The 121,896-nt window shown below is 42.6% G+C and overlaps 2 protein-coding genes across 6 annotated transcripts; both read right to left on the bottom strand.

Annotated features, from left to right (window-relative positions):
• Positions 1-933: 933 nt before the first annotated feature.
• pawr (PRKC, apoptosis, WT1, regulator) lies at positions 934-52,178 on the bottom strand. Its single transcript, XM_079334998.1, has 7 exons — positions 52,025-52,178; positions 51,096-51,780; positions 18,067-18,189; positions 10,710-10,744; positions 7,406-7,517; positions 5,852-5,956; positions 934-2,325 (listed from the first exon to the last, which is right to left on the bottom strand). The coding sequence occupies exons 2-7, from the start codon at positions 51,657-51,659 to the stop codon at positions 2,239-2,241; spliced, it is 1,026 nt and encodes a 341-aa protein (XP_079191124.1). The 5' UTR covers positions 51,660-51,780; positions 52,025-52,178; the 3' UTR covers positions 934-2,238.
• Positions 52,179-56,628: 4,450 nt separating this feature from the next.
• ppp1r12a (protein phosphatase 1, regulatory subunit 12A) lies at positions 56,629-108,388 on the bottom strand. Of its 5 annotated transcripts, none has more exons than XM_079334677.1 (26): positions 107,973-108,386; positions 87,631-87,761; positions 83,981-84,099; positions 79,838-79,997; positions 79,129-79,273; positions 78,969-79,043; positions 78,773-78,864; positions 78,048-78,205; positions 77,837-77,958; positions 75,367-75,591; positions 74,917-75,008; positions 74,524-74,637; positions 73,580-73,732; positions 70,581-70,742; positions 70,008-70,151; positions 68,869-68,959; positions 68,361-68,543; positions 68,097-68,271; positions 67,503-67,624; positions 66,534-66,599; positions 64,534-64,550; positions 64,313-64,421; positions 63,470-63,574; positions 63,317-63,364; positions 61,879-61,929; positions 56,629-58,497 (listed from the first exon to the last, which is right to left on the bottom strand). In XM_079334677.1, exons 1-26 carry the CDS (start codon positions 108,207-108,209, stop codon positions 58,411-58,413), a joined length of 3,183 nt encoding a protein of 1,060 aa, XP_079190803.1. In that variant the 5' UTR covers positions 108,210-108,386; the 3' UTR covers positions 56,629-58,410. The 5 variants fall into 5 exon arrangements, with proteins under 5 accessions (XP_079190803.1, XP_079190804.1, XP_079190806.1 ...); XM_079334678.1 differs by having other exon boundaries at positions 77,867-77,958; XM_079334681.1 differs by lacking the exon at positions 56,629-58,497 and adding an exon at positions 60,397-60,549 and having other exon boundaries at positions 107,973-108,388.
• Between the last annotated feature and the right edge of the window lie 13,508 nt (positions 108,389-121,896).

Raw genomic sequence — 121,896 nt, 5'->3', positions numbered from 1 at the left:
GGAGCAGAAGAAATTGGCAGAGGAAATTGCACAAATATGTCCGGTCTCGTTCCATCCAATCGTTCTGGCTCTCTCTGGCATCCTGACCCCTGCCATCCTTGACACGGGTGAGTGCTTCCCTGCACCAGAGACCCTCAAGATTGAAGAGATTGGCTGCAGAACCGAGAGCATGAAACCAACCGATAATGAAATATGGCTGGGTTTCTACAAGGACAAGATAAGGCCTGCCTCTCATCTCAGGCCGCACTATCAGCCTTTCATGATCTAATAGGACTTTTGTAGAGGCAAACAAGCAAACCAGATTAGACAAAAGATTTTCATTACAAGCTATATTAAGCATTTTGTTGGTACATAAACACCACACGCTGTGCATTGAATGGATTTTGAAAGAACAGGAGTATGTTTGCTCTGTCAAAGATAAAGAAAATAAAATAATTTGCTACAATTTTGGCAACGCAGTCTTGGGAATAAATCTGGATAATATATTGCCGTTTTATATCTGGTATGTCGTATTTGGCAGCAAACTCTTTACTTATTATATCGTGATTGTCTTGGACCTTCGTTGTCAGGAAGAATGACAACTTTTCATAAAAATGCAAATGGGATTCTGGAGCGAGCCTCAAGCACTACAGATCAGCTGAAAGAGGTCATTACCTGAAAATGTAGGTGACATTGCTCCTGATAGGTTTCCTATTTACGAGGATTAATGTATTTCTACGGTGCAATAGAAGATCTGTGAGGTGGAGGCAGGTTTTTTTTGTGGCTGTATACAGTAAGGTGTTGATTGACATGTTGAATCATCATGATTGTGTTTGTGTTTGGAGCACTCGGCAGAGGATCTGAACCCCGCCACAGTCACATTGCATTACTGCCGCAGTGGCACAGCATCATCACTGCAAATTAGTCTTAATGAACACGAGCGAGTCGACTGAGGAGAGAGATAATCAAACTTTTATTAAATGTCTTAATCTTCTGTACATGCATAATGGAATGGAAAGCGAGATGGGTTTGTGGTGTCTTGCCAACGAGTGGATGATCTTTACCCCAAAATGCAAGCATGAATATGGAAGCTGAATTATCTATTGTATGTCTAAAACCTATCGATTAATCACCACAGAGGAGGAGCTTAATGGAAAAGCTCCTAAGTGAGTTTTAGTATGGAACCAGCTGAGCCTGTTCCCTTAAGTAAACAAAAAGAGATACGTTCCAAAAACTATGCTCCTTCAGTTCATTGTGGTTGTCATACAAAAAAATGCACTGTAGCTCACTCCACACATCTTAGATGCTATAAACAGAGCAGCTAAAACATCTATCAAATATCACCAAGCGATAACTTGTAAACAAATTACAGGAAGAGAAATGCTTTAAAAAAAAGGATCCATATGTATATTCTAGTTAATAGGTTTGACCCTGAAATATTTCATTGGAATACATAAAGCATGTACTTGGTAGAAAGTTTAGCTTGCGTTAAATCAAATATTTTTATTTTTATTTTATTTTTTTTCATCCAGGTTTGTAGATGCCCTTTTTGGGCTTTAAAGGTACCGAGAAAAGATGAGAGGAAAGAAATCTGGCACTACTGTTAATTATTAAAGCACCAGGCTTTAAGTTGTTGTTGTGTTTGGACAAATAAAATTGCACGTCATGCACACTTTGGCCGATGGTAATGAAGAAGTAACCAGGTCGAATTTTGGTCCAAGGGTTCCTCGACAGAAGCTCCATCGCTGAATAAACTTCACTCCGACAAACGACTGATATTGCAACAATGCAATTCTGTTATTTCAATTGACCTGGAAGAGTTCCATCTGAACAGGAAAAATATTGATTTTTTTCAACCTCTAACCCTGTTTTAAAAAGGCTTTGTGTGCTCGTTTGTGCTGCACATACATTCGTTTAACTTTTGCTTTTAAAAGACCTTATCAAAACAATTCTAAAAATTAACAATCTTAATGGCCTATGTACAATACATTTACATTAAATATGGATATGATGACAGATAGCCTCCATGAGAGTGCCATGAAAAGGAAAACAAAAGCCCCTAGTTTGCTCTGCACGCACAACTAATGGAATAAATCCTCCTCGAGGGTGTTTTTAAGGCCGAGAGGCCGAGGAAGACGTCTTAGACAGAATACAACAGGGAAAAGGTCGAGACCCAGGGCAGGAGGTCGGGAGAAAGGACAGGTAAGAGTTCGCTCCATTCATCTGTGATGTGTGTGTCAGGTCCAAGGGGGTGCAGTTCTACCTCGTCAGCTGACCCACCACTTTCAGCAGAGTCTTGTTCTCCTGTTTGAGCTGCTCGTTCTCGTCTTCAATGTCATCCAGGTCCTGTAGAGGGTAAACACAGACAGTCCTGAGGTTATACTCTCTGGACACATTCAGACATAAATATGTACAATCCTGCTTCTATGCACTTTGAGGGCCCAGTCAGGTTGCATTAAGTCTGAGAGTTAAAGCAGCATTGCTTCCTGCAGAGTTCCCCCCTGCAGCCAGGCTGCCTCGACAGCAACAAATTAGACCTAAACAGCTTCAATTAGCTGGAAATGAGAGAGACTCTCAGTTGCCACAGCACCGCCTCTTCAAAAGGACGACCTCCCATTCTCGGTTTCCCTTCAGCAGCGGTCATGATGGCATGGCTCCTGAGACTGAGCCAAACTACTTTTAAAGGTGAACGTGGAAATCAGTCGACAAGAGTTTCCTAACAGAAGTTTGTTTCTTCTGCACAGGAAGACTTAACTCTGAGGTTGGTTAAAAAAAAAAGAAGCTATAATCAATAATGTCTCAATGAGGAATGAAAATACGAGCCTTTACCTGAATCAGCATCTCCCATTAGCTTAATGGAGCATAATGCTTTGTTTAGCAGTGTTACTGCAAACTGTGTTGGTTGTCTAAACTGGTCTGGAAGCTTAATGTTTGCCTTTAGCAGGATGATGCTCAAAGCAAAACCGTAGACTGTTGTTAGTAATGCACGCAGCCTGACTGATGTTAGCCACCTGTTCCAGTAGGGGGCGCATTAACAAAGGTCACCATGTTGGAAATGCTGTCTCGATCTAACTTTCAGTCAATCTAACGACCGGCTGAGAGTTGGAGCTGAGGCGGCTTTTAAGCCTCTTGACGAACAGTTGCAGGTCAGCGACAGGCCGTGAATAAGGCTTTTTTTTCATGAGTGTGTATGTGACTTCCTGTACTTCTGCAGCCAGCCTCAAGGGTACACTTGAGGGAATGAAGGACTTTGAAGGATCTTCATAAAAAGCACTGACATGAGAACATGTTGAAGACCAAGAAGAGAGGCTTTTAAGAAGTGAAATGTCTTCAATGCATCAAGCCACACAAATACGACTACACCTGAATACTGCTGTAGCTTTGTGTCTGCAGAAAGTCTCAACCAATCCATTGGTTCGAGACCATTTGTTAATTGGTCGAGCAATTCCATAGATCCTGCATGCGAGTCCTTTGAAGCGGTTAATCTTCGACTATCTCTGTCATTAGATCAAAGACCTCCTCACTCTGAAAAGCATGAATGCATGTGTTATAAGCACTCCACAGAACTATATTATCAAGAATAAAATAAATGTCAGACAGTACGCAGGACGCTTTATCTTTTCTCTCTCTCTGTTTAATACACTTCTACACTGACTGAAGGTTCAGTCTGCGGAGACAGCACACTGGATCAGTCTTATCTCCTTTTGTTCCCATCAGGCATTGCAGAAGCTGTTCTGGGACATTTCTGATGGATATCACTGTCAAAAGTCCTTACATAAAGGCCGTCTCTTATGACTAGCTTCCTGTTTGTGCGATGCTATCGCTGAGATGTCGCCTGCAATATTGCACTCTCAGTATTTGCAGATATGTTGTGTCTCACAATGACTGAGGTGGCAAGATAATAACCACGCAACATTTACTAGACTCGTTGCTTAAAATGTAGACACCTCTAACTGCTGCGTTTGTCAGCTGAGCTCGATTTCTAGTTTAGATTTGATTGGCTTCACAGAGGGCGATCGACGATGTCTTTCCTCAGACTATTTGACACATGAAAATCTTTCTGATGTTTCCCTTCCTGTTGCGTTTCCCTTATGAGATAAAAAATAAAAAACAGATTTGTATTTCACCACCATCCTCTGTGAGCCCAAACGTAAGGGCTGCAAGTTGTGGAGGGACTGTTGACAGTGTGGGGGGTAAAAAGACGATGGACGCTCAGAGGGTTCAGGGAGGTTACACACAGAATAAAGCACACTCAGCTTACGGGAGAAGCCTCTGAACTGTGACTTTAACCACACTGAGAGGAGGAAGCAGGACTTTGAACCTCTACCCAGGAGGGGCAAACCAAGCTCAAAGAGGCTGGGTGCATGTTGGTGTGAGACATTCCACATTGAGGTCGCTGTGACGTCAATGAACAACTTATATTAACCAAGGCAGCTCATCACCAAACAACTGAGGTCAAAGGGGAATCACAACAGGTAGTCCACGTGTAGATTAGTGTCACGGGTTCAGTGAGCTGGACTGACCAGGAGCGCACACATTTTTAAAGTTGTTTTAAATATCCCAATAAAAGAATATGCAGTCTGTGAAACAGTGGTGATTGTGTGTAGCGTTGAGGAGGCTGATAAGAGAGAGACAGAGACTGAGCAGCCAGCCTGCCAGTGCACAATGTCAAATTAAGTGGCTCCGCCCCCTTTCTACCTGAAGGCCACCCAAGTGGTGAGAGATGCAAGGCAACAGGAGGAGCAGTGACACGGTCACAGGCGTTACAACTAGGAAGTTGTTTACTTCATTGAGTGTTGATTGAAAAACACTGCCTTCACATGTGCAGGACAAAAATCAGCAAACAGATAACAGACACACTGCTCCGTGTGAAAGCCTCTGTGCAGGCTCAGGGTCGCCTGACCATCAGGTGAAATATCCCTGCTGTCATCTTCCTGTATTCACTCTGCATCACGATGGTTATGGATGCTTTTGTCTTGTTGTAATCAGCCGCGCAAAGTCAACATGGAACGCTCCTTCATTTGTTTCAGGCTCATCTGGGGCTTATTGTGGTCCTTTTCATATACCAGAGGGGGACTGATTGGATGACGATGAGGAGGTCATCGTTTGGTGATCACTGACTCTGGCTCGTGGTTAATCTGCTGAATGAGTAATGCTTTATGAATGATTAAACAGGAGTTTGAAATCCACTTTGAAGTTTGATGTGGAGGGTTTTCTGAATACTGAAAAGCTTCTGTCGACTTCATGTCCAGTCGAGCGTTGAAAGAAACCCTGAAAAGTAAAGAGTTAGAAACGAGGATGAAAAGTGGACGATTGTTGTGTTCACAAGTTGTCTCAGAACACTTTCTTAGTTATTGATCGTTTTCTTTTCTGCTTTTTCCAAAATCGCTCCCAGACGAGGAAGAGACGAGGAACCCCTCAGAGTTGAACTGACAGACCCTCATATTTGAGCCGACAATCTCAAAAAAGTTTTCTCTTTCACAATTTGTTTCAGACACAAAAATCATACGAGGATGTTTGTGGAAAAAAAGTAATATCTATATAATGTAATATCTACTATCTTCAATAAACTGTGTGAAGTTTGTTGAGTGTTTAAAATGCAAATATTATTCATGTCTCTGCATCAAAATATGTTTCTTATCTTGTAAGAAGGGTGTAAAAACAGGTTTGCTGGGTTCTACATCCTAATGGACTACAACAGAAAAACATTGTTGAAAAACACAGACATTTTTTAAAACAACTCCAAGCAAATGCCAGATGATGACTTGCAACCCCCTCATGCCTCCCACACATGAAAACACACAGGAACGATTTCCAAAAAAAAAAACAAAAAAAAACCATCAGAGCAGAAAATCCCACTGGCTGGACTCACTGTGTTCAGCAAGTCAATTTCCTCCTTCAACTTCCCGATGAGGTCGTCTTTGTCCTGGTGGGCTTTCAGCAACCGGGCGTTCTCCTGACGCTCTCGAGCCAGCTCCTGAAAACAATCACACACACACACACACACACAAGCATGAAGAACAACAAGACTGAGTTCATCATGAATCATTTACACGATGAAGACGTTGAAGTTGCCAAACATTAGCATAACAGATGCTGTTGCTGAGGTGATATTTGAAACATTTCAGAGAAGGAGAAGCAGAAAATCCTCTTTGTTTCTTTGCCTGGGTGTTGAAATATTCTCTCTGAGTTATTAAAACTGGTTTGAACCAAAGTGAAAAGGAATTCAAGTCAATAAGAAGAATTGAATTTCTGTGATGACAGTTGGACATTATTTGTATTTTTCTTAACTCGCCACTCGAACTGTCAATGCGTTCAAAGCGTCCTCTTCAAAGGAGTCTTTGTGTTGCTTTCACAGTGAACGTGCTTTAAAGACAGCCTGCTACTGCTCCTTTCTGATTTCACAGAAGTTGTTACTCCCTCACTTCATCACAGTCATTCAGCATGCCTGCATGTTGAACCTGCTGTTTGGCTCTTCGATGAAAAAAAAGATGATACAACCAGGATTTCTACTTTCTCTTTTCTCTGCAGGAAAGCAGTCAAGTGTTTCCATGGAAACCGAACAGCAAGGTAGTCATTCTGGATTTCGGAATATTACAGCCAGGCTTTGAACCAAAAGTTTTTTTCAGTGACAGACATATATTTAAAGCAAACAAAGCGAGAACATCTCTGTAATTGGGATGTTTTTCAGTAATATCTAACGTTGAGAAAGAAATCTCAAATAAACAGAACTCTTCAGGGAATGTGTGTTCAAAAATAAAGTGCTTGAAATGTGATTTAAGTGTCTCAAGCTGTTTGACTCAGAGAAACACCTCGCACAGAAAGTCACTGAGGTCACAGAAGTACTTACTTTAAAAACTTTTTTTTTTTTTTTTGAAAAGCAACCCAAGTGACATTTGTTCCGACCTGAATTTTTCACTTTGGGGGCTTGAGTGTTTGATGGGAGGTAAAAGATATATCTGCAGTGTAAAAGGTCATCTCTTCAACAAAGAGGGGAATTTCGGCCATCGCAGGGAAACACAAAAATCAGAAAAATCAAAACTGGGATGGAGCCACTGAAAGTGCTCAAAGTGGAAATTCATCTAAACAGAAGTGCAGCTAAAAGAGGCTTTAAGAAAAAAAAAACAGTTCAGGATGGACTCGTACAAACTGCAGGAGCATTATAATTTGCTGGGTTTGTTAGCGAATGAAGATGTCATTCTGGTTACTTGAAGAATTATAGCGGAAGGAAAACCAACTGCAGCATTCATTATTGGATTAGCAGCAAAGAGGAGAAAAAGCAAAAAAAAAGTAATATAGTCCAAATTACATCTGTCATATGTCAGCGTCCATTACTTTAATATTTTGGCTTCACTAACATAAAAAAGCAAGTAGATAGAGACACACTGTCCTTATTAATAAATCGGTTAATGGTCAGAGGACACACCTTCTCCAGGTCCTCCATCCTTTTCTCCAAACTCCACGTAGCAGCAGCTCCATCATCTCTGGCGTGACGGTGGTGTCGTTGTCTCCTGTTCCCGCCCACTTCTTCCTCAGAGCTGAAACAAACGCAAGAAAAGAACACAGAACTTAGTCTCCAATAAAACTGAGAAACACACTTTTTACTTCAAATAGTCGTGATGAAAGGGAAAGCAGTAACAGCTATATTATTGTGCAGGTTTCCACGGTGCAAAGTGTCCAGTAACAGTGAGGCTGTTTGAAGGTATGACTCATAGGCACTTTATTAAACTTCAATGGGCTGACACATCCATCGTCAAGAGAGCAGGTGGGAATATCTTCTGCGTTTTTGCCCTTTATATTAAGCATGCATTATTAACAGGCCTTAATGGAGGAAAAAAGCTCTGCCAAGGGTTTGCAACTTAGTGCAAAAAGGATTCTGATTTAGAAACAATTTACATATTACAACTTCAAATAGGCTCGAGAATGGCAGAAGCTGTTCTTATATTGGGGGGGGGGCAGGCCGGGGGCGGTTGTCAAGGTTTTTGTTCGCAGCTCGTGGAAAACATTATCTCTTCTTTATTTCTTTGCTGCTTGGTGACGGATTCTGGGGCAGCTGAGGAAGAATATTCAGGTGGAGATTATTTCCTTTCTGACCTCGTTTCAATAAATATTGATTCAGAAACTCAGAATGAGTTCTGTAACTGCCCCACAAAAACTGGGCAGATTGTCGTTTATAGAATCTAACTGGCAATAAAAAAATGACAGCCGAGCCTTGAGACTGTGCTGAGAGTTCTGTGGGAGGCGGTCTGCAGATTTCTACAGCTGAAACAAACGGAAAAGCTGCTGGCAACACAAAGGACAAACATTACTCCTTTGTGCCATCTGCACTCTTTTTTTAGGATCTGCCAAATGTGATGGTGCGAAGATTAGACAAGTTGACAAAGCAGTTTCTACTCTAAGAATGAAGACAGCAAAGTGTGCTGAAAAACTTCTTCCCTCGGGATCAATAAAGTATCTATCTATCTATCTATCTATCTATCTATCTATCTATCTATCTATCTATCTATCTATCTATCTATCTATCTATCCATCCATCTCAACTTCTTTAGCAGTTATAGATTTTACTGAATAGAAAACCATGTAGCCAAACGAAAACAGATTTTTTTGTAGATTTGGTCAGTGATCGAGGTGATTTGACTATTTCTAACACTTTGAGTAAGTTGGAATTCAATTTATGAACTCACAAATGGTCTTATCAGTCAATGGTCGGTCAGTCTTACTAAAAGCTATTACAGTTATTACCTGAACACTTAAAATATTAAATCCAGGGCAGACATCCACTCGTGCTCTTTATCACATGTAGAAAATATATTTGTACTGGCGAGTCGTTGTGCATCGTATAAGTGAATACGACTGAATAAGTGATGTGATGATGCGTTTGCTGACTTTTTCCCGCTGCAGGACTTTTGGAAATGCTGCAGAAACACGTGAAGAGGAAAAGGCAGTAAAGATGTCTCATTCTCGATATAACTCCAGTAAAACTCTACTGAAACATGTTTATTTAGCTGATTGATTTGTGTTCAATAAAACGCACATTGTGATACATAAAGTGAGTCCTTTCACATCACAGGGTGAGGGCTTATAGGAGACATGAGTTATTATGTACACCAGCTCAGACTCCTTTCCCCTGTTGAGGCTCCAGTTCTCAAAGACAAGCAGAGGCTTATTTTGTATGATGACATTTACAGGGCCAACAGTTTATTTCACTGACTTATACAAAGAGCCAAACATTAGAGCGACCATCACTTTTGATGAAGAGGGAGTCCTTGAAACGCTCTCCTTGGCGATCGCCCACGCCAAGGATAAAGTGCATTTCATTTGTCTCTCTCATTGTGGCTCTAAAGGCCACTTGTCCTTTATCGGAACAAGCACACACACACGCACACACAAACAGAATGCCAACACACATTTATACACAGGTATACATAACAAAGCAGGCCCACAAATACACCCCCCGACCATGATGCCCAGAAAAGCAGAACACAGAAATGGCGTGTTTTGAGTCAAAGCTTGTCATCTTTTTTTTCCCCAATAGATATCTCAATGTTGGCCCACACAAACGGTGCACACACACAAGTACTCAGCAGGTGTTGAAGCTAAGCCTAAACAACCATTGCCTTCATACTAAATATCACACTGCAGCCCATTAGCAGCCTGCAGCGGGAGGTCTGGAGGAGAGAGGAGCCGAGCCAATAAAACCCTCTTGGGAGCCTCAGCAGGTGGGAAGGAGAAAGCGCAGACAGGTATAACAACGTCTCTTACAAACACAAGTGTCAGCGTGCAAAGAGTCAAAAAAGACAAGAGGACAACCCGAGCAACACGCTGTACTCAAACATGTCATAATGTTCGACCTGTCCACACAGAATGCTGTTTCTCTAACAACCAAGAATTCAATAAAGACATAACATTTCACAGCACATTTGATCGAAAGCGACCAATCAGAGTGGAGCAGCCCAATGCCAGTAATCTCGTGTTCGATCTTCATGACAGCTGAATTTCCAGGCTTTGTAAATGGCCATGCTTTGGTTTTGAATTCTCCCATCTCTGAGGTACTCTGAACTATCCAAGATGACCTCCATTCATTTATTTATTCATTCAATGGAAAAGGTAAAAGGAGCTTTAGGCAACATTTCAGATGTTAATGTTGTGTTGGGACAGCAGAGGGGTTGTTTAAAGCCTTGTGGACAGGAAGTGTTTAGTAAATAGCAGGCCAGTGCAGGGCTCCACTTCACGTTTCAATATTAATGATAAACACTGAGTAATTATTGGTTCATGAAGTAATGAGTGGAAGTAAATGTTATAAGTTCTGAGATCACAAGAAAAAAAAGCTAACTTAACTGCCGCCATAAATGAAAACAGTTTAGAGGCCCCTTGAGAGACAGAGCTGCATATCTCAACTCCAAACATTTGAAAGCTAACCTTTAACTCTCCACGCTCGCAGCCTGCAACAACAGTAAATTGTCTCAGGTCGAGATGAGGTCTTTGTCAGCTACTGTTCAAAATACCGTTCATTCTTTGGCTAGAAAGTAAGAGACAGAGCAATCGAGAAGGGGGAAACAGACTGTGATGCTCAAAGTGCTCCTCGGTACATTTCCTTGTGTTTTTGCTCTTGTAATTAATGACATGAACTGCTGTTTCTGCTCCAGGCCTCCGTTACTTCTCTAGACGAATCACTAGCGATGTGAAAGCAGATAAAACTCTCAGTGTGAGGATAACAAAATGAGTCTCACCTCTTTTGGCGGCCGCTTCCAGATCTGGGGGTATCCTGAAATGACAAAAAGGACAGGAATACATTCAGTCCCTCAAAAAGATAGACATCAGAGCCAGATGTGGGAGAATCATCTGTTGGGTTCATGTGCCTTTGGGTTGTTTTGGTTCCAGAAAAAGAAAAAAAAAGAAATCACAGAATCTCATCGACTGGATAAGACAAATTTATCACGAGCAGCATTTGTAGAAAGCCTCCAGGTGGTGTGCAAACATTTGTGAATCCCACAAGCTGGGCTGATATATAGATGAGCTCTGTCGCATTTAATAGTTCAGAAGGAGCCTTATAGCCCCAAGTTGTATAAGGCAATCTTGTTTTGCGACGTGGAGGTGAATGTTTATCTTCTTTTTCCATTATGGAATGATCTAAAGGTTGCTTAGATCTATACAGCGGTGATGCTCCAATAAAGCCGCCCGGTCAGTAAAATAGCTGCCCTGGAAATATGAGGTTTTTTTGGGTTTTTTTCACAAACGGTGTGAGATGAATACGTATCTTCTCTCTCCTAAGGTCTCGTGCCTGTGCAGTGAAGGGTTCCGAGGATGATGGAGAAACCTCGACTCTGCTCCCATCTATCAGTCAGAAGCTCGTCTTGGAAGGTGAAGAAGGGAAACGCTTTGTCTGAATGTGCGCGTGCACTAGCCTCTCCGTCTCAGTGACATATCTGTCACGGCTGGATGTAACCCCGGCCTTCATCTCTTCCCCCGGCTCGAGCCTGGATACGTTTACTAAGACGGAGGACAGTCAGAGTGCAGTCGCCGCTGGCTTTGGGCATGTTGTGGTTAACCGGAGAAAAAAGGAGAATTAGATAAAGGGGAGCAGAAGAAGACGAGGGAGGAACAAGTCAACACAAACTAGATTAGAGGAGGAAGAAGAAGAAGAGAAGAAAATGAAAAGGTGATGCTTTAAACCATTTTTAGTTCAGATGTGATTCTTATAGTTTTACGGCAGCTGAAGACCTGGATTCACTCTGACACGGCCTCCAGCTGAAGAATCAAAAACGCTGTCCAAATGTAAATGTGTGTTTGCTTTGAGTTTAACTTAAATAAAACAGCAGGATCTGTTGAATGAACAATTGACCAGGAAATGCAGACGGCCATCCTCCAACAGGAACAACACAAAGAGAGAAAATAGAGTTTGCTTTTAAGGTTTCCCCGGATCATTTGAATACATCCATTTGATAAAAAAACAAAGATTTTTAAAAAAATCCAACAGCAGCGAGTCTCATATTCAAAGTGTGTTGGCTTACTGTCAGGGGTCAGCGGGCTGCAGTGATTGTTTTCTGAGGTATGAAGGATTGAAATGTGAGTCAAAGCGGCGGTATGATGTGAGGTCAGAGCGGTCAGCAGAGCCTGTGACGATCTATATTTGCATAATGTGATGTGTGCAGTCAAAACAAAGGAGCAGAAAAGGACTTATGTGAGCGTGTAAAGTATAGACTTCAGCTACAGCAACACGGTTATAATCATATACATCCACAGCCGAGCACGAGTCATTTCTTTTACAGCTTAATGTAACAGCTCGAGTAAAATCCTGGTGTCCAGAATTTCTTTACTCAAACTGTACAAGCAACATATTTTCCTCTTATGTTTACGGTGTGATTTCAACCCAAGCGGGTAGCGTTAGGACTCATGGTTATGGTAACTTCATGGATTCTTCTTCTCGCTGATAAATCAATAATAAAAACACGTCTGAGATAACGATTCTTCAGTTAGACCTGAAAATGTCCCAACAGAACAGCTTCCAGATGAAACTTTGCTGCTGCTGGACTGACAGAAGAGCACTCGGAGGGTCCTTCGTGTCAACACTGACAGCACTTTGACATTGTGAGAAATAATTGAGCTCTTAATGACAGACGACTCCAAGCACTACATCTGGTCTTTGTCTCTTTAAAGAAGTCAACAACAAAAGACAAAGATATTCTTTTTTCCAGTGATGAGTTATTTTTTTTAAGACTTTTTTTGGGGCACGCTGGAAATCTGGAACATCTCATTTTCCCGGCTGCTTGCCAGTCCATTAACGACTCTGCTGCATCTATTCTGTTAAAAGTGGCGTCATCATCGGTTAACCGGACTTGACTTTGGAGCCACGTTGTTCAGAGCGATCGCCGTGTCTCAGATGTGAGTGACAGCTGGCTGGAGTCCGTCATGAGCGGTAAGTGGCTCACTTTACTCTGATGAACGGATAGTAGCATTTACAAGTCTACACAACTCGTTCAGATGTATAAAGAGGGGGGGGGGGGGGGGTCTTACTCTGACTACTACTAACTGAAACGTGTGTTAAAAGTGATAAAATAGCTATATTAGAGTTTTCTTTTAACAAGCTGAAGTTGAAACAGTATCTGGGAGGCCGTCCCTCCATGTTTCACTCTGAAAATAAACTCCTCGTCTACGTCCCTCTGTGGCTGATAAGCAGCCAAAACTCTGAAAATGGAATCATATTGTACTTAGAGAAAACATCCCCGACTTTATTTGCCACATTAAACATTACAATTTCACCTTTTGGAATTCTTCCCCCCCCCCGTGCTTTTTCTATCAGGGATATGAATCTGTGAGACGAGGTCAGTGTAACTCATGTTCTTCACTGCACACAATTCACGCCTGTGCAACTTTATTTCTCACGCTCGAGCTGCGCTGACAGCTCCCATAAGCCCCGCTGCGGAGCTCAGAGAACACAGAGAGATGAATATCGACAGTAAAACGAGCACTTTATCGCTGAACGCGAGCAGATTACTACTTCTGTGTATACGAGAACTCGTATGGAACACCCCACGGCACTTTGAATGTTTGATTTGATTCATGATTTATGTCTCGACTGCCCGTTAAATGTTGAAATCTCTGGAAGAATGAAATATTTGTCCATGGAAAGAGGATGCATGCCGTCTATCTGACCACCACCACGTAGAGCTTGGAGCGCACGCAATCCCTGCAGGGGTTTATTCAATTAAAAAAGAAAGAGCGAAGTGTGATTTGCTTTTTGGCGAGTAGACTTCTGGAAGAAATCAAAACAAAAAGACATTTGGATTACTCTTCACATAGTCTTAATTATGACATAGATCCCTCCTCCTTCTTCAGCCACACTTTGTTCATTCCTCTGAACCTCCAGAGATCAGCTTGAACTCCTTTTCCAGCTTCTCTAATGCAAATCACACAACAGCATAACTTAGTGGAGGGGACGGAGAGGTGTAAGGGAACTAATGTCCTACTTCATGTTCATATGTGCAGTATGTCACTGTTTGTAACCTTTGTTTCAAAGGGTAAATGAAAAACGTCCCTGGACGTGACAGCTGCACATGTGCAGTTTTATCCTGGTGAAGATGAGTGGAAGAATCTGTGCGTGTTATTAAGGGAACATCTAAATTGTTTCTCTACATTTATTGTTTTGAAATGAAATGTTTTGCAAGTCTGTCATGCTTTTTTTTAATTAATTTTTTTTATTTAGTTGCTGGCCTCACCTGGCTGTCTCAGGCTTTGAAAGGATGGATGTCAAACATGAAACAGAAATTGTCGGCTGAGGATGAAAACAAGACTGTAAACAGCTTCAGAGAGTCATGTCAGACTCTCAGCCCTTTGTGCCTATTGCAGCTCCTGCATGCACGTCTGTGATTCAAATGTATTTAAAAGGATTCTGATTGGCTAATGATACATAGCAACGGTCTGCTATCCCTCATATACACTATTGTAAAGAAGAACAGATCGTTACTATGGAGACAGGTGGCTCTAACCACAGGCGACATATTGAACAGACCTGAAGATAAAGAAAAATAAACATTATGAAACGTGCCATAGGACATGGTATTGTTTTAAAGACTGGGGAATTGAAGAAGGAACGTCAGCAGACTCCAAAGGTGACAAAAAAGGGTGATGCTGTGCAGATTCACCTCGTCTGACTTCACCATCAGTGGAAATCCTCAGTTCAGTGTGATAGCCGCTTAGCTTCAGAGTTAAATGTCACCATGGAGCTGTAGCTGTAAATTCAAACCTTATTTGTCTTTAGTGGAAGACATAAATCATAGTTAAACTCAATTCATCATTTCCACATTTTAAAGTTCTTTTATTCCTCAATAAGAAGCCGTGTAATAAGTGGGGTAATGTTTAGTCAGTGGGTTTAGGATCCCCCTTAGGGTCCAGCTCACTCGGTCAGAGTTCTACAACAACCTACTCATTAAACATTAGCCCTTATATATTATTCTGTAAAAGTTCCGAAATAAATTTGCTTGCACTGATTCTACAAAAACCTTCTTCAGCTTCTCCTTTTATGTTGTGTTGATGTTTTGAAAGATCTCTGCATGACATTTTAACGGCTTTTATCCCAGCAGCTTCCGTTAAGAATATGTGCTGGTAGGAGTCCTGTCAGAGATAAATATTGGTGTGGTTTAGTTGGCTTATATAACGGCAGTCTGCACAATCTTAAACCAACAGAGGTGTGAATGTGAACAAATGTTGTTTCAGGCGACAGGATACATTCGAGTCTGCTGCTCCTGGATGGAAAAGCCATGTGACAGGTAGTGAACACGTCCCCGCTGCTCAGACAAGATGCTCTGCATCAGCACCACTTTTTGGACTGAAAGGTGATAATTAAAAATGCAAATGAGACGGGGGGAGGGGGCAGACTGTAAGGGTAATGTGTTTTCCGTGTTTGAGAGAGAGTGAGAGGAGTGAGAGAGCGAGAGAGAGAAGCAGATGGAGACCTGGACGGCTGTGTTTTGGACCTGGCGCCACATTAAATGCAGATGATCCCGAGGAATGCTACATATGGTTCTGGATCACAGAAACAGGTTTCCTTGTTGCACATGAATACCAGAGGGAGGTAAGACCAGGACCACATGCCTACAGAAGGCCTCTCTCTGAGCCTGCTCTGATCAGATACACGGGTCCTGTCAGACGGAGAACAGACACGCACTATAAGCGGGCCCACAGGTGGAAAACGGACAGAGTTTGAAACATCTGATAAAATATTTCAAATGCCAGACACTGAGTGGAGTTTCCATAATGTCTTCAGCAGTTAAGTCTTGTTCTGCTTGTGAAATGCTCTGAATTCTGAGGAGAAGCCCTGCAGCTCTGAACACAAGTTGACATGATCTACTTTTTTCAGAACTTCTCCTCCTGATATCTTGATTCCAGCTACAAGGCCAGACTGGACGCCGTATATCATAACCAGCTTTGACATGGCAATTGCTTGTCTCCCGTTGATAAATGGGGCCTGGGAGAAGAGGCACATTTTTTGGGACGCTCCGTCTAACTGACAGCTCTGTTGTAAATCCACTGACCACGCTGTCTGCTCTTTTATTTCTCCCAGCTGGCCTCCTTAAGAGCGAGCTGGCACAGGACCCCCAGCAGAATCTGAATGCCTCATATGTTTGATTTGAGTGACAGTGAGGCATTTAATAGTTACTCTCTGCGTAGCTACATCTGGTCTGGGTTAGCCTTCATGTATGAGGAGGGTAAAACATATTCAACAGGCATGAATGGACACTCTGTTTCACGTGATGGGCTGCGTGGAAGCAGCTGCAGCTGAACCTTTTGAGTTTTTTTCCCCCACCAGAACTCTGCAGGTGCTGTCACAATCTTCCTGTTTGTGTACATATTTCATACACAAGCCCGTGCTTCTTGTAAACAGCCTCAGACGGTTTCAGCTCAAAACAAAAAATAAGCCCGCCGATGCGAAAACAGCCGATCCGTGTGGAACAAAACTCTGAAGCTGCATCCACAGAGTTCGCTCAGCAGCACTGACTTTTGATCTGGATGTTTTATGTCTTTCAAATGGCAGTTTTCACATCGATCAGAGGATGTCTTACATGGGAAAACACAAAGCGGAGGATCCAGTCGATGTTGCACAGCTGGATGCTTTTCTTGTGCACGCACGTCCCTCTGTGTGCATTTCAGGTGAGGAAGGAAATGACTTTGGATGCACTGCTGAATTTCAACAACTGCTCTCAAGACACAGAAAAAGACTCAACTAGTGTGTGTGTGTGTGTGTGTGTGTGTGTGTGTGTGTGTGATTTGATTTGTACCCGCGTTTATGTTCTCTCTCATATTCTTCTATCTCACATTCAGTTTTACTTTCCTGGTTTATTTGGATGAACAGCAGCCCATCTCTTTGCTTCAATCAAAATAAAATACAAGATAGGTTTGACTGATCACTTTGATGACATCATCAGTCTTTGATTCATTAACACAGATAATCAGCAGACAGCTTATAGACAGTAGTTACTATAGATACGCAAACACTGAAGTCTATTCTGTCGAATGTGTTGTTTTCTTTGCAGAAAAAAGTGGAGCAGTGTGACGTCAATGGCACTGCTTTGTTCGCTGATACAACCAATCAGCTAAATAATTATCTTTAATGTTATTGATATTTCTCTGTACCAGTCTCCCCTTTATGGTTTGCACAACGGAAATAAAGGTTCGATATCTTAAGTCGACGTTTGTCCACTTAGTTATACAATTTATAAAAGGTAGAAACCCTCACATCTTTAATCGTTGAAAGATCCTTTTATGGAGGTTAATGTCTTCCATGATCACAATTCTTCCTTTCAGGTGATATTTTTTATTACAGCGCTGATCAGTTTGTTAATCATTCACCTGTTTTAGAACTTTTTAAAGAGTAAAAAATGTACACCTTTCCAAATTGTTTTAACATTTTTTAGACCAAAAATCAACCACTGATTTATAAAGAAGATACTCAATGTTAGCTGCAGCCCTTATCAATATATATTTCACTGCATTACTAGGACTGTTACAAGCAGAATCATCACATGAGCAGCTGCAGCAATGTGAATATCTTCAGTTCGTGACCTTTTAAGAATAATCACATCAGTCAGGTAACACCCTCACAGCCACAGACTCTCCAGGTAGCTTTAAAAGCATTTTAGCCTTTTTTCTTCCTTTCTCTCTTTTACTGATTTCACTGTGATGATGAAATGCAGTGACACCTTTGGGTTTTGCATCACTGGAGATTTTCACACAAACTCAGACCCTGAGCTCTCTGGGTGTCTGCTTGAGCAACAGTGCCTCTGTTTGGCAGCATCGATGAACCGGTCGGTGCACAATACTGCAGGAGGGGAGTGTGGAAAATAAAGGAGGGTTGTATGAATCCAGGGCAGACGAAACAGACCGCAGAGACATGACATCCCTTCTGAAAGGTTGGCAGCCTTTTCTGTGCAGTAAATAAACTCCCTATGACCTCGATATAAATATTAAACATTGAATTTAATTTACTTTTGCTTGAAGAGGCCTTCAAGCGTAAATACACCCACAACTATCCACATACAGCAAAATATGAGGAGCCTCTTAACTCCTCCCTCCTGTGATGTCACGTCTTACCATGTATCCAGTGGTGGGGTCAGCTGTCATGGCCTCGTTCTGGAAAGTGTTGGCCTGCACCAGCTCCTCCTCCTCTTTACGGTCCTTGCCCCCTGCGTCGTCATCGTCCAGCTCGTCCAGGCTCTGAAAGAACAAGAAAAAAGGGAGACGATGAGACAGAGCACACCCCCTGAAATATCTTCACGTCGACAAAGTCTACCGAAGTAAACGAATGACGAAAGCATGAGAAGGTCTTCGTTACTCCCATTCCTTCTTGAAATGTTACCCTGCCACGCTTTTCGTGAAAGAGTTTCTCTAAAACCATGATGTATCATGAATACATACTGTAGATTACATTAAAAGAAAGCTGTTTTATCCAGCTTTAAAGCATGCTGTGCAGACTAGTTTGTGTTCTTCTGACAGTAACTCTTTCACTTCAGTGCATGCTAACACGCTGACAGATGAGCGGTGACAGGCGATGTCGTTCCCACCATCACAGCGATGTTGACCTGCGGGCTGAACACGACCAGGGTCTCCTTTTAATCCTCTTAAGACATGATCACATTCTCTTGCAGGAATCCCGGAGGAGCTGTAAATCAAACACTAGCAAACACTTAAGGGACTCAGGCAACAGGAAGATGGTGTGTTCGAGGGCCTTTCACCTCGTGGGGGACAGTCTGGAGGGGATTTTGTCAGCTAAGGAATGTCCCTTGAACACACAATAAAAGACAAACATGCCGAGAGCTAACATCTTTGACAGCCTAGTGGGGAGTTACCGGTCATTATTTAGGCAGAGATTGGAAAACCTCCAGTTTCACTCCTTGCAATCTTTGCTTTATCATCAAAGATGTGTAAAATCACTGCTTCCTTTCTGCAGTACTTCACAGTGACGTGTGAAGAACGGTTACTGGGTTCATGTGTCAGGAGCTGTGAAGATGCATTACGTAAACAGAGCTCGACATTAGGATGGATGGATGGTTGGACGGTGATAAGAGACGCAGAGATGGCGGCCAAACTCCCACAGGAGCACAATGCAAACTGGTCTTTCCTGTTTCACACTGCAGGGCGAACAAAAGGTGCCCGCTGAAAAGGCTCTTTAGCGGTAAAAATAGCCTTACAAGGTTAACAAGGAATGCAGTCATTTGCAAGGCCTTTCCTGCCAAACGGTTTATCAGCTGTCCCGAGGGAAAACTACAGCCCCCCCCCCTTTTTTCACTCCTTCCCCTTCTGATGAATTCAACAACTTACCAGTTATCTCTCTCCGTTTTTATAACACAACCACAAAACAGCCCTTGTCATTTTGACTAACTTATTTTCATCCTTCCACTTTGCGTTGATGTTCACACCCACACAATCCTGCACATGAAATATCTTCGTGCAGCCACTTCTAAATGCCAACTCAGACGGGCTCAAGTTTCAAATCAAACAATACGTGGGATTAAAGTGGTGGTAGAGGTTTCAGAGTTTGGAGTGAGATGTTAAACAGAAGTTTGTCCACGTTAGCATACAGTGGATGATGCAGTGACTAATCACTCTGCTATGCACAAAGTTGCCTGAAATGTAGATTTGGGAATCTCAATGTTTACTTTGGAAAGCGTTGCAGCTGGTGTTTTTTTGCCATCCAATGTTTCAGATTGCTTTTCATTTCTTCTATTCCAAATAAAGGGGGGGGGGGATGGAAACTGCGTGCAGCCATATAAGGGATGTTTTTGTTCCTGACAAATTGATCTTGTGTATTTCTCGAGCCAATTGGACCATGGAAAAAAAGCGAAGTCGTGGAAGGAAGAATGAGAGATGCGTTGACTGAGGCTATGGATGTTTGGGAGCAGCGTGTTCACATTTAACTACAGAGCCAAAAAAGTTTTTTTTCCACTTCTCAGTTAGATGGAGGCAACAATTACAATATTGGTCTCAGAATACCATATCTGGAGTTGGTGTTTTTTTATATAAATAATTAGTTTAGTCATCTTTAAATGATCTTTTAATCATTCAAGGATTTAGACTCGTGCATTCATCCCAAAAAAGTGAAATCCCATATCAGGACTATCAGATTCTTTTGAAAAATATGAATTACTTCCAACATAATTAATGCTCTTACTTGTTAATTAAGGTAAATACCGGAAAACACTGTCAGAAATCAGTACTCAAAACTTCGCTGACGCTTTTCGACGATGCCAAATTAAGGAGATAAAAGTGTGAGCTGAAAAGAAGCAGCCAGATTCCAAGAATCTCTCTGCTTCCTGTTTAGATCATGAGCATGTGTGAGGGCTTCGCAAGACTGTTTACTTTAGGGGGAAGAAGTCCAGCACGTATCTCTGCTCCACTCAGTTATCATGGCCATCACTCTGCACATGAAGAATTAAAGAAGCTGAAGGTCTGTTTGTGGTTGGAAACTGGCTCTTTGGGGAGAAAAATGATCAGTCATTCTACTCTAAACCTCTGTGTGCCCCGGGGCTGCAAATATCTGAGTGGGCTTGACCCTTTTTTTTTTTCTGCACAAAAGCAAGCATGCTCTTGTTCCCTATTCTGGCATTTAAGTGACTGTCAAAGAGAGGCCGCTCATGGTTAATTTGAGTAAGTGGAGCACATTGTGTGGAAGCGGACCTGCAGCATTCCAGATTACATAAAAAAGGTTAAAAAAACGACGGGCTGCCAGAGGTTTATGTCACCATAATGTTCAGTAGCACGTACTTGTAGATATAGGAGGGGATTGAGCACATTTTGTTATGTAATGGAAACATTTAACAGAGACGTATGAAATAATAAAGACAGGAAGTGAGAGGTTATTTTTCTCTGTGAGCTCTGACAGAGTACACAGGCTGCACTGAGTATTTAAGAACAATAAAAAGGGTCATTCTGTATGAAAGATTTGAACCAGCAGGGATCAGTTTGACATAGCTTAGAGCAGGAGGCGACCACAACAGCTTTCCTGAGTGCTGCTCGTCCCTGCACATTTATTTTCAGTATCTGATTAAAGAATGTGGCAGATAAATAAACTTGCTTTGCATTCTCCCCTACACGCCTATCTATGCCTGCTTTACACTGACAGTCACTGGACTGAACTATTTCAAATGACACGTCCAGCAGCACCAACAATACATGCAGTCATAGCTACAGCGGGATCCATGGCAACCACTGGTGCAGCGATGCTAACATATAGAGTGAGACGACAATGAGGAGTCTACCCAGTAATGAAAAGATGCCTTCATACTGAAAACAAATCATTGCTATCCATTTGTAGTTCTATTTCTATCTATGGTTGGTAAGTTTCAGCAGGGTCAAAATTTCCTTTGATTATTGACGTTGAATTTAAAGATAGGACTCATTCCTCAGTTACCATTCTGTAGGTCATAGAGACAAGAGATTGTCTCTATTGAGGCACCGGTCTGCTCAGACACAAGTACAGACGTGAACAGTGCTGAGTTTAAGTATGACCCCGAATCAAAGGGAGGACTGTGACCACAGAGCTGGGACTGTTTGATGCCACACGTCAGACTGCCGAGGTCAGCGTAAGGTCCAGGAGAACTACGGCAACTCAGAGCAGGAGATGAGGCATCATTTGACAGGTGTGACTGCACCTTTACTGATCTGTGCCGAAAATATATTTAATCCTGGAGAAAAAACTTCCACTTTCTGTCCCTTCCCCCCACAAAGAAAAAGAAAAAAAGTGTGTCTGTATTGGAAATCTGATCAAGAGTTACTGGCAAGTCTGAGGAAAGGGTTTAGAAGTTTTAGTCAATAATCGCTTCACTTGTAGGTCTGCACATCAGCAAACTTCAGATTGTGTTTGTTATAGAATCTCTTGAGATCAGAATCTCAAACTGAGGCCAAAAGGGCAGCATAATCAGGTTAGTCGGACCAAAACAAACAAACATGAAAAGCTATCTCAGCAAGAAAAAAAAAAAAAGAAAATCCAGCTGTTTTATTTAGAAGATTAACCAGCGGTAAGTTTAACATGTATCCCAATTGTTGACCCCTGTCTGGTTTATTCACTCTTTACAAAAAAAAAAAATCAGATGCCTTTTCAGTTGATCAAAGTCCCAAAATTGCTCAACAGGGTTTTTCATGTGGGGAGGTTGTTTGGGGACACAGTGGAGTCAAGCAGCGTACAAGACATTCTCAGGAATGGAAGCTTGTATTGGCCACAAAGCCCCGGGGTTGCTTTCTTTATAACACTCTGTTTATCAAGTGAAAACCTTGCACTCTCTGGTTTTGAACTTGAAGTTTGCTTGAACCTTATTTTCACTCCAATAAAGATCATAATATTTCATCATCAACACCCGGCCAGGCCTCAAAAGGATTTCACGTTGCACGGTAAAGGCATACAAAGTCCACGAATGAGAAGAAGAACTTTTAGCAAACAAACAACAGGGGTCCGGCTGGGGTTGATGACACACAGATAACAGCATCAGCATTCTTCTGGATGCGTCAGATGGCACGGAGGCCAGAGGGCAGGCTGGTCAGACTCAGCAGGGCTGGGCAGAGACCTCTGTCTGAAAAAGCTTCAAGACATCTGTGGGAAACGGCTCATGGTGCCCTTTTAAGTTTGCCAAACTTGTTCTCTGCTCGATAACCTCCACTGCAGGTTGGGATGGTGGCAACACTTCTCGGCTTATAGACTCTGGCTGTTGCGTTTAAGGCGTGTGTGTGTGTGTGTGTGATTTTTGCAATCCAACACCACAGACCTCCACAGAAAAACCACAGGGCTCCTGCAGAGCTGTAAGGCCAGACGAGAAGTCTGACACTACAGGGGGGGGCGATACTTCATTGGGCAGATTTGAGGCCATCAAACACTCGTCTTGCGGCTGGTTATGCAAAACGAAGTTGCAAAGAATAAAACCAAATCATTAATTCTTTACTGGCAGGTACACTTGGCTTGTGCATTATCCAAGTGTAAGACAGAAAGAATTTCACACTGCATTGTTTGGCAAGCATTGATCGTTATTAGCCTATAAAATCAGTTCAGCTAGAAAAAACACCCAGGCTAATGGCACATTATATTTAACAAAGTGTTTTTTTCTACTGTGTGCAAACGTGGATCTGTATACTGTCATTTGTAAAGTTAATGTTATTGATTAGCTGCCTAAGGACTACAAAACAAAATTAACATTCTCACTTAATATTGCCTCCTATCAACAATAATAACCTTTGTGTTTATTTTTTATAGAGGCACTGCCTCCCCTCCACGATGAGGTGTCCATCTGCAGCAGTGACCATCAAAGTCTTACCATGTGCCCAAACTGACAGGATTTAGTGGAAACAGTAGTTACCCCAAGTTTTCACCAAAAACAAAGAGGCAGGTACCCGACTGAATCGTAATCTTGTATATGATCATCTCACTCAAAAAGACAGCAGCGTCGTGCTCGCCACCGTTCATTATTCAACGTTTGTTTGAAATTCCAAGCAGGATCAAGCTGTGAAAACCATCTTCAGTGTTAATTGATGGAAAATAAATTCAAGACGTGGGTGAAAATAAGTGTTGCAGAAAAGCACCACTCAATGAGTCGAACAGAAAAAAAAAAAAAAAAGGTTCGATGATATGACATTCAACAAATTGGTTTAATGCCGAGAAATTACTCAAGATCATGGAAAATTGTATAATTACAAGGTATTACCTTGGATCACTGACAAATATTTAGCTAGTGGTTGGATGTCTGCACAACAGAAATGCAGAACTGGTTTTCAAGTACGGCAGAGAAAATGTCAAATCTGTTGTGATTTTCAAATGACTTAAGAAGATGAAAACCATAACCTCAAATGGCTCTGCTTTTTATTCTGATTCCTCCAGGAATAAATGTTGTCATTCTGGGAAATAGAAAGCAGACTGAAGTCTCCAGTCCTTATTTGCTGGAGGTCAGTATTTTTTTGGTGCATTTGCTTTAGCCCCCTCCTCAACAACACTGCTGGATAGAGAAGGTTTGGCTGGCAGTCAAAGCCCCAACAGGGAAATCAGCCATTTCTTTTCTCCAGTGTTTGAATGGGGACCAAATTGCACTCAAACAGACATTGATAGGCCTGTTGCTGACGATCAATGAGGTGCAGGATCGGCCTTCAAAGACATCAACTGCACTTTAAAGAATTTAAACGCCCTTAATCTGCATTCAACTATGACAGCCTCAATGTTTGAACATTTCTTGACCTGAGCTATTTTTGGTTTTTGAATTCTTGCCACTTACAGTATATGAACATATAAGCATGGTGCAATAAACATCGACATCGTTTAAATGTGTGGACATAGAATTAAAATAGTTTGCCCCTAAACATTATTTGTAACATTTTCTGTGTTTTTTTTCCTGATACATTTCTTACTAGACATTATAAAGACATTAAAGGCTGCCTGGAATTTTAAAAATATAGAAATGTGTCTCTACAAAATGTTTAAACGTGGCCGAAGTTTCAAATGAATGTGATGTTAATGCCTACAAATTAAGGGGACATTTTGGTAAATACATGCAACGGTTGGTGATTAATAAAAGCCTTTTTATCACAAATATAAAGAATCTGTTTATCATCTGCAGATTAACACCAGCCACCCTGTCATGTCCATACTGACGTTCATCCCCAGAATACATGACAGTGAGCAATAACAGCTTTCTCCCTCAGTTAGGACATCAGCTTAAGGCCGTCTTTGGGGATGTAAGATAGTTTAAACATCTGCGTCCCAACCGCAGAGCAGGACGGCTGCAACTCCAGACAGCTAGAGAAGGAGGGGGCAGGCTGGTTGTGACTGCTGCTAGAGAGTTTATCCCCGCAGCCTCTCCAGAGTCATGTGTCGCAGCAATGAATCCAGTTCCTGTGCAAACCGTGCAGTAATGACGGGGTGCCTGCTGTGCGCCGTACAGAGGCCACAGGGGGAAGTGGTCCTGTGTTTTGTCTAAAGCCTAATCTTGTTTTCGCTCCAGAGCTGGCATCTGCACTTCTTCCTTCCTGCCCTGATGTTTTTGCACAACGCGGAGGTAAGCATAAACTCACCCTCCTCTCAAGCTGCTGCACAGACTCCCAGTATTTCCAAAGTATACTCTGAAAGCTATCTTACGAGGCCCATTGTAGGATTTTTGGGTAGGAATCTAAAAGAAAGACAACGCTGCATCTAACATCCTGCTGATTCACGTCAGACATCAACCTGTATCCTCTCTGTCCCTGCCTATCTTGAATAAAGATATGGTGACTTTGTAACTTGGGAAAGATTGACTGAATCCATCATGAACCAACCAGGAAAAAAAAAAAAAAAACCTTTTCAAAAAGTGTCCTGGACAAAACAATCACAAATGCAGCTCACCTGCTCATTTTACAGACAGCAGTGCAAATTCTTTACAAGCACCATCTGTGCAAGGAATCCTTTAAGTGTCATGTAGTGCACATGTGGATATGTGCATGTTTGCACTAACATGGATATGAAGGAGTTCTTTCCTCTCAGATTTAATAACTACTTATCTCAAGGGTATTTTATCAGCAGACTGCTGCATGACCGCTGACCCCGAGCTGTGGCCGGCAGCCTCCAATTCTGCAAAACCCTTCTCCCTGGAATGTCTGGTATCTCCTCACATGCTCAGGTGATCCTCACCCTGGTACACAGTGTGATGCCAAAGAAGTCGTTCATCAGACACTTCTTTTATTCCCCCCCCGACAATGCCCTTGAGTGCACTGGTCAACCCAGCAACCTGGCATGAGTTTAATTAGAGCATGAGGTGGAGGAGAAACAAACCCAGCTCTGGCACAGGGAGGGAGGTTTCGTATGAGCGTGAGGTATTTCTCTCAACAAGAAAAGTCTCGCGAGAGTTCTTCTGTATGAGGTGCACAAATCTGCCCCGTCTCCTCTCTCTCTCTGAAGATCGGGTTTATCTAATGAGAATGAGACAAGTCAGCGAGCCAGGCGGCGTTTCAGTGCTCTCTGGCGTTGTGTTTTTTGGCTGCTGACTCTGGATTTTCTTGGCCGAGGTCAAGCGCTCATTCAGGGCTCCAACAACTCAGGGACTATTCAGGTTTCATAGACCTATCAAAAGAACCACAGACATGCTGGCCAGGTCCACAGCATCCAGGAAGCTGCAAAAGTGGCAGCAGTTACCCACAGTGAAAATTGCTTTCACACATTGTCAAGAGCGTTTGATGATACTGAACGTCGTCCTAAACATAGAGAGTATCCCAGCTGATTCTTTTTCTACCCGAGGTGGTACGTTACAATGCAATCAATCATGTTTGGGGCTGAGCAGCATGTTTGAGGCACAGGCTTTTTGGCTTTAACCTTGGAATGATAATGGTCCTGTGTCATTTCGTTGCATAGTTTAGTACTTGAAACATTTATCAAGAGTGGCTTTGAAGCGGCCATTTTTCTGCAAGACGAAACTTTCTAAAGATTCTGGGATTTGGATTTTACACAGTGATGTTCATATGTAGGTTTTTTATTTCCCAAATGAATGAGTTTATTAGTTCTGATTGAAAAAGTTAATATGACAGCATTCACAGAGGGAAATAGGGTGTATATTGTTGCACAGGTTGAAGTTGTGTTGTTGATGCTAAGGCAACATTGTCTCTTCTTTTATACCAATAAACCAAACTGAATTAACTAATTGAATATTCTTCTTGCGGAGTAAGGAATATCGGCCTTTTTCCTACAGAGTAGGGCCAACATGGACAACCTAACAAAAGAAACACTTGACAGTGATCTAGATCTAACTGTCCAGGGAGATTAGCCCTTTTAAAAATTCAAGACATGTTGCATGTCTAGAATCGCTGGACGTTGTTTGAGAGTTCTCTGTCCGAGCCAGATCCCAATTACTAAGATTTGAATGGAGATTTCCCTTGATGGTATCTGACATGAAGGTTTGCTCAACTGCTTTTTCCCCCCCTACATTGCTCGTTATGGAGCCTTCATTCATATGCTTCTTTTCTACTTTTTAAACAATGATGTTTCTGATGATGTTCCCTCTGTACCAGAGTGAGCTCTTTCTTACATGTCAAACTAAAGGAAAAACATGCCTTGTGTTTTAAAGTTGTTTGCACATTTTTTCTAGTTTGCCAAAAAAAAAAAAAAAAAGGAAGAGATTTAAAGAAATAAAAGAATCAATACATTTCAATTTACAACTTACAGACATTTGTGGCAACACAAAATGATGTTTAGAAAAGTTTGAGCATCTTTAGTTTCAACTTCCATCAACTTCAAATATGAAAAATAATTGTAGTCAATGTTTTCAAAGAGGTCTGCGCTGAATTAAAGAGACTTTCTGCATGATACAAAAGACTGAGTCTGAGACTTGTACCTGCTGAGGGAAGAATTAAGACGCCTCAACGTGTGTGCGTGTGCATGTGTGTGCGGGATGATTGCTGGGCAGCTGGAGAGCAGTAGCAGCCTGAGGGCACCTGATGGCAGTGCTTAACCGTCCTGATCCCTGACCAGCACCTGAACACCACACCTGGCAGTAAAAAGGTCTGTGCTTCTGTCACATGTCCAGGCAAACACAGCAGCTGCCATCACTGAGCATCACAGGAGAAAGTTCAAAAACTTTCCCCGGTAAACGCCTGCGAGGCAGTATGGCCGGCGTGCAGCAGTATGGCCTCTTTTTGTTTGCAGTAAAATGATCAAACATAACGTTTCATTATATTTTCAGAATTAAGCTGACCTGATCTGTTCCCACTTTTGTTAAATAACTAAAAGTCCATTTTCATCTTTGGTGACACGAGCCAATCAGGATATGCCAATTTCTTGGATTTGTTTGTAGGTATAACGCAGTAACAGTGAATATAATTTGTTGTTTTATGTTCCTGATTTTCTGTTGAAGTGTTGAAGTGTTTGCACAACAAATCTAAAACTGCACAAGAAGAACCAAGAACAGAGATGTTTCAGCCATATTAAAACCAACTCCTTTAATGATACTGAGCTACAACAAATGTGACTGATGTATTTGTTTGTATGTAAATGTCATTTATGATGCCAGCTCGAGGTTTAGATAATTGACGTATAATGAAAGTCATTGTTAGAGTTCTGATGGAAAAGAACAAACAAGGCGAGGCGTTGGGCTGTGGTGCTTTTGGTTTTATGTTACTGATACAGGTGACAGGATTTAACAACCAAGCAGGTGTTCACATGAGCTCATCAGATGCCAACAACACTTAAACACTTTTATCTCTGTCTTAACAATAGCAAAAATTTGTTTGGCAGAAGCGTAGCAATGCAGAATGACGCGGCACTGACGCTCCAGTAGAAGGAAGTTTGAATGTTTTGTTGCTGAGAATCTTCTAATTTAGGAACCACACTTTACTTTTACATGGATAAAGATACAACATTAACTTGGCTGTATTTCTAATATTCATCTAAAATGGACTTGCTTTCTGCCTGCAGGTGTATTTCGATTTGTGCCACAGGAATAGTCTTAACCACTTGCTGTGAGTCTACATACAAATATTAAATCTGCAAAGTGCATCAAAAATATGCCAAACCGCAAAATTGCAGGATATTAAAGCACATGGAAACGTGGAAGGAAAAATGATGCCAGGCTTTAAGTGCCTCTTTAATCGAGGTGCTCAGCTCCTTTTTGAGCCTCATGTTGCATAAAAACCTGCGTGGCTGAACCCATATGTGGAATTCACAGTTGAGCCCGGTGAGCTCTTCCAAACAAACTGCAGACTGAGGACCGTCTACCTACAGCACAGCACAGCAGGGGGGGCCTCGGGGGACTACTGCAGGTATGACTGACACGGCTTTGAAGGAAAAACAATGAGTGGAAAACACAGGGAAGGATTCTATTTAAAGCCCATCTGACTGACCATTCTCCATGCAATACCATTCTACTATGTTTATGTCTATTCATGAAGACTTCTGTTAAGAGAGGGAGCAATCCAGATGAAAGGCAGGAAAGACGCATGACAGCTTCACCAGAAAAAAAAAAAAAAAAGATTTAGAATGAAAATAAAAGTAGGACGACAGACTCAGAATTCCTCATTCATGCAGGCTCGAGTGGGGGAGTATAATTTTATAGAGGGAAGCTTCTTTCAGTGTCTGTGTTTGATGGCTGCTTAATTGTTGCCAGCCCACAACACAGGCAATAACGTCACTTTGAACAACACATTCCCCAACCATTTGGTACCATTTAAGACCAAAAACATGCATTGGTAACAGTGGAGCAAGCACGCCTTTCCTCCAATAAACAAAGACGATTACAGAGCGCTCAAAAGGACTTCACTAATTCACATGGTGCAAAAGAAAAATGACAACACAAGCAAGAGGTAGGTGGAAAAAGTCAGCCTTGAAATGACACCAGAGCTCTACCAAGTAATACATGAGATGAGAATATTACATCTGTACAAAAGGACTTCAGGATATGAGAAAAACACAAGATTACATTGTTCATTTTTGCGACAATATGTTGTGCGATAATGTTTAAGAGTGTGTATATAACTCAGTTTTTATGTTAAACTGATTTTTTGACAAACTAAAAGTGAAAACTAAAAGCTTTCTATTTTCACCACTAACCTGGCACCAATCATTGCTGCTCCCACCAACAGCTCCCTTCAGATTCATGTGACTGCATCAAAATGGGGTCAAAGAATGACCTTTTCACCCTACGTCCTAACAGCTCAAATGTTGACACATTTCTTCTTATCGTTTGCCGCAGTATTTTACGACTGTGTTAGATGCTTTTATGGCGATCACTATTAAATTTCAGATTAACTGTGCTTTTCTAATTCACAGAACGTCTTAACAATAGCAGCACTGCTGGACCCTGCAGAACCCAGAGGTTCCCCTCCAGCAAACCATCAGTGCTGGGAGATAACTACGAGCACATTTTGCTTAAGATGCAACGTGATTCAAAGTTGAACTCTAGTAACTCTCTGCGGTTCTTGTTCTCAGCCTTTGTCCTTCTCACGGGCTTGTTACACACACAGTTATGGCGAATAAATGAGGCCTCTTCAACAACAATCTGGCTTAACCCATGTTAGTCCTTAATCCCTTTCCTGACTAAGGAAACTGGATTTCCTGTTAACATGAAAGAGAAAGCTAAGAATACTCAGGTAGCTTGAGTTCATTACTGAAGAGTAGAATGAGATTTAACAGTTTGATAACCTGCTCTGAGAGCGACACAAGTCTGGCAAGTATTTCTCGAGGGGGGAGTCAACTTTTTCATAAGAGAAGCTACAAACAGAAAGAGAAAAGCAGGAGTTCATTCTGTGAATTCACAACAATGTTACATGAATAAAAGTCGCATTAAGGACGGTTTTGTGTGTGTTTGTGCCGTGTAAGAAAAAGGTAACACGCCTGACAGAAGGCCCAGTGGTGAGCGCCGAACCAGCTTCCAATATCAGAGGAATTCGAACTAACTGCGAGTGGATCCCAGGAGCCACGGCAGCGGGACCCTCGTCAGGTTTCTGTGGGTTTGCTTTGGCAGGTAACACCACATTCTCTCCAGAGCCGGCCCTCCGAACCATTCGAGATGAGTAGCAGACACTTAGGAAAATAACCCCCCTGTCCCCATGTCCTGCTGCTGAACACGAAGATGACATCTGGTCGAGTGATTTACCCTGTGTGGCCACTGAAAACTAGACTCGCTGTGTCTATGTACAGTACAGGTTCCTGTATAGAGGGCTCAATGGAAACTCTGCTTCTATAGTGCGGGAGAGACTGTGCGTGCATGGTGTGAGATTACTTTAACATGACAGGCAACATGAGCAGAACGGCTGTCCAATAAATGAAAAGATAGTATCTAAGGACATACAGTAAACAGACGAAGACACCCGTCTCATTTCTCTCGTACTCTTATCTTCCTCCAACAGACACAAATCCAAACAGGAGACAAAGATGCAGCGAAAATGAAAGTGAGTGACTTCTCCGTGCACTGGAGCGCTGGCTCTACGCGAGGCTGACGATAAACTCAGATTGACTGTTCACCAAGTCAAGATAAAAAAACATTAAACAAACACGCTCGCTGCCTTCTCTTCTCTCGGAGTTTCCTCACTTTGCTCTGTTGCACAGTTTTAATACCTGGATACTTTTTTTAAAAACACATTGTCAAAATGACACAATATGTTATTTTTTCAAAATTGATCATATGGAAAAGAACCAAAGCTTTAAAACGACAGATCTTCATGCATCGTACATTGTATATCAAATGTTGAACACACAGTTTGGGGCTTTTGATCCAAATAATTTTTGTTCTGGATTTTATGAAATTTTTAAGGTGTCGCTTTTTTCTTTGTCTACGTGAAACCGTTGTTGTCAAGGGGGACAAACTGTTTGTTTGACCTCTACAAATTCTCATAGGGTTGCACTTTATGAAATGTCATTTTGTGTGTGTGCATGCATGACTGACTGATTGATTCGTATTTTACTGTTCTTCCATTCAAGTCCAAATGAATATTTTACCCTGATTCACTCAGATACTGGAAAACAATGGCAAGAAATTCATTCAATATGGACCATTCATTTTAAAGGTCATTGAAACCGTTGTTCTGCAACACGTCCCTGAAACTGTCAAACCATCGATGACCATACGTCTAACTTTCAGCAGTAGCTCCTATAAATACGAGTTGTGTCACAAATTCTGGTCGATTTATCTTTGTGGCTCTTCAAACCAGCGTACACTGTTTATGTCGTCTGTAAATGGGACGCCGGAAAAAGCTTCCTTCCTAGAATAAACATGTGGCTCAGCTTTACTGGAAGCTCTTCAGCAGTGAGTGGGGGGATTTGATAAAAAGGCAAAAGAAGCTGCTTTGGGGAAGCCTGCAGTTTATGTGTGAGTGGGGCTGCAGCCTGTGATTATGTTATGTAATCTCCACTGAAGGTAACAATGGATTGACTCTTACTGCTCCAAGCCTGCGGCCCCTTACTCTCTACACACACGATAACATCTTTCCTGGCATTAATGGGGTCAAAACTGCGGCCTTATCTTTTTGGGGCAGGGGTCTTTTCAATGGGGGGGGGGGGACGGCTTTCCACTTCGCCCTCTTCCCTCGTGGCTCAAGGGCCAGAACACAGCGAAAGAACTCCAGGCTCACATCTGCTCTCCTCGAAGCAATCGACGCTGCAATTCCCACCCTCACACAGTGGTTAAATTCATCTCCCTCTTCAGAAATAGAAATATTCCCCGACACATGCAACCAAGTCCCTGGATGTGGAGAAAATCATTTGCTCTGGCTGCACAGATTGCAGTAATTTGTACTTCTTTCTAATGAAAACTGGTTACACGAGTTCCAGATGAAGTGATGTGATAATGTGCTTTCACATGCAGCACGGCACGCAACTCTCCCACAATCATGCTGACGTGCGCTGCTGTGCTGTGAGGAGTTGAACACGTGCGGAAATTGGTAGCTTGTCCTTAAGTTGACGTGCTTAAAGCAGTAACAGATCACTTTGTGCGGGCTTCTTTGAGACATCACGTTTCTCCGTTTCTTACGTGTGTTCTTTGAGCCCTTGGCTGAAACGTCACAATCCTACTTCATGTTTGGAGTCTCGACTTTGGTTATTTCTACAGGTTCTGGAGGTTGCATGAGGTTTTGTTTCACCAACACGCTTCTGTGTTTCTGGTTCTCGTTCCTTGCATTACATTTTCTTGCATCTCGTGTTACATAATGACACAGTGAGCTTGGCGTCAAGTGGCTGTAAAATAACAGATAAAGCTGGTCCTGTACCGGGTCATAAAGGCCAGCTCTGCAGGGAAGAGGAAAGACAAACAGTGTGCTAATATACATGTTTTATAGACCTCCTTTTTAAAACCCTGTTAACCCGCTCATGTCCATGTCTGGGCAACTTTTCTGGCAATTTAGCACCTAAGTGGCTAAATAACATGTAAAAATAAGAAAAAGAAAAAAGCCTTGGTATGAACTTGGAACTTTTTTTCCGTTCCTTTCCAAAGCCTTAAAGAGTGATGTTCCCGTCATCAGACTGATTTCTTTATTTGCCGCCACTTTAATCTTAAAAAAGCTCAATAAAAATAGTGATATTGTTGTGAAAAGAGACACACTGACACCCTTCATTTTCATCTATCACAAGGTTCAGCTGGCAATTCCCCTGAATGTGATATGGTGATTATAATGTGGTGCCATTGAGCTCCAACAATCACTCAAGTCACATTAACCCTGAATGAAAATAAGCGCTTTGATTTGAAGCTTGAATTGAAGGTGCTGGTTAAACTGAGTGATTAGTGCACACTGAGCTGTGTATAGATATCAGCTGTTTTCATTGGCGTCCGTCAGGTCTGTGAAATAGAACATCAACAGTCCTTTGAAGAACGTGCTCAAAGTAGAACGCTGATGTAAACTGAATATGTTCTGCATTTTCTAATTATGCTGTTTGGACGAGATAAACCTTTATTGACCTAAATGCGTCAATTAAGTCACATCAAACCGATTTCCCCGTTACCTGACACTGTTCCGGCTGGAATTAAATACATCTTAGTAACAATCTGCTGAAAGTGGGACAGGAAACTGGACCCTGTGCAGCATGTGACACAGCCAGCTTTGATCAGCATGCGAGCGGCTCAGAGGCTCCGTCAGAGTTTGCTTTGACATTTGGAACAATCGGGGGGTCTCGTGTGTTTTGACTGGTGTTCTTCAACCCTGACATCTTCTTATCCGCGCTGACACACCGACTGATTTATTTCAGAGCCGAGGCTCATCTGCTGGGTTGTGAACCGTGGAGAGAGGCAAACCAAAAGAAAGAAAGAAGAATTGGTGCTTTGATGACAGCAACAACTATTTGTTTAACCAATATGAGTCACTGTGTTTGTGTGCATAGAATAATTGTTATGGGAGCTCTTTCATTTTGGAGTCTTAGCTTAAGGGAGTGGAAGACGCCACTGTGAACATACAGTACACAACTTGGTGAAAACCAAACTAAATTACAAACATTTGTTTCTTAAAGTCTTTCAAACATTTTTAAAGTCATTGTAGACGTGTGTGAGAGTCAAGCACTAACAAAGAAAACCAATCTGTGAGATTCGGGGGGAGGTATGTGTTTGAGGGGGGGGAATAGATTCTAACACTTCTGAGATTCATATCAGAAGTTTTGTTAAACTTCAGGGTAAAGCAAAGGAGTTCTTGTTCAAGTCAATCGATTGTCGCATTCGTAAGATGAATTCATCAAAGATGCAGGTCACGATGCCGCGATAAAAAAAAGGAATATTTCACAGTTCTAACCACGTTCAGCCCAATCATCCACAAATCAGATCCTGATGAGACAGAAAACAACTCACTGATTCTTAAAATCGGAAACAAAGTTGGATTCAAGATCAAACGTGCTGGAAAAGCAATCAAAGAAAGCCGTCACCCTTTTGTTAGTGACTGTAGTCAATCAATCAAGTCAAACCTTCTGTGAGCGACAACAAAACTGTCTCAACATGTTGGACCCCATTTTCATCACCGTATTTTTCCATAATGAAATGATATGAAGTTCATCAATGGCTCGCTCACGTCTTCATGACAAAAATATGCAAAACAAAGAAAATATAATTAACGCAGTGCAAAAAGCAATGAGTCAATTTGATGACAGCGCCGTGAGCCAGAGTGGCTGAAAGCTCTGCCGCGCGCTCCCCGCCTGTCAATCACTCATCTTCTAATGGAAAATAATCTGAAAAATACACCAGAGGGGGAACAGCGTAAGCCTGGTGAAAGATGTACTGTGCTCCTGGCCAAACCATCAGAGATTTATTTTTGTACAAACGCAAATGGTTACAACATTACATGGAGACAGCCTGAGCTGCTGTATAGTTTTACTACAGGAAAGTAGAGCACAGCATGTTCTCGGAAACAAGAAGTGTTGTGCCTCAGCTCGGGATAAATCTCTATCGCTATGTGAGGCATGCAGCTCCTGTTCACACACTTTTTGGCAGAGTGTGTTGTCTTATTAAATAGTTTATTTAAAAGGACTTAGAAGAACATCCTGACTGTGTTGGGATACTACAAACCATATGTCGTGATTGACACTGCATGGTGCTGATAGAAGGATTGTTCACAAAAGGTAGGACAGGTATGGTGTGGGAGAGTTGAGAAAAGAGGACACTGAATGTGACCCATTGTTCTGTGGTACGGTTCGGCCTGGATGACTAAAGTTGCCCCAACATTCCCGCCATGGTGAGATTAAGACAGGAGAATTTAGGGTGAGGGGGGGCTGCTCTTCCTGGAAGACTAAAACCATTCAGCTCCCTCCTCTTAATGTCACTGTTTGCATCGAAAGAAAGTGAGAAATGGGCAAACCCGTGCGTGTTTTGTTGTGTTTTCAGAGTGCAGACAAAAGGCAGGGTGGCTGCCGAGGGCAGGGCGGCACAGTTGCATGATTAGTGCATTCCTCGTCACTCCCTCCCGCCTGCTGCAACAACAGTACGGCGAAGCGAGTGGACGGGCAGCGGAGCGACAATAAAAATTTCCCTTCTCCGTTCCCTGGCAGCTCTCTAAAGGGCTGATTCAACGCATCGCTGCATCCGCGTATTTACATACAAATAAGAGAGAGGATGTGGATAGTGATCGCTGCCTGCCCTCCCTCTGCATGTCTACGTGTCTCTGCTTATTCGCCAGCCTTTCTTTAAGAAAAAAAGAGCTGCAGGGATGTCAGAATAGAAAAAAAAAAAACAAACGTCTGCAATTCGATTTGCCGAGAGCTCCAAGAGCTCGGGAGCCTACGTGAACCTGGATCAGGCAACACAAAGAGGGTATGCATGACTAATATGACCAGCCGGGATCACCACAGTGTGACATATAGGTTGATAATGACAGCAGTTGTCTTTTAAATAAAGGTTTGTCAATGCATCATTGCCTTGTCGATTTCCTCTCCAGAGAAGGATAAATCACAGCCCCTCTACATTGCCCTTCAGGCAAAAAAAAAAAACAGTCTCTGCTGTGCATGTTGTTTGATTGTTGCAGGTAGATCTCTAGCACGTTCATCCCAGCAGCTCCCTATTCCTAAGTCTAGCCTGCAGAGAGGATCACCCCAGATATTTGCAATAAACTCTGGGGCCTTCAGAGGCAGTCTGAAGATCTGAGGTGAGAAAGCAGAAATGAAGACTCAGTGTGAACTCCTTCCCCCGAGCAAAGTTGTGTTTGTTATTCATGAGAACTCGGGCTCTCCTTGAGAGATTCTTGGAAAAAAGAAAAAAAAATTACACTGTGAGGTCTAGGACAAATGAACTGCTTTTCCTTTACACGCAGGAGACAGAAATGGCGGCCGTCAATCCGCAGTGTTTCCACGACCCTGTGCCCTGCTGTGGCTTATCTTGCCCAGCAGAGTGAAAGGGAGACAGAGAATTAGAAAAAGGGCTTGGACTGGGTTAGTATGTGGGACGAGGAGGGAGAGACGGAGAAAAGAAGGAAAGCAAGAGATTGAGTGGGGGAATTACTTGTGTATTTCGATAATGGATGTCTTTGGAAGAAGTTCAACCACTCATCTGGGCGTGGGGGGGGGGGGGGGGGGGGGGTGAAATATGCAGGGAGGAAGAGAAAAGGATGAAGACAAAGAGTGCAAAGTAAAAGAATGTGCATTCAGGTATGTTCTAGGACCAAACCCAAGTCTGTCTAAGTCTAAGCTGATTGCAAAAACAGATGACTGTTTTTTCGATGTATCTTTACTTTTACTCAAACTTTAAAAAAAAATGCTGCAACTGCACCATTAAGCATTGCTACCCTACAAACAACTTCAGACTTAAGTCTGAAAGTGAAAGACAATGCCAGACGTATTGTGTTAACACCTGCAACATAATATAGAAGCACAGGCAGCTGATTGCACCCTCTTAATTTTTAAAGACTTAAGCTCCTTATCTGTTCTTTGAAGCGTCACTTGAGGAAAATGAGAGCAGTTAAAGCCCGAGGAGACAGAGACAGAGAAAGAGAAAGTCGGACCAGCAAAGCTTTGCATGTAAATGAGGAAGCCAGCTGGAAAAAAAGAAATAAACATGCCAGATTAATTGAAAGCCCCACACTCAAGGGGTGTTCACAGCAGGTACAACACTCATGTCCATCAACATCTCTGATTTTTATTGTTTTTTTTGCTGGGAATAATACTGCAGACTAATGAATCAATCTTTCTGGGGGGAGACTTGCAGAGGTGTATCAGCTGTCAGAATGGCTCCACAGTTGCAAAATAGCACAAGCCTTGTATGAGTATTTAACTGATCTCAAGGGCAAATCGATCCCGTTCACAAATCACTCGTCGCTGAGGCAGACGTCATTTACATCCATTTTTTATTAAGTGTTTAGAGCGAATGGAGGGATATTTTGCATGCATTCCTCCCTCTCATTTTCCCTTTTCCTGTGAGCAAAGACATGCTGACGCTTGACTTTAAAGACCCCTTCAGGAGGGAGGGGACGCCTCAAAGTGGAGGGTGGACGCTTCCTCAACAACTAAAGGTCTCCCATTAACCCTGAGTGAGTGGGAGGACAGTACACCAGCGATAACGTAAAAGCAAGTCACCACCTCTTGGGGTATTTCAGGAGCTTCTTCATGTTGCTGTCTCTTTTGCTCTCAGAGAGCTGCTGAGAACAGAAACTCTGCAGCACATGAGAAAAGTCTGAAAGTCAGTATGCGATTGGCTGTCTCTTCAGGCTGTAATTTCACAACAATCAAGATGTTTGTGAATGTGCCACAGGTCTCAGAGGAGCTCGACTTCCAGGCACTGACATCAGAGGATCGGCTCTGTCTCTTGAATACACTTCCTGTTTAGGCAAGTTTTAATATCAACAAAAAAAAAAGATATTCATTAAAATCATGTACCATTAAATGATTTATGGGCCAATGGAGCATTTTATTTCTGAAAGTCTTTTTTTAAGATTTATTTTAGAGCTAGATGAGTGAAAGAGGGAGGGAGAGAGTGCGGAATGACATGCGGTACAGGAGCGACAGGTCGGATTTGAACCCGGGGCGCATGCATACATGGGGCACGCACACTCACAACTATGGTACTGTGACCCCGTCATCTACAGCTCTAATCCTTGGAGAATGCTTTCATGAGAGTAAACTTGACTGTTCCTGAGAGGAAACACATGGAGTCTTTAAAAGGATGTAAGACTGTTGTTTCAAATTAAATATTAAAGAACCATTTACATGCTGAAGTGGCGGAGTATTTAAAGCATAAAGATTTACAGTTTAGCCACTCGATGGTTGGTTTGAACAAACTGATGTTTGAAGCTAAGATGGGAGGGAGGTGGCTCAGTTCTCTCCACTTCTGTTTATTGTTTTTACGACGCTTTATTGAAATAAAATGTTCTGACATTTGTGTAAAAGCCCGGGGTTACGTTTAAACGCACAGAATGTAAAATCCACCAGCAGGGGGCTCTCAATCCAAACAATAACAACAGTTGGTAATGAGGCTAACGGGGAATCAAGGGAGTTCTCTCTGCATTTTTCTCTACATGCTGGAAGACGATAAAATATTTTCATCCAGCTCCCACTTAGAAAATCTTTTTTTCACTAAAAGTAGGCCGAGACGACAAATCGTTTCCAGAAAATTCTATTTTATTGGATTCTCTTCAATCATAGTTTGTGTCACTGAAAAAATTAGGTCATGGCGCCCATGCCCGTGTGTGTTTGTGTGAATTTTTGTGGCTTTGTTGTGCACCTTGCCTGCTCTCAGAGTAACACAATATACAGTATCGGAAACTGTTGAAGCATGTTTTGCATTCCAGCAGGACTATTGTGCGCAGGGGCCATTGTGTTTGTCCGCTGGCAGACACCAAACCAGACCATGAGTCATGCTAAGCACAGTCTGAACTCTCCCACCAGCAGCTCACACCACAGGATGGGAAAGGTTACAGCCTGTTCAACACACACTTTCAATCTGGTCCAAATTCAAACCCGGCTCACTTTGACAGTTCCTGCCGACCTCGACAAAGACGAGCACAAGATTTGACACGAGTACATGAGCCTGGAAATGAAAAACTGGATCACAGTACAAAAGCATGCAGAATGTAAATAGTTTTTTTTTTCTGCCAAGAGACCATGAACTATGAGACAAGGAGCACTGCAAATAAGAAATTCAATTTCACTTGTCAGTCTGGCTGTATCAGATGGCTGCTCTCCTGTAAGCAGAAGAAATTGATTTATCAAATGTTGGGGTTGTTTTTTCAGCTCCTGCTGAAGAAAAGATGGAGCAACTTATTTTCATGAAAGTAAGCAGGAAAGTGTATCATTTAATAATCTACGTGGCAACGGGCCATCAAACAGTAAATCTCAAACGAGAGGTAGCGAGCAAGTGAATCAGTTAGACATGTAAACTGCACTCTCATGAAAACAATAACAAACCCAGTGACTTATTTCCTTGTCAATTAAACATTTAAATTCAGACCAGATCTCAGAAAACAGTCAAAACAGAGAAATGTATGAAACCAGCTAAAGTTGTCTGTCAGGTCGTAGTCGTTGAGGTCAGTGAGGTTAATTAAAGCTTGATCCAAAGGCAACAGGACTTGATTGGAGATCTTGTGCCACCTCTCCTCTGAAAGGCTTCTTCAGTTCTAAATTAAATGTTGGTTCAGAACTGAAGAAGCTTTTCAGAGGAGAGATGATACGTCTTCAAGGTTTCCAATCAAGTCCAGCTGTCTTTGGATGGAGCGCCGATAAAGCCGTCCAAACTGTGTCATCGGTTTCATTTGTAATAGAACAGGCTCATCACATCTTCAACAACAAAATCCATCACTATTTACAATGCCAGTGACTCTGCAGGTTAACACTGTCATATTGGTTTCCCAAGTTAAGCTAACATTAGCATGCTAGCAGAGGCAGCATTCAGTCCTCCTTGCTAGGCTAACGTCTAAATGCATGTGCTAGGTGTGGTTCTGGATAGATCCAGTCCAGCCCATTTATAATGAACTGGAGCCCAAATAGTGGCTTTGTTACAGCTTAAGACAACAATAAACTGGCCTACATATTAAAGTAATAATTTTAAGTTTTTTCTGACCAGAAAAAGTCTTCACATCCCAAATCAAAGGTCCTGAAGGCAAGAAATGTGGGTTTATGTTTGTAGTTCCAGGATAGTGTTTGTCGACCGTTGAATGAAGTAAAAAACTTTATAAAGTGGTCGTCCTGCTTTTTAGGAGTAATATTCAAGCACTTTCAGGATAAATGAGTATGTGAACAAGGTCAGAGAAAAGTCTCACAGCCAGCATCTGGCAGTCGTGCCTGGAAATAAAGGCATAACCTTTTCTGTCACACAGATTTGAAGCTCCTTTTATTCAACCTGCTTCAAATACGGTCACTTCAGCTACATATTCAGACAGGCTGAGTCTGTGATAAGGCCGGTGCAGTTGAATGTAAAAAGTCAAATACTATAGCTGTGTGGTGCATTTAGATCACTGGGACTAATATGAAGTTGTAGCACTCTGACGTATCTGGTTTACATTCAGTAACATTTCCCAGAGTTCTCTTTCTGTCCTCTAGATAACAGCCGGCCGACGACTGTTTGCTGATTGTGTGACCTTTCAGACTGACATGACAGAGATGAATCCGGCCTCATGGAAAAGCAGAGCTGGTGACATCGGGTCATTCATCCTGGCCTGAGCAGCTCCGTATTCTCTACTGGACCAACAATGGCGAAGGGGAGAAAAATAGAGCTGAGGAGAGAGGGAGAGGGAGAGAGAAAGAGAGAGAGAGAGAGAGAGAGAGAGAGAGAGAGAGAGAGAGAGAGGGAGAGAGGGAGAGAGAGAGAGAGAGAGAGAGAGAGAGAGAGAGAGAGAGAGAGAGAGAGAGAGAGGGGAGAGGGCACACAGGCCACATTCCCCAGCTATACCTCATGTTTACTTATGAGCTTCAAGCCTGAAATCTGTGAATGCAAACACATCAGTATGGATGCATGCAGGCTCAAGGTCCGACTTACTAATGAGGTGTTTGAGGACGCAGCTGAGGACAGGCAAGATTTTTCTATTAGCATTGGAGAAGGACAGGATGAATAGAAAATAAAACCATAGATACGTCCATGGGCAAAAAATGGCAGAAGAAAAATGAATCAGAGAGAAAGAGACCAGACGAAAATAAAAATAAAGAACCGCTGGTAGGAAATAAAAAGGGGGGTTTGTGTCGTACGGAAGGAAAAAAAAAGCATACAATCACAAGCAGGGTGGCTTCAGATGAAAAACCTATCTGTCACGCTGTGCTGAGAAGTTTCATTGGCTATGAATCTTTTAGGAGCCACAGGCAGAGGTTAAGACCCGCACAGGAGAGAGGGATACAAGAAACCGTTTGGGGGAAAAATCTCGGCCCTGCATCGCTTTTCTCTGAATATGAAACTCTTCTACATCTGTCTTTTTTAACTTTCACTTTGGGTTTGTTTTTGAGGCCGGAGGGGAAAAAATCAGTCCGAGCATCAAACATGCAAGTGAGGAGAAAATAACAGGAAAAAAAAAACAAGCACACAGAAGTATTCAAAGAGAATTAATAAATGTAAGCCTGTCGCCCAGGGGTCTGGAGGATCCTTTTGGTGTGATGAGATCAGTCAACAGTTTACAGCTCAAAGCTCAGAAGATGCTAAATTAAAGGGGTGAGTGGACCGACCCCCCCCCCCCCCCGAGGAAACAAACATGGAGGAAATTACACGCTCCATCTGTGCTCTGCTCAAACTTTCGTAACGAGTTGTTCTCCACCGAGTCGTCCACGTCTGCACTACTGAGAGTGAAGTAGAAAGTCAGACCATGTATTTACCATAATTTATATTCCTCTACTGATATTTTGTCCCACCCTTAATGGATGGGTACTCAGTGCCCCGTTTCCATCTTTCGGATTTTTTCTGACTTCTTTGTTTGCTGTAATGGGAGCTTGTATTTCAGCTTATCAAGAGCTATTCAACCCTCTCAGCCGCTGTGGCATCACCGAGTGCATGCTCACAATGCTGACTAATGCACAGATGATACATTTTAGCTGACTTGTCTTTTAGCTGTTTTCAACTTGAGCTTAATAAATGGTTAGCACAAGTTCAGCACATTCACTTTATGAGTGGCGAGAATTTAAAAACATTGTTAGTGACCTTGGCTCTTAACATTAATCGGATTTTGCATTAATTGAGTTAATTGAGAGCCAGCCACCTTAAAAGGTGATGGCGTGGACTGATGTTTCATTTAAATATTTAATTACTCAAATCATGGCAGCTATAATTCTGCGTGATGAGAGTGAAAGCAGGTGCTAATTGGGTGCAGGTGAGTGAAGGTCAGAGATGAGGGTAAACACAAATCAAGGGTCTAAAGTCTCTGCTCTGTTATTTCACCATCCTCTTCAACCATGACGGCATTTTAAATTTATTTCTAATGTGCAGAAGTCATCAGTTTAAAGGCAGCGTGTGTGTGAAGACGGGTTTAAGGAGGGAAAAACAGACAAACGGGATGCGTAGTGTTATTATCAGTTTGTACCTGATTATGTTCCAGAAAACTCCCGTTTGTTTGTTGACAAAGTGAAGAATATTCTAGGTCAAAAACAGCTGATGACCTGAATATTAAAATGAGGTTAACACCATGAACACAGCAGCAGCAGCAGCAGCAGCAGATGCAGAAACACACAGGGTAAACAAAGCAGAGGTTAATAAGAGTCAGACGTGACTGGTTTAAAAACGCAGTGACACATGCTGGCATCATCGTTTGAGCGAGGCGGAAGTGATACGGATCTTGTTTTGTTTGCTTTAAAGCAGGTCTGACCCAATAATAACTCAAACCGTAGCAACGGCTCTTCACACTCATTTCCAGGCGTCTGATGTAGCGAAGAAGCATCAGGATCCCTCATGGTGCAGCTTTTTGGTTAGACTATTTTGGAAACATCATGAAATGTACTCAGGAGAAAAATCAAACAGAGTTCAGAGTTTTGTTTGGTTGCAAGCTGCCACGAAGTGAGAAATAAAGTTGCGAAAGAGTTGAAAATGTAGCACTCACTTCTGTTATAAAAACAGAGCATCAAAACAAAAAGCCAGAATTCATTTACCTGAGAATAAGAAGAGAGAGCTGGACTGAGAAAAGGAGGCATTTTGAGGATGGTTCAGTTTAAGAAGGCTTTCTTCAGTGTTGTGTGTTGGGTGTCAAACCGGCACGCTGCCTCGGTAAACACACAAACACAGAGACACTTCAGCTTCAAGGCATGAGCTTCCTAACCAGTAGCCCCTTCTCTCGACTCGAGCAGCTTTCGGGCTCCTTTGTTGGAAAGAAAAGGCTTAAAGATCAAGGCTGAGAGCGTTTGGCTCTTGGGAACCACATATTTATTCCTCAGCTGTTTCACTGAGCTGTCTTTCCAATACGGTGTCCTTTTGAAGTGTGACTTTCTGTGGCCTGTGTGCCGTTGTTCAAACAGACACACATCTATATTTAATAAATCTGTCGCAAAGTCCAAGTTAAATCAATCCACTGGTGTTGAAAATATTTTCACTTCCTTCTAAATTACCAAATAAATCCTCATGTGTCTTATTCTAATAAAGCCAATTTGTTTTCGTTTAAGGGCATCACACGCGCCAAGAGCAGCATTCAAGTTCAAATGGATTTATTTATTTTTGTCTTGAAGTTCAGTTTGAGCTCTCCTCGGTAAAGACATGAGACTTAAACGTTTCCAAACAAAACACAGGAGAGACTCAAAAACATCAGCGTAAGCCGCCAACATTCCTCTGTCTGTCTTTCCCGTTCCCTCTGAACTGAGGCAGAAGGAAGTGATGATTGTTCAGCTCAGGTGCAGGCGGGGGCTGTGAGACCACCTCGTCTGCAAACAGAGATGAAGATCGGGAGAGAAAGCCGTCCGTGAGGGATCCGTGGTGACGTAACACTCTGAGCCGGCGTGTGGAACCTGTTGGACTGCAGACAGAATCAGACTGTCGCTGTGCATTCACTCATACAAATATTACCGAGGCTTGTTGTCCCTCATGTCATAAAATGGCAGAGTGAGCGGACGACTGCGAATTGCATGTTCTCGTTCATCTCGTCTGTTCTCAGAGTCGGTCTGAGTATCAACCTGAAACAGATGTGATGAATCGTTGAGGGCTTTCTTTTTCTTCTCCGAGCACACCGAGTCCAGAACAACATTAAACTGATATTAAATATATTGAATGGCTGAGTCATGATGCTATTATTGAGGGTCAGATAAAATCATGACCTTGATGCATGTGATCGAGCTCATGTTTCTTAAGCTCCGGCCCAGTAGTAGAGTTTTGAATTCTTCCCCTGCTGCAGACAGCAGTGCTGACCAAATGATCACCAAAATTTAAAATAGAGTTGAAAAAGAAGACTGAGGTCTATACGTGACTTTAACGAACACAAACAGATAAGACTCCCAGATGCCTGATCATCCCGATTGGCCTGATTAGAGCCAACTCACATATTCCCCACAGGCGTCAGCAAACACGCAGGAATGTCCAAATCGCTTACAGACACACAAAATCACTTCACACACCCACCGACTCTTCTGATCCATGACGCTGTGGCTCAACCCCCCCGTGTGCGTCTGCATGCTGTCAAACTAGCAACACATCCGAAAGCTAAAACAAAGGAACAACATCCATACGACGGGGGAAGAACGTGTTCCCCGAAAGCATAAGCAGGGAAGGGATTATCACAGCATGCGTCCAACTATTAGGACTGTACATTTCTACAAGCTACATGTCAGTTACAACAACACACACCAAATCATGCTTACGCTCTCAGCGTGAGTGCTGGTAATGAGGAAGGAAAAATACCAGATAGGCAATTTTAGAAATGTTATTCTAAAAAAAACTATGCAAATTCAAAGTGAATGTAGGGTGCACGCATGCTGAATAAGGTCGGCTTCACTTGAACTTTCTGGGCTTTGAGGGTCAGACGAGGACAGGAAGATTCACTCTGACTGGGTCGTCTCCAGGGGAAAAACATCGTCGAAGTAGATTTGGTTAAATATTTACATGGGTTATGCTGCACACTACGTTTAACCAGTTTGTTCAGCTCAGCCTCCATGACATCTGACCGACGCAAATTCAGCATGATCAACCGTTTCTGCTCTAATTAGAGGCTTGAAAACAGTGATACAAACAAAGGCAGTAGAGGAAACTGGTGTGCTGTGCATATGTAGTTAAATATTAGCCACAAAGAAAGCAATCAAGTCACACAACAGCTAAGGAGCAATGGTCATCCGTCATGCGGAGGCAGACAATGTTCGACTCAGCTGAGCAGATTTTTTGGGATCTGACTGCTGAGCGGAGAGGAGACGGCGAGGGCCCTCGGGGGGGAAAGGATGGCTCGCTCTCAATTCTTCACGAGATGGGTGCATGCGACGTCAGGACAGGTTTGGCATGACTGTGCATTCTGGATTCATGCACGCCGGGCAGCGGGGGGAACTTTGGTAATCATCTACAATCTGTTCCACAGCAAACCCGTAACAGCCATAACTGAAGAGCGGTGACCTGGAGAAAATAGGACTCTGAACTAAACGTGCAAATATCAGCAAATTCCAACAGTAAATATCCAGCAGAAAGGGACGATCTGACTCAGTATGCCTCTTTGATGCCAAGGCCAATAACAGACACAGAAACTGTTTGTTCCTGCTTTAAATTTTGATTGAAATTTTGATTTTTTTTTTTCCAGATTAATTTCTTCAGGATTTTTTTTTCCAACAGAAACTAAAGCTGATGTTTCAGGCACTAATGACTTGATGCCGTTGCATGGAAAAGTGAATGCAACAAGAGGACACAAGTGTCCTTTCACAATGTGGTAACAGCCAGCTGTAACACTACGGGGGCTTTCTACATCTGATGCAAACTGTCATTGACAATTTAAACTTCTCAGTTTTCATTTTGTGTATTGAACAAGCGTAAGTAGAGGATGCAGTTATGCACACGTTTGAGGTGTGGAAGCAGAAGAAATAAAAACTTGATAATCAATGACACAGACTGGTTGTTAGTTTGTGTATGTCACTGCTCATAAAGTTGTTTGTGTCTGCATCATGTTGAGACAAATAAACACGAGATAAAAAAAAACAAACAGCTGATAACTCTGCCTTCACTGAGGAGTTTTGATCTGGTGGGGAAAAGGAAATAGAAAAGAGCAAGGGGAGAAACGACAGAGTCCGCCTGGTAAGAAGGTGAGCTAACTAGTTTTGTGTGTAGTCTGTAATATCACCTTCTCTTCTCTTTTCGCTCTTTTTAAGCGACATGATGCAGTATGGGTCCTCATCGAGTCAAGAGAGGAACCAAAGTTTATGCTACATTCCTTCAAACTGAATCAAACCACATATTGCGGCCGGTTACGAGGGGGCTGGGAGTTTTACGAGGTGCTGACAGAGCCCTCAGGTGTCTGTATGGGGAAAAAAGGGACAAGCTGGTAATGCCTTCATCGCAGGAGAGGACGAGCAACACTTTCTTCCTCCTCCGGATTTCCCATGAATTTCTCAGAGCAGCTCAACTGGGACTTTTGTTCGTCACTCTTTTTGAAACGTTTCCAGTGACGGTGGCCGCTCGTAAAAAAAAAACAAAAAAAAAAAACAGTCCAACGAGTCAGCTTGGCAAACTTCACTTTCTGACACACAACGTTGTAATTAAAGAGTTTTGCATTCCTGTTGTTCAACTAACAAGTGAAAAGAAAACACAATGCCCAAATAGCTCTGTGCAGACTTAAGTGCATGAGTAAATCCCTGAGGTATTTGCTGTGATGATGTGCCCTTGTTTGGAGAAGGTTTTAACAGCGAGTAAAACACGTCTCCACGTCATGCAAATTAACATTCTTGCATTCACTTGCACAGCTGTGAAGCACAGACTGAGGTTAATTTCTTCCGTATCGCTCTTCTTTAAGACGTGCAACATGATGCACACGTTAACATGTACTTCATTAAACCAGGATGAAACCATGCGTTCTCTCCAGCCGCACTGGGGTGACACATGATCTAATGTTGTCCAAAATGTGCTCTTGGCATAACTATCTCCAAACAAACAGTTATTACTTCACCCATCACTGACCTCCAGCACTGAATAAAACAGAGCATAAACACATCGGAGCACAAACAAGACAGGGGCGTTTGATTTAAAGTCATCTGCTTATTTGTGCCACAGCAGGCGGACGACAGAGTTCCCAACTCAGCGAGGCGTAAAGCTTCACAGAAAAACAACACGCATTTACTCATTTACACTGGTCCGAAGTAAAGGACGTGACAGCTTCAATTAGTCTGGATTGAGCTTTTCAGCATGCACTGAATGCCACCTGTTGTTAAAGAAGGAAAAAGTACCACAGCAAGCCTGCGTGGAGGCGTCTCATTCAGGGGTATGTTTCATTGTGTGTGGAAGATTTCACAACATAAATACATGCTTGAACACTGAGTGAGAGAATGTATGTAGTACATACGTTTCCATAAAAGATATTAAACTATAAAACAGCGAGAGTGACGAGGATCAGGCTAAACAAGGAGCGTTGTTGTCTGGCATGCCCTCGTATCAGCAGAGTGTTAACTGCCCGAGTGCTCGGCACTGTATGGGATGTTGAACCCGTTGACCTCTTCAGTGACGCAGCAGACAGATATCTGTGAGGCTCCACACTCGCAGGCAGCAGCTTCAGAGAATCCACATGGAATGAACGCCGTCTGCGAGGGGGGGGGGGGGGTCATAAGAATGAATCACCATCAGACAGCATGAAGCGTGTCCGACGGGAAACATGCTTACATCACCACCCAAAACATTTTTCTAGGGGGGCCCACGCGGTGATGCTCAGCCTCCCACCTCACACTGTCGCATTCGTTTCCACATTCCTCTGTAGTATAAGCATGAGGTCAAAGGTCAGTGTCAACAACAATCCACTCAATTCTAAGGCAGCAGGCAGGGTGACGGAAAGGAGACACCTTCCCAGGGCGCAGGAGGTCGTACGGGTCGGCGCTGTCCATTCTTCAGTAAAAGTATGAGGCTTTTATCGAGCCATTATGGCCTCAACGGGCAGAAGATTGGGTTCCCCTGATTCTCTGGGATCCTGTTCAGCAGCTATTATGCGCCGTAGAACGAGCGGGGGACACAATCCCAGGCATCTCTAATCACATGTGTCCCCTCATATTCACACCACAAAAGGGAGTTTGTGTGAGGGGAGGCTTCATTTGCATAGTTTGGTCTGCGACAGGGGGGAGGAAGGTAAACATCTGACGAGAGGAATAAATATCTTCATTAATGCTTCTTTTCTGATTTTCCAAAAACTTGAAGAGCTGCAATTGAGAGATTAAAAGCTTCCGTTATTAGAGCTGTGATCTTCAAACTGGAACATGGTGTTGATAGCCACACTCAGCCGAACCTCAGATTTTAGTGTCGAAAGGCTGAAATATTAACTCTGCAATCCTCCGTACAGGGCGCACGCACGAACCCCTAATCTACCAGCCCCCGAAAATCAAATCGACTGTTTAAGTAAGGGGCCGTATCCGTTGTTAAATCTGGTCTCGTATCACTGTTTTTCTTGACATGGATGACTGAACAGCAATTCTTCCCAAAGGCTCAGGGGCCCACGGGGTCGAGGTCACCTAAGTCCGGAACCTCTCTACGATACGACTAATGATATTTCCTGGAACAGAGTCAACAGTGCTTTTGAGGATGTAACAGAAAGTTGGCCATCGTGAGACCTTCAACAATAGCAACAGTTAGCAGACACTATGAGGCGGTCGCATCAAATCAAAAAGCTTGAAAAAAGAAATAAAACGAACCACATTTAGGTCAAGTCTGAGTGAATTCCAATATCTAATCATTTAAAATGTGTATCCAGGGGTCGCCGGTGGCGCAGCGGCAGTACACGTATTGAGGCTCAGTCCTCGCGCGCGGGCGGCCCGGGTTCGCGTCCGGCCTGTGGCCCATTTCCCGCATGTTTCTCCCCACTCTCTCTCCCCCTTTCCGACTCTATCCACTGTCCTCCCTCTATCAATAAAGGCAAAAAGGCCAAAAAAAAATGTGTATCCATAGTTACCACCCTCAGACTTTCCTTATTGCAGTGTAATCATAGTTCATGACTTACTGACTGTTACATAACTTCAACTGAAAGTGCACCTGCTCATTTGGTGTTTTTGATTGGACACCTTTATCGCTACACGTTCAGTGGACTCCAACGAGCATGCTTTGCTATCTCACAGATAAGCAGCCGACTCGGGGAAATTCCAACAAACTGTACTGAAGCCAGAGCACTGCAGTGCAGATCAAAGCTTCCAGTGATTTCCCTCTGCCACACAAACACAAATCAGCTCACCACTCCATCAGATGGCCCCCCCCCACCCCGCGGGTAATAGTCTGTCCGCTCACTTTACTCGATAATCAGCTGCCTATGGGCTCCATCTAACATATCTGGCCTGGCCCGGAGTGCTGAAGCGCAGCATTACAGCCTGGCATGTGACCAGTTTTCAAACGGCTTTGCTCGGCACTGCTGAGCGCCTAATAACAGGATGTGGAGCGCCAACCGAGGAACTGGTCAAACTCCAAAGTTGTGTTTCCCTGAGGGCACCGGGTTTGAGGGATAGAAGGGAGTACGGGAAGCAGCACTTTACATGTATTAAACCTCCACCAGCTTTACAAATGAATACTTTCTACATTCAAACGTCTACATTTGAGTGCTTTTGTCAAGTGTGTGTGTGTGTGTGTGTGTGTGTGTGTGAATGATTACACACAAAAAGAAAATAAGAGTGCTTGTTGTCTAGGCACAGCCTCATATCAGAGTTCCTGCATGTGTCTGAACCAGGAACAGGCAAGTGTGACACGATTTTAATTCAATAACAATGAGCACTCCAACCGCAGCCACCAGCAGCAGACAACCCCCCCCCCTCCTCCTCTCTCTCTCTCTCTCTCTCTCGCCCTCCTTTCCCACATCTGAGCACTGCTTACATTTCTCTCGCCACGGAGGGTCGATTAAACCAGACACATGTATGGGAGGAATTTGGACACTTCTGGACAGCAGCCCTGCTTTGTTTTTGTTTTTTTATATGTGAAATACTGACGGATCTACAGTAAGGCAGGGAAAGTGTGTTTGAGTGAGAACGTGTTCCAGCATGTCGTCCAAGTTGTTCAGAAGAAACCTGGCATGAATAAAGTTATAAACGTGTGTGTGTGTGTGTGTGTGTGTGTGTGTGTGTGTGTGTGTGTGTGTGTGTGTGTGTGTGTGTGTGTGTGTGTGTGTGTGTGTGTGTGTGTGTGTGTGTGTGTGTGTGTGTGTGTGTGTGTGTGTGTGTGTATGTGTGTGTGTGTGTGTAGGGGGGGCAACAAACACAAACTTAAAAAGATGCCTTTCCAAAGTTATTTGTCACCGTGCACCACAGACGCACGGTCAACTGGCTGCTGTACGTCTGCCTCTGTTTGGATGTCCAGATATTGATTTAATAGTTACACATATGAGCACAAGTTTAAACGATTTCTGACTGAAACATCGAAGAGACCAATCCTGGGAGCTGATATAAGCCCATCACAAATGTAACAGGATAACATTTGGTACATGTGTCTGTGGTGGCAGGCCATCTAAATGTGACTCAAGAGGTTTTTATTTTTATTTAAGCCGTTTTTTTCCCATTGAGATTAAGAACCTCTTTTATCAAGGGAGAACTGGCCAAGACAGGCAGCAGCAAAAAAAAAAAACACAAAGTTGCAGAAAAAAGCACAAAGGGAGATGAGGTACAATTTACTAACATTTTGCAGATTTGTTTATCTTGTATTATTGTAACTTCCCCCAGTCTGTCCAGACAAGGTTACTGTCTGGGAATATGCTGTGAAATATTTCAGGAGCATAATAATGGGCTTAGGAATTAATTGATTGTCATTAGTCTCTTCTAAGAACAATACAAAAGCTTTAGATTAAATAAATTATATTATTCATCATTCGTTTTCATCTTTGACTTTAAAATGTTCCTTTTTAATACTTTTGTCAGACTCCTAACTTTATCTTCTTTTTTATCCTTATTTTTCAAATTAATTCAACAGAAGTTTTGAAAAAAATGTTAAAATTCTACTTCTTAGTCCTTTTTTTTATCTCTTAAATGACAGCAAATGCACCTCAGCTCTTCTGCATAAAACAGAAACGGTCAAATCTGTCTGTGAAGCATAAAACGATCCTGGACCTGAACATTACCTTTAAAAGGGAACCCCCTGCGGAGATGTCAGCCAGGATAAAGTGTCTGAAACCATTCAAAGTGTCAAATTTACATTAAACATGTTGGGTTGACTCACCTCATTGGATGGTATGCTGACAACACCTGTTGATCTCCTTTTTTCCCTCAGCTTCCTCTTCTCGATCTGCCCTTTCCCCTTCCTGGCACTGGGGCCGCTGCTGTTCTTCTCCTTCACCTTGCTGGGTGATGGACTCTCCTTGTCACTGTTATTACACGCCATGGGGCTGGAGTCTGGGGACCCGCACTGAGCCATCTCCATTTGTTGAGGCGGGGCCTTCTTCAGGTTGCTCCCCGGTGTGACGACGACGGCGGCGGCGGGGTGCTGCGTTTCCTCATCGGGTCTCTTTAGTGCCGTGCCGGAGGAGGACCGAACCAGAGGGGAGGACGGGCGGAAGTTTCCAGCGGAGGCGGTTCGCTCCAGGTTGTTTGTGAGCTCGTTGCCCGGTGGTGGAGCAGCGTGGCGGCTGCTGTTATTGCTGCTGTTAGTGTTGCTGGCACCCAAGGGCGCACCAGTCGCTGCCGCAATGTCCCCCAGCATTTTGGCTCTCATTTTCTCCCGTTTTGCCTTCCATTCCTCCAAAAAGTCTGTCGTGGCGTTTGGCTTAAATCCGCCTGTTGCCATTATTCCGTTAAATGTCTGTAAATGTATCAAAACTTTCTTTAAAGTTTGTTTTGATAAATAACTTTTAGCTCTCAGCTCTCGTCCTAATGGCACCGCATTCCTCAAGTGATTAACCCGGGTGCTGTTGACAGGTAGAAAGACAATAAAGTCAGCCACACCACAACAAACTTTATTTTTCTGGAACTTTCTCAAAACCTGGCGTTTCTTTACGTCATTTGCGTCAACGTAAACAATAAGCGTTGAAACGCGTTGGAAATGCAACTCTGACGGGTATCTCTAATGATTTGTCCTCGCGTAAAAGTTACATAAAGACTTCTAAAGTTGAGAAAACACGAGCAAAAGTTTGAATTGAAGTGCGGACTCACCTGCGTTGGGCTGTTTCAGTCACTAAAACGCTCTCTTCGATGTGACCAGGTGTACTCGCGGTCTGCTCTGATGAATGGCGCTTGTCTCGAGCCCTGTGAGGCGCTGCGCTCGTGCTCTGCCCTCTGGCACACCGGCGGAGTCCGGAAACTAACGAGAGAATCCGAAATGAGCCGAAGTAAAGATCGAGTTCTGCTGTTAGATGAAGGCTGTGTAAAAGTCCTTTAAAGTTCGTGTATGTTACTTTTAAAACGTTTCACAGTACTTTTGTTACCCTTCAAATACATTAATTCTTTATTATCATGATTATCAGTTTTTGTTGTCAATATATTGCTACTTAAATAGTGTTCACATCGGCAACATAATATGTTGAGGTGTAAAATGTGGGGTTTATCCTTTACAGTTTAAATAATTCCACACAGTCTGACTGCAAAATATTGCAGAAGACTTTGTTGAAGATTAAAGCCTCCCACCCAAATCCACCTCTCAGACTGACTCCCTTAGGCGCTGCATGACTCAGCCAACCAGCTCTGTTCAAAAAAAAAAAGAGACTGCTGGTTCATCTCATCTCACACATGCTAATGAATACTCGTCTTTTTAAGGTACTGGGGAGATTGAGGACACCATAATATAATTTACAGCTTTATTTCTTGTACTTTTGATGTTATGATTAAAAAAGAAACAGTGAAACCTCCTGCACACCTCGATACTTCCCTGTTTCCTGTGACCACAAAAACACCCTAAGTCTCAGTTCAGGTCATCCATTACCTCACTGTGCGAGGAGCTTTCTCCCTGTGCGGTGATGTACAGCTGCTGAACTGTCAGAAAGCTAATTCTATGTGAGGATAATAGCGCTATAAGTTCGCTTTACTGAAGGGTGCAGGCCTTAGGGGGGTAGATTTGTGTGCGTAAAGCCTCCCAAGGGTGCACTGACTTTCAGGTAAATTAATCATTCCGTGTAAATATCGATAAAAAGAAACTATGTGCGTGCTTGTGGAACTATTTGCTTAAAAATATGACGCCCATCCACGTTCTTCCCTTCTTTCTGCATGTGCCAGCCTGTACTGTAGATACTGGGTGGCGCAAACAGACAGATTAAGGCTTCACCTGAACTAAAAATAAATCTCTGCACCTGGGTCACTGCTGCATATTTAGCATATTTCTGTCTGCACTTGAGAAGCAAAAAAATGAGGAGGAATGAGGGGGCACGAGGGGTTGTCGCTGATTGTTTTGCATGCCAACATAAACTAAATCCCATTCAGCAGTCCTGTAATGGATTCTCAAAGTAAGCATGCTTAGTTTCCATTTTATTCAAATGTTAACATTCAGACCATCCTCTCTCTGAAAGCTTTAAGAGGCATTTTGTAACCCCTAACACGTTTGCAGTAAAGTGGAAAATGTTAAGCACAGCAAGCAACCTGAAATGCACATTAAATCATACGCTGTTATATTAGCCGCTTTTCCATTGACACATTTTCATTTATTTGACAGCTATGTTCCAGTCAAAGGCTTTTAAAGGAGGGTAATCTTGCAGCGAGGAGCCTAAATTAGGAGCCCACTTCCCCATGAAATTGTTTATCCAAGAGTAAGCAAGTACTGAAGCGCTGTTTCTCCTGCAGGTGGAAGGAAGGACAGCAGCTCTGCAGATACACTCTCCTGCAGCCCGGGTACGAGTCCTAACAGAGAGGTTATTTATTCTGTTAAGGTGTGAAAGTATACGCCATCTGATTGACACAAAGGTTCAATACATGATAACACTTCTTTGTAATATAAAGAATGATTTAACCTTTTGTACGCTCTTATTTTGAAAGGGGATTTACAGATAAATCTACAGGAATTACCATCTTCTTATCAAACTTTATGCCAGCAAAAAGCTGAGAGTATTTCCCAATCTAACATATTATGTTTTAGTATTATAAGTCCCCAAATTAATCATTTTAAAACACTAAACTTTGTATTTAAAACTGAATCTCGGACTACACGACTCTTTTAGATTGATCATTTCTGCTGTGCAGTGCTGTGGGCAGATCAGCTCAGAGCAGTGCTTTCGTAATCACCATAATAAAGTCAGAATGTCACACTGAAGCACATAATCAAGTTGAGTTTACTGCAGGAGGTTTGTATTCTCAACTCTTTTCTGCTCCTTCAGCAGCTTGAGGAGGGATTTAAAGGACTCAGGTCAGCACAACACAGAAAACATTATGATCAAGGAAATCCCATCTGTCTATATATTCTATTCTATCTATTCACATTTCCACAGCGTACAGTTCCACAACTTGCTAGGCAAATGCTTTTATCCATTTATATGTTCGACTTTGTTTGTGCTTCCACTCATTTAACAGATTTTCTTTTTTATTAACTCCTACAAAAGAAACACTTTTCTTCTTTTTTCACACTTTTGCTCCGTTTTCATTGTTTCCTAGCGACTCTTTATCTGACTGCAATCATACAGTTTATATTTCTATCTACAGTCCAAAATGATAGTTTTTAATACTTTTATTTATCATTCTGAGTAAATATGAAGATGACAAAGAACATATTTCAAATGACAAGAACCAATAGGTGCTTCCAAACATGAAGGATATTAAATTGATAATCATATCAAACTGAGATAAGCAGCATATTTAAGAAGATGGCTCCAGATTGGGTTTTCAAATAACCTAACATGTCACAACCGTTAATAACTTTTAATAAATAATCCTGCTCTTTGATATGTGAACCTTTCATTTCAGCACATCAGTCAGCCTGTTCACACTCTCCTTTACTGAACTCTGAAGTATATGCGTGACACATTGCAGCGCAGGATATTTAAAAGCAGCTTGTGAAGCTGCAGTCAGAAGTGAAAGTCGTCTCTGTATCCTTGAAGCACCCACGACAAATCGTTGGTCTCTTTTTCTAGCTGAGAGTGTTTGTCTTTGTTTAAGCGACAGACTTGAGCTCTCTTTACTGTGACGTTTGTCATCGCAGAGAAAGCCCTGCTGCTGTTTGTCCCCGACGAACCCCACGCCGACTGACTGAGGAGGGTTTCTGCTCATCCAAATCTGCTCCGTGTGTCGTTGGGTTTGAAAATTGAAGTAAGGGAGATGGTTGAGGAGAGAGATTAGGCCATAGTGGAAATAAAAAATGAGCAGCTGGAGAGTATCTTTCCCTGTGACAGCAGATGCCAAAATCTAATTCCTTATTTATGGATGATTTGCAGGCTGGAGAAGCACATGCAACGCATCAGGAATCAATGACAACCAGCAATCAGGACCATTTTTAGATCTTTAAAGACAGTGAAAATGAGTTTTTACTGATTACTTTTGTAGACCTGCAACTTCATTGCAAACATCTTCTAACTAACATTTTTTCCAGCATGTTTTAATCAGATTTACTAGAAAATTCCTTGGATTTTGTTACTCTGGTGCTTCCAGCCGAATGAACCAAAGTGTAGAAGAAAACGTGCTGAGGACGATTCATCATGTAGGAACGTGTGGAATAAAAATGCAGGTGAACACACTGAGGTGTGTAGCAGTAAAGTGACAGAAACTAATGGCTTCATGTCGCCCTCTCTGCCTTCGAGCCAAGCAAACAAAAACACAAACGCAGCATTAATTCAAACCATTTGTTACTGTAATCATGCTGGGTGACTTTTTAAGTTTAGGAATCTGTTGGGAAGAGTTGTTTTTTTTTTTCTTGTCCACATCTTGATGGAGATTGTGTGCTCGGAATGGTTGAGGAAGCGTGTCCATATCACAGCACAGACACAAACCAGACTTCCTAACCACGCGCTGAGGCAATGGAAAATAAAGAAGCCAAACACTTTTGCATGACTCGGGGCAATTATTGCAGATACCAGCGCTTATCCCTCAAAGCTCAATCTAAATATTGGAGCTTTTCATCACAGGTTTACAAAGCAAGCCACAACCGGTGGAGCTATGGCCGACATATATTGCACAAGAAAAGATGAAATCCACAGTTGTATAATTCAGTCTCATTTACAAGTGGAAAGAGCCACGTTTTCTTTGACTGTACGTTGTGTGGGCATGTTGTTTTTAACCCTGTATTTCCCTTAATTAATGTCAAATCTGCTGCCTTCCAGGATGAAAAAAATGCAGAGCTGCTAACTTGCTGTAATGACAAAGTTTCTGCATCTCAAATCAAACTGTTTATCTAATTGTCTAATCTCTAGTTTAAAAAGCCTCATTCCTTTACAGAGAAATACTTCCTGCTAATGTGAGCACCATCTACTGGTCTGACTGAGCGTAGCAGCAGTGGACAAGCTCTCCTGTCATGTTTCTAAATAAAGAAATAAATGAGGACAGTGTTCCTTTGGCAGCTAATTGAGTGGCTGTGCCTCAGTGGTAGTCGGTCATCCCCCAACCAGTGGATCAGGGGTTCGATCCCAAAATCCTGCAGGAAATGTAAGCCCAAGTTGCTCCCTCTGCGTCGTGAAAGTGCATGAGTGGGATCACTTACTTCTGATGGTAACTTTACGTAGCAGCCTTTTAATTTTTTTCCAAAGTTAATTGTTGGGCTAACCGGCACACCTATGGTGAGCAATTCTCTAACTCCAAGGAGATTAGTCAGATACATGTCAAAAAAGATGAAAATAATCAGACGTGGGAACTTTACAATGTACAAGTTTATTTTTAATGAACTCTTCAGTGGTTGGTAGTCACAGCACAGCTTGCATGTATTAAGCCACACACCTATTTTACAAGATGACGGGAAAAAAAAAAAAATAATAATAATAAAGAAAAAAAAAAAGTCTAATCCAGAGAAGATGGTCAACAGTCCATCTGCAGTAACTTTTTCTTTATACTAAAATATCCTTAAAAGGCCACGGAAATGCATAAAATGGTTTTCAGATGCATGAAATATTTGACGGTGGCGATTTCTGCGTTATAATAACCTGACATCAAGACTCCTCACATGGCATCGACAGTGCATGTAGACATTTGTAAAAAGGACTGGGTTAGCGATACCTAAGATATTCTGCTTCATGTTTTTAGTGACAACACCTCAGCTATAATACTACAGCTTTAAAAAAAAAAAAAAAAAAAAAAAGGAAAAAATTAATAGCACTCTTCCAAGATATTGGATACAATGAAAGTGAAATGTAGTGAAGCGATTATTTCTTTTTAATCTCACAATTATGTGAACACTTATCTTTAAACTGGAAAAATAAAAGAAGAAGAAAATCATTGAACACTGCCGTCTCTTCCCGTGTAAGAGAGCGGCTCTACTGTTCTGTATCCAATGTTTGTTTTTTGTTTTTTAGACTATAAAAAGAACAAATAAGAATTAAAACACACCTTTTTGTCCTCTGGAATTTGTATACTTTTTAATAGTAACAGACGGGAACCATAAACGCATGCCATGTGCTGGTCTCAAACAAATACATACAGGTATATACAGCGTCACTCAGTACCTGCTAAAACAAAAGTGAGAAATACAGGGTATAAACTGACTACACTACAAACTTAAAACGAAACAAAACAAACAAAAAGAGGAGGAAGGTGAGCGCTGGAAGCGGTGGAAGAGTGAAAAAAAAAATTCCTACGTGTGATGGATTCATCATTAAAGCATTAAAAAAAAGAAAAAAAAAAAAAGAAAGAAAAGAAAAGAAATGCATATTGCACATACAGTGAAAGCTTAAATTTCACCAGGTCCGCCTCTTTTCGCTAAAGCGAGAATTCAAATATTTTTTTTCCCTCTTGGAGGAAGACACACAGGAGGTACAAAAAAAAAAATGGAGGAGGGTGTGTGTGTTGAATGTGTGTGTGTGTGTATGTATGTGTGGGGAAAAATTAAAATCAAAGAGGGCCACAAGGAGTGGATGTAGGGGGCAAAAATGAAAGGAGAAGTGGCACTTTAAGGAGGGAAGAAACCGCACAGCACACGAGGAACAAAAAAAAAGAAGAAAAAAAAAAAGAAGAGGGACTGTGGCACAAATAAAATCAGGTGTCAGATAATATCTGTCGTTCAGTGATAGCCGAGAGAAGAAGAGATGGATGCAGTGTGTTTCTCTTTATGTACAACTAAGGCTTATTGGTTAAATAGTTCTCAGGCTTTTTTCCCCACCCCAGACGATGCTTTTACATGCTCATCACACGACCCCTTTTTGTCTCTTTTTTCCTCTGTAAACTCAGTGGTTCTACCGGGACTCAAATCGAGTGGAGTATAGATGAGGATGGAGGGAGCGAGGGAGGGATGCTGCAGCGGTGGAGGAGGGGAGAAAAAAAAAAAAAAAAAAAAAGGAGCGATAAGGAAGAGAGAAAGAATAAAAAAAGGAGTCTTGTCTCTGATGTCTGTTGCAATTAATATCTAAATGTGCAATTCCATTAGTCACTGCCATGGGGGGGGGGGGGGGGATGTAGAAGACAGGGTTTAAAAGGGGTGTGTTCTACTTGGAAAGCTTGCTAATGACTCGAATGAGCGCTCCGTTCTCGTCCTTTAGTCTCTGGTTGTCGGCTTTCAAGTCAGGGAGCATCTGAAAGGAAAGAATCAAAGAGAGAGGGAGAGAGAGAGAGAGAGAGAGAAGAGGCTTAGACAAGTCTGGACATCGACGTGTTTATCATTAAACCAGTCAGCCCAGTTTGACAAATGTGTTAATTGAAGCCTGTGTAAAGCAAATCTTGGAGTCACACGGCATCTCTGAGGTTTGGTTTGATTTAAAATAAAATAAAAAACATATTTTTACCACGAGAGAGATAAAAAAAAAAAAAAGCAGGCACACCACAGGCCAAAGATCCTGAGAAAGCCATGCATAGAAAAATGCACAGCAAAGAGAATAAACTTGTTTTTATTTGATAGTGTATATTTGATTTCAGATCTTAAAAACTGTGCGGCCTGGACGGTCAAAAGAAAACAAATACTAGATACAGCGGTGTTTACGTTCTTAGCCAATCAGTAATCCAGATTCACAAATAATAAATCACTGTTCAAAATACTGGAGAGGTTACACAAAGAACATGACCAGGACTCCAGAGCTGTTTTTACACATGCACAAAATCCATGAAAAATTAAAGAATTTCTTTCTTTTGTGTGGGAGACATTTTTCGTTTCTGTGTGTAAGTGCATGTGTGTGAATGTGCGTGTGCATCTAAGGGGGAGCGGGGGGGCTCACGGCTTCGCCAGGAACTTTTCCTGCTAGCAACTTTTTGTAAAATGTCCGTGTGACGTCAGGGTGAGCAGGTACGAGAACGAAGCCGCAATAAACAGGAAGTTCAACGAGGAGTGGGCGTGGTGATGACGTTTACATCACGCAAGCAGCGCGCAGCTGGTGCTTCTTAAAACTCGCTTCTGCTCGTCAGCGTGCCCTTTTCTACTTTCCTGGTCCACTTATATGTAGCGATGTTAAAAAGGTGAAACACCGTCATAGTGTCAGAATCTGTCGCTTTATCCGCCATCATGGATTACTGCAGTGCCCTTAAGCCCCTCCCACTCCTTCCTGTCCGACGACTAAAACGCCACGCTGGGAGGGACACGTGTTAATCAGGACCATTTCAGTAGCAGGTTCTTCTAGAAAATGTTCAGGTGCGCATGTGTGAAAACAGCTCGACTCCTAACTGAAGTTTTTAACAGAAAATCTGTTTTTCACAGATTCGCCGTTACAGCACAAGAAAGGCTTCAGTCCCCTGAAAGAAACACACTCATTTAATGTTCACAAATACTGGTGGTCTGACGGTGCACAATGCTTCACCTCCACATAGAAACCAGAAGGTGCATGCAGCTGGACTTGATATCTGTTGACTGATTGATCATCAGTCAAATTCAAATTTGGGGAGTAAACAAAAAAAAGGGGAACGACTTAAAAAATAGAATAAAAAAAAATCAAAGATTCAGTCTCTGAAGATTTGGACCAAAAGCAATTGATGCCAAATAACGAAGCCACTTCATGCACAGGTTGCCAGATCAAGCCAAACTGAACAACTGAGCTCCTTCTGAAGGAAGCGTCACATCTAGAAGTACAAAGAGGACACTTTCCTGTGCAGTACTGCAGGTGGAGATTGGGTACATTTTCAAACTTCATGACCTGAAATTTAACCTGCATGAGGTTTTTGTTGGTGGTTATTCCAACATACTTTTTTTTTTCTCCAGTAAGCCGATAGGTGCAAATATCACCTGCCACATGTGTACTGTGAAAAGAGAGTGTCCTGTTGTAAATAAAAGACGACCTCCCCAATCTGAAAAACCAAAAGCTCTGGGGAGGCAGAGGGGAAGTTTGACAAAAACCAGTGGGCGGCTGGGCACCTGCCTGTCTATGGGTGCGGGCAGAGCACGAATGGAGCATGAGGAGATGAAGGTTTGGAGGAGGGAAAAGGTGAAGAAGAAGAGGAAGAAGGAGAAGAAGAAGAGGAGGGGGGGAAGGGGGGGAGATGGTGGTGGACAAACGGACGTGGCTTTAGAGGTCGACGGAGGGCAGCTGGCTGCAGGCGGACTGTGTGAGCTTTGCCAGGACGCGGGACAGCGCCCGATTCTCAGCCTGCAGCCGCTCTTTGACCTGCCGCAGGGCCTGAACCTGCTTTACCTGGGGGAGGTTCTGCAGGGGGGGAGGGGGAGGGGGACAAGAACCACAACACAGGAGTACAGAGAAATGGAGAAAGGGGAGGGGGGGGGGGGGGGATGTAAGGAGGAGGAAATGTGCGTCAAAAGAAGGATTAATGAAAGACAGGACAGCATAAATTAACAGAAGAGAGGGAAACAAGGAGGAAACAGAAAAAGGAAGTCCGTTAGAAAATGGGGACAGACTTTGGAAGGAATGTGTTGTTCTTTTTTTCCCTGTTTCAGCATGATGCTCGAAGACAGAACGGACACAAAATGAGACGGATAAAAATCGGCACCTCAAAATAAACGTACTTTGTTATCACAGTCACGGGAACAAGACTCCGCTAACAGAACTTAAGAGACGCTGTCCTCGTCCATTTCCAAGGAAAAGGAGCGTTTTAATTTGCCATCACCTCTGTGACATGTCGACATAGATTACATAGATAGATTCATTAAGTCCAACAAGGAGGTAAGACCCCATATGGAGCACAATTCAAACGGTGTCAATCATTAAATTACATTCCTAGAGTGCACAGTGTGAGGACTCCATGTTTACACATTTACATGAGCTAACACAATGTGCAATACTCTGTGTCTGAGTCACTTTATTCAGCCTCACAGGTGGAAAGCAGGACGGGTTGTTGCTTGTTTTGCCGCCCCAGTTGATCTCCCCCTGACGTCTGTGCTGCAGGAAGCAGATCGAATAATCTCTGAAGCCGCCAAGAACTACAGGTGTCACCACATCATGAGTAACAGTGCACCCAGCCGGCTGGATTCATCACCTTTTCTTTTTCTTTTTTTTTTTTCTGCTTTCGAGAAGCAGCATGGAAGATTTAGCGGCCTCTAGTGGTGAGGCTGCATATTGCAAACCGACAGATGACTCGAAACGGGCTGCCCTCTGTCGTACTCAACTTTTAATGTCCGACATCGTGCGACACCGATTTACACTTTAATTAACTGTGGCAGCTTTTTGCATTTTCCCATCAGCCGATTTAAAGGACGACACGAGTTGAAGGAACACAAACGGGGCGCTCTCTCTTCTCCATGACGTCACATTATTATTGGACTCAGCTGGTTAAATAAATGATTTTAAGTACAATAAGATCTGAGATCACGGTTTCTATTCAGCACAAAAAAAAGGATCCAGACTTATAAATATAGACAGCGAGTGAAGTGACAGCTGTTCACACTGTGTCAGAGCTCACAAGTACCACCTCCACACTCGCTGTGATTCTGACTCCATTAATGGAAATCTACTGAACCACACATGATAATGTACTAGAAATGTGTGTGTGTGTGTGTGCGTGTGTGTGTTCTGTGCTACCTTAAGTTCCTCCTCCATTTCAGAAATCTTCCTTTCTAGAGCTCTTCTTTCCTGCAGGGTGGGAAAACGCAGGTTAATTCAGGAGACTGTGAGCAGAGGATCAAGTGGACGCAGGCTCTGCACACGCTGCACGAGGTGTGGGAGATGGTGAGGGTGTCGTGACAGCGCACACACAAACACACACACGCTCACACATGAACAAACGCTGGTGGTGGGGGGGGGGGGGGAGGGGGGGGTCTTCAAGCAACAGCCAGTTTGGATTGAAACATGTAGAGATGAGAACACGCAGACTGAGAGGAAAAAAGAGGGGATGAAACTTTCAGTTCTGACAAAAGTGAAACCGTAAACCTACATTTGCTCTCACCTAAAAAATATATATATATTTTTTTTGTGTGGGAAATAACATGGAAAAGTTCAGCATCTCCTGGGCGAAAACTTTTGGCTTTCTATGCCTTCAATAAAAATCTTTTCTGCACAGACGCTGTGAGCTAGCGAGCAGCTATGGTTTGTGTGTGTGTGACTTGTTCTGATTGGCTGCCTGAAACATCTATGAAAATCTGCTCGGCACCTTCCTACCTTGTGGCTCTTAAAGGGGAAAAACTCAATTGTGTGGACTCATTTAGCGCTCAGAGCTGGCTTTTGTTAGCTTTAGCACACAGCTCCACTAACCCGTTCCACCCTTTTAGAGTCATTTTTAGCACGTCATAAAAAACTGTGGGGTCATCAGAGTGGTCTATAAACCAACCGGGGAAGTGTTGGATGGGAAGGTTATGAAATGAATCACGAACAGAGGAGTCAGAATGTCTTAACTAAAAAAGACATTCTTGTAAAATTAAGACGACTGTGAAGACAAATGACACGATGAGGACGGTCTTAAGATGAATCAATGATGTCATCAAAGATGGAGGTTAAGGTTTCGTGGCTGCACAGAGGAAGAAAGAGAGTGGAAACATGACAAATCACACACACAAACACACACGGGTTCTTCCATCAGCAGATGTACAAGCCTACGATTGTTCTACTTTCGGCTTTTTTTTTTGTCCACACACATTAAGCTTGAGGGAAAGGTGACCACACGCTGAACCTCTGAGGGTCAAAAACAGGTGAGAGAGAGAGAGAAAGTGGCAGTGTGTTCTGGGCGGGCGAGGTGTAACCCCCTCTTTGACCCCGGGCTACAAGGGCACATGTGACACATGACAGGAAGCAGCAGAAGATTTAAAAAAACTTAGGTTTGGATCATACCACCACCCAGATGATATTGGGGCCTGCTTGTTACCTTTAGACATAAACCCATGGGTAGTGTTACCAGCATGTTTACAGCAGGACGGCTTGTAAACAATGACAGACAGGCACACTTCTGAGCTCTATATTCAGTCTTTAGAGAGAGCCGCGTTAAACATTTTCATGTGCTGTTTGATAAAACAAGTCGCGTCTTTACCCTTTTCTCCATCTCGAGCTGTGATCGGTCAGCATAGCGTTCCTGCCTCTGCGATGAGAAAGAAAAGAAAAAACACAAGGTCAACGTCATCAGGAGACCCCTCGAGGACGCCAGCCGATGCTGATGGTGTGCAGCCGGTGCGTCTCTGCGTACCTGTGTGGCCTTCTCGAGCTGTAGCTTCAAGTCGGCCAGCTCCAGGTCCGTGTCACGTAACTGAGCCTTCAGCTTCTCGTTCTCAGCTAAGATCTGCTCGTAGAGCTGCAGGAAGAGACACCAAGGGGAAGTCCATTTAATCCATCAGTGAGGTGTTTTCTTTAAAAGTGCCAGAAATCATTGACTGTATGATGATATCGACGAAGCAAATCAAAGCCAAAATATCCCCGAAACCGCTCCGGACATCTTGCTCTGGTTGAGCCATTTGAGGCCTCGACATGTGCAGAAAGGATCTGACTAAACAGAGCGGCACAAGTGTCGCCACTCCACATGTTGAACTTGAAACTCAGCCGCCCACTTGCAGGATTTGAGCCTTTAAGCGTGGGGGCACAGGCTAAGCCGCTGGGTCATCAGCGCCCCCCCGAGGCCGGGGTTTACGAGCGATTCTGCAGCCAGCCAGAGATCTGTAATCACTTTGACTTTCTCTAATCAATCAATCATCCCAATAGCTGATGATTCATTTCATAGTTGACACGTGATGGATTTATTTTCCTTACATTGCCCCTGCAGGAAGGAAACCGCCTGCAGCCTCCAAATCTACGTCATCTTTGGCACCGTGTTGTGTTTTGTACATTTTATTGGAGGTGTAACTGTGACGCGGTGAATGCGCAACTTTGTGACAGCCATGTTGACAGTTGGGACGGATCATCTTGGCAAAGTAACATGCTTATTAAAAATTTGATTTCAACAGATTTTTTTTAATGAAATTGGAGTAAAAACACACAAAAAAAATATTGAAAATGTGAGGCTGTTATGATTTAGGGTTATAACGCGTTCCCATACCTTCTTATAGTCAGTGGTGTCGTCTCTATCCAGCCGGCTCGAATATGTCCTCCGACTGTCACCGTAGCCACGACTGAAATAAGCATCATTACGATCTACAGATGAAGTGCTGTAAAAGAGAAAATAACAGCCGCTTCTCATCAAGGGAGCAAAGAGAAGACGGTATGAAGGGAATAATACAAAAATACAAAAATACAGAAGAAGAGGTGGTGAGCATTTACCTGGACAATCTGTCACTCTGTAAGAAAACAAAAAACAAAATCAAATGTTAATGTCAGTTGTGAGTTTTCAAAAAGCTTCTCACTGCAGAAAAAAAAAAAAAAAAAAAAACGAAGCAGAAGGATGAAATAGGACGTGTTGTTCATTTGAAAGCTCCACTCTCTGTATGCATCAGCTCCTGACCTTTGCAATCAGCCTCCCACACACACACACACACACACACACCTTCTAATACATGCACTCCTGTTCCCAAACAGCTGCCATGTCAGACAGAGCCTCGAGGCCTGCTGTGCTCAGTCAGACTCCCTGAGAACGGAGCGAGAGAAAAACCTGACAGGGGAAGAGGAGGAGGAGGAGGAGGAGGAGGTCGGGTTGGGGAGGTTTTGGCTTCCAGCTATTTTATAAATTGCAGCTGGCTTCCTGAGGGCGGTGACACAACAATGTGAGTTAAAAAGCCCTGAAGCCTGAGAGGAAAATGATCTACATACATGATCAGATAAAAAAAAAAAAAAGTTAAGAGTCGCATTCGGCATTTAAAAAGGTTTATGTTATGTTTATGGGATTCATTTTATGCCTTTATTGAAGAGACAGGACAGTGGGCAGAGTCAGACATGAGGGAGGGAGAGAAAGAGGAATGACATGCTGGAAAAGGAGCTGCTGAGAGGATAAGCACAACGCCACATTCTGCCTTTTGTACAACCTCGCTCTCATTATTTCATCGAACAAGGTTTCATATCTGTCGTGTGAAAGCTTTAAGAGTGTGTACAGACTTTCTACCAAACCTGCAGTACTTGTTTTTCACTGTTGGTGCGTGGAGTGTAACACACGCGTTTTTAAGTCCGTGGAGAGACGATTGCTTGTTTCCTTCTCTGGACTGAGCTGCAGCTCCACCCTCTATTCTTCCCATGATAGAAGCTGTGTGTCCTTCCTGCTCATTGTTCTTAACTTTTTTTTTTTTTGTATTCTACTCTTTCATCTCCGCTGTGCTGCAGAAGACAAACAACATTTTCTATTTCGCAGCCGTGTCTTTTCTTTCTTCTCGTCTTTCACACACGCAGTACAAACACTGGAATAAAAGCACAAAAAGCATACGGCTGTTCTCTCCTGCCTTCCCGCTAGAAGAGTCTGCACGTGAGGTCGAGGTGAGAACGCCGCAAGAAATATTCAGGAGAATTCCCCACAAGCGAGGGGGGGTGTGCCGATGTCATCATAGTAAAACAAAGAAAAAAAGGGTTGCTGCACTGGGCCAGCAAATGTGGAGGAATCAGTCGCTCTTCAAGAAGAGGGAACAAAAGTCAAATAGCTGATTACAAACAAAGAATAAAAATGGACTGATGCTTCATCCACCATCTTGGATTTCTGTCTTTTCTACATCATATCACCTCTCCTGTCCGACAAGGAGCAGACTGTCCTGAAAATGTTTTTTCAGGCGTGCATGTGTGAAAGCTGCTTGACAGTTAAAGTGGTTTTTTTCTCCCTTCTTCTGAAGTTTGAGAAATATAATCGTTTTGCCACTTCCTTCATGCGCGCTCTAACTTCAGTGACCCAGGCTTTCTTTTTCCTTTTTCTGTGCCTTCATGTTTTTTTTTTCCTCCAATGTCTGAGGTGACTTTTGGTTTGAAAACGTTCACCTCAGCGACCAGACAAATCCCAGAAGATGGAAACAAGGAGGAGGCGTGGTGAGGGCAAGAACAGTTTGAAGGCTGCAGAAGGTGAAAGCTGGACAGGGCAGGAGTTTAAATATCAAAGGCTAAAGGAAATGTTTGGTCTGAGACATGAGGAGAAGACGAGGGAACACGAGGGCAGGAATCAAATGGAAGTCACATCACACTGGCTTGAATTGGGCTGGAGGGTTTCATCTACTCTTCCCGTGTGTGTGTGTGTGTGTGTGTGTGTGTGTGTGTGTGTGTGTGTGTGTGTGTGTGTGTGTGTGTGTGTGTGTGTGTGTGTGTGTGTGTGTGTGTGTGTGTGTGTGTGTGTGTGTGTGTGTGTGTTTGGTCACCTGTGTGTCTCCCTTGATGCTGCCCTCCTCTGAGTCCGACTGCTGGTCGGGATCATTTTCATCACCCTGGATTAATATAAAAAAAAAAAAAAAAAAAAAAAAGAGGACAGGAGGTTAAAGATGACCTGCAGCTTCCCCAAAGATCAAAGAGAGTCGAACAGATGTCATGAACTCCTGCAGCTGACGAGGAGAGATGTGAAGACTCATCGCTAAATCAGTCATCTTAAATAAAATATTAAAATGGATGAGTGGCTGTGTTCAAAAGCTTAAAATCACAAAGATGAAAGCCACTGAAGACTTTCTGGCTGCAAACTAAACAGACTGAAATTAAAACAGCATCAAGATTTTTTTTTTTTTTAGTGACTTTTACAGCCTGACATAGCTGCTGAAGGGCTGGTGTTACACGAGACGAACACCACGCTGCAGTCACTGCCTCGCAGTGAGGGATACGATCTACTACAAAGAGAACTACTCTTACAAGCTCTCCACAGGGGGGCGCTACAATCAAAACGACCTGAAAGTTTGGAAATAGGAGCGTTAGGGGTTCCAGGACAGCTGTCGAGATGTGAGGTGTATGAGGTCACATTTTCAGAGCGCGATTCCTCAACAGTGACGTTACAAATCTCTGTCATCCTGCCTCTGTATTTTCACACTGATTACACAGCAGCTCAAAATTGGGGTCCCACTCTGTGAATTTACTTTCCGTTACCGACATGTAGAGAACAAGCAGGAGCTTCACAAACACACACGGTCAGACATGCACACACACAGCCCTGCCGATCCCGTCTCTGCTATGACGCCCAGTGGCGGGATGAGGTCACGGCTGTGATATTCAGATTGTAGGATAGAAGCCACAGGGGCGTAAATATCACGCTGTAAAGGGGTGGATGAGTTAAATGTAGACATAGAGAGGTTATAGTCAGAGCATTAGGCCTCATGTTAACGTCACAAGTGTTTTCATTTTCTTACATCTTGAGTCCAGAAGGAGACTCCGGTGGAGCGTCTCTTCTCGCGGGGCCGCCTGCGATCCCGTATGGAGCGAGGCTGAGACTTGTCCTCTCCCTCCTTCTCCTCCTCCTTTTTGTCCAATTCTGGTCATTGACAAGGAAGGGGGAGAGAGACACAAAGAATGAAGAACATGAACATCATAACAGTCAACACTGAGACTGAAAACAGAGAAAAACATCTAATCTGTCAGTCATGTTAAATCTGTAGTGTAAACCTCTAATGTTCAAATATTAGCAATATGTAGCATCACATTGTACTTAGGTTAACACTATGAAATAGGGGAGAAACAATGCTGCATTTTATTTAATCAACACTAAATACTCTGTTTGACCTTTGGAGGAAAATTCATCAGAGGACAACTCGACTTGGCTCATGTTCAAAGAAGAAATAAAAATAAATGATGCAAAAGCGTAATGGTTTCATTCTTTCAGCTGAAAAGACTCAAACTGACTCGTGAACCTGTTTTAAAAGAGGAGCTGCTTAATCGATGCACAGTGGTGTGTATGGAGAAGACAAAGGATAAAGATTCTTTTTTTTTTTTTTTAAAAGACTGACCTTTTTCCGTATCTCTGGATGAGCGGCTGTAGGAGGAGGTGATCCCCGTCAGGCTGTTGGGCCTGTTCAGGGAGCTGGAACTGGAGGACAACGCGGTGCTCGAGTAGGACGGGGTGGAGGAAGTGCTGACAGTGGAAATGGCGGAGGTGGAGGAGGAGGACGAGGGCCGGTAGCGCTGGACGGGAGAGAGAAGTTTGGAGGACATTTTTTTAGCATGTTTGTGAGGGGAAAGTTAAGAGCAGGTTACCGAAAGTATGAAGGTACCTCTTCATAGCTGCGGTACTTTGATCGGTAATCGTCCTCCTTCGTCTCCGTCTCCTTCTTCTCCTCCTGCTGCTTCTCCTTGTCCTGCTTCTCTTTCTCCTCCTTCTCCTCCTCTCGGGTCTTCGGGGTACGACTCCCGAGGTACGTTTTCTCGGCCTCTTGCAGGTCAGTCAGAGTCACACCCTGGATGAGGAGGGTAATAAAATCACCTCCAGTTCATCTTCTTCATATTTCACAAACCTTCAGCTCAGCAGTGTAGCTGCTCGTGTTTCATTTGTACTCCTGCTCTTTGGTTTATCCAGGATAATATTTTACAAGCTGACAAGTCTAACATGAGGTGCTGTCTGTGTGCTGCCAGGATGACGTAATTTCTTTCAACAGTCTGGAGCCATAAAACCATAACGCAAACCCGTTTGTTCACATTTAGTTTGAATGTAGACTCTTCTGTGGTTTCACATCTTGGTACAGTCAGTAAAGTGATTTATTATTTAAGAGTCGGTGATCTGACCTGGGTAGACCTCCTCGACTGTCGAGCCTGTCTGGAGCGAGCTTTCCTCTGGGACTCGGACTCCTCGTCTCGCACCGGCGTCAGGTATGATCTGAAACGCACACAAAGAATCAGTATCAGTTTTTACTGCCAAGTACATTTACATGTACAAGGAATTTGCCTCGGTGTATTGGTTCAAAAGGGGAAAATAAAGACTGAAATAAGTACTTAAATAAAATATGAAAATCAATTACTAAAATATAAAATGGAATAAAAAGCAAAAATTAAATATAGGGAATAATAAACAACATAAAATGTACAAAGGGTGCGTGAAAGAAAATGTAGTTAATGTAACTAATCTGTGAGGAGGCAGGATGGATCAACTGCACAGAGAAAAATGATAAAGGGCAGCCTTAATCAGAATCAAAACTCGATTGGCTTGATTTACCACAGGCGTACTAGTGTGCTGTATTTATGTGTAAAATGACACACATGCTTCCTTTACATGGTTTGCTAAAACAAAACAAAAAGCGGTGGCCAGAGAGCTTTGCACATTTCTGTTTAAACGCAGCCATCTATGTCCAAAAGCCTGTTGTGTATGAGGTCATGGGGATGGATGTGAGGCAGGACATTCCTGGAAAAATGTTTGTTTTAAAAATCTTCCTCCTTGGGAAACACAATCTTTAAGTTCTAGTAGAGAAACAGGATGTTCAACCTCCGGCTGTTACAGTAGCAGGCTCAAACAGGCGGGAACCAAAACACTGATCTATTCTGGCACTTTCTCTCAGTGTGCCTCTGCTGCCCACGCAGACGCATGAACACATTCGGTGAAGGAAAACGGAGCTTTATCCTCGTGGAGGATCTGCAGCTTCTGCCCACCGTCCTTATAAGGAAGTGAAACAGGCCGACTCCCACTCCCACATCACGACAGGTGGTTTATTTCAGGGAGACACAGACTCAGCGCCACTTTCACACACTGACAAACACTCACACACTCCACCCTCTGACAAACTCTCCCTTCACCTTCCACCGTGTGTGAACATAAAGACGCACACACAAATCAATCATGATGCCTTCAGATAAGACATTAATTGACCTACTTATATATAAAGACAAGCGTCGGTGAAATGTGGAGTAAAAACTGTGTGTGGTTTTGTCACCTGCGTCTCTCTGGCCCGGTGCCGGTGGTGGTAGATATGGCGGTGGTAGTGGTGGAAGTGGTGGTTGTGGTGGAGCCAGTGTTTATAGTGGGGATGACGGCAGCAGACTCCTTCTCCTTCTCTGCACTCTCCTCTGACCAGTACCTGTTTAGCCATGGGATATATATTTATTTTATTGTTTTAAAGAAACATACATGAAGCGTGCAGATGTGCCCTGCTAACTGTGCTATTGCTAGCTTCTATCATAGAATAGGATAACACCTCACTCATCTCGAGCTCTATCCTTTGGTCCAACAGGTTTGTTTATGGTGCTTATAACTAACAAGGAGAACAAACACACAATGCCAAATTGGCGGTTTCAGATTGGTGGTTACCAGACCAACTTGCATTTTACGGTCCGCATTGGGAATTGAACCGACGACACTCGTGTTCCAAACCCAAGTCCCTATGGACCGAACTACTGCGGCTCAAATTGAACAAGCTTTTTAATGAAATGCCCCAGCTGAATTAGAAGCCACTGTGTAACATAGCTAGTTTACATTGTATATACAAGCGACAGAGTTGTTTGTGTACCTGCTGGTGAGACTGGTGGAGCCAGTGCGGGTGGAGGAGGAGCCCAGGCTGGAGAGCAGGCTGCGATGGCCTGTGGGCGAGGTAACCGATGAGGAGGTGGTGGTGGTCGTGGAGGACGTGGTCGAAGAACTCAGATCCTCGTGTCGTCTGCCGAAAGAGCCGCTGGAGGACAAAAAGTCGCACATCAATAACAGTTGTGTTGATTCCAATCAAAACGGGAGTTTCACTGACTTTAAAAGATCATGTTCTGTTTTTATTTGATATTTTACACAACGTCCCACCTTTTTTGGGGGGGATTGGGGTTGCACTTTTGCCTCACTGTTTTTGCAGTTGTGTATTGATATTGCATTTAATATATATATATATATATATATATATATATATATATATATACACTCAACAAAAATATAAACGCAACACTTTTGTTTTTGCTCCCATTTGTCATGAGATGGACTCAAAGATCTAAAATTCATTCCAGATACACAATATTACCATTTCTCTCAAACATTGTTCACAAATCTGTCTAAATGTGTGATAGTGAGCACTTTTGCTTTGCTGAGATAATCCATCCCACCTCACAGGTGTGCCACATCAAGATGCTCATCAGACACCATGATTAGTGCATAGGTGTACCTTATACTGCCCACAATAAAAGGCCACTCTGAAATGTGCAGTTTTGTCTCACAGCAAAATGCCACAGATGGTGCAAGCATTGAGGGAGCGTGCAATTGGCATGCTGACAGCAGGAATGTCAACCAGATCTGTTGCTCGGGCATTGAATGTTCATTTCTCCACCATAAGCCGTCTCCAAAGGCGTTTCAGAGAATATGGCAGTACATCCAACCGGCCTCACAACCGCAGACCACGTGTAACCACACCAGCCCAGGACCTCCACATCCAGCAGGTTCACCTCCAAGATCGTCTGAGACCAGCTACTCAGACAGCTGCTGAAACAATTGGTTTGCATAACCAAAGAATTTCTGCACAAACTGTCAGAAACCGTCTCAGGGAAGCTCAACTGCATGCTCGTCGTCCTCATCGGGGTCTTAACCTGACTCCAGATCGTCGCCGTAACAGACTTGAGTGGGCAAATGCTCACATTCGATGGCGTCTGGCACGTTGGAGAGGTGTTCTCTTCACGGATGAATCTCGGTTTACATTGTTCAGGGCAGATGGCAGACAGCGTGTGTGGCGTCGTGTGGGTGAGCGCTTTGCTGATGTCAATGTTGTGGATCGAGTGGCCCATGGTGGTGGTGGGGTTATGGTATGGGCAGGCATCTGTTATGGACGAAGAACACAGGTGCATTTTATTGATGGCATTTTGAATGCACAGAGATACCGTGATGAGATCCTGAGGCCCATTGTTGTGCCATACATCCATGAACATCACCTCATGTTTCAGCAAGATAATGCACGGCCCCATGTTGCAAGGATCTGTACACAATTCTTGGAAGCTGAAAATGTCCCAGTTCTTGCATGGCCAGCATACTCACCGGACATGTCACCCATTGAGCATGTTTGGGATGTGCTTGACCGGCGTATACGACAGCGCGTACCAGTTCCCACTAATATCCAGCAACTTCGCACAGCCATTGAAGAGGAGTGGACCAACATTCCACAGGCCACAATTGACAATCTGATAAACTCTATGCGAAGAAGATGTGTTGCACTGCATGAGGCAAATGGTGGTCACACCAGATACTGACTGGTTCTGAGTCCCCAGACCCTCAATAAAGCAAAAACTGCACATTTCAGGGTGGCCTTTTATTGTGGACAGTCTAAGGTACACCTATGCACTAATCATGGTGTCTGATGAGCATCTTGATGTGGCACACCTGTGAGGTGGGATGGATTGTCTCAGCAAAGCAAAAGTGCTCACTATCACACATTTAGACAGATTTATGAACAATGTTTGAGAGAAATGGTAATATTGTGTATCTGGAATGAATTTTAGATCTTTGAGTCCATCTCATGACAAATGGGAGCAAAAACAAAAGTGTTGCGTTTATATTTTTGTTGAGTATATATATATATATATAAAAACGAAATGCAATTCACAGCTCTTAGTTTTCTTTCCATTAAAAATAAATACAATTTTGGAGCACTTTGGGACTAAGTAGAAAAATACTGTCTCTAATAACAAAAATGGCCGGCAAGATTATTGGGAAAGAGGACTAATAATTCTTGTTCATACCCTGATTAAAAATTAATTTCATTACTCTTGATTTCATCCTATCGATCAGCCCAAAAAATCATTGACAACCAACTCTTTAACTTTTTAAAATCTATAAACACCGTCAACATGAGGACCTCTGTGATTGTTCTTATTGTTATATATGGATCTATATATTGTAAGCCTTCTTGAATTGACATTACACCATCAGTGCAAAAGTTCAAAACATTCTCTGTCAGTCCATTCATAGCTTTCAGCTAAGTGCAAAAAGAGAGAAGGAAAGTAATAACCACTGTTCACCACTCTGTGGCGCTGCAGCACGGGCTTCTTAATTCACCATCTCTCTTGAACGACGACAGAATGCTTACTAGAACTAGGCTAAACACAGTGAAGGAAAATGTTTGGAGTGATTAGTGTTATTTAAGGAGGAATCACTAACTCTGGGAAATGATGGATTCATGTTTGTGTTTTTACCAATTCAAGGGAAAGGTTAAGGTTTTGTTAATTTTTGTATGAGATTAGAACTTATATTAACAAATGAATTAAAACTAGTTAAACATTTTAGCTGCTACTGCGAAACTGCCGGCAAATATGACGCTGAACAAACTTTGACTGGTCGCAGGGCAGCGCTAACATATACTTTTCTACTTCAGGAACATATCATGGTTGTCGAGAATCAGCTTTGACCCCCTTTGAATGATCATTTGGACATCAAAAGCAGCTAGAGGAACACACGACACATGGTAGAAACTCCAGCAGCGCAGAGACACGCAGTCAGAGAGGGATGGGTGAAGAGATGATGGTGCCCTGTGTGAGGCCGGTGTACCTGCGGTAAATGCTGTAAGACTGGTAGTGGGAGGAGGGTGGCTGCCAGGGTTTAGTATTACAGGTGTTAGGGTCCAAGCTGGAGGTGGACGAAGACTTGGCTGGCACGTCCCGCGTGCTGCCGCTCCGTCCTAGTGCTAGCGTGTGGGACGTGCTGGCGTGTTGGCAGGCGGGTGGGTGGGCAAGAGAGGCATGTTAGCGGTGGTGGCACACACACACACACACATACAAAACACACAGATACAGAATAAGAAACACTTATATTCAAGACTAAAGCTTTGCACACTATCACTGCATTCATTTCATAAGGGGTCAGCTGGGAACCTGTAAGTAATCATGCGTTTGGCATGCTTAGAGTAAATGTTTTTTGTTGGGAAAACATGAAAAAAAAATCTAGTTTTCAAGTACCTTTCACATCGTAAATAATTGCTAATTGCTTGATTTTGTTGGAATCAAGTTTTATCTTAAAAAAAACTCAGGTTATTCTTAAAAGGTCTCCAGCAAGTATATTCCCCATATGACATGCGTACAGCCTACGTCCAAATCTAGGTTCTGTGCCATGATCAACCCTGAAAATGTGTTTGATTTGGTAGCCAGACAGTTATATAGACTCGTAAAAACATCTGAGTAATGCAGTGTCAACTGACTGGCACAGCAACCTGACAGGACAGGTACAGTCATGCACCAGACTCTGTGGCAGTGATAGAGAGAGGCGTTTCTGCATGGTTCTCTCAGTGGCTGCTGCTGTGCATCAAAGCATGTGCGAACATATCTCTGATGACATCACCCAAGCATAATGTACAGTAGATGATGGATATACAACTGTCAATGCGGTCTGAGAGCTAGTCAGCTTCATAAAGGATGAATTCGACCAGGCGAGGACAGAGATCTGATGGATGATGATGAAGATGAAGTTTGGAGGATTGAGTTGCGGCAGAGGCTGACCTGCGCTGGTAGCTGGGGGTTCGGTTGGTGGAGGCGCTGCCATCACTGTTCTTCATGTCGTCGTCCCAGCGCCGCCGGGTGTATGAGCCGCTACGTATCAGAGCAGTAGAGTCCCTGGAGAACCACAGGCTAAAATTGTACCCGAACTTTCCACAAATACAAACTGAAATATACAGTATATGCTACATATGTTCTCGAGAAGACTGCAGATTTTCCGCAGAAGTATTTTTTATTCTAAGTCTACCATATATTCTCCTGCACATCTTAACCAGAGGCAGTGACTGAGTGCCACGCACGCCATGCAGAGCATTGTGGCTTTAGCCAGCAACACACAGCAGTGGGCAGCAGGTGCCGCTTCATGCTAACACGTTGACACAGAACAGCTCAGCTTACCTGTTCTCCTTCTCGTCCATGTCCGAAGTACTGGCTAGTCTCCTGGGGATGGTGGGGGCCACATAGGCTAGCCGGGTCCCTTTATCCTTCTCCTGTCGACAAAGGGACAGACCAGAATCTTAGTTTTAGGTCCTATGCTTAAGTTCTTTCGTAAGTTTACAACTCTAAAAAGTCAATGTATATAAAATAATTGATTTGCTCAAAATAGCTAACCTAATAAAGCTTTAAAGTGAGATTCTTTTTAAAGTAAAAACTATGATTTCAATTTGCTTATTGTTTTCTATTTGCAACGAAAACAGAACCATGCACGATGTTGCTTCAGTCATAACAAAACAGTTTGGGATCAGGATTTATGTGGTGTGCGACATTCTGGAGACTGAGCAGTCTAAGTAGCAAACGCATAACTGGGAAAAAAAAAAGAAAAAAGTATGAAACTCTAGGACAGTTGACCTTCTCTTTCTCTTTATTGTCCAGCGAGGAGGATAAGCGAGGGCTCGAGGCCGAGCGCATCACCCCGGTCGTGTCCTTCTCCCTCTGAGCCTCCTTGGTTGCTGTGATCTCAGCTAGCGCCCCATAGCTGCCTGTCTTTCTCAACCCCAGCCGCCAGGATGACGGCGACTCATCCTTCCTGTCGTCCTCCACTTTCGCAGAGATTTTCGGAGCAGGTTGAGTGACCTGAGAGGGACGAAGGGCAGCAGGTCAATGCAAAAATCTTTGTTTTATATGAATACGTTTCATTAGGATTTTAGTCGTCCTGGTGAGTAACACAAAGAGAAGTTCAAACCAGTTTGCATGAAGCTTTAAAGGCTTTAGTTTTAAAGATGAGGAGATTATTCTTTTAAGGAAGGGCATGCAAGTTAGGAGTCACGATCACATCTACTTCGAGTATGAAACGCTCTTGTTCAGAAGGTGCTGAATGGGTCATTAACCTGTTAGGCACCTGGCATCCAGTTGACTGTCAAAACAAACCCTCAAAACAGACAGGTAACGAACGAAAAAGCACAGAAGCCACACAGAAACACAGTGAAGGCACAATCAGGACGGTGCATCTTCTGACTAAAAGTGCAAACACCACGAAGGGTTAATGAGTGACCATAAGCGTCACCTGGTTGGAGCCAGGGTGGTTAGAAAGGGGAGGGGGGGGGGGGGTGTTATGGTCTTTGTGAGTGCACAGGTGCATGTAAGATGAGACACGAACTCTGGTGCACACCAAATGCCTCACCATAGGTTTTTTAGGCACCAGAGAAATGCCAGTTTTGCGCAAGCCTTGTCGCCACAATGCAGGACAGCCTGGCTCCGCCACAGGCATGAGGGGAGTAATACAATCAGACTAAAGCCAACCAAGACAAGAGCCCAGGATGAGGAAAAGACGCAGAGACAGAGAGGAAGGGAGGGTGGGGAGGATGAGGCAGAAAAAAAAAAGCCAGAATAAGACAGAAGCAGCAAAAGAAACACACTTCATAGCAAGGATAGATTCTTTTAAAGGCCTAGTCACACCACACAATGTTTACTGCCAAACCAGGGAAGGAGGGGGGGAGAGGGGGGGGCTACCATTGTTGTTTGGTAGTGTCAAAAATTGGGCGTTGTTAATGTTTGGTTCACTCTTGTTAAGACAGAAGACATTGTGTTGTGTGAGCAGCTCTAGGCCTTAAAGAAGGACTGAAACATGAAGATCTTTGCAAGAAAAGAAGCCGAGAAGAGAAACATTCAGGTCGTCTGAGGCAGGTGGACAGGTGGACTGAAGGGTGCAAACTCAGAACCCTGAAACGTGGCCTCTGTATTAGGGCTGCATTCACGAGTGTGAAATGAAGATGACGTCTGGGATAAGGTTCTTCAATTTCTCTGTACGCTTCAATTCAATGTCTGAAAATGGTACAATCTTCATTTTAAACATCGATTTTAACTGAAAGCATCAAAGCTCAAAAACAAACCTTCAGATCTTGGAGGTAAGAACATAGCATACTACAACTATGTTTTTGGTTAGCGAGTTTTTAAACTTCTTATCAAACAGGAAGCAATTAAATTACAACAACTTATAAGATGTTCAATGTGTATATTACTTATTTAGCATCCAAATGTGAGTGAGGTTGGAGAAAAGAACGTCCTTCGTGTTAATAAGGATGATTTGTTCCAAATGATGTATAATCCTTTTTTTTTTTTATAGAAAATGTGGAACTGCAAACATTTCTTGCATTTTCTGGGAGCCTAAAGGGTTAAACACGATGCCACATTACGTTTTTGTTTAAAGTAATGGATTGATGCAGCACACGTACAACAGGGTCAGTTTAGTTAAAGACTTGGCCTTATCTGACCAGCAGAGGGCAGCACACTCACAGGTGGGAAGCCCTAACAAGCAACCATATCTACTGCTCTTTATACGTCCAATAACTAACCCAGTAGTCATTTAGTAAACTGCAAACTCAATCTTAAACTTCCACCCATCATTCCAACTGTCAGCCATTTCCATATTTCGTGAACGCCAACCCCCCCCCCCCAAAAAAAAAATAAATAAAAACCAGGCGTTCATTTACACGCTCAGTGTGCTGCAACATGAAGAGTAAATCAAAAGAGATTTCTCAGATGGCCTGGAGAATTATCTGAACTCATTTATTTAAACCCTCTAAATCTCCAACTGACTGTGAAATTAAGTTTGTATTCAAGGGGGAGAAACCCCAAATAGATTATGAATTTGACTGATCTGTGTGTACAAAGAGGCTCCAACATGTCTCAGCGGAGCAAAGTTCAATTTGCTGCATGAAACCGAGGAGGTGCAGCGACCATGTAATGTTTGAGAGGAAAACTATGACATGATGAGGTTGGTTTGAAAAAACCAAGTCGCTCATGTGAGTGGAATCTGCCTGTACCGGGGCGGCTGTCTGTGCAGGTTCAGGTGATAACATGTTCATCCACCAGATCATACCTTCTTTTCTGGTGAAGTTGGGGTCGTCACCTGGTTAGTTGGACTTGCTGGAGAGGTCACTGTGATTGTGGAAGGAGCAGGCGTCGTGCTGTTGCTCACTGATGCTGCAGGCTTGGTCTTGTCTGGAGGAGAGAATAAAGTTGTGAATGAAAAATGTTGTCAACGATACACATACTGGTAAAACTTCAACACTATTCTCATGATACAGTACCTGCTTCAGTCTCCGACTCGGAGTCTTCGTCCTCATCTTCCTCGCTGGAGCAGCTGGACTCGTCCTTCTTCCCCTCCTCTTCTACATCCACCTTCTCGGGTTCTAAGGTCTCGATGCGTGGGGCGCTCTTCTCTGGTTCCAGAAGCAGCGTTTCTTTGCTGTCAAGGACAAAAGTGCAAAACGTTAGCTTAAAAACCCCAGAATAACATGCTCGTATAACAGCATTCTGAGCTGTGACAACGGATAAATAAAAATGTTTTAAAGGTGGCTCTGAATGACTGAAAGGCTGGCAGATCTGACTGCAGCGGTTCAGCTCGATGGGATTATGACTGTCCTCAATCTTCACAAACATTTGCTGCGTGATGTATGACATCTATTTTGTTGATCCTTTAGATGTAGTTATCAAATATTTGTGGAAAAGATATACAAAGACAAGATGGTAACTGGAAAGTAAAGGCACATTCCAGGCGCCCTCTGCTAATGCTAATATTGGCCGCTATGATAAATCGGTCGGACTCTACTTCTGCTTCCATGTCTTCTCAATAAATTAGAGTCATGAATCTTGAGTTATGTTTCTATGTAACTATGTTAACTGTTCTGCTGAATTTCTAATTAAATGAAGGCTAGAGTGAAGAAAAAAAAAAAAAAGAAAGAAAGAAAGAAAGAAAGAAAAGAAGTGTTGATCAATGGTTTCTATTCACATTCTACAACATTACACTGTTTACCTCTTGACTGGTTTCAGTGATTGGTTGTTGTCCCCAGTGGTTGTTGTTTCAATTATAGGAGATTTCTTAACATCTTTCTTGTCACCCATCAGCTGGAATAAAGAAAAACAGATATCTTCAGGGAAGGAGGAAAGACAGCAAGGAACACAATCTATCATCTGATTCTACTTTCTCCTCTGCAGCCACGCTGACTCACCAGATTTTGCTTTTTCTGTAATTCTTCTATGTATCCCAGAACGTCTTCATCTGCTACATCAAAAGCCGTCTGGCCCTGAGGAAAATAAAAGAGTCAAAGTTATCTAATATATGGGTGGCTCTGCGCTCATTCGGCGTTTTTAACAGTGCCTGTAACTCACCATTTTATTAATGAGGTCCATGTCACACAGATTCTCCACCAGTATCTTACAGGCCTCCTCTTTGCCCCAGTGTGCGGCCGCATGTAGAGGAGTCCAGCCATCATAGTCTTTAATATTTACATCATATCCAGCTTGGATTAAAAGCCTGCACAGAGGAGGAATGGGGAAACAAAAACAGTTTTTCTTAGAATTAGCAAATGTTTCTCAGTTTAATTCGATGCACTAATCTTTCAAAGTGCAGCGCAGGCTTTTGGAAGTGCGTCAGCGTTGTGGCCTCGGATCAGAATTATGAGATACAACCACTGAACACGTGGCCACGTAATCTGTCAAATTTGAGTCATCCTTTAAAACAAGAGCGGGAGGAGATTGGCAGATTTTTAAACTCCTAAAGTTTCAGCTGTGACGTGGAACGCTTTTTCGATCTGTGTCTTGTATAAAAGGCGGTCACACTAAACATGAGAGGTCTTTCGAGCTATCTATGGCAGTAGAGTGAGCTGGCTGGCTTCCCAGACCAGATGGACAGGCGGCTGAGGATCCTTTTCCTCGAGCTGTGGAGCTGTATTAACAGCCCACAGGAACTGTCAGAACAACACTTTGACAAAGCGCAGAAAGCAAAGAACCTACAATGCTCAGCCTCATAAATGGCTCGACTATAAATAGCTTTTTTATAATGTGGAAAACTGGAAATACTTTCAAAATCACTACTTACTTTAAAACTTCAACGTATCCCTTCGCAGCAGCCACGTGGAGCGACGTCCCCCCGGACTTGGCGTGCCGGACGTCTTGGATCTGGCCAATGTTTAGCCACTGCCGGGCATCCCTCAGCATGATCCGCTCCTCCTCTTTCCGGGCTGCCTCGATGTCCAGCCCTGGTGGGTGACAGGAGAGAGTGATGCGGTTTAAAGTGGTGCGAGAGGATTACCTGCTGTGAGCTATAACGCTGAACTTCAGCGAGCCGAGGACAGAGGTGCAGTATGTAAATATGGCAATAAACTTTTGCATTGAATCAGTTTTGGCGCCCCCCCCATGGACAAAGCAAGGCCTTTCATCTGTTATGATCTTGTCCTGTACATGCTGAGGTAATTTTTTAATAAGCCTGATTACCTGTAAAAATCAAACATAAGACTAATTTCAATTTATTTTTTTTTTATTTTTATTTTTTTTAAATCTGCTCTGCCACCTGCCCCACGACAGAGTTTACTAGCATTAAAAAAAAAGACATTTAAAAGGCATCCATCTGCTCGCTGATGTTCTTGTTTAAAATGGTAGGTCATAAAGAAGCGTCAGTATTCATTTCAAGCTGCTTCATAACAAGATTAAAACACCTCACAGGTGCTTTAATCTAATTCATTGCATTCAATGATCTCAGGGTGGAAAAATTACAAGACATGATTCGAGCGAACTTTCTGACCACTAGAGGGAGCTGTAAAGCATTTCTGCTGCTGTGCGTTTTTTTTGTGTGCTAAAATTCAGTCACTTCCACAATGAAATAGTGGCTGCAAACGCACACGGGCCTCGGCCGGTTAAGTGGGTCAATATGTCTAAGCTATAAGCTGCATGCGGCGCAGCAGTGAAAGGAGGCCTGTGTTGTCTTGTTGACTCCTGGCTGGAACACAAGACGGGATGAAAATGTGCTGCGGCGCGAGTCGTCGAGTCATCAGCTGAGAGTTAACAGCGGTGAACTGTATAAACAGTGATTTGAGAAGTGTGCAGTGGGACGGAGCCAAAACTTCAGCTGATCTTATAGGTTGTTTTTTTTGTTCTGCTCCCCAAGTACATCATCACTCACTTCCTGACAACCCCCTTTAGAAAGCTCAGAGATTGCCTTCGAGCTTTAAAGGAATGAAAGAGGACGCCTGTGTGTGCAAGTTTGGCTTCAGAGAGGAAAAGTCTAAATCAACCCCAGAGAGGTTCGCGAGCTGGAAGAAGCACAAGGAGAGCTGATCAGCAATGAGCACACACTTATTTTCCAAAACAAAACAAAGCAAAGCAAAGCAGACTTTTTTTTTTTTTTTTTTTGGTGCGTGTTTGAAAGTTGGACCTTTAGCGTCTTCAAAATCAGTGAAAAGCTTTCTGCATTCAACAAAGGCTCAAAGAGAGCACGTCACCATTAATATTCTGCAGTGTTTTTAGGGGCGGACATGTTAGTCATGGAGATGATTTGTGAATCGAGGTCCAAGAAAGTGAAACCAAATGGGAAGAAGGTGACTCAGTGTCTGACTTTATGTTTGACTAGATTTCATCTATTACTTCAAACCAAGCGGTTGACTCTCATGTTGGCCACCAGTGTGAGGTTGTAACCAAAGCAGAATTTCAAACTTTGATGCAGCAGTCAAATAGAGACCCAGCACACTGGCAGATTTCCTCTTTGTTTTGTTTCTTTGGACAGTGTAGGGGGATGTAGGGGAACGTTATCAGAAACATTTTTTCTTCCTGCTTCAGCTGTCTCCGCTCTCTTTTCTTTCACGCTCTGGATCAAACCTGTAAGCATTCAGAACTTGTTATAGTCACAAAACAGTTCATAAGGGCTCATTTCCAGCCACGTGTTTTTAACCGTTATAAATGCTTATTCATCTGATTTTCAATGCAAGGTTTGTTCACAGCAAGTCTATCAAATCAGGGAGAAACCCCCAACACTGTCAGTGTCATTCCAACATGAGCTTTTATGTAAACGTATCAGCGATGATGTACGCGTCAGCTGGAAAAGGAACAGGAGAAACCTCCGGGTGTGTTCAGTGAATGTAGGCAATGGGAGCCGGCCAGGTAGGGCGACGTCCTGTGATCTCTTGGGAAGTAGCCTCCACTGTGTCTATAAAAAGCAGTGAGCCTAATGGCCTCTAAGTAGGAACTACAGAACAAGAACAGAGCGGAGCAGTTGGCAGCAGTTCAAAGTTGAGATTTTTTTTTAAATTATTATTATTTTTGTTACAGAGGATGGCACATCTTCTACATGAGCAGACGCAGAGAACAAAAACGACTTGGATTTCCCTGATGCTCAATGAGAAAACACCAAATACAGAGTGGGACAAAATATACAAACTAATCGTACTGAATCATGTGAAACAACTATCCAATCTCTGCTGCCACCAAATATGATAACTAACTAGAGAAATGTACCCTGAAGCGAGGCTTACAATAGTTACTGGCTTTAAAGGTAAGGCCAAAAGAAATGACGTTATTTTTAGCTCGGGGTAAATTACTGTCACTCAAATCTAAGAGCGAGAGACATCTGTGAGACTGTCCACCATTTGTCCTCTACATCAGCAGCAGCGCTTTCGAAGCAGCTGATAGAGGGGGAGTGAGAGCCAGAGAGGCTGGCAGACAGGCTGTCCAGTCACTTGACCCAGCTGAGGTCGAGGAGAGCATCTCGAGGTTGTTCCCGTCCAGGAGAAACTAGGGCCACTCGCTAACAAGTTTAACCCCATGACTGGCGTCTCTTTGAGAGGAGAAAATCACATTACAAGCATACGGGAGTTACACAACAAGCTCGTTGCATAATGCTGCCTAGCATAGGGACTGAACCGAGCAGCGGATTGTCTGCAGCTGCCCCTGAGGCGAGGATCAGAGCAGAGTCACTGTTCGCTGAAGATTTATCCAAAAAAAACAACCAAAAAGAGAGTCATAGAAAAGTCTGTCAACAGTAACTACATCGTGCACAAACCTGAAGACAAAATTTTTTCCAAAGTTTGAATCTGAAGTCGAGGGGCGTGATAGATGAAGATGTACTTTCGGATCTGCATCCATTAAGGATGGATCTTAAAGGAGGCGGCACATCTATCGGACGTCGGCATATCAGAGCTGACAGCAGCTGGTGGCCGAGAAGTGTTAAAGATTTGGGTGCGAGTATCGCAGTCGTTATGCAACACGTTCAAGGAGCTCTGGGACCAATCATCACTGGACGCCATTATGCTTTTAAAACACGTCGTTGACCTTAACTTTAAGACCCGTCAGTAAACAAACAAGTACCTAAACGATTCCTTTCTTCTAGATTGCAGCAGATGCGAGATCATTTCTGATGATGCTGCTGTTAAGATGCATGGATTAACAAACCGAACGCAGACTGGGCTCGCTGTGAAGGCTTGCATCTCATTGCGGCTATAAAAGTGGCGTTTCTGTCTACACGCGAGCCACAAACACCTGCAGTAAAATGAGAGAATTTAAAGCTGGGTAGAGGTGCCCCAGACAACACAAAGCCGACAGAGCTTTATTAGTGAATATGAGCTGAGGAGCACCCCTCTGGCCTCGGGCCAGTTAACACGTCTGTGCCTGGCCTCGCACCATAGGGGAGGGCCTTTCATCATCTCAAGAATGCCGCGGCGCTGCCTGGCCAAAAATAGAAAGACTCGACTTTAGAGTTTAGAATCATCACAAGAACGCTCACAACACAGCTGGATCACCTTTTGATATTATGTAAGGTTTTTTTTTTTCCTCTTGAAGTGAGGGAGTAAAAAAACAAACAGAGATCAGGTTCTATTTGACAACAAACTCAAATAAGCCCCTCCCACATGAGCTATGGTGACATGAACACGCTAAGCACGGCACGGCTCTTTACATGTTAGCGCTCTCTCTCTCTCTATATATATATATATTTATATATTTATTTATTATTATTTTTTGCAGATTTGGAGCATTATGGGTAATGTGCAATGTACAGTGTTTTGTTTTTTTTGATTGTTTTTTGGTATGTGCTTCTTTGTTTACATTGTTGTTGGTATAGTATATCTTATCCTTCCTTCACAGGTTGTATTGAACAGTGTGTACAAATCTTCACGGGGGATTTTTAGGATGATGGAAGGATGAGCCAGTCGTCCAAAATGGACCAAAAAGGAAGTATTGCAGATTCCCTAGATACCTTGTCTGTTGATCTCATTCTGCAGGAGCTCCTCCATCGCCTCTTCTTCGGCGATGTCCAGCGGTGTCTCCCCCTCACTGTTCACGACACCCACATTCGCACCCTGACTGATGAGATACCTGCAAGGAAGAAAAAAAAACACATAACATTTAATGGTTTTTTGTCCCACAAAATACAAGATGTAGTGATATTCATGGAGTGTTATCATTCTTTGAGAGTTATTTTTATGCAGATCAAAATCGGAGTCTTTTACATGATGAGAAGGATAAAGCGTGTGGCGGATTCATTCACTTCCTGAAACAGTTAAAGGGCCGGAGATGAGTAATGTTGCTTTTGGGTCAGTGCCAACGTTAGAAGACAACCGCAGTCTGAAACTCCTGTTTTACCGGTCACATCTTTTGACACCTCCAGGCCAACTTAACCACGTTCGCCAATTACATAGATTACCTTATTTGTTCAAATAATTGAAAGCTTTATCTGTGGCAAACCTTGACAGATGTTGCAATTTCATTAAAATTTTTTCTGCTAAAGAAACCCCTGGGACATGTTTATATGTAAAACATAAATACTGAAGAAAAAAACAATGCCTTTATTTAAAGTAGAGGATGAATGCTTTCTAGTGAATTCTAAAGAGCTATAATGCAAATCTATTTCACTATGGTGCATGTTCACATGAGATGAAACTCGTGTGGAAACGTCTGAGGGTCTTCCTGAGGCTGAGCAAACGCAGCGGAACATGACACGCCCACATCGTAAAGACAAAGAGGAGTGGCACACATCCAGGCGCTTAACTACCGTTCAGCTCCTCTTACAGTACTGCAACTTTAGTCGACATCCCGTACTCGAGTAAAGAGAATGTGCTCGGCTGAGCTGACATCGACGAGAAGGTTGAGACTGCAGCACGACGATGCCGTTTCAGTGTCGCCTTTTACAGCCAGGTGAGAGCGAGCAGCAACCTCTGCCGTTGAGAAATAAAGTCAGTGAAGAAGTTACTAATGAACCTCTGCAAGACCCAGGAAGAAACACATTTAGGGGCGGGCTGATAAGCCTGACGGGAAGCTGTTGGTCTGGAGGCTCGCCTCTTACGAGATCGACCACAAGTTAGTTTGAGTCAGCATTTCCAACAGGACGACAGCCGGCCTTCTCGGGCTTCATAGCACCTCTTCAGGAACCAACGGGAGACGTCACTGAGACTGTGTGAATGTTTTATACAGTCTGAAAAAGATCACCGATATTTTAGAACAAACCAATCCTCTAACACAAACACACGTGCATGTTGCTTTTGCATTATGAAGAGTTTTCTTCTACCAAAATCATCTAAATACGCATTTGTGATTGCTCTTTATCCGTGGCTTTTTGATCTCCATGAGTTTGTCCATCAGCACAGATTGAAAACCTTTTTTAACATCTTGACTTCAGCTGCTTCCAATCACAGCTGCGGTGAGACTCAGGCCCTTTTCATTAGGCCGACACACCACATGAAAGGGGCTCAGTGCTACACACACACACACACACACACACACACACACACACACACACACACACACACACTGACTGACTGACTGACTGCAGTCACGTTTCAAACTTTTGATGTCTTCTTGATTGGACTTTCTATTCAGCCTATTTTCAGTCAGCGTCACTGGGTTTGGTTGTTTTGTGGTTCAGATTCCCACTGCGGGCTTCGCGGGCGACCCTGGCATTAAGTGGCTGCAGTGACATCGGGGGGTCTTTGGAGTTCCCGTTAGTGTGAAATGAGGATGCTGGGATTGAAATGAGTCCACTGAGAGTTCAGCCACCCACATCAGGTTGCAGCGTTTCTCTCTATGACACGACGTCTCCATTAGTCACCCGTGGCGGGCCAGCCACTTGACCTTTTCACTCAGCGTGAGGCAACAGCTAAGTCATTGTGTTCTGTAATTTTAGCCAAGTGCTGAGGTTGTGTTTACGACGACTACTGGAAACAGGACATGCTGCGTCTGGAATAAACAACACACCCCAAAAAAAAAAAAAGAAAAAAAAAAAAAAAAATCAACTGGTGTGGACATTCTGTTAATGAAGGGACTCGTTTATTGTTGGAAAAGGCTACCAGACGTCGTTCAGTGTTCGCAGAGAGATTTCAGCTTTACGGTGTGAGCTGGACAAAAGAGGATTTTTATTGGTGCCAACACGTCGACCAATTCTTTATGAACCGACAAAAAAATAAATCAATCAATCCTACTCTTGCAGAATCTAAAAGAATACCTCAGGTATTTACAGACACTTAAAACAGGAAAAATCCAAAGGCACTCTCAAGTAATTGGTTGCATTGTAAGTAGAAGCAGCGCTGGGATAGAAGGCTAACGTAAATATGAGAGAGAAAATTCTTTCAAGTCAGGGAAACCAGGTTTGCCGACACTAAGTCCTGATTTTGAGGAGATTTCTGCTGAAAATATCTGATTAGTCTTTTTCGTTTCCAGCGATAAGTAGTGCAAATTAAATAGGTCACAGCATTCCTGCTCGAGTGGAGTGGATTTTGCTGGATTTTACTTTTTGGTTTGGTTTTTTTGGGGTTGACTGACAGGTCAAAACTTTAAAAAGAAGAGGGCCATGTACTCTCTAAGATTGTGGAACTTCAACGAGATTTCTTTTTACCCTTTTAGCTGCAGATACATTTATACAGAAATCCCTCATTCTACCTCCTTACCCCCCTTATAATCAACTCTATTAAGAGTATGGAAGATGTGACTTCACGCTGATGAACATGAGCAAAATGGGCTCCCTATAATCAGGTATTTGGGGATAAATCTGCAGCGGCCATGTTCCTGTAATGTAACACAGAAGTAAAGCAGGTCACAGCACACTCCCAATATACTGAACAATGAGAACAAATGAGCTCCTTCAGCCCGTTTCAAAATCCTCCAGATAACATCTCTGTGTTGTGTTCAGTGTCTTCAGTGCTGTCTTCTACCAGAGGCAAGAACAACGCCGGAGCTCGACTCCCGATAGCTTTGCCGACAGTGATCTCCAGATATTTGATTACATCACTTTTATCAATGTGTGTCAGAGCTATCAGATGATAGATCCGAGCTCAGATTGGCTGCTGCTGCAGCTGCAGAGAACTGCTGAAAAGGCCAGAGAAATGAATACATATCCAAGTACAAGTTTCAACTTTCTGAACAAATACGAGAAGACTAGCTCTATGTTAAAGAACGGCTGTGGCACCAATAAATGAGTCCTAATTGTTCTTTTTTTTGCTATAAAATAAATGTACAAATGAAGCTAGCTGACATAGCACATGGGCATTTCTCAAGTCCAAAAACATTAAAGCCTTGCACAAGGCCAAGCAGAGCGTGCATTAATCTTGCTGGCCCTGATATAAAGACAAAGGTCACTAATGGGGGGGGGGGGGGGTGCGCGCACACAGAGGTGACAGGGAGGGTGCAGACCTCAGCTGGAGCGCAGCCATGTCAGCCCTGATGCTTCATAATCCAAATTTAATTGTGCTTCACCAGTGAGACTCTCATACAAGAACCCCACTGACCCCACTGCTTAGTTGAACTCCAGACTGAACGGTGTTGGAATCAGGAAGAAGAAAAAAGCACTTTCTTAGAACGTGATGGATACCACACGGATACACAGCTTCTTAGAAAGCGAGCCTGCTTCAAACTTACTCGGCTATGTCGAGGTATCCGCAGGAGGCTGCAGCGTGGAGAGGGATCCAGCCCTCGTTGTCAGGCTGGTTGATGCCGGCTCCATGCTCCACCAGGAAAGTCACCATGTCCACATTGTCGTCTATGCATGCCTGAGACAGAGAGAGAGAGAGAGAGAGACAGTGTTGATTAAGGTCACTGCAATGAACCTAGAAAATGTGACCTGCGTGTTTTTGGACGTGCACATGTGCATATTCGCTGACGTCAGTCTCTGACGGATTCCAACGTGCGTCCAAAACTGTCAGTGAATTTTGGCAGCTGGAGCATTCCCAAAATGCCTGCGCATAGCGGGGGTGCTTTAAATACCACGTAGCATAGTAGCGCTGGTGGAGGCAATGGGGGTGCTGTGCTTTTATGCAACTATTTGCTTTTTTACAGATGCTTGAAAACGACGGCTTCAACATCACTTCGCTTCGCACAGTGGGCGAGAAAGCAAACCGCTGAAATAACCAAAGAAAAACAAACGCCATGCATTCTTCTCCTTCACCAATCAGCTAATGCATAACTCGGTTAAATCCACATCTGAGGCATACATCTCAAACTGTCACAAAAGAGCATCAGGAGGATGGACAATGAAGAGCGTGTTTAACCGAAAGCAAAGCAAATCATTGACAGATGAGAAGGTAAACAACAAAGAATGATACCCACACTAACCTATACATACTTCCAGTGGGAGGCTTCTAATTTCAGATCTTCTGACTCATGAAGTGGGAGGTGTTGTGAATTCACCGACATTAAGATTTGTCAAGTTCTCCCCAGGGTTGGCGTACGGTGGGTTTCTCTTTTACACTGAAGTTATACAACACTGTTATGGAAGAGAAGTGTGCATTCTTTCTCACACCTGACACTCCCAACCCACCACAGCGGAACAAACTTTGACATTGTTTGCCTTCTCGAGGAATTTCCAATGACTCTCTGGGAATTTTGTGTTACTGTACAATTCTGAACAATCAGGCTATGAACTGTTTTTCCAAGGCCGATTTCTAAACTACAAGTCCCATAGATGTCATGTACTGCACTTCTTGGCCTCACACCTGAGAGGGAGCACGATGTCAAAGAGGTCACATTTCCACCAAAATAACATGCCAGAGGAAAGGCGGTAATGGAGAGGCTGAACCGCAGCGCCCCCTTCGGTCAGGACACATAAGGTGGATCAGATGTTACCTTCAATCAAAAAGGTTGAGATGTTTCTAGAAAGGAAAAGAAGCAGAAGTGTCTTCCTGGAAAGCTCCACAATGCTTGTAGTTCATATTGAATAGTTAGAAAGTTCAAATCAACTTGGTAAATCACATGGTAAATCAAACTTTACCATGTGAAAACAGTAGCCTGAGCTGCCTTGCTCTCTCACTTCTGGGGGTTGCTATGACAACCAAAGCTTCGACAAGAGAAACAGACACACACACAGGCCGACACACAGCGGCCTCACGTTTAGGGCACACGACTATCTGGCTGGAATCCTTGTCCAAATTTGGGCCGTTTACAACCCCCGTACATGGCCAGAGCTGCAGAGCGCCTGCTGCAGAGGCCTCACTGAGCTTATCTGACGGCGTGTGTGCGTGTGTGTGTGTGTGTGTGTTGATGATGTGGTTCGGTGGTGCGTGGATGCTCAGGCTGAGTTTATCCAGGTACCGATGGAGTTTGAATCCGACTTTGTTACTGGGCAGACTGAAAAAAAACCCCAACTATCTCGGTTTGCTGGTCATCCCCATCGAGTGTAAATAACGTCGCTAAACATTCTCATATCAGAGGCCAGACTGTTGTGTCCTTCCAAATATCACATTTTGGCACAACTACAAGGTCTCCTACAAAGGAACCCCCCAAAAATAAACAAGAAACGAAAAGGATATTTAAGAAGACTGGAGGAACGGCCTGTTGATGACGGGTAATGTTACCACCGTGTTTCTATTTTTAGCCGTCAGGTTCATCAAGCTGCATGGAGAGCTGGAGCTGATACTAAAGATGTTCTCACCTCAGGAGTAGTGAAGCCCGATGTCGACAAGTCTTGGCCTGTTTGTGTTCTTCATTTCTTTATCAATGCATTTATTCCTGAGTTATCATAGAATGTATTGAAGAATGCTTTAAATAGCATCCATGCTACTTATTGTAAGGTAAACAAAACTGCAATGATGAACTTTAAAAAGAAAAATCTACTGTAAATAATTGTTTATCACTCGGGATGCACTAATGCATCGGTTGAAAATTGCTTTCAGAAAATACCGACCCTGTTGACAGATCAGCCAATCAGACCAATCTGTGTTTTTTTTAAAAAGCCATATTCAAGCTGCAGAAGACGCAGTGTTTCATTCCCTGTGAGGTACCCATGTCCCGGTCTTCAGAGGTAGTAACAGGGGTGATTACAGGGTCGAGATCGGATCAGCTGAGCCAGCGGGGGAGCGCAGTGTGTGTGTGTGTGTGTGTGTGTGTGTGTGTGTGTGTGTGTGTGTGTAGAGCCCCCGCCGAGCCATGCTTCCACACAGCCGGATCGCAATCTGTCAATTCTGACCGGGACGAGAATGTTAGGCCATTGGGGGGGAGAAAAAAACAACATGAATGTCCAAAGATGTGAGGACGGTCGGGCTGAGTTGCGGCACTGTTACACAGTCTGAAATGGTCAAGTGTTGCATCAATGTAAGGCTCGCAAGTCAGTACTTATTATTTAACTGCTAATTCAGAGAAGACGTGTTTATCTTGGGTCGAAGAAGTCACCCATCGGACTGACTCGTTTCTTTTTATGGTGAGACAGTGAGAGAAGACGTGTTTCAGTGACATTTCAAGAGGAAGGACTACAAGAAGACCATTTCATTAAAAAAACAAAACATGAAGAACAGCCCTGATGTTCACAAGTCGGTGTGATATCTGGCATCATAGTATTTAATCACTCAGTCTTGAAATTGTGTAGCAGGTTAAAAAAAATTTCTGCTTAAAAATGACAGGAATTTAAAAAAAAAAAAGTTACAGCTCCCTCGCTTTCATCTAAAAACTGTCCTCCCCCCTCCTCCTCTACACCCCCCCCCCCTCCTCCCCCCGTCAGCCGCTCCACGCTTATTATCTCTTCAAAGTCCTCTCCCTCTCTAAGAATGGAAACAAGCCCCTTAAGGCGAACGATATGCTCGCTCTGACCTCCCTCTTCTCCACTGCGTCACCTTCCTGCACTGGCTCCTCCCAGCAGCCAGCAGATCCCAACAAAGGTAATCCCTTAATGGTCGTAATTGTCTGCGGCTGACAGGTGCCGAAGTGACAGCCTGCGTGGAGAGTATGTGCAGCGTAGTGGCCGGAGGGACGGCACAAAGAAGGAGGTAGAGTCAGGAGAAGGCACAGTGGCATCCTCTGTATACGCTGCTGTTAACAAAAAAAAAAAAAAAAAAGGGAGGAGGGGGCCGAACAGCACACGGTTTGGAAACTACGCACAATTAAGCTCCATTGTTCATCATAGTGAGTCAGACAGAGTCGAGGAGTGGGTTTGAGGTTATATTTAAGTTATTTTAAGAAACAAAAGTGGGTTCAAACCCGTCACAATCAGCCCAGTGGGTTGACATACAGGACCCGTGCTGCGCACCGAAACATTCAGACGTGTAAGTGAGTCACTCGCAGACGCGTCGCCATGATAACCTGTTTGTCCAGTGTGCCTGAGAGAGGGGGAGAAGAGACGCGGCCCTGTCACGAATGAAGACGACAAGATAGATGTTACGAGAGGGGGAAAAAAAGGGGGTAGGACAAAAGACTTGAAATAAAACAAACCTCAGGTAAAAAAAAAAAAAAAAAAGTGGATTTTTAAATACACTAAGGTAAAACAAAAAAATCCTGGATATTAAAGAAAGAGAAAACTAAGCAAATGATCAAGCCACAATGCATGTCATATAAGAGTGAACCGTTTGGCTCTACAACATGTGACGACTCCACGTCAGGAAACATTGTATCCCAGCACTCTGCCATGCTGGACTCCGGGATAAGTCGTTGCCGCTCTTTCTGATAAAAGGACTTCTCTAATGGAAGCTGAGGCTTCTGGGAAGCAGTCCTTTCAAATCAATGAACACAGGAGGATCCATTTGGTTTGTCGATTGAGTTTAATGTACGCCATGTAGCCAGCTCATCTATTAACCTTTGTGGGATGTGATAATGGGGGAAGCAGGATAAACAGAGAAATGTACCGTGTTAAAGCAGCAAAGCAGAAGGAAAATCACAGTGCAAAGTTAATTTAGATAAAAATAGAAGAATGTAAAAAAATATGCATGAAGCAGCTGTAAGTCTGAATAAACATGTTAAATATGTTAGAATTTCTAATATGAAACGAATCCAAATAGTTCTGGGTTAACGAGTCAGAAATTAAGAATATTGTTGGGGGAGGAAAATAAATCAATCAGGTGAATGATGTGAAGTGTAACACATTGTAAAAGTTGATATTTGTAGGACTGCGAAGTGCAGCAGGATCTACTGTAACGCTTCAGCCGTCTATTTGATCCTTGAGGTTGTGACAAACCACTTGGCATCTCATTTCATTTCATCACACGGGACGGCTCGTACCGTGCTCCTCAAAACACTGACTTTCAAACACTAGACGTGTCAGCTGGTGTGCACCGATTTGTGGCGTGTTCAAATAAACATCAGCCAGATGTAGCTGGACAACCACGCTTGTATTTGTTGAGGAAAGAAAATGGCCTCAAGAGGCTCTTTATGAAAAGAGAATTTAAGAGAAAACTGAGTGAATGTGAAGTACCTCAAGATAAGGTGAAGTTCGAAAATACACACTATCCCCACTATCTGTCCAAACTTAGCTAGATAAATCCTAGGATTAAAATACAGGGCAAATATTGTAAAACGTCACACGCTTATCGATTAACTGCACTTAAACGTGGCCAATTATGGGCCCTATCAACAGATCCACTTCATAAAGCTCCTCGAACCAGTGGAGATAAACATGGAGAGGATCAAGACAGAAAAAATAAAGCATTCCCTTCATATGCACCAGTCTAAATCCTGAAATAATATGGGAGGAATTCGAGCCCTGCTCCCCTAGCAGCAACCCGCAAAGAAGATGGGACTAAGCCATTCTCGGAGCAGGCCCAAAAATGTACCCATGACATGCACCCAGGAAAAGAGAGGCAGGCCAGTTGCCATGACAGAAAAGCCAAAAAGAGAACATGGGTTCAGGCTTTGTCTGGCTTCTGAAAGAAACATCAATAAATAGAGAAAAGACTTCATTATGAAGCACGGAGGGGTTGCTCAGATAGCCCCTGAAGGCAGCACAAAGATCAAACCGCTGTGAGACAACATCAGAAAAATCATGAATGTTGCATCTCAAGGTGCCATCTTTTTCCCCCCCTCTTGTAGGGATGATTGACTGTTATTTTGTGATTCTAATGACCTTTTAAGGCAAAAAAGGGGATGCATTTTAGTGCTAATAAGTGGCTGCCACTGCTAACAATTGCAGTTAAATATAAAATATCATCAAAACAGAAAAAAAATAGAAGACTCAAGACCCAAGAACAGCCACTTCACGACTCTCTCTTCCATCAACACATTTTTTGCATTTGACATAACTTAATGACTTCATCAACACGCCTTTGCTTTCTTTGGCAAAAGAAGAAAAACACTTGAGCTGAATTTAAACAGACGCGCGTCATTAATTCATCGCCCATGATATCAGATCAGCAGGTGAAGCATGCAGCCCGTTGGCTCTTTGCTGCATGTCTTCCCCAACTCTCACTTCCCAAATATCGCTTCCTGTCCTATCAAACAAAAAAGGAAGCAAACTGTCTGAACAACTGTCTGAATACAATTCCCATAAAAGTGTAGAAATGTGAAAGTAAAAGTACATGCTTTTAGTCGACAAACTATTCAAAAAAAAGGGAATGAGCTTAAAAGCTTTCAAAAGAAACAATAAGATATTCCAATGAACTCTTTTAGCACATGCTTCACTTCAGACAGACACGTTTGACTTTGCTGTAGAGGGGTAAAGCTACTGTGTGTACGTTTATTTTCTTCTGGCCCAGCATGTAGAAAGCTGTCGGCTTAATTTAGCAGCACTCAACATCAAGGAGACACTTGAACATCCCTTCCCTCCTTAACTTCCTTTCGTCGCACCCCTCAGCTGGCCAACTCAAGCGCCCTCCAGAAAGCTGCTGCTGCGTCTCCGGCCGAAGAAGCGAGCAGGCCTTCTCCACTCGTGAGAGTCAACGAGGGACATCATGACCAATGCTTAAACAACATGCAGCTGGTCATTACAGTCTTGTTGTAAACTGATTATCAGACGTACACAAAAAAAAACAGCTATCCATGAGCTCTTCAATCATTCAGTTAAAAGCAGCACAGTTACAAACAGTTAAATGGACTTTTTGGTCACTTCTACAAAGCATTATGTAGGAAGCTTTGCAGTATCATTGCAATAATTGTGCTGCTCTTCACTGAAAACGTAAATTAATTCATCAGGTTCATTGCAAATACTGCTCTGACTAACATGTACCCAGCACTTAAACCCTGCTGTACAAAAAACAGCTGACTCTGTTGGTGCGTAGAATGACAGTCAAGTAAGACCTCAAAACCCCGATCTTCTGAAAGGGGACATATTATAACCTTTTTTCACCTTTTCAAACAGTCCCCCTGTGATCTTAATGAAAAATCTGTGCTGAGCTTTGGTCCACATATACCATGAATCAAGCAGCAGAGGAGGTTTGTGACCCTGTAGAAACCAGCTCTCTCAGAACAATCTGTTTTGGTGTGTGTCTCTTTAAATGCAATGAGCCTCCTCTGAGTTTTCCCGCTAGAGATCGCTCCTCTGTAGAGACAATAAAAATGGTGGACCGGCTGGAGGTAGAGTCCATAGGTGGAGATACCAGGGCAAGGAGGGTGCTTTCGCACCAGAATCCAACTTGTGATGTTACAAACTGAGAACGTTGAAAACGGAGCATTTTTCTCTGTGTGTTAAGACTTAAGCAGACCACAAACAAAGGACTTGATGGATTTATTTCAAATTTTGTGGGTGGATAGACACTCAGGTTATCCAAATAAATGTTCAAAAACACTAAAAGTGGATTTTTCATAATAGGGTCCCCTTTAAAAAGGTAATGTTTCACTCTGTGCGTTTATTCAAATAATTTTCACTCTGTTTTCGAGAGTGTTTTTAAAGCCCTGTACACAGTTCAGGTTTTGGCTTTATTTGCAAATGGTGGCGAATGGAATTTTCTTTGTGGTGCTCAATCATTGAATAGTGTCATTAAACAGAGACATGTCTTTTGAGAAAACAACATCCAGATTCTTTCGGGATAATCCGCAGACCTCACTGTCAACAGCTGTCATAAAGGACAACTGAACTTCACACTGAATAAACAGTCCTGACAAAAAAAAGGAAAGAAAACTATGCGCTCAAATGTCTGCAGATTATGCACCAGTCTCTAAATGTAAAACTAAAAGTGCAACAAACCTGAGAGATTATCCCTGAGATTGTACGCCACAGCTGTTTAAACTTCCAGAGCCCACAAAAGGCTTTCATTATGATTATGATCCGGACTTCGGCTGCGATCAAAGCACCTTCCCGAACACAAGAAAAAAGGCACATAGAGGATGATATCACAAACATTTTTCTCAAAGAAAAAAAATTAAAAGTCATAAAAACAAACTCCAGCTGTTCATTTTTCTCTTGCCATTGTGTGGTGCTTTTTTTTTTGGTGTGATGTAGAGGGTGGGATAAAACGCTGCGATTTCTGCACGGAGATAGATGATGGCTGAAATATCTCCATCAGTCAGAAAAAGCAAAAATGGTGAAGGTATGATAGCATAGGGTTTCTCAATCCTTTAATGTACACAATGGAAACAGGAAGAAGCCAGAATGGGTACTTTCAGTAAAGCTCATTAACAACACAGGACTTTTTATGTTTGCACCCATATAAAGCAGCAGCAAATCAGCTTTTTTTCTCCCCCTCAGCCTGGAGAAGCACACAATCCTCTCTGCAACCACCTTACCAGTAAGCAGCAGAGGCCCTGGACTAGCATACCAGTGGAGAAATTCCCAGATAAGTAGTACTCCTAGGCCTGGGGCTTCAGGCATCAGCGCTCAGGCCACTCCTCACGGGGCTACGTCATTGACTGAGAGGCGCTCAGCCACTTCCACAAAAGGAATTCCTTCTTACCGCCTGCATGTAAGTATGAGTGCGTTCTGTGTCTGCGTTTGCATGCGTGTGTTAGAAACGGATCAGCCCGGACAATAAGGTGAATAAAATATAAATAATATCAAACAATACATGAATTAAAAAAAAGGGATCATACGATTAAGGAGTGAATCTATATTTATGAGGGAAGCTTAAGTGTGTTTGTCTGTTTTGTAATGTAGCTTGTTTCTGTTTGTGTGCGTGTGTGTGTGTTTGTGTATTTACGCCAGAGACAAAGAGCTCACAGCTCCTGTGCTATTGGCAGGGTTCATGAGGCCAGAGGGTACGAGGGGGAGGGTTAGTGCGCTGCAGGGCGACCAGCTGGGTCCCTCCACTAGATGAGCTCTGTTGGGAGCTGTAACTACACTACACTACACACACACACACGTATATACACACACACACACACACACACACACACACACACACACAGCCTCTGCTTTCAGCGTGCTAGCTGCTGCTCCTGCTACTGAGAACAACCATATATGGCCCTGGGATTCCCATGGAAAAAGAAGAGCAGGACTGAGGAAGAAGAGGAGGAGGGGGAAGAAGAAGAAGAAGAAAAAATGCCGGCGAGATTGTAACTGTATGTTTCACTTGGGCTGTTCGCTCAGCAGCAAAAACAATAGCCCTACTTGAGAGCCAAATTAGTTTCCATGTGAGGGGTCCAAAGGCAGGGGGGAGGGGGGGGGGGGGGGCATCGGTGGGTGAAGGCAGAGAGGTCATACAGCCACGGAGAGATGGCAGAATACAACCTCTGTTGATATTTCCATATAATAGGAGCCTTATGTGGAGGACAGTAGATAGCTCGGGCAGCGCTCACTGACAGTCGACTAAAGAGGCATTGAGAAAGGTCCACTCCACACTACAGCACCCCCCCCCCCCCCCCCCCCCCCCTCCCCCCACCATACTGGCACGGCGTCCTCGCTCACGCCAACAAGCGAGGAACCCGGGAGGTTAAATGGATAGTGTGGGTGCCAGTGTCTACCCAGCAGGCATTCTCCCATTTTACAGCCATTAGAGCACAAATATGGATCCACAACAGAGGAACACAGCAACACAATGACCCTAAAGTTCTAAACAGTGTCACACAAAGGCCAACAAACGTGTGATTATTATTTATGTGCAATGGTTAGGACCGATACCAGTTTCTAAAATTACAATTTAGCCATAGCCAATTCTATATTCTGGGTTTTTTTGATGACTTCTTTGAATGTTTGTTTTTCAAATGAGCCATGTGATCGCATGCATTTCGATTGTTAGGAGGTCCTGCTCTTGAAATAACAAGTCTTACAAGCTGCATGTTGCAGATCTTTCACTACTTCCAAGCACGCCAACTTTTTCCTCTCGCATTTGACCATGAAAACAAACCCCAGCTTGTCCAACAGGTAAAGCTGCAGGGCTTCTAAGTACGAGTGATACTGTAATCCTGATTTCAAAAAGGAATGATATGCAGCACATTCTCCACCACGTCAGAAATGTAAACACCTATTCAAGTCATCAAACCAAATGTTAAGGCATCATGCGAGCTTTAATCCCTCTGTTTTAGGTAAATTAGCAGAAAAGGGCAGGACAGGCGGCGTGAGTATGAGTGTGCATGCGCCAACGTTCGGCTTGCATCAGTAATGAAGAAGAGGGAGTGGAAGAAGCAGGCTCGCCGGTGGAGCCCCAAAGAGGAAATGAGAAAAATAAACAGCCACTTCCTGTTCCTCTCTGGCCTGAAATCTCCAACACCCCTGATCCCTCGTACCATCACCACTTCAGTGAGCAGAGGAGAGCAACAGCTCATTCCTCCCCGCGTTGGACTGCACTTCAGACCACAAAAGGGCTAACATGAGTTAAACTCAGATATGAAACAAGATAAAGAGTCCAAGGCAACCAATATTGGGTAATATTTCATTGTCACTGACTAAAAATTGTGAGCTTAGCCCTGCACGCCAAACTGCACAGAAACATCACTGCCATTGTTTTTGTGCAATTTAGACAGTACCTACAGATTTCCCCAAATAGAGGATAGAGACGGGCTTTAAAATATTCAAATATTCCATCTTAGTTGTCATGTAGAATCCTCCAGAAATATGAATGACAATCTGTTTTATTACAGCTTGGGTACAGATTGTTTGTATTTTTTAATTGGGGTACCAATGTGCATTCTGAATAAGCATAAAATAGGGTAAAAAAAGGGCCTTATTTGATGCTTAGCTGTTATCATTTATTGATCAGAAATGTGGCTAACAACAGCACAAAATGTCCAAACATGCACGTGATACCAACACCACGTGATCTTTAATACGTTGACAGTCGCATTGCGATGATTTTTTTAGGTCTGTAAGCAGCTGGATGAGGGACTGTGGTTAATTAAATATTCATTAAAAACAGTCGGCGACCGTCTAAGCTTGATTGGACTCAGTGACCGGACACTTACGCTCTATAAAACACGGTAGAAGACGATGGAATTAATTCATTTCACTGGGTCTTATTATTTTGCAATCAGGCTTTCAATTAAAACATTACGACAGGAAACAAACGGACGTGTCTATTAGCAAGAAATCTGGCAACACAACATGTAGCATTAAAACAGATTTAATAGACTCACAGCGTCATTACTTGATGATTCCTCACGGAGGCGTTTATGACATTAACTAGGGCAGCTTGAACAGCAGCTCATTGGCCAAAGGAGATGATGTCAGACAGCGGTGAAAAGTAGCTGAGAGATTAAGCGTGATTATGAGTGACACTGAATGAACACATTCATCATCATGCCCTTTACCTTTTAAGGACATTTCATATTCTTCATTGAATCTGATGAGGTGATGTATTGGTATAAGACTGATCAAACCAAGTCAGTCCATGTATCGCCTGTCATGTCATTTTGTCAGTTAGCCTGCAGATCACACCCCGAGCATTAACAAGGCTATATATTGCATTAAAAAAAAAATCTGATATGAAGAAAACATGCTATGACACAAAGAATGAATGACTATGTAGAAATGTGGAATACCTGTAAGAAACATGCAACAAGGTATTGTGATGATTGGGTTAGCAAGAGAGATGCTGAAAACAGAGGCATCGTGCTCACACAGAGGACATGCAGGTCCATTCGGATCAGAAGCCGGAGTACTCGGTCAAGCTCTGTGCACTTTCACTGACAGTGCTATTCATCTGCAGGAAGAGTATCATGCACCAGAGGGCTAATGGGGTAGCATCACAGCTTACAGCAGGTTCATTTAATCTCACGGCCGCTCGTGGATCAGTGCCGACAAAAATCAATGCCAATCGAGTGAGGATGCAGGAAGACGTTCGCTCTGAAAGCCGATGTTTAAGCACTATAATACTCTGTCACTGGTGTTGTTTTCCTGGAATCAAAGTGACCTATTTGTCCACTGTAACCTATCTGCTATCTGTCGTCCTATTTGTCAGGTTTGATGAAGGATTTATATGTAATATAACTTGATATTTCTTGACAGGTGAACATGAATAGGAGCAATAACGGGTGAATATGGATCTCACAATGTGCGGCTGAAATAGTACGATCCCCACGTTCACCTCTACCCCTCGTGACATCATCCGAAGATGCAGCCATGTTGAGGATAAATGGAAAGAATGTAACCTCACCCTTGTACAGACAACAAATGGACAGACGCGCTCTGCCTTAATTGTACTCGCGGCTCTGCGTAAGACAACTAGGAATTCACAGAGACTCAGGGTCCATGTGTTTTCCGTTAAAAAAAGAAAAAAGCCAGCCAGAGGAGATAGCGATGGCTATTAATCTGTTCAGGCCAATTTAACCTTCTTTAAAACTACAACACCAGAATGATATTTAAATCACACATCAATAACTGTTTCAATATCACAGCGACAAAAACCAAAGTTCTCTTACTTTTCATAACTAAATATTGCAGGCAAACTCCTGTACACTGACCAAAGCGCACAAATACTTTGGCAACATTTTGGTCCAAACCACTACCAAGATATTTGTGCAATTAAGACAGTGCTCTCGCTTTCCCCTCGTGCGCAGCTTTCATTTGAATATGTGCAGTTCTATTCAATCTATTCACTGATGTGATATAAACATGGACAAAATAGAGACTCTGCATTAAATAAACCATAAGACAAGGTCAAGTGTGTGTCGGCCTATAGCTCTGCTGTAGAAATGCAGCCAGCCCAGCTCATATATACGTGGCAGCAGATTTACTCCACTGAGGAATTCTCCTTATGACCCCAGGTGAACCAGTTCCAACCTGCAGCAGCGACTCTCAGCTGAAATACTTGAGCTCGCCTTCACTGTTCCACGTCCACCGACGGGGAAGCCTCTGGCTGTTTTGCGTTAGCATAGAAGGCTTAGAAACAGAGCTGGGATGCATAGAGAGAGCGGAGCCAAACAGGTGTGCAGTAGGAACTCTGATGTCATTCTTCTTGTAGCAAGCAGAGAAAACTCTGGTATTATTTCTCAGCAAGGAGAGTTGCTCACTGAATACATATTCCAATTGAATCTAACCCTAAGTTTAATTGATTATAGAGACTGTATCAATAAAAGACAACATCATAGGTACCTTTTTATTCACTTTGAAGCTCCACATTTCAGAGCAGAAATGACATTACTGCTCGTTTCATTCACACGTTTGGACTGATAATATAGGATTTCAAAAAGAGTCTAAATTGATAAATTGTCCACACTGTTAATTTTTTTTTTTTTTTTAACTCTTCCAGTCCAGTCTTAAAAAAGGTACACAGCGGCTGCATACTTTCAAAGTCATACATGTTACCGTGACACTCCGTGCAAGGAAACAACATTGACGTGTCACAATGAGCAGATGACCTGGCTGTGTTGCAAAGCATTGGTGCGCAAACACCCTGCAAAGACTTCCTGCAGTTGATTACAGGGTTGGTAAAAAAAAAAAAAAAACTGAAAAAGAGGCTGAATGGAACGAAGTGCAGAGCCAGCTCGACAAGGACAGACCTGACAATTACACACAGGTAAAATAGACATGTTCAGGAGCTCCATTTCTAAAATTAACCCCCTGAGCACGCTGAGGTTAAAATACTGCTGCAATGATTCACTGCAGAATGGAATTCAACAATACATGCAATGACCTCGACTTCAGTCAAAGAAAACACATCTAGGGTGTCTTGTTTATCTCATTGCAGAGGACTTAAGAAAACAGACTGAAAGGACATACACTGCACAAGAAACAGCCTTGTATTGATTATTAAAATGCAAACAGGGAGGAAGTTGCAGAAAATTAAGAAATATTCTTCATCGAGCTGGCCTTTTTCTGCTGGTTGGCTTTGAGCCATGACAGGCTTCCTTCCCTGTATCCCTGATGTTGCTCCAGCCGATCCGTTTGAACTCAGCAGATAGGTTACAGTTTATTTCTGCGGGACCTGTTTTGTTTCATGCGGTTCACGATTTTATGATGCAATAATATTTCCTCTACTGTACCCTTTGGAAACTGATCGTTCATCAACAATGATGTGCAACGACATCGAGGGGGGGGGGGGGGGCCTGAATACAATTCAATTACAAGTCGTCTGTTATTGGCACAGAAGCACGAAACATGAGTCAGTGTCCGGTTAGTTTTTGATCATCTACTGAAAAAAAAAAATAATCCCCAATTATATACAATCATGACTCACACAGCAGGCTGTATTAAACTAACTAAATATTAGCTACAACAAAAAATCATGGCAGCAAACACATTCTGGAGGATCGGTTGATTATTTGAGCTAGACAAAGAACAATCTGATCTCAACTGTCTAGATTCCAGTCCATGAATTATTAAGTTTTAGTTTAATGTATTCTGCAATACGTTAGAAATGCATGAGTGAGTAGCTGCTACTGTATGGCAGCCTGAAGCCAAAACAAAGGAGCTGGAAGCCTTGTGCATCCTCTTGCAGGAGATGTGATGTGAAAGCATTCTTCTTTAAAATCAGGAGGTTGGGTACGTAAAGACAGGACGGTTACAGAAATCCTCTCACAGACTGTATCCTCAGGGTACGAGCCATTCAAACAAAACTATGGTTTTGTATGTTTTCATTTCATTGGGCGAAAATTTAAAAGGCAATTAACCTCGAACAATGTCTACTTCAAGCTCTTCCTCCAGCTACAAACTCTCTCACAGTTTGAGCTCATAGTATCAGCCTCCATCCAACGCAAAAAAACAACAACATTAAGACATGCTAGTTTGACAGCTGACAAACAGTACGCTTGGCCTCTACATGTCAAAGCTCCTGGGTGCTATGAACTCTACGACACACCATTGTCTAGCTCATCATATCGTGGAATATCAAAATGCAGTCAATAATTTAAAGAATACAGCGACATGAATGAAAGAGGCTGCAAGAGTCAAGCTGAGTGGAGTCTGAACGTCATGGACATCGATGCTCAAATTCAAGTACAGACAAAGAGTTAACAATCATGCTGCTATTAAAGACAAATGACACCTTTCCTTCTGAAAACAAACAAAACAAAAAAATAGATTTGCTGACACATCAGAGGACCTTAAAGACCTTTAGCAGGCTGTAAAATTAACACTGCCAAAAACATATTACTATCTCCAGTTAAGAGTAAAAGAGTTGAGTAACACTGCTGCAGCATCAGGCTTTAACTTGTTATTCAAACAACTGTTCTCCTTTCTGCATCAGGCAGTCGCTTCCTTGTTGCTTTTACCCCTGACAGTCGGGGGTTTAACGTCTGTGCGTTTGCCATAAACCTGTTAAACATGCAGTTTTGCTGCCTTTACACATTTCCAGTTGATTTACATGAAAAGTGCAAATATCAACAGTGCGTCTTAGTTAGAGCCTACAGTACATACAAAAGACCTGAGTCATCATGTGGGTCTCATGTGGTACTGTACACCCCCCCCCCCCCACAAACCATTCAAGGCACTGAAAACTCAGCTCGGGCTGTGCGAGAGGAGGATGATGATGTCTTCCGGGCACAGCTGAGAATCTCATGGTCGGGTCTGTAGTGAGATCCTCTGCAAATTATGTAATGTGTTTATATGACTGCCTGCTGCATGGTGAGGCTGACAAGAAACAGCCACATCGCCATCTTCCTTCCATCACATGCTCTCTAATTGTTCCATTAAAAGATTCATGGAGGTTTATTCTCATTTCTAACTGCTGAGCACTGCCAAAGGCTCGCTCTCTCTCTCTCTTTCTGCTCGCTGTGTTATGCAACTCCCACTCTGTACATGCAAATCCACCAACACAAGTGACTAGCAAACTTGCCCCAGTCGTTGTCATGGAGACAGTGCAAGATAATGTTCATAGACTTCAGGGCCATAATGAGGGTGTGTAATGTCAACAGAGCGGAGGCATTGTAATACCCAACTCGCACATGTTAAGCTGAGCTGAGTCCTGTCACCTCCATCCTAAGGATCATGGACGCTGGAGACAAAAGTTCAGTTGTGGGTCAGTGTGGAGATTTTCCTGTGTGAGGCGACAAGCCCTGGTTACCTCCACGCTAATTGCCTTGATGGAAGCTCAGTGGGCGAACAGTCAGCCAGGCCTTGGCATTGCATGGGGACAGGCAGGCCAGAGTGAGAGAGAGAGAGAGAGAGAGAGAGAAAGACTGGAGGGGAGGGGCTTAGGTGACAGCTGAGGAATGTCTGCCCTGCTCTCTCTTTGCCATGGTTTCCAGCGACTGTCATGTGAGGAATGCACGAGCCGGGACGACAGGAATGCTACTCTCTGAGACGAGTTTAGCCGACGAGATCAGGAATCTCCACTTGTCTTTTGAACCCCCCCCCCCTCCATTCACTCGTACTCGGACCTCTTTACAGCAGCCTGAATCCATGCTGCTTATGTTTGGGTGAACTACTCTGTCTCTTTACACTCGACAAGGACAGTTTGGTTTTTTACCTACAAAAGATTAGAGTCTGCACACACATATGCTGAGCAGTTATTAGTTGTTGCCATTGACTGATAAGTTAACACAATGACAGGAAATGGTTCCATATCTGGGGCTGAAGCATTAAAAGAGGAAATGTAGGCAACAATAACGAGAAGTATAAAAACTATGTATTTAGCCTTTAAATTCCCATTATATATATTACAATCACATATGGAAAGGGTACTGCCAACAAAGCAACAAGAAAAAAATGTGTGGACCAACGACCTCACATTTAAATCAACTTAGTAGAACATCAGACCATGGCGTAGAGCTTTAGTCTCGATAGTCGCTGCTAACTAAATATTGAAGACTGGTCATGAGACGCCTGCGCTAATGTTACACAAAACGGGTGCTTTCCACTGAAGCCATTTTCACATATGCTCTCCAGAAGATTTCTATGACATTTCTGCTGCCTTGAAAATCTTCAGGAATAGATTTTGTTCCTTTCGGGTCGTTCGACATATTCGCGGCACATACTGGGAGAGCATAGAAGAGCACGCTGGCTGGCGGCGGGAAACAGAATTCAGCAGCTTCATCGGATCGGTTTAGTTCTCAAATCCTAAGCAATGTCCCTTTGCACAATCCGGCCTGTCAGGGTGTTTAATTATTTTATTTTTTTTAAATGACGAGAACATGTTTACAGATCTCTCCTCGACAGCTCGTCTATAAAGTGACAGATGGGTCGTGACTCACACGAAGATACAACCTGGAGTCTAAATGGGAGATTATGCCAGAGCTGCGCTACAAAGCAGAGCTACAGACTCTGAGTCATACCCAAACTTAGTATCATCTCCTGAAACCCAGTTTGGAGAGCTTGTGGTCTGGGTATTTATAACCCTGCGTTTGGTCACCAGTTGGGAGTGATATGAGTGAGGAGTGAGCCCTCGTGTAACGACATGACACACTTCACAACAAAGCCAGAGGTCAGTCATTCAACAGAAAGAGGAGACTTTTGTATGTTTTCCCCCCTCCCCAAAAGAAAACCTGTAAGTTTTAGAAGATCTTGAAGTGTTTACCTTGTCTAGTCAACAAGGAGGGAATAACAAAGACATGGAGGATAACATCAAATGACTCTGGCTGTCCATCAAGTCCTCACTTCATTTAAGAAGATGATCAGCTTCATCACTCTGAAAGTACAGGATTAGCACTATAAACATGAATCCCTGTACCGCCTTCTTCAACTCCTTTATAACACCACAAAACCCCTGGATCACATGCCGGCCGACAACACTTTGCACACACACACACACACCATTCTTGTCTCCAGAGATGGTTAGGTCTGGAGAGCGGCACTGCAAATCAAATTCTTTCTCCCCCCCCTCCTCTCTCTCTCTAGCTCATCCCTGGACATCGGCCCAAAAAAAGGCAACGTTTCCACCCAGTGAGTTTGCGCGGGGGGCCACGTTAATTCCAGATTTAATTATAGCAGACTCCGAGCGCAGAGAAGTGGTGGATTTAACGAGAGCATTAATGAACAGACGGAGAAATATACACACTAATTCGACGAAATATATAGCTAATGACCTATCTCGGAAAACTTGCTTTTAAAACTTTTAAGAGCCAAGTCTTAGACAACAAACATAACATGTAGCAAGGTGGTGCACTCAACAGTACACAGGCTTACTAAGACTAGACATGTGGGCATGAGTAATGAGGTGACATCATTGGAAATCTATGCTGGCATTAAACATTTAAAGTAAGAAGTCTTTCATTAATCCTTAGATTACATAAACACTTGCTGTCCAAACAAATAGGTGGATAAAGCAGCCTTGCTTGTGCAATGAATTAAACTGTGAAATGATCCTTACAGAGTGAACCGCCTACGGTACATAACAGGCTCATTAAAGACATGCGCGAGCTCAAGAGACTGACTTTACAACAAGACTGAAAGAAGGACACGATGATGTCAATGGCAAATGTTATATATGGCTTTCCCCGCTCAGCCTACCTGGCTGAAAAGCAATTTGCCTTCTCTGTCAATTATGGAGTCTTTCATATAAAATCAGTAGTACTGTACAAAGAACCATGGCATTTTCTTTGATTGAATGCAATACTTAACACTTAAAAATACTACTAATATTACTATTATGTTGTAGTTTACTGTATGGGGGGGGGGGGGGGTAATGTGGTTTGCATTGTATGTTCTGCATTGATTGTTCTCCGTCTGTATGGAAAACATGAAAACTCAACAAACAGGGTGGAAGAAAAAAAAAGGCAGGTGATCCATCCTGTGCATGGAAACGTGTCGTTGTTGTTTTATCTCTCCACCAGCAATAAGCAGTATTAGTAGTATTTGTCTCTCAATAATGTCTCAGGGGCTGACCTGTAAACATGGTCAAAGACACAAAACATACTGCAAGGACCAAGCAACTAAACATTGTAATATGAAACACCAAAGACAAATACAACAAATAAGTATTCCAAACTGGGAAAAAAAAAAAGTCTACTTTCTTTAAGTTGAAAGAGCTCTATTCCAATTAAAATTCTCACAACTAATAAAAACAGAATAACGTAAAACTAATTGTTTACCAATATCTACCTGATATAATAGTTTGACAATGCAGGCTAGAGAGGTGAGGTCAAATCTGGGAGCATTAACCAAACAAAACAACACTTCTACAATAGTTTACATTTTGTACTGTGCAGGTATTTATATTCCTTCTATAATTTACATTTCGTACAGTGAAAATATTCAATTGATATTTCTGCTACATCCATTCAAATGCATCATGCTGCTACCTGTAAATAAGTCCTATCATTCATAGCCCACCTTAACTTAACTAGAGGGACGTTTTTGTATTCTTTTGTTGTTTCTCTTTTTAGCTGTGTGCACTTTAAGATGAAGCCAAATAATGTTGTTGTACAATTGTATATTGACAATAAAGGCCTTCTATTCCAACAATACAATAAAGATAAATCAATTAATTACATTGAGGACTTGAACGATTTCAATACAATAGTGCCAAACCATGTTACAACCTGAAATCAACTCTCTGTTAAGTACACATCATCACTGAAGTCAACCTGGCTTTTTATCTTTCTGCATCTACACCCATTAGATACCATTACATTTCAATGACTGGGAAAAATGGGAACCTTTAAAGTCAGACATTTTGCAAAGCTCCGTTTCAAAAGCCTCTTTCATTTGATAGCACCTGGGTGTTGTTTTTTTTTTTGTACTGGCTAGCGACAGCCAAAACAGGCTGCCATTTTCATTATTTGGCTTTCAAAGTACACAGGCTAGATGATGTAGCTGCAGTAGTTAGCGGGCAAAAACAGCGAACTTTAAGCACCCCTGACACTCCAGCAAAATAGCAATGTTGTCGACCACAAGCGTTTCTGGTTGTAATAAACACTACACAGCAATCACACGTCAAGTTGTGACAGCTTATGGGCATCAAACGATGTCGTTTCTCAAGCTGGCTAACGAATGAATCAACCGAAGCTAAACCCTCAAAACAGCTAACGCAAGCTAGCTTATCCTACTAAATAAGCTAAATGAGCCAATAACGTATCGAAGATATTTCCAAACTTCTACCATAAAACCTTATAACAGATTCCCCAAAAACACCGCTACTGTCAATAATGTGAATGATTAGACTTTAAGGTTAGATAGGTTTTTACAAGGGACGACATTAGCTTGCAACCGAGTGACGTTGGAACTAACTGGAGTTAGCCGGCTACATGTAGCATCCTGCTCGCCCTCCCAGAGAGTAGTCGGTGGATGGTTTACTCAACTAAACGACTTTTTTTTTTTTTTTTTACTGCCAGCCAGGTTAGAGCTACGAGTAGAAGTAATGTAGTTATAATCTTGACACCTTTTAAAAACACAACGTTGCTAATAGTACCTGAAAACAGTTTCAACCCCAACATTTAAAAGTCATCAGTAAAAAAATACAAGAGAAACGTTACAGTCTGAAATCAAGTAGCGCAGCAATTACACTGAGCCCAACTCCAACTAGGACTACAGACTACTTCACAAGAGGAGGGAAAGGTAGCGTTTAACTTTGACTGTACTCTGTAAAATGTCCTGCACTGCTAGAACTGTTTTATTATGATGTAGCAGAGATAAGGTCCAACATTACACTGCGTCGAGGGAAAATAAAGGACGAGTGTGTTACAGGAGGTAAACAACGGGATGAGAAGGGCTTCCTTTTGACAGGTGTTCACGGGCGAGCAGCGGCCCCCATATTTGTATCTTAATGATGCTGGCAGTGCCCTAGTGACAGACAGAGGCTCACACACAAAGATGATAGCACACGAACCTGGTGCAGGGCGGTGAGACCGTCCACATTGGCGTAGTTGATGTCAGCGCCCCGGTCGAGCATACGGAGCACCTCCTCGGTGTCGCCGCTGGAGCAAGCGGCCAGAAACACGGCGCCGTCGTCGAACTTCACCTTCGTCTTCTTCTTTTTCAGAACAGGGGGCTCCTGGTCCGTTTCCGAGCCCAGCCATCGCTTCAGCTGCTCATTCCTCTTCTGCTTGGCGTCCGCCATCTTCATCCCCCTCCTTGTCTCGGGCTTCTTATCTTTCTCCGAGAGAGGATATACTTTATAGTGCCACTATCCCACAGCGCACTGGGGCGTGGGAAGGGAGGGCTGGGGAGGAGGGGGAACTGAGAGAGAGAGAGAGAGAGAGGGGCCGAGAGAGAGAGAGAGAGAGAGGCCGAGAGAGAGAGAGAGAGAGAGGGAGGGATGGCGTCTGGATTGTTTTCCATAACCTCGCGAGACTTGGAGCTCAGGAGCTGCAGTATAACGTCATCATGAGCAGATTATGATGGGAGAGAGTGAGCTGGGTAATCCCTTATAGACAGTGTACACCAAATAAGACAAGAGCACTTGAAGTATTACATAACTTTAAAAAGACAGAGAGAGAGAGAGAGAGGTACTGTTACATACAGTAGCAAGTATTTCTCATCTCAGCTCCATTTTATATTTTAAAGGACAACTCTATATTGTGATTTATACAACAATATAGCCTAATTATGATGGAGTGAAGTGGGACTTTACACTTTATATTTCACTCCAACTCATTTTTTTTGCATGCCATTAACTGACATTTACGCAAACTGGAAATTATAAAACTGTTGTGATATAGCAATATCACAGTCGTCTTTGTGCTGCTGATTATAAGCACAGATGTTATTCAAATCTGCGCTAAATCTGTCCTTTTACCATGACCTAATCACAGCTGTTCTGTCAGTCTGTGAAACAACCCACCCTCCTGCGTTCATTAAGTGCTTAATTATTGCTTTTAGAGCATTGTTTTAATGCAAGTTATAGTTCACCCTCTGACCCATACATTTATCAATCAGTAAGAAATCAGTAAGAATAAAAACAGTCTAAATAACATATTTGGGCATAGTTATGGTGCTTTCTAAAGTCCTCTTTCTAAGGTGTGATAACATATAGATTAAGGCTGAACGATTTTAGGAAAAGATTGAATTGCGATTTCGATTTTTATCACAATTTTCTTCAAATCAAGCTTGTGCAATGTTCTCAATGTACAGTAACATTTACAAACATGACAGGAAATTACATCATGCCAGTTACAAGTTTAAATCATACGTTGGGAGAAGCACTGCCAAAAACCGCGGCTTTGACGATCACGTGATCGGGTTTTTTGAACTCGCGATTTCGATATTTTTACAGTCTATGATTTCGATCAGAAAACGATAAATCGTTCAGCCTTAATTTCGATCATGTCATTTTTAGTTGTGTGGTGGTGTATTTTATTTTTATTGGGAGGTGACTGCTTTCATTTTCATTTGAGGAAATAACAGGCTCTCTAACCAAACTTTATATTCTTCCACAAATGAACGCTTCACATGAAATAACTATTCCAACGATGTCATCTGCAACACATTTAGTTTCCATCTAATCAAAACAGCTCATCGCTGAAAACAAAAGCGTCCGAACCACAGAGTACCTGGAATGATTTGATGGGTAACACTTGAAGTGCTAGGAATGTCTAGGATTGAAACACCGGGGTGGTCCATCTCAACCTGGTGTAAAAAGCAAGGTGGCCAAGCATAAAGTGTTTTTTTATTTTGGCAGCAGCGCTGTGTGTTATTGTTGGCAGACTCCCATGTGTACTCAGCAGGGGGTGCGGTATTGCCTCCTCATACGTGGGTTTTAGGCATGAAGCGCACAGCCACTTTTTGTTGTTCCTGAGGTGTCATTACAAGTGATAATGATGTTATTCTTGGGTTTAAAGGCATTTAAAAAATGAAATAATGCTGCGTTTTCTTGATTAGATGCCACCCACCTAATGAACTTGGAGTTGACTTCCTGAATAACAAGCTGTTCAAGCAGAATCAGGATCCAAAACATTTATACAACAGTGACCATGAGTCACGCAAGCCTTATTTTCCCATTTCGCTGTCACTGACACTAAATCTATCAAAATAATTTATTGTCTGAAAATGCTGTAAATGAGGCTTGGGCATCAGTACAAGAAACTGCAAGCCAGAACACGAAGGTTAAAACCCAGAAAGAAGCATCAGCTCTGATGATACTTATCCTAAATGTTGCCGAATGTCACGGGAAATTACTGTGGTTCTACTGACTCATACGGATGGTGGAACACCAACAGCGTCAGTGTCAGGAAGTTGCTGGCCAGAGGCTTTTAATGTGAAAGTGATGTGTAAGCTGCTGTTCAGCGGAGGACCTTATGCTGAGTGACAGCACAAGGTGAGCCATGTGGGCTGCATCCAGGACATTATTAGAGCGTATTGTTTGAGCAGGTCTTTGTGAACTTCAGAGTTTTATGGCTGCACACTGTGCTAATACTTGTGATCTACTTGCTGTTTCAGGTGGTCGTTCCAAACAGACATTTCATTTTAATGGCACATCATTATCAGTCTCGGAAGATGTCAAAAGACATTTTTAATACCCATATCTTAAGAGAACAGCTAGCTGTGGTTGAACGTTTGCTGATGAGTAATCAAACACTTTGTTTAGCCTTGAATTTGTCTTACTTTTCGATTTATTGATTGATTGAACATAAAAGTTACACATGTCTTACTGTTAGCATTTTGGGCTCTGCAGCTCTGAGTTGACTTCTCTGACTTGAGATTACATGCATGATACACACACACAAATTGTAATCGTGTAACACTGTCAAAGGGTAATTTACTATTTTGGACAGCTGGCCTTAGCTGTCGTCGATTTCCACATGCCATTGTCTTTTTAGTTTTGATTAATCAGATATTGCATTGATTTGTCAGTTATGTTTAAGTGATTGGTGAAGGCCATTTAGCTTATCCTGTGCATCAGGTGTGGGTCAAATGAGTCAAATGGAATTATTTGTCCAAGTTGAACTTCTGTCAACTTGTTTCAGAATCAAGGTGAAAACATGACTCAGGGCAACAGCAGTTCTTTTAATTTTCAGATATTTTGTGCAAGGCCCAAAAAACAATAAAAATCAAGCTTTAAAAGGGAAAAACAGAAATTACAGAAGTAATGTTAAGTATTTCTTTTATGTGTTTTGCATTTCTAATTTTGCTGCTCTTGCAGCTAGTTATCTTTAAATCTATATCTGCAGTATAGTTATGTAAGAGGGGCCTCTTGTTGCACTGAAGGCATGGAAACTCTGCATTGTATGTCTGTACACTCCACTTACTTACAAACATCTTGGAGGTAGTTGTATTTCCTGTTTATGCATCCTGCCGGACCCCCTCAGCAGCTGTATTTATCTAAGAGATGTTAGGGATTAATTGCTTTTTAAAGTCATACATTAAAAGAGAATTGATTGACTATTCTATGTAGTATTAGTTTGTCTGTAAATTGTATGTGGAATTTGTTTTTGTCACAATATTGATTCACTGAAGATAACGTGAAAACAATTATGGTAATTTAACTTTGGTAACTTCAAGAATTTAACGTTTAATTTTAAATGATGGGATGTTAAAAGAGTCGACATACATATAAAAACTGCATGATCACACAGAGCAAGTAAAAAAGTAATTTGCCAGCATCATCTGACTTGTGTCTGATGGCAGTCTTACCAGTACATCTGTGTTGAGTCTTTCTTACAAACTCCTGTTGTTCCTGTTCATTGAGTAAATTAAAAATGTAAAGTCTGCATGTGGCTCAAGTGTATCAAGATTACAATGGGACACTCTCACTGTTTATCTTGAGCTGCTGAGACGTGCATGAGCCAGTAAGATGGACCTAAAAGTCATGACACTAGAGGCATATTTTCTGCAGTGCGACATCACTGTCAGAGCACTCAGTACCTGTGACTGATTCCCAAGAAGAAGCTTGTGTTTACTGCTTTAATTAAGTGTTTCCAAAGGGACTATTCTCTGGTGTGATTTGTAAAACCAGATGTAACCAGAGGTATTTAAATCAAGTCAGTTAAGACTGGTTCTGATGTGATCTCTTCAAATGTCATGACAGTTCGATCAGGCAGGGAAAGTCCGTTATTTCAACCGCTATACAGTTACTGTTTCAGTCATACCCAGCGTCACGTCAGGGATATGTCCAGACTATAGCAGCACTCACAGAAGGGGTGTCTGGTGAAGTGTGGACAACTGAGTTGCATCTGAGAAAAGCCAGACGCTTTGCTCCCATGCTCTCATGTCACCCAGTGCATGTAATTGGCGCCCAGGACTCTGACACACTCATCTCCTTCTCCTATTCACAGGTCCAGACGGCACTGCAATCGAGCAGATAGAAATAGTCATGCTTTGATGTTATCTGAGGACGTCTTTAAAGTGATTTAGACATACCCTGATAGAGCTGGCTTTAGACCCTTTCAATTAGATAATGGGGGATGAAAACACTTTTACTGGTCTGTGGTGTCAGGAGGCAGTCAGAAGGTCTATGAGCAACAAGACCTTACATTCAACTGGAAAATAAAACGGTTATTCCTAGAAAAGTTTATCCATAAAGTGCCAGCCTCAAGGTGACAATGAGTGCTGAATTGGGCGTGTTGCCTCATCAATCACTAATGAGCGAGCGTTCATTTTACTGGATGTGCTATGACCAGGATTTCCCCCCGTCCAATGTCACCAGGGGCTTCAACTGTCAAAGTATTTTTGAGCAGAGTGGAATGGGAAAGTAGACTCAGTCCAAGGCCAGACACTTCCAGGTAGTGAAGAGGATGAAGAGACATTCAGAGAAAGGGGAGGTCATTGAATGGGAAGCAGGTTGGGTGAAGAAGGGGGTGGAGAGGGGCAGAGCATTCTCATCAAGACTTATAATGATAACCTGATCTGGCCATTGGTCACATTCTCTGGCCTTTTCCTCAACTGTTGATGCTACTTGACATGCTGGTGTCTTCACTGGACAAGAGAAACCTGTATGAAGTGAATAAACAAGTGAATGGTTTTGACACCTTAACAACATTGTCACCACAAGATTTCTGTAGTATTCTTTTGAATGGTGCAAATGGCGTCAATAGGTGTTTGAGTGACTCCATATTGTGAGAGATACAAAGAAATGCTTAAAAGGACCTTATCAGAAAAGAACAACAAAACCTTTTTTTTTTGGAGGGATACCAGGTTTACTGAATCTGATAATGAGTTTTGGTTTTGGAATCTTTCTGGTTTCCATTTGTGATCCAAATAATATTTTCCACTTCTTTGTGGTTGCATGCAAGAAAACCATTCCTATGAAGGAATTAATTGGCGAGAGCAATCCAGAAACCCATCAACTCTAGTCTTGTGACAATTTTGCATCTCAAGCTGCGATTATAAACAATGATGATTTCACATGAGAGAAAGTTGTGGCCCCAAAGCCTCCCAAAATTGTGCCTACCACAGGCTCGGTTGTTGTCAAATGACAGCTGGTGGAGACTGATATTGGATGCAGGTTAATCCCCAAGAAATTCAAGAATGCAAGGTTAGGTATCGCTGAATAGTGGATAAATTTAAACCCTGAGATGCATTCAAAAGATCAAGTATCATTAGTGAATACATCTTTAGGTTGTCAAACGTTCATCATTTGAAAAAGGAAATATTTTATATATTTCATATGAAGAAATTATTAAGAAAATACTTTGAGAATTTATTCCCAAAAACATAATTTGCATTATTCGGTCAGCAATGAATTTTACAAGCTGGAGTTGTGGAAATCTACATGCCATATTTGACATATTTAATGGATGCTCCACCACATGTGATCAGAAACCCTTTGGAAGCCTTCAAGAAATACTAAACTATCTACAGTGTTGCAGTATTAATGACATGTGCTAACATGAAGTTACATTATAGCAAGAGCACCCAAAGTGGGGTTCAGGACGTGGCAGGGATGGTAGTGACAGGTTAGGGAGTGTTCACGAGGTGATCTACTCCCAGACGACAGCTGAGCTCTAACCCTGGACAGAAATAGGGCAGTTGCTTTCACTTAGCGCGGGGCTGTACAGCTGTAGCATCACTTGAATGTGCTCTGTCAATCCCAGGCCATTAAGTTGTTCTGAGCAATACATGTTGGATTGATCAAACTTTGTTCAAACATATCCTAATCGCGTTTTATCAGTTATGTGCATAAGAGCTCTGGATTACATCCTTGTATGTATGTTTCTTTAAGGCAAAATTAGTAGTGACAGTACTAATAGCCAAGGCTATTTGAGTGACCTTGTTTCCTGGAGAAAAGAGGCTAATAATAGGCCAAAATCTGGAGCTGCGGTGAAGCCTGTAATGGATTTGTGCTAAAAGCCACGATGAATCATTCCAGCCAAGCAAGCCGTAGAAAGAAAGATCAGAAAGTTCTGCTGTCATAAATAAATGCAATGCTCCAGTCAGATAAAGATGAGCCTGTTTTATATCTTCAAGCCAATGACTGAGATATTTGATTTATTAAACTGAGCAAACAAGACTTGATCTGTATCAAAGGGAAGGTTAACAGAGTTTTTCTTCAAACTTACAAAGCCATAGGAACATCATTTAAAAGAGCTATTTTGCCACTTAAAATTTTCCTTCAGCTTGCAAAAAGAACAATAAAAAAACCTGATAAAAGACATATGGGCTAATATAAGGTAGAACCTTGAAATGTGTTGGCATCCCCCAAAGTATAGTCTTCATTCATACAAGGTGATATGACAAGGAGGTAAGCAGGTTTGAAGAGAGCAATAACACCAAACTTAAACTGTCAATTTGTTGCATATGCAGTGTTTCAGGTATATTTCTTAACAAAGAACAATTTCAGAAGTTCAATAATGACACTACAGCTTTTTAGGGACCTGCAGAGTCTGGTGATGATCCATGTGATGAGGGTCACTTTCTATTATTTAGTTTATTTAGTACAACTGACATGAAAAAAGAAAAGGATACTTCCCGTAACACCATAGGCACTATTTAAGTTTAATTACAAAGTTTTGTGTGTCCTGTTTTTTTAGGGTTCTCAATTTAGCTTTCCCAACCTTGTACCCCCATTATTTCCATTCACGCTGATGAAAATAAGCATGAGCGGAAAAACAGAGCTGTGTTCAGTCTTCAAAGCCTGGGCTCAGGTTTAAATACCACTTACACATTGTGAACTGAACTCAACCCTGTGGATTTTCAGGGGTATGCAAGACCAGTGGGTGCATTCTCCACAGGTCTAAGGTCACAGGTCATTTGTTATAAGCAATACTTCAAGGTCCTTAACTTCACATGTGGGCAGGTTCATGTTTCAATTAACAGGTGTCATATGTATCTAGTTTCCTAACACTGCCCATCTCCCACAACCTTGCTAATCCTAAAATCTACAGCAAGTAACAATGGGTACAGTGTTTCCCATGACTAACATCTATCATACTCAGTTTTCTTTAGTCAGAGGTCAAAACCTTCACTCAGGGAAGCCTTCGAATACATGAATTACATATGCAAAAGGTATTTCAAAACACATAAAATGCTGCTTAACTTCAACGGTCTCAAATTTCGGCAAATCGAGCACATCCCAGACCACACTAACTTTATTAAAAATGGTGTCCAGCATTGAAATCCAGCTTTAATTTTCATCTATTATGTAGAAGGACTTTCTGTTCAGTCCCATCCACACACTTCACAAAGGAAGCCCTCAAGCAGAAGCATAAAAATAGATAAGTGTTACTTGTGCTGCACTCCCACTTGCAGTGAAGCCACCCACATGAGTATTACCCTTTATGCAGCCAGATGACAGTATTATCAGCTTTAGCTTTGAGGCTTTTAGTTTGCATAGCAAGATGATATCAAGAATATATACAGTATATTTGGACAATAAATTACAACTTGTACCTCCCAACAGAAGTAAAGCCCAAGGAAAAGCAGTTTAAGAGTAAGGCTGTTTGTCTGACTGGATCTAATGCATAATGGCCAGTTATGTAACACCAACATGATGTGTATTTTTGCAAGCTTACACCTCAACCACAGTTTGTAGTAGGTGTTAAACAGCAGAAACAGGGAAAAATGGAAAAAGTAAATTACAGCCTTTGAGGTGAATCACATTTGATATTAACTTAAATTCATTCTGAATGCTTGTGTATAATCTCTACAATGGCACTATCAGATGCAAATAATTTTTTTTGTGCAGAGATTGGAGCCTTATCTGCTCTCTGTGATGTAGGCTAGCTTAAATTTAGATTGTCCTATGAAATGGGTCATGTTATCTTTAGTGCCAATATTCATAACCCTAGCTTACTGTGTGTGAAATTCAGACAGAAGAACGTCAATGAAGTTGATCCTAAACCTGGACTTGGTGAAAATGGAAAATCAGCATGCCTTATCGTTGTAAGTGATTCAACAGTGTTACCTGCCAAGAATGCCTCAGAGCAAGCTGTCGTTGTATCAAAGCTGACAAGGCAACAACTAACCCTGTTCATCAAATGTGGTACCTAAAGCAGAAAGGTGTGTTAGTGTTTAAAGAGTCTCCTTTACCTCCTCAAAATGCCTCAAGGGTCACTTACCCTTTCCCATGTTTGAGCTTTCATACACAGAAAAGAGCCATTTCACCTGTCACATAGGATCAGCATAAACCAGTGTAAACCAGTTTTGTCGAAGGCTGTTGGTGGCCGAAAGGTAGAATGACTAAACTCAGCCTGATCACATTAACATTAATATTTTGACATTTTAGGAATAATGTTTGCAGTGCTGCTGAGAATAGGACAAAATATTGATGCTAACCAACTGGCTCCAGTTATTATCTCATGTCTGCAAATACATTTTATAAATGATTAGTAGAACAGGATTTTAGCTAACTGACTACAAGCTTGACAACAAAATTAAGCTGATCAGCTACAATTTTAGATTCAAAATCTAATGGGCTAATGGCTAGACATTTTAAGATAAAAGGTGACTAATACTAGCTACAGCTAACCAGCCAAAGGCCTTAGCTAACAGGTTAGCCTACTTGGTTTAGCACCATAATTAAGCCTACCAGCTACAGACTGTAGAGGTATACATTGAAAAGTATACTGCCTCCAGTTAGCCTACATATTTAAGCAAACCGACCATTACCATCTACATAAAATTGTAAAAAAAAAAATATCTGGTTTGTTATTAGGGTTCTTATACAGCAACTTGCTTTTTTACTGCCAAAGTATTATAAGCAAAGTCACTGGCTCAACCCTTATACTAAAATCCACCTTCTGAGGGTGCTAGATATTACATCTTACCAGCTGCTGGCTGCAAAAACATTGTTAAATTAAACAGTTTCAGGCCAATCAATATTCAAACTAACAGATTACTAATAACTAATTAAACTAGTAAAGTTTAAAGTATTTCTCAAGTGGTGCTCGCTCTATGTTGAAGTTTACTGACTGCTGGCTCCAGTTTCACTTCACACTAAGCAGATAGGCTACTGGCTCTAGCCATATGATTAAACTACTTCTGTGGCTATATTTGTAGCATATGCTGGCTACTTCTTCCAACAACACATATGCTAACCTGTGTACCTGATGGTTCAGGCTTCATGTTTAAGCTAATTGGCTTTCCAGAGACATTAATCAGGCAGACATGAGAGTGTTGGGAGTGTTGAGTTCTTTGGAAGTCTTGATCATCCCATGAGAATTATACGCAATTCAGCTCAAGATGTCCCCACACTGAACTTCTGAAAATAATCCAGTTTAACAGATGAATAAACAAAAACAAACATGACAAGAAAAGGGGACAGGAAGTGTAACCTTAGAGAAACATTCAGATCTATTTTGAAAGCCTGCATGACATCATTAGGCTATAACAACCTCCAGTTGTGTGCTGGAGCTAAAAATAGCAAAGATGTCAAAGCATTGGTACATATATGTCCATAAAGTGTATGGAAAACATTCCCTAGATAATAGCAGATGGATGAGCGATTGTAGCCAAGTGAGGAAAGAGTAAAGAGCGCTTGCTGCCTCTCGCTTGAAAACTTACCTTGGAAATGCAGACACAAATCTCCTAAATGATTTTTGTCGGGTTAAAGGGGGGAAAGGGATCTGCTTTGGCCTTTTTGTGTATGTCAAGTGGTTCTTGACCCGTAACACAGAAGCTGTGATGGAACAAATTAGTCAGGCTTGCTGAAATAGATCACCGTGTGAAGACGTTCACAATTTAATGAGTCAATCGGATTGGTCAGAGCTAACAGGAAGTAGCAGGTCCAGACAATGCATGTGTAAAAAGACAAAATTAAAAGGTTCCACTCTTAGCAAAAAAAAACACTTGCAAAAGACTCTACTTCTGCATATTGTGTTGCTTTGGCGATATTGCGTTTCCTCTTCATTTCTGCTTTTGCTTTGCACATAGAGGGAACTTTGCAGGAGTTCCACAATTGTTTGCTAAGCACTAAAACTCAAAAACTAACCTAGTTTGAGTTGTGTCAGGGGGTTCAACATGGCAGAATAATTCCTAATCAAGGAAATCCTATCTTCAAAACAGGCCTTTCCAGCTTTTGATGGATGCAAGCCTTATTTCGGCCCAATGAAGTCATCAGTGTCGTGTGTTTCTATGATGTGCATGATGAGTTTGGCCAAAGCCTGGCTCTACTTCTGCTGCCTGGGCTTCTCCGTGGCTATGGGGAGGGAGGGGAAACATAAGGGGGAGCGAAAAGGAAAGAGTCCACGACATCATCTCTCCAGGCCTTTTAAGGAGCTCTCCAGCGGAGGGCTGAGAGTGCTGGCCCACTTTCTCATCAGAGCTTCCCAGCCTTGTCTCCTCTCCCCATGGGAGCCTCGAACATGCAGTGACTCGGCACAGACACTGCAGGAAACACAATATTGAGATATTATACTTTTAAAACATACCGAAAATACTTTATCTAAATGACTGAATATCTTTAAAGACATGCAAGACAAACTAAAGAAAACACCAGAAAGCAACTTGACATGTCTGTCATTTTTCATGAGCACTTATAAGAGAAATACACCACAAGTCGCAACATGTACTTATCATGTTGTCAAAGCCACACTTCATCATCTTTTGGACGTTTTTTATTTTTTGTGCAGGCACAAGCAAAGACAAGGAGAGAAAATGAGGCGATTGTGGTTCATCATATTCATCATTGTATTCCCAGATGTTGTCACAGGGCTGTAGCAAGCTGGAGCTCTGTGTTCCAGAGTCAATCAGATAGAAACTATGAGAGGAATAAAGAGGGCTTTGCTGTAGCTGTGACCTTCTCTCAACAGGCTTTATCACTGTCGAAGTCAGCCAGACCCCACATGGCCTCGTTCTCACCCCACTGCCACTGCCTCCTGACCACATTCGACCCACGCACTCTCACAAAGGGTGAATAGGGGGGAGAACGAGAAACAAGAAGGAGGGTGATGGAGCAGATTGTGTGGGCGAGCTGAGTGTGTGTGTGAGTGAGATTGATCGAAGGGAAGTACCGGTGCATGTGTGATGGCGCATGCAGACTAATGGCAAATAAAAGGCTGTTGTGTTGGCAAGTTTGGCCCTGCTTTACTGCCAGATCCGCTCCATGAATTCAGTGTTTTCAAGTGCAGCTTTGAGCTCCTTCAACCTGCCCAACGAACAATAAGTGTTGATGAGGATTTTGGAGGGAGCTGGATGGATAAACTTTGTTCCCTTGTGGGGCTGGTTCTGCTCTAAGTTTCTGCCTGTCAAATGAACATTTTTCATTGCCACAGTTACTTTGCTTAATGTTGCTTTGAGCTGTGCTCATGATGGATTCTCGTGAGGTCTTTGTTAATATTCTAACAAAGACTACAGTCTAGATTAGTTATTTTTGTAAAGTGTCTTGAAAAAATATTTGATACATATCGGCTCTATAAAAATTAAAAGTTGATTAATTGATTGCAGGAATCTGAAACTGAAGAAGCTAAGTGGTTATTGTTTTATTCAAACTAGAGCTTTTTCTACGTTGATGTGTCTAAATGTCAAATGTGAAACAGGTTTATTATACACACAGAAAGGAAATTACCACACAACATATCAGCCTCAGTTATGAGTAACTTTTTTTTAATGCACTTAAAGAAAAGTACTAGGCTATCAATATATGCCTGAACTATCTTAACATTGAATTCTGGGAGACAAGACAATAAGTCTGCTGCCCCCCCTGAGCTTGCTCACGTCTACATTTTCCTGAGGCCCCATCTCCAAGGCCAGATGGAAGTTGACAGAGCATGGGACAGCTGCAAGGCCCATTGCTATGTGGTAAATGCGTGCTGAAATAGCCAAATTAATGGAAGAGGCTCAAGTCCAAACCAGGGTTCAATAATGGGCTACGATTTTGTGCTGTGAGTTGTCACCCAGTCCAGCAGACATCAATATTTACTGCTGCCATGGCACGCAGACAGGCCTAAAAAAAGGGGTGTGTGGTAGCCATTTTGGTACCTCTGACTTCCAGGGATTACTTTGTGCCAGGAAACACATTTTTTCTTTTATTGTCAGACCTGATGCACACTGATGCACCATTTCTTGATTGTTGTTTCTTCGGAAGAGTCGGAAGTATTGGACTGAAGGTACTGGGAAGAATGTTCAGTCAGAGATGGTTTATTTGACGGTCTTCCTGATTAACTACTAAAAAAAGGAAAGACTTCAGACCAATCCTAATGACAGTGTTGTGCTTTTAGTTGAAAATGTGACATGGAAAAATTGTGATTTCTCACAAAATGTACATTAATAAAGTATCAAACCATCAATATGAGCAATTAATTGTTATTTATATAGTGCTAAAAGTTATCTCAACATGATAAACATGATGATTTATATATACTTTGCAACTTCGGGAAGATAAAAAAAACAGACTCGGAAAAATGTTGTAAATTACTATGTTGATGTACAAATGTATGTATATTTTTTTAAATCAGAGCCAGGTCCAAGCAGTCTTTGATTTGTGGTAGACATGGGAAATATTGCAACATGCATCATTTTTCGGGAAAAAGATGAGATGAACTCAACTCAGCTTTATTTATATAGCACCTTTCAAACTTATGAGATGAAGAGCTATTTAAGTGTCTGCACACAAGGATATAAAAGGTAAGACCTGTTGCCTTGAATCATATTTCTCTTGACTTGCAGATTCATGGCTCTCATATCTTCTTCCCAGCAAAGACACTTCTTTTTACTGCCTCATGAGTTCCTGAGTTTTCTCCCGTTCCCGTGGTAACCGGGCTTCTGTATACCTCACACAAAACCTTTTCGCGCCCCTCTCGGACCTCTCCGCCCACCAAGGTTTAGCAGATCTTCTCCTTCTGCTCAGGGAAACTTCAATTATCCGCAACACTTTTTCAACCACCGCAAGGCCTATTATGGTCAAATGAGACGCTAAGGCCGGCCGGGAACGGCATCTCCTCCCCTGTAAATCTGAGAGTGTTGTCTCATGCTCAGGGTGCTGTGACAAGACAAGGTCAAGGGGTCGCGCCTCCAGGTGATGTGTTTCCATAAGGCCGTGGAGAGGAAATGCACATATATGGTGTGGTCTTTATTTATTGCCAGCTCTTTTACTGGATGACTGCAGACTCTGCTTCTCCTGTAAGCTGTGCACCTCTTCTAAAGCACTGAACCTTGGTGTGTGCCACTTTGAGCAAAAAGGACTGATAAAAGATTTTTGGATAGTACACCTTAATGATGTTGCACCTTTTATTAACTGGATAAGTTACAATGGAATTGATTTTCAGGTGGTCTAAAGAAAGTCTGGGAGCATTTGACTTCAGATGGTTTTGAGGTCTGGACATTGTTAGAAGAACTTGACAGTTAGCATCACAGAAGAATTGTTAGCTTTAGCCGATTGTAAACCAAACCAGGAAATAAGGGAGGATTCGGGACCTAAACATGCTTCCTATGCAGACAGT

Source organism: Symphodus melops, assembly GCF_947650265.1.
Source record: "Symphodus melops genome assembly, chromosome: 22".
Lineage (NCBI taxonomy): Eukaryota > Metazoa > Chordata > Actinopteri > Labriformes > Labridae > Symphodus > Symphodus melops.
This window is presented reverse-complemented; position numbering and strand designations above follow the sequence as displayed.

Excerpts from the sequence above, each read along its gene's own strand:
- pawr (XM_079334998.1), bottom strand. The coding sequence starts at position 51,659 with ATGGCAACAGGCGGATTTAAGCCAAACGCCACGACAGACTTTTTGGAG. Across the intron at positions 10,745-18,066 it reads ACCCCACCACTGGATACATG|GATACCCCCAGATCTGGAAG; the intron begins GTAAGACGTGAC and ends TTGTCATTTCAG. Across the intron at positions 5,957-7,405 it reads GGATGGAGGACCTGGAGAAG|GAGCTGGCTCGAGAGCGTCA; the intron begins GTGTGTCCTCTG and ends GATTGTTTTCAG.
- ppp1r12a (XM_079334681.1), bottom strand. The coding sequence starts at position 108,209 with ATGAAGATGGCGGACGCCAAGCAGAAGAGGAATGAGCAGCTGAAGCGA. Across the intron at positions 79,274-79,837 it reads GGATACGTTGAAGTTTTAAA|GCTTTTAATCCAAGCTGGAT; the intron begins GTAAGTAGTGAT and ends TCCTCTGTGCAG. Across the intron at positions 70,152-70,580 it reads TCCACCAGTCTCACCAGCAG|GTACTGGTCAGAGGAGAGTG; the intron begins GTACACAAACAA and ends ATGGCTAAACAG.